The following is a 144179-nucleotide window of genomic DNA, read 5'->3' as shown; positions in this document are numbered from 1 at the left end:
TCTTTGGTGCCATCTCTCCCCAAGGTAAATGATGCACACTCACCTGGCTGTCCACATGATGTAATAGAAAACATGACTAATCAGACCAGGCCGCCTCCTTCCATTGCTCCATGGTTCAGTTCTGATGCTCACATGCCCATTGCAATTGTTTTAGCTGGTAGACAGGAGCCAGCATGGGTACTCCGACCAGTCTGTGTTACACAGCCCCATACTCAGGAAACTGATGTGTTCTGACACCTTTCTATCATACCCAGCACTCACTGATTGTTATAGCAGCTCTTCTAAGGGATTGGAGCAGGTGACCTGAGCTGCCCTACCCACAAACACTACCGGTTGTCCTTACATGACTTACCTTACATTAATTAGCTTATTCTCTAACTTCTAACCAACACAACTTAAGAGGGGTGGGCACGAATGGGGGGAGGGGTGTGTGTTTGTCAAGTAGTAGGCAGGTTAGCGGACGCAGTATAGAGGCAAAGGACCAGGTTGTTATTCACACTTATAACACAACAGTCACTTTTCAGGCTTGTGCTTGTTCACACACAGAAAAACAATAAAGTTCACCTGGTATCCTGGGTGTCAGTTCACACCCAGCTGAATGCTCAGCCTCAGAAAGTCCACTTGCAGGCTTTAAGGCAGCCTGTTCGCCTGACACATGGTCTTCAGACCTCAGCACAGAGATCTCCAGAGCTCCACTGTCAGAGGGAGGTAGTCCACACCACCTGACAGTGCTGGCTGTTTTTTATAAGCCTGCCAAGACCTGGCCTGGCACTTGGGAAGTAGTCACCCACCCAGTACTTTAACTACTCCCAGTAAGAGCCGTCCCAGATCAGCTATTTACAGCCATACTAAATAGCAAAGTGTTAATCAGCATTAGCTGCCGCTGACACATGAAAATACAGTCTCTTACTTCACCGAGGCCAGGAACCTCGGTGACACATACCTACCATCAATGAAGAACCCTTGTACCTTCCTACAGTACATAGAATGATATGCAATTCTTTTGCACTTATCTATACACAAAGGATAAAGGACATAATACACAATTATATCAACACTTTAACTGGAGTCCTGACTACATCCAGAATGAAGAAGGTACTTACATCACCGATGGAGTTAACATCATCTGACAGACAGGGGCGTAGCTAAAGGCTCATGGGCCCTGGTGCGAGAGTTTAACTTGGGGCCCCCCTTCCCTCAGAGCTTTGTGATAAGGGGCAGGGAAGCACGTAGCTTTTGTACTGCCTGAAGCAAAAATTTAAACAGCACCCTCCCCCTTCATGCCAAATTCTTGATCTAACCCCTTCCCTCCAGCCAGAAGTGTAACTTGACTCGCATGCACTTTCTATAATACTGGTGTCTTCTTATGTGGCCCCCTCAGGCTCCTGGGCCCGGTAGTGACTGCTACCTCTGCAACCTTTATAGCTATGCCCCTGCTGACATCAGCTGGAAAGCCTTTCAGCGAAAACAGTCAGAGTCTCCGTTGGGAAAACACTGATTATGTCCCTGTACGAGACGTCCCCCTGTAGGATCAGCTTCTGACTTCTTTCCTGAAGGGTTACAGCTTTATACAGATTCAACGAAAAGCTCCATTCCCTAGTACAGGGGTCAGCAACCTTTGACACTCCAGCTGCTGTGAAACTACAATTCCCAGCATACACAGGTACTTGGCTGTTCTTGTAACTCCCATGGAACCGAAAGGAGGATTCTGGGCGTTATAGTTTCAGAACAGCTGGAGTGCTGGAGGTTGCTGATTCCTGCCCTAGTGGAACCTAGCCAGCGCATGTGCTCCATAATTGTCACTGTGTACGTGTTGTTCATCTGCTATCACTGCGGACCTTGGAGCGACTAGCTCCCAGGTCCGCAATGAGTCAGAATTCTAAAACAAAATTTAGAAAATATGTAGACAAAGCCTTACTCCCTTGCACAAAATACAGATACAAAATGATCAGAAATTACATCTTCACTCTTTAGAGGGTTCCCAAGACCCCCCTATTCTTGCACAACACCTTTAACCATTGGTAAAGTCACTCAGTCCTTACACGTGCCATTTTTCCTCCATCCTCCACATCAACTTGCTGTCTAATATATTCGGCTCCTTTGTCAGGTGCCATTGTCGTGACATAATGAATTTATTCACTTCAGTTATGTTAACCCCTTAGGGACCCATGACGTATCGGTACGGCATGGGTCCCGAGTCCTTAAGGACCCATGACGTACCGGTACGTCATGAGTTTAAAGTTAGATTGTGGCGCCCCAGGGGTTAATCCGCACAGGATGCCGGCTGAAATCATTCAGCCGGCATCCTGTCACAACGGTGGGGGGGGGTCATATGACCCCCCCCCGTATCGGCGATCGCAGCAAACCGCAGGTCAATTCAGACCTGTGGTTTGTTGCGATTTCTGCAGTTTCTGATCGCCACGGTCCCTGACCGCGGCGATCAGAAACTTTAGTGTGCTGAAAATATATAGTTATCACCCCCCCCCCCCCTGCACCCCTGCATGATTTTAGCCCGGTGGGAGGTGCAGGGGGGGTGTTGCGGGCGGTGCAGCAGGCGTGATTGCGATCCCCCGCCCGCCTGCCTCCGAATAATTGTTGGCTTCTAGTGGTTATACCAGGGTGTCAGCACATTGCTGACACCCTGGTATAAACGGCTGACATCTGTGAATGGATGTCAGACGTTTAACCCTTTCCATACAGCGGTCCGTACGGACCGCTGTATGGAAAGAGTTAACAGTAAGATGCGGCTCCCTCCCTCTCCCATCGGGGGGCTGCTGTGTCTTTGCAGCCCCCCGATGGAAGAGGGAGAGAGCCCCCAGACAGCCCCCCAAAGCCCCAGTCCTTACCCTTTCCCGTCTGCGAAGTTGTGGCCACAACTTCGCAGACGGGGAAGGTTCCCATGGCAACAGGACGCCTTCTCAGGCGTCCTGCTGTCCATGGTGCTGAACAGATCTATGCTAAAGGCATAGATCTGTTCAGACAAAGTGTAAGCAATATACAGTACAGTACAATATATAGAGTACTGTACTGTATTATACAGACATCAGACCCACTGGATCTTCAAGAACCAAGTGGGTCTGGGTCAAAAAAGAAAAGTGAAAAAAAAAGTAAAAATCAAAAAACGAATTTATCACTGATTAAAAATGAAAAAAATTAAATTCCCTACACATGTTTAGTATCGCTGCGTCCGTAACGACCTGATCTATAAAACGGTCATGTTACTTTCCCAGCATGGTGAACGCCATAAAAATAAAAAAATAAAAACTATGAGAAAATTTTAATTTTGCCCACCTTACTTCCCAAAAAAGGTAATAAAAGTGATCAAAAAAGTCGCATGTATGCCAAAATAGTGCCAATCAAACTGTCATCTCAGCCCGCTAAAAATGAGACCCTACCCAAGATAATCGCCCAAAAACTGAAAAAACTATGGCTCTTAGACTATGGAAACAGTAAAACATTATTTTTTTTGTTTCCAAAAATTTTTTGTTTCATTGTGTGAAACTTACATAAATAAAAAAAAGTATACATATTGGGTATTGCCGTGTCTGTATCGACCAGCTCTATAAAAATATCACATGAGTTAACCCCTCAGGTGACCACCGTAAAAATAAATAAAAATAAAAACGGTGTAAAAAAAGCTATTTTTGTGTCACTTTACATCACAAAAAGTGCAATAGCAAGCGATCAAAAAGTCATATGCACCCCAAAATAGTGCCAATAAAACAGCCATCTCATCCCGCAAAAAATGAGACCCTACTTAAGATAATGGCCCAAAAACTGAAAAAACTATGGCTCTTAGGCTATGGAGACACAAAAACTTTTTTTGTTTTAAAAATGAAATCATTGTGTAAAACTTACATAAAAAAAAAAATGTATACATATTAGGTATCGCCGCATCCGTGACAACCTGCTTTATAACATTACCACATGATCTAACCTTTCAGATGAATGTTGTAAATAACAAAAAAAAACGGTGCCAAAAAATCTATTTCTTGTTACCTTGATGCACAAAAAGTGTAATATAGAGCAACCAAAAATCATATGTACCCTAAACTAGTACCAACAAAACTGCCACCCTATCCCGTAGTTTCTAAAATGGGGTCACTTTTTTGGAGTTTCTACTCTAGGGGTGCATCAGGGGGGCTTCAAATGGGACATGATGTCAAAAAAAACTGTCCAGCAAAATCTGCCTTCCAAAAACCATATAGCATTCCTTTCCTTCTGCGCCCTGCCGTGTGCCCGTACAGCAGTTTACGACCACATATGAGGTGTTTCTGTAAACTACAGAATCAGGGCCATAAATAATGAGTTTTGTTTGGCTGTTAACCCTTGCTTTGTTACTTGAAAAAAAATCTTAAAATGGAAAATCTGCCAAAAAAGTGAAATTTTGAAATTGTATCTCTATTTTCCATTAAATCTTGTGCAACACCTAAAGGGTTAACGACATTTGTAAAATCATTTTTGAATACCTTGAGGGGTGTAGTTTCTTAGATGGGGTCACTTTTAGGGAGTTTCTACTCTAGGGGTGCATCAGGGGGCTTCAAATGGGACATGGTGTAAATAAACCAGTCCAGCAAAATCTGCCTTCCAGAAAACCAAACGGCGCACCTTTCACTCTGCGCCCCGCTGTGTGGCCGTACAGTAGTTTACAGCCACATATGGGGTGTTTCTGTAAACGGCAGAGTCAGGGCAATAAAGATACAGTCTTGTTTGGCTGTTATCCTTTGCTTTGTTAGTGGAAAAAATGGGTTAAAATGGAAAATTTGACAAAAAAATGAAATTCTCAAATTTCATCCCCATTTGCCAATAACTCTTGTGCAACACCTAAAGGGTTAACAACGTATGTAAAATCAGTTTTGAATACCTTGAGGGGTGTAGTTTCTTAGATGGGGTCATTTTTGGGTGTTTTCTATTATGTAAGCCTCGCAAAGTGACTTCAGACCTGAACTGGTCCCTAAAAATTGGGTTTTTGTAAATTTCTGAAAAATTTCAAGATTTGCTTCTAAACTTCTAAGCCTTGTAACATCCCCAAAAATAAAATATAATTCCCAAAATAATTCAAACATGAAGTAGACATATGGGGAATGTAAAGTAATCACAATTTTTGGGGGTATTACTATGTATTACAGAAGTAGAGAAACTGAAACTTTGAAATTTGCAAATTTTTCAAAATTTTTGGTAAATTAAGTATTTTTTTATGCAAAAAATTTTTTTTTTTCATTCATTTTACCAGTGTCATGAAGTAAAATATGTGACGAAAAAACAATCTCAGAATGGCTTGGATAAGTCAAAGCGTTTTAAAGTTATCACCACTTAAAGTGACACTGGTCAGATTTGCAAAAAATGGCTAAGTCCTTAAGGTGAAATAGGGCTGAGTCCTTAAGGGTTTTTTAAAGGGGTTATCTGAAGGTATAAACTGACCCTCCTTATGCTGGGTCCCCCACACTGAATATACTCACCCCACTCCTTGCACCACTCCTGGTCCCCACACCACTACTGCAGCTTCTCCCCAATGCGCGGATGAAAACATCTGGTGTCGGGGGGATGGGGCAGCCAATGGCAGGCGGGGATGGGGACGAGCCTCCCTAGTATCGCGGATGACGCTAGCGAGGCTTGTCCCTGTCTGCCATTGGGAGTGTGGCAGAAGAGGAAGTGTGGCATTAAATGCACGAAAATGCAGATGAGTGATTCTGTCACTGTGATAAATCTGCTGCATTTTAGACAAACATACAGCCAATGTCATTAACTATCCATAGGTTAAAGATAGTGACAATGTGGCCCCCACAGAGCCATGATCTCTAGATCATTGAGTCTGTCTGAGGTTACATGAAGAGACAGAAGAAGGTGCAAAGAAGACCTGTGGTTATTTCTCCAAGATGTTTAGAAAAACCTCCCTGCCAAGTTCTTTCAAAAACTGTGTGTAAGTGTACCTAGAAGAAGTGATGATGTTTAGAAGGCAGAGGTGGTCAGACCAAATATTGATTTGATTTAGATTTATCTTTTCTTCATTCACTTTGCATTTTGCTACTTATAAAAATAAACTATTAAAGGGGTTGGTCACTCTCTGGCTACAAGTGACCAATGTGTATATAAGTTGACTATATGGCACTTAATAATATAATCTTTGTTCAAATTCTGCTCTATTTTCTTTATTTCATAAGGTGTGCCCCCTTATTTGCCAAGTGTTTTTTTTCTGCTGTCCACACAGGTGTCTATAAAATGGCCGCTGAAGGAGGGTCATGTGACCAGGCTAATCACCCCCATGTGATGTCTCCTGCATTCTAACACACTGTATCTGCAACTCCCAACAGTGCAAGTTCAGATGGCAGAGGTATTGTGTATTTGAACGAAGGAGACATCAAATGAAGGTGATTTGCTTAGTCACATGGCCTTCCATCAGCAGCAATTTTATAGACAAGACCTCTGTGTGGATAGCACAAAAGACTTGGCAAAGAAGGGGACATACCTTATTAAATATAGAAAATTGTGCAGATTTTAACAAAGAGTATTTAACAAAGAGTAAGTGCCATACTATCATCTTACAAACACATTGGTCAAGGGTAACCAGAAAGTGGCCAACCCCTTTAACACTTCTATTTTAGAAAACTTTCACATCTGCTTTTTCCTTTCCGGTATTGAAGAAAGAAACCGCTTCAGTTTTGTACTCAGTCATTGTCAATGGGGACAAAGCTGAACTGAACAGGATGGAGTACACCAAAATGCATTCTGTTCCATTTCGTTGCATTCCCATGTCGGACAGTTTTTGTATGTGTCATGTGATACTAATCAAGATGGATCCGGCATGAAACACAATGTAAGTCAATGGTGCCGGACAGTGGCGTGCCCGGGGGGCTCGGTCCACCCCAGGTGCCGGCTCTCACAGGGGTGCCACTGCCAGGCCCAGAAGCAATGAGCGCTTCCATCAATACAGATGGAAGCGCTCATTGCTGAAAAGCTGACGCCCACATACTGCGGCGGGGCACGAGAGCGGAGCGCATAGTTCCGTGCCCCGCTGCCGATCACCACCATAGGCTTCAGGCCTATGCAGTAGTGAAATCCCAGCGCAGGCATGCACAATGACGTCATTGCGTGCGCCTGTGTCGGGACATAGCAGCACAGTGTCGGGACTCTGAGAGCAAGCAAAGGTGAGTATTTAGCTTTTAGGGTTTTTTATTTTATGTGCCAACTTTGGAGGACATGAGGGGGGTGCAAACAGGAGGACATGTGGGGGAAAAATATGGTGGCATACTGTGTGGGGACAAATTATTATGGGAGGGATTACTATGTGGGGGCAAATTACTATATGTGCAATGTGGGGGAAACTACTGTGTGGGGGGCCGTGTGGGGAAAACTACTGTGTGGGGGACACTGCTGTATGGGGTCAGTGTGGGGGAAACTACTGTATGGGGGCAGTGTGGGGGAAACTAATGTATTGGGGCAGTGTGGGGGAAACTACTGTATGGGGCAGTGTGGGGGAAACTACTGTATGGGGCAGTGTGGGGGAAACTACTGTGTGGGGGCAGTGTGGGGGAAATTACTGTATGGGGCAGTGTGGGGAAATTACTGTATGGGGCAGTGTGGGGAAATTACTGTATGGGGCAGGTAGGGGAAATTACTGTATGGGGGCAGTGTGGGAGAGATTACTGTATGGGGTAGTGTGGCGGAAACTACTGTATGGGGGCAGTGTGGTGTTAATTACTGTGTGAGGCATATTACTGTATGGAGAAAGTGGGGGAGAAATTACTGTGTGGGGGAAATTTCTATATGGGGGCAACATGGGGGGCCTTGCTATTGTGGAGGCACTGTTACACCTTGCCCTGTGAATGTGCGGAGGTCTGTCAGACTGGCTGCACATGTCTGACTTCTCTGTTTGTTTTGGTTTGGGTTTGAGCTGGATCCACCTTCCCTCAGGTGTACTGGGTTTAATTGTTAGTGAGGCTATTTATCCCTCCTTCCCCCAGTGGCCTGTGCGGGTTATAGTTCTTTCCTGTGAGCTTTGGATGTGTGGTGGATCGTCTGCTCCAGCTCTGCTCAAGATAAGTCCTCTCCGTTATTTCCCAGTGTGTCTTTTACCTAGGCCTCTAGGGAGACACCTGCTTCCTCCAGGTTTGAAGAAGCAGGTTGCCTCTTCCCTTTTCCCTACAGCTTAGGGTTTGCCCAGGGTGTATAGGTTTAGGCACGAGGGCATGTGCATAGCCACCATTAGGGTATGCATATGGGCACAGCAGTTTAGGGAAAACTTTTAGAGATCGCTAGGAGGTGAATCTCTTCCTCCTAGCTTTTGGGCCTAGTCATTTGTTCTGTTTATCTTCCTGTGTTTGGTTATTTCCCCGCTTACCTACCTATCGTGACAGGCACTGTAGGGGCAATGCTATTATTTCTGTGGAGACTCCACAGGGATTATTGCCTGGAGCACAATATAGGGTGGTATTATTACTGGGGGCACTGTAGGGGACATTATAACTGCTGTGGACACTATAGGGACATTTGGGGTAATTTATCAAACTGGTGTAAAGTAGAACTGTCTTAGTTGCCCATAGCAGCCAATCAGATTCCACCTTTCATTTTTGACAGCTCTTTTGGAAATCCAGTTCTACTTTACACCAGTATGATAAATGGGGCATTGGGGGGCACAACGGGCACAGTATTGGGGGTGGCAGCAGGATGACACTATGGGGACACCAGGATGGGGAGGTTGATGGAAAAATTGAGAAATCTAACGTGTTTGCATTACAAACCCTGTAGAGACGAGATGCGGCTGAAAGAATTAGTCATGGCGGTTTAACAGAGGACAAGAGGAAAGAGAAGGTCTAGATGACAGGAGATGTCCCTGGATGTAAGAGGTATGTGGTCAAGTATTGGGGGGGGGGGGGGGGCAAACACCCTAGGCACGCCACTAGTGCAGGATCCGTTTTCTCGGACACAAAAAAATAAATAAATGGATCCAGCGCCCATTGACTTACAATAGTTTTAGTGTCGGATCCGTCTTGGTCAATTTGGAGATAATACAACATGATCTGTTCAGAATGTATGCAACTGGTTGTATTATTATAACGGGAGCGTGTTTGCTGATCCATGACGGAAGTGAAAGTAGCCTAACTTTGCTTAATTCTTTCCACACCTGCCTAAATCTTTTGCACAGTACTATATATCAGGAAATTGTATAACTTAACTATACAATGCTTTATTTACATGAACTGTAAAACACCTTTAACATTTAACACTCATTGAGACCTGAGATTTTGTTTCATAAACTCCAAACAAAGTGGAACCTTATGTGTGAGGATTTCTGGTGCGTACAAATTTGGTCCAGTGGACTTACTTTCCTCAGAACTGTTACCAATATAAGCATCAAGAATATTTGATAAGCTGAAGTTAAACATGAATTTGTTTCTCTTGACGCTGTTAATTATAGGTCGTAAACATTTTCATCACTTTCACAGATACTGGCACAAAGATATCAGTTAGATCTTTAGACAGGCATGGAATTTAGTTACACTGAAAGTTAGACTGAAAGATGACACAAGGTCCATTGAGTTCAGATATTAGGCTTTGGCATTCTCTTCTTTCTTACAGAATGTCAGTCCAGAGATAGGAAAGAGAGATTCTGTTCTACAGCCAGACTAGCAAATACCCATCTAGGTCTTTATAAACCTCCAAATAGGAGCCAGCTGTACAAGGTAATTTTACTGATATCTGTCGAACAAAACAGGGGTCATTTATGGAGTGAAGTATGCCACTTTTTGGTGAACTTTTGTCACAGATTTGGTCGCAATGGGGATTAGCAGCCGAATCTGCGACTTTTCGCTTGCTCACGCCACTTTCCGAGGTGGCAGAAAAAGGGGCGTGGGCTGGCTGGTCTCATTTATCATTTTCTACGCCTGTTTTTGGTGTAGAAAATGACTTAAATCTACGCCAGCAAGGGAGCTGGCATAGATTTAAGCAAGTCAAATGGAAAGCACCTAAGTTATGTTGAGGCCGACGCATCAAATGCAGGTCTTAATAAATTACCCTAAACATGTTTTAGAGACAGATATACCGGTAAATATATACTGTGCTGTGCAAATATTTTATGCAGGTGTGGAAAAATGCTGCAAAGTAAGAAAGCTTTCAAAAATACAACGGTTAATAGTTTATTTTTAACAAGTAACTACCGGTAAATGCAAAGTGAATGAAGAAAAGAGAAATCTAAATCCAATCAATATTTGGTCTGACCACCCTGCCTTCAAAACATCATCAGTTCTTCTAGGTACACTTACACACAGTTTTTGAAGAAACTTGGCAGGGAGGTTGTCCCAGACATTTTGAAGAACTAACCAGAGATCTTCTTGTTCAACTCTGTCTCTTCATGTAATCACAGACAGACTCGATGATGTTGAGATCGGGGCTCTGTGGGGACCATATCATCACTTCCAGGACTCCTTGTCCTTCTTTACACTGAAGATAGCACTTATTTACATGGGCTGTAGGTTTGTCGAAGGGAAGTACTGTATAAAAACTTTCCACACGTTCAAATCACTTGATGCACTTCCTAAAGTTCAAATGTAAAACAACATAATGTATGGTCCTTGAAAAGCAAAGTATATGAAAAATAAAAAAATAAAGTGCCAATTATAATCTTGGTTAGTCACTATGAAATTAGTTTGCACGATATAATGCTGGTAAGGCAGCACGCCAATTCAAACGTTTTGGTCCCTCCCGAACCTTTTTCATAGTGTCACAATTGTATAATGTGCACCAGCCTCACTGTAATGCATAGTGTGCGAACACACTGACTGTCAGCTCCGTGCCTCACCATTCCCCAGCCTGTGCTGTCCCCAGCCTCAGGTACTATGTGGTGACTCTGTGCTCCTCCTACACAGTACAGAAGGCATGATGTGTCACAGTATCATGACTGCTGGGGAGTGCAGGATGTGCTCCGCTCATCGGGCGAATAGGGCTAGGTGAGTATTAAGAGTTTTTTATTAACAGTACAATGGGGCACTATGGAGGCATAACTACTATATGGGGGTATAAATACTGTATGGGGGCATTATGGGTCATAAATAGTGTGTGGGAGCACTATGGGGGTATAAATACTGTGTGGCAGCATTATGGGTCATAAATAGTGTGTGGGAGCACTATGGGGGTATATATACTGTGTAGGGGGGCATTGAGGGGGTATAAATACTGTGTGGCGGCACCATTGCTATTAATTGGCTTTTTCAAAAGTTGGGATCACATCTTATAATACTGCAGACCTATGTTTAAAGAACCTGTGGCTCTCCAGCTGTTGCAAAACTACAACTCCCATCATGTCCCAACAGCCTGCAGGCATCGGGGTATGATGAGAGTTGTAGTTTTGCAACAGCTGGAGAGCCACAGGTTGGTAAACCTAGGTCTACAGTATTGTAAAAAGCAATGTAGTAAAATGAAAATTGTGCTGTGATTGGTTGCCGGGATGAGAGGCAGAGTGAGAAGCAGTGTGGAATTTTGGTGCAGACAGTCAAGCTGCAATTTCACTGAAAACCTGCTGACAGCCATGTCCTTTCTGCCTCCAGTTCTTTCTCAGCATTTTGTGGCCGCTCCCGCCACTCACGATCCTCAGCAATGTCTCCCATTGAGATACATGGGAGGCAGAGAGGATGCTGAAGTCGGAGGGTTTTCGGCACGGCTGTCTGCGCCAAAAGCTGCCATGTGAACGTCCGCTTATAGTCCTATACTCCATGGGGTCTGTACTTAACCTTCCAATTTATTACAAAGGCACAGGGCAGATTTATCTTAAACCAGCAGCATACAACGGTCTATGATACCCAGGCGTGCTGCTGGAGGTGTCGTCATAAATAATCAGCAGCATCCAGCAGTCCACGTGCCTACACTCATATATACACCAGCACATAGCTGATGAAGATTTTAGTGTTCTTTTATGTCAGAAAATCGTTTTTTTCTCTCTCAGATGTCATACAAATTCGGCAGATTAACCTGTTCCGGACATAGGGCGTACTGCTGCTCGGCCGGCGGTGATCAGAACCCGGTGCCTGCTGAAATCAATCAACAGACACCCAGGGTCAATGCCCAGGGGGGTCCTGTGACCCCCCCATATTGGCGATCACTGCAAACCGCAGGTCAATTCAGACCTGCGGTTTTCAGTGCTTTCGGGAGGTTTCTGATCACCGCGGTCTGTGGCCTCCCTCCCTCCCCATCACCCACTGCTCTGCTGTGGCAGCGAGTGATGGTTACCATGGCAACCGGACGCCTTCACAGGCGTCCGGCTGTCCATGGTGCTGATCAGAGGCTATCTATGGTGCTGATTAGACTTCTGCTAAAGGCAGAAGTCTAATCAGACTTTGTAAAGTGAAAATACAGTACAGTACACTATATACCGTATATGTACTGTACTGTATTATACAGACATCAGACCTACTGGATCTTCAAGAACCAAGTGGGTCGGGGTAAAAAAAAAGTTAAAATAAAAAAACACATTTATCACTGATTAAAAATGAAAAAAATAAAATTCCCTACACATGTTTGATATCACCGCGTCCATAATGACCCGATCTATAAAATGGTCATGTTACTTTCCCCGCACGGTGAACTCCATAAAAAATAGCTAAAAAATAGCTAAAAAATAGCTATGATGAAATTGAAATTTTGCCCACCTTACTTCCCAAAAAAGGTAATAAAAGTGATAAAAAAAGTCGTATGTACGCCAAAATAGTATGTACACCAATCAAACCGTCACCATATCCCGCAAAAACTGAGCCCCCACATGAGAGAATGGCGCAAAAAATAAAAAAACTATGGCTCTTAGACTATGGAGACACTAAAACATGATTTTTATTTTTTTTCAAAAATGATATTATTGTGTAAAACTTACATATATATAAAAAAATTATACATATTAGGTATCGCCGCGTCCGTAATAACTTGTTCTATAAAAATATTACATGACCTAACCCTTCAGGTGAATACCGTAAAAAAAAAAGTGTAATAGCAAGCGATCAAAAAGTCACACGCACCCCAAAATAGTGCCAAACAAACCTTCATCTCATCCCTCAAAAATATCCAAGATAATCGCCCAAAAACTGAAAAAACTATGGCTCTCAGACTATAGAAACACTAAAACATGATTTTTTTTTGTTTCAAAAATGAAATCATTGTGTAAAACTTACATAAATAAAAAAATATATACATATTAGGTATCGCCGCAATAACATGCTCTATAAAAATATCACATGAGCCAACCCCTCAGGTAAACAACGTAAAAAATATATAAAAACGGTGTAAAAAAAGCTATTTTTTGTCACTTTACATCACAAAAAGTGTAATAGCAAGCGATCAAAAAGTCATATGCACCCCTAAAATAGTGCCAATCAAACCGTCATCTCATCCCACAAAAATCATACCCTATCCAAGATAATCACCCAAAAACTGAAAAAACTATGGCTCTCAGACTATGGAAACACTAAAACATGATTTTTTTTGTTTAAAAAAATGAAATCATTGTTTAAAACTTACATAAATAAAAAAAGTATACATATTAGGTATCGCCGCGTCCGTGACAACCTACTCTATAAAAATACCACATGATCTAACCTGTAAGATGAATGTTGTAAATAACAAAAAAATAAAAACGGTGCCAAAACAGCTATTTCTTGTTACCTTGCCTCACAAAAAAGTGTAATATTGAGCAACCAAAAATCATATGTACCCTAAAATAGTACCAACAAAACTGACACCCTATCCCGTAGTTTCTAAAATGGGGTAACTTTTTTGGAGTTTCTACACTAGGGGCGCATCAGGAAGGCTTCAAATGGGACATGGTGTAAAAAAAACTGTACAGCAAAATCTGCCTTCCAAAAACTGTATGGCATTCCTTTCCTTCTGTGCCCTGCCGTGTGCCCGTACAGCGGTTTATGACTACATATGGGGTGTTTCTGTAAACTACAGAATCAGAGCCATAAATATTGAGTTTTGTTTGGCTGTTAACCCTTGCTTTGTAACTGGAAAAAAATTATTAAAATGGAAAATCTGCCAAAAAAGTGAGATTTTGAAATTGTATCTCTATTTTCCATTAATTCTTGTGGAACACCTAAAGGGTTAAAGGGGTTCTGCACTTTGTTTAAACTGATGATCTATCCTCTGGATAGATCATAAGATTCTGATCGGCGGGGGTCTGACACTCGGGACCCCCGTCGATCAGCTGTTAGAGAAGGCAGCGGCGCTGCAGCAGCGCCGAGGCCTTCTCGCTGTTTACCGCAGGCCCAGTGACGTCACGACTAGTATCACTGGCTTGGGCGGGGCTAAGCTCCGTTCCCTTGAATGGAGCTTAGCCCCATCCAGGCCAGTTGATACAAGTCGTGACGTCACTGGGCCTGTGGTAAACAGTGAGAAGGCTGCGGGGATGCTGGAGCGCCGCTGCCTTATCAAACAGCTGATCGGCGGGAATCCCGGGTGTCGGACCACCGCTGATCAGAAACTGATGATCTATCCAGAGGATAGATCATCAGTTTAAACAAAGTGCAGAACCCCTTCAACAAAGTTTGTAAAACCAGTTTTGAATACCTTGAGGGGTGAAGTTTCTAAAATGGGGTCACTTTTTTGGAGTTTCTACACTAGGGGTGCATCAGGGGGGCTTCAAATGGGACATGGTGTCAAAAAACCAGTCCAGCAGAATCTGCCTTCCAAAAAACGTATGCCTCTCCTTTCCTTCTGCGCCTTGCCGTGTGCCCGTATTGCGGTTAACAACCACACATGGGGCATTTCTGTAAACTACAGAATCGGAGCCATAAATATAGAGTTTTTTTTGGCTGTTAACCCTTGCTTTGTAACTGGAAAAAAATTTAAATGGAAAATCTGCCAAAAAAGTTAAATTTAGAAATTGTATCTCTATTTTCCATTAATTCTTGTGAAACACCTAAAGGGTTAACAAACTTTGTGTTTTGAATACCTGGAGGGGTGTAGTTTCTAGAATGGGGTCATTTTTGGGTGATTTCTATTATGTAAGCCTCACAAAGTGACTTCAGACCTGAACTGGTCCCTAAAAATTTTAATTTTTTTTTATTTCTGAAAAAAATTCAAGATTTGCTTCTAAACTTCTAAGCCTTGTAACGTCCCCAAAAACTAAAATGTAATTTCCAAAATGATCTAAACATGAAGTAGACATATGGGGAATGTAAAGTAATAACTATTTTAGGAGGTATTACTATGTATAATAGAAGTAGAGAAATTGAAACTTGGAAATTTTTATTTTTTTCCCAATTTTTGGTAAATTTGGTATTTTTTTTATAAATAAAAATGATTTTTTTTTACTCCATTTTACCAGTGTCATGAAGTACAATATGTGACGAAAAAAACTATCTCAGAATGGCCTGGATAAGTAAAAGCGTTTTAAATTTATCACCACTTAAAGTGACACTGGTCAGATTTGCAAAAAATGGCCTGGTCCTTAAGGTGAAATAAGGCTGTGTCCTTAAGGAGTTATAGAGTAGTGTTGGGTGGGAATATTTGAATCGCAAATTTTTATCGCGAATATCGCCACTTCGAGAATTCACGAAGATTTAGAATATAGTGCTATATATTCGTATTCACGAATATTCTAGATTTTTTATAATCTGAACCCATTATCCCTCCCTGCTTCTTGCTTGTGGGCCTATGAGAAGGCTGCAATGTCTTTGTCTGAGCTTAGCAACATCCCTAGCAACCAATAGGAAAGTTGCCTACCCCTTACTATATAAGAACCTCCCCAGCAGCCATTTTCTGTAGTTTTATGGAGTTCTGAGAGAGACAGCAGTGTCATTGCTGTGCTGTGTGCTTTACTGTTAGTTAGTTACTGATAGTTAGTTAGCTTACATATATAATACAGATAGTTAGTAGGAGATAGTCAGTGTAGGTTATATCCTGATATAGTGTTGCTGTTAGGTTCCAGTGCAGGGTGTGAGGTAGTGTGATAGGTTCTGCTGTCCATACATATATGCTACAGACATAGTGCTGTGATGTCACAAATTCACCAATCAGTAATATGTAGTCAGACCTACTAAAATGTGAAGTTGCACGTATTGCGCCAGAATATGCGCATCATTAGTGCGAATATATTGGAGCACTTTATCTGCATATAAAGCTATTGTAATGTTCTGCCAAACAATTTATCCAGTCTCAGGAAACATCTAGCAGCTTGATAAATGTACCAAAAGTGACCCAAGCCTGTATTGAGTGCGCAATACGCGCATATTACATTGCCGATTTTCGCAATCAAGAAAATACTAGAGAATTCTCGAATTCGCACATTTATGACGAATATTTGGCCACATTTTCGCAAAATATCGCGAATTCAAATATTGCCCCTGCCGCTCATCACTACTATAGAGGTGTTCGCCACTATAAGCAAAGCTTGAACATCTCCATTGAAGTAAATGGAACTGCTCACAGGCACATACCAATGATATCTTATGACTTTATCCCAGGCAGAAAAAAAGATGATAGTGAAGGTAAGCTTTTAATAATGTTTGGAGTCAGGCAGTGTTCATTTTGACAGGAACATTTCATTGTGCTCACCTCTGACCTGGTTTGCAATGTACGATAGTAAAACAGATATGGCTCAGAGTAACTGAGCAGCTAGATACGGCATGACTTGGCTTAAATGCAATGGCTAAAAACAACATGGTGAACCCAGGCGCGCCTGACAAGTGTAATATCACTCCTTATAAAGTGCATTTAAGGCTCTCACTTGAGTTATGATGGATTATTATATATATAAGACGCTAAACAGATTTGTAGGGACAATATTATTTGACAACACATAAGTGTTGTGAACATATTAAGACAAAAAAGAATAATTAATGGGGTTATCCAGATTTTTTTACGTGATGGCCTATCACGTTACATGCCGACACTATCACTAGGTGATCGGCCAGGATCCAACACCCTGCACCTCCACTGATCAGCTGGTCTGTGTAGCTCTGTCAATGTAAGTCAGCGCCAAAGCTACACAGTGCAAGCAACATTGTAACAGCGGGATCGCACTACTGTGGCGCTGCTTCCATTGAAATCAATGGTAGCAGTGCTGCAATAGCGAGCTCCCCCTGTTACAGTGTTGACAGTGCCGTGTAGGCTCTGGTACTGACGTAAATGGCCAGAAAATGGCATTTAGATGTTTCTTCGTTACATTGTTCACAGTGCAGAATATATTTTTTTACATTTTAATAGTTTAGGCAATTTGGGACATAGCAATACCAATTATGTTTATGTTTATATGTAAAATTGAGAAAGAAGGCTGATTTAAATTTACAGTACTTTTGAAAAATATATACTTGAAAATATTTTTTTACTTTTTTAACTTTTATTTTTAGTCCCCCGGAACTTGAGTGTGCTATTTATTGCTATTGTAGTCTCTGGGTATCCTCTGTACTCCCTAAAAAAAAGAGGGGGGGGGTTGGCAACCTGCCCCTCCTGGGCAGACCTGCAAAGATCTGCTTCTTGGTGCTGGCTCCCCGCTCCTTCTTTACCCAGCCCTGGCTGCTCCGATGCACTCCCGGGATGTACACTTTCATTCTGACGGCGCTGGGTCGAATTTTTCTACTTTAATATGCGGCAATTGGCATTTCCCACAAAGGGGCTTTTTGCCTTCCTCTGTGTATAACACTACAATGCTGACGTTGAACAGACGGGTTTGTGCCTTTTCCTAATGGTACCAACTATATTAACCTCAAATAATGCACAGCAGTTCTATTCAATTTCTTTTCTCTTTCTTGGCTGCATCTTAAAGGGAACCTGTCATCACTAAGATACCCCCTAAACTGCCCACAGTATCTCACATGAGGAAGTCATCTGGTTTCTAATAATGTCTTTGGCTAATTTGTCCGATGGGCAAGACCGCAGAGAAACAACCTTTAAAAGAATTATGCCTCTTTTACACGGGCGAGATTTCCGCGCGGGTGCAATGCGTGAGGTAAACGCATTGCACCCGCACTGAATCCGGAACAATTCATTTCTATGGGGCTGTGCACATGAGCGGTGATTTTTACACATCACTTGTGCGTTGTGTGAAAATCGCAGCATGCTCTATATTGTGCTTTTTCACGCAACGCAGGCCCCATAGAAGTGAATGGGGCTGCGTGAAAATCGCAAGCATCCGCAAGCAAGTTTGGATGCGGTGCGATTGTCACGCACTGTTGCTAGGAGATAATCAGGATGGGGACCCGATCATTATTATTTTCCCTTATAACATGGTTATAAAGGAAAATAATAGCATTCTTAATACAGAATGCTTAGTAAAATAGGGCTGGAGGGGTTAAAAATTTGTTTTAAAAAAATCAACTCACCTTAATCCACTTGTTAGTGCAGCCTGGCTCTCTTCTTTCTTCTTCTTTGCTGTGCAGGAGGAAAAGGACCTGTGGTGACGTCACTGCACTCATCACATAATCTATCACTAGTGCAGTGATGTTATCAAAGGTTCTTTACCCAGGTCCTGAAGAAAGAAGAGAAGCTGGGCTGCGCGAACAAGTGGATTAAGGTGAGAAAAAAAAAATGGATTTTTTTTAACCCCTCCAGCCCTATTTTACTTTGCATTCTGTATTAAGAATGCTATTATTTTCCCTTATAACAATGTTATAAGGGAAAATAATACAATCTACGGTGTTGTACCTAACCCAAACCCGAACTTCTGTGAAGAAGTTCGGGTGTGGGTACCAAACATACCAATTTTTCTCACGTGCGTGCAAAACACATTTAAATGATTTGCACTCGCGCAAAAAAATCGTGCATTTTCCTGCGACGCGCCAGCATCTTATCCGGCCCAAATCTATGACACCCATGTGAAAGAGGCCTTAGCCAAAGACATTATTAGAAACCTATCACGGAAGGAAGGGAAGAGTGCAGCCCTGGACTCCACCTGCACCTCTGTCCCTACCTACTTGCACGACCTGTCCTATCTGACGGCGTACAACTTGGTGGCAGTCCCTTACTTAAATACGTGCCTAAAAGAAAAAGGGAAAACTGTGAACAGAGTCAGGGAAGCAAAAGTAAAAAAACAGGAGGTCACACAATACACAGGGAAAAACACAATAGCAAGGTCACAAACAAAGCCGAGGTCGGAAGCCAAGAGGTCACGTCAAATACAAATGGAGGTAGCGAGGTCGAGGTAAAAAACAAAACCGAGGTCAAAACAAGCAAGGTCTCAATATATATAGAAAGTGAGGGTAACTAGACCAATCACAGGCAACCTGTGACCAGCAGGCTGCCTGTTTAAATAGCATGAACAAGTGAGACGTGGCCAGCATCACGTGACCCAAGTCCAGCCCAAAGCATCTGAGCGACGATTACTCACGACCGGCGCTCAGTTCACACATCAGCTAGGAGGACGCTGGCCGCGCTGAGGAGGCGTGCGCAGCCGGGTCCTCCCTGCCCCTGGCAACGTCCTTGCTCCTGCACAGAGGAGGGATGCCGGTAGCGCAGGAAGGAGGAAGCGCGTCGCCGGCTCCCCATTACAAAACCAGATGACTTCAGGCTACTTTCACACTTGCAGCAGAGTGATCCGGCAATCAGTTCCGTCGCCAGAACTGCCTGCCGGATCCGGAAATCTGCATGCAAACGGCCAGCATTGCAAGAACGTCTCTCTGGATGTCATCCGGAGAAACGGATCCGTTATATACTTCTTTCAAATTTATACTGGTCCGGATCCGGCATTGCGGTATTTTTAATGCCGGATCCGGCACTAATACATTTCAATGTAAACTAATGCCGGATCCGGCATTCCGGCAACTAATCCGGAATTTTAGACGGAGATAATACCGCAGCATGCTGCGGTATTTCCTCTGTCCAAAACGCTGTTCAGTGACTGAACTGAAGACATGACGGAACTCAGTGCCGGAAAAGAAAGTACCCTCAGCTGTGAGGTACTGTGGGTGGTTCAGGGGTCTTTTTGGTGGTGACAGGTCTCCCTATGATGAGATACCCATGGCCTGAAAGGAGAGTCCAAAATATGTAGGGGATGGAGATCAAATTGTTAGAAGTAACTGATCAGTATACAGACACAAAATAATTTGAAGTAATGTGACATGAAAAACTGTCATCAATAATTGGAGAAACGTGGCATCACAGTTACACTGCCAAGATCTAGTCATCTCTCTAATGTCTGATGACAAGGTAAGGAAAAACATATCAGTGAGGGCACCAAGAAGGCTATGGCAACACTGCATGAAAGAAAGTCCCCATCATCTGCATGAGTTGGCTATTGGACAGACTCGCAAGTGAGAAATAATTTCCTAAATATGGTAGAAAAGTAGATTTTTTTTTTTGGGCTAGCAGGCACTCTGTCATGATACATAGCGCTCAATGATGTGTATGTAGGACTAATATCATCAAATGTTGTAAAATGTTTCCATGGACTTCTAAGTAACCTCAGATGTCAAAAGTAGAAGATTCTTTCAGCAGGACCTGCGCTGACGTCACCACGCTCACCACGTGGTGAGCGCAATTACGTCATCAAAGGTCCTTTTAAAGGTACTGAAAGAAGAAGAAAGAAGACGATGCTGGCTGCGCGATCCAGTGGATGAGGTGAGTTAATTATTTTTTAACCCCTAAAGGCACATTTTACCAAGCATTCTCTATTAAGAATGCTATTATTTTCCCTTATAACCATGTTATAATGGAAAATAATAAAATCTACAGAACACCTAACCAAAAGCCAAACTTCAGTGAAGAAGTCTGGGTTCGGGTCTGGGTACCACATTCAGTTTTTTCTCACGCGCGTGCAAAACGCATTGCACTCGCGTGAAAAAAACTGAACATCGGAACGCAATCGCAGACAAAACTGACTGCAATTGCGTACCTACTCGCGCGGGTTTCCCGCAATGCACCCTGAACACATCCGGCCCTCACCCGCGACGCCCGTGTGAAGGAGGCCTTATACTTAGTAGACTCTAAACAAGTGAATTTATGCTCACATTTGGTCAACTCCTGCTCTCTAGCGTCACTGATTAGTTCTTATGGTATATCCTGTAAGATGTTAATTGGAAAACAATTTTTTTTCCAAGTGACCCAAAACCATACAAATTTTAAATAAATAAAAAAGTCACGCTCCACCCATTTCATCCAACTTCTATTGGAAAATGTGGAACAGATGCTCCATAAATATAGTGTTAATGCTGACTCCATATTGCTCAATGTCAAGCATCTGGCATAGACCCCTGCCCCTACCACCATCCAGCTCTAAATTTTCTGCTTCCCTTCATACTATGATAAAACCAGCCACCACTAGAGGGAGCTCAGTGCATAGGGATTTATGTCGTTACCAGTGGAAGATGTGAAATCACTGAGTTTTCCACAGTGATGGCTGCAGGAAAATGTTATGTATGTATCTATGTCAGGAAGCAGGAGTCCACCCTCCTCACCACAAGCCCGAAAGCAGCGTGGACTGCCGCCATGATGCAAAAACCACTGAAGCTGCTGATTAAAAAACATGTTAGGATCAGTTCACATCACCGAAGCCGGAGCATGTGCATTAATTACTGTGATGCCGTACAAGGAATGGGCATCGCGGTGCGCATGCGCCGGCCGAAGGACTCAGTGTGCAGGTGCGGGATCTCGGCAAAACAACAAGTTAGTAGATAGGCGGTCAGAGGGAAAGGATGGGCGGGCGGAGGGAAGCGAAGAAAAGGCTGAGCTAGCAGGGCACCTACGAGGGTAACGCCGCCCCTGGGCACTGTGAGCCCTCATTTGCATATGTTACAAAGATGTTTTTTTTACGGTTTTATAAGTCCAGGTTTAATGCTAAAGGTAACGTTTTTATTAACTGTAAGCATGCTAGAAAGCTATGGGAAGGGTTAAAAATTTGAAATGCTGATGACAGACTCCCTTTAATCAAGCAGCACTCATCAACAAGGGAAAGATCTGTGTGGACATGCACAAACCTGCTTTTCTGCATAGTGTGAACTGTGGTGATCATGAGTACTGGATTAGGGCTGATTGCTGATCGTTTTAGGAAGAATGGACCACTTCCTTTTCTCCGATTTAGCTCCCTGATCAGTAAGTGGCAGGGCTAGAATGGGAAATTTAAAGTGGCCCTGGAGAAAAACCTAGAAGTGGCCCCATGTTGTAGGCAAGTCCAAACTGATGGTAGGAAAGGCCAGCAATACTATAGTTCAGCACAAAATACTGCCCCAGCAGCTCCGAATCCCACAGTGTAGAACAATATACTGCCGCAAAACACGGATACCGGCCACGTGTGTTCGGCATTTTGCGGACCGCACATGGCCGGCACTTTAAATAGAAATGCCTTTACGTGTCTGCGAACAAGAATAGGACATATTCTATTTGTTTGCGGACCAGACGTGCGGATGTGGAACGGAAGTGCGGATGCGGACAGCACACTCTGTGCTGTCCGCATCTTTTGCGGCCCCATTAAAAATGAATGGGTCCGGATCCGTTCTGCAACATTGCGGAACGGATCCGGACCCATTTTGCGGATACAGACTTTCTCCTAAAGAAGTATTATGAATAATAAAGGTGAGTTGGGGGACCCTTACTGGCTCTCCTAAAACCCCTTTATTACATCACACCCATGTGCCTGCTATGCAGCAACAAAAAGGTATGCGACACAGACTGCCCCGTGTATGAAAAAAGGGCACCCTGGCATTAGGGTTGCCACCTTTCCCGAATAAAAATACTGGCCAAGTTAAGCCACAACACAGAGGGGGTGTGGTTGTGGGAAGTGGCACACGGGGTGTTACGTCGCTATCATACTGTGGCTACCAATATTATTAATGCCCCCATTACTGCCACCCAGAATTAATAATGCCCTCATTAGTGCACCCCAGAATAAATGCCTCCCATTAGTGTCCCCCAGGAAGAATAATTCCCCCCCATTTGTGCCCCCAGTAAGAATAATGCCCCTATTTGTGCCCCCCAGGAAGAATAATGCCCCCATTAGTGCCCCCCAGGAAGAATAATGCCTCCATTAGTGCCCCCGCAAGAATAATATGCCTCGTTAGTGCCCCCAGTTAGAATAATGCCCCCATTAGTGCCCCCCAGTTAGAATAATGCCCCAAGTTAGAATAATGCCCCCTATTAGTGCTCCTAGTTAGAATAATGCCCCAATTAGTGCCCCCGTTAGAATAATACCCCCATTAGTGCCCCCAGTTAGAATAATGTCCCCCATTAGTGCCCCCAGTTAGTATAATGCCCCCCATTAGTTCCCACAGTTAGTATAATGCCCCCCATTAGTTACCCCAGTTAGAATAATGCCCACCATTGGTTACCCCAGTTAGAATAATGCTCCCATTCTCTGCTTCTGCAAAAAAAAAACTAAAAACACTCACCTCCTCTATTTGCTGCTGCTGCGATGGATGCTCACTGCTGACTGAAAGCTCAGGACAGGACCTGTGCTCCAGCGTGATATCGTCTCGCAGGTCCTGTCCTCCAGTCAACAGCGCAAGCAAATGGAGGAGATGAGTGTTTTTTTTTTTTATTAACACAGGGGGAAGGTAAAGGCTGCACTAATAAGTGCTCCGCAATGGAAGAGCTCATTAGTAGCAGCAGTCCTGTTAGGATTACTGGCACTGGCAGGGCCACTAAAATACCAGCCAGGTGGCAACCCTACCTGGCATACTGTATGCATGGTGAATGGCGGCACTCCAGCTGTTGCGAAACTACAACTCCCAGATGCATACTTGCTCTGCTCTTCTCAGAACTCTAATGCCCTTTTCACACGAGTGAGTGCAATGCGTGAACACATAGCCCCCGCACTGAATCCTGACCCATTCATTTCAATGGGGCTGTGTACATAAGATTTTTTTTTCATGCATCAGTTCTGCGCAGCATGTTCTATATTTTGCGTTTTTCACGCAGCCCTGGCCCCATAGAAGTGAATAGGGCTTCTGTGAAAAACGCATTGCATCCGCAAGCAAATGCGGATGCAATGCGTTTTTTACTGATGGTTGCTAAGAGATGTTGTTTGTATACCTTCAGTTTTTTATTGCGATTGCGCGTGTGAAAAACGCATCACAACGCATTGCACCCGCGCAGAAAAAATTGAACAACTGAACGCAATCGCAGACAAAACTGACTGAACTTGCTTGCAAAATGGTGCGCGTTTCAGTGAACGCATCCGGAGCCAATCCGTCACACTCGTGTGAAAGAGGCCTAAGGGTACTTTCACACCTGCGTTTTTCTTTTCCGGCATAGAGTTCCGTCCTAGGGGCTCAATACCGGAAAAGAACTGATCAGGCATATCCCCATGCATTCTGAATGGAGAGTAATCCGTTCAGGATGCATCAGGATGTCTTCAGTTCAGTCTTTTTGACTGATCAGGCAAAAGAGAAAACCGCAGCATGCTACGGTTTTATCTCTGGCCAAAAAAACTAAAAACTTGCCTGAATGCCATAGGAATGTATTAGTGCCGGATCCGGTATTCAAAATACTGGAATGCTGGATCCGTCCTTCCGGTCTACGCATGCGCAGACCGCAAAAAAGGTGAAAAAAATAAATGCCGGTTTCTTTTTTTCCGGTTGACACTGGAAAGACGGATCCGGCATTTCAAGGCATTTTTTAGACTGATCGGGATCCTGATCAGTCTTACAAATGCCATCAGTTGGCATACGTTACGGCGACGGAACTGCTTGCCAATTGTAGTTTCACAACAGATGGAGTACTGCAGTTTGCCCACCCCTTAGGAATATGCAATGGGAGCTCATGGCTACATACGCCAAACATATTCACAAACAGAGCGGTATAGGTGGGCACCGTCAGGGTATGTTTACATGTATACATACCACCCAACGTTTAGGGTAGTCGAAGAGGGACACTTACACCTCCTTGTATGAAAGATCCTCTCCAATCAGTGACTGAGGCGGGTCATTTGTTGTCCTGCATTTTCAGCCATGTTGAGGCAGTAGCAGGAGGTGAGGTGGATATAATATGTTAGTTATTTTTTTTTTACAGCATATGGGAGTTTTCTTTTTTCTTGTGCTGGATACCACTTTAAATAGCACAGAAATACTCTGATTATACATATTTTAAGGTTCTAATTGCACTAAATTATGAAAAAATATATAGTTGTCTAATATACAGGTGGGAAGCAGCCAGATATTGAATTGTTCCAGAAACTAAGTTTATTAATGCACATTTATTTCCCAGGCCAAAAAGAGGGGCTGTCCGTGGGGGTGGGGGGCATGTATTCACAAGCAGAGCCGTACAGGTGGGCACATGCACATATTTCACCCCAAATTTAGTACAAAACCCTAGTGACTTTGGCACGGCGAGGAAGATAAAATGGTGCATGCACGTGCCCCTGTGTGTTCCATTGCATTACTCCGGGGTTTGGCACTGTGAGGACGTCATGCCTCTGAAAGTACACAGGGACCGGGAAGTAAATGCGCCATTAGACAGCAGTCTGTGAGGAAAGGTTCCCGCCAGTGTCCCCATCTCGTGACAGGACGGGCAAGAAGCCAGCGCGGCCGAGCCGGGACTTCATCTCCCATGGTGCTCTGGTTATACGGCGCCACATGACTGAGGAGGAAGAGGAAGGAGACGGCTGCTAGTACCGGGCTACACTACGCGGGAGTCTGGCTGAAGCTCCGTGCGGTATCTGTACCTGCCGCCATTAGCAGTGGCATTGCTCGGAGTCGGTGCCTATGATAATAAGTGGCTCTTAGTACTGTATGGAATTGCTGTAGGTGGTTTCAGGGAATCATTGCCCACAATACCCTGCTGTGACTTTGCTGCTTCTCTCTGATTTTGGCAGAAACTCCTCAATATTCTGCTTTATTACTATATAGGACTGTTTGCAGTATGGACCATGTGGCAGAGGAGCCTGGGGCATCACAGCATGACAGTGCAGCTAGCACAGTGAAATGCCCAGTGTGTGCCCTGGAGGTGCCAGATTCAGAAATCAATGCCCATCTTGACACCTGCCTCCAAGTGCCAAGCGGAGTGACAGCCAAGAAGAGGCGTCTTTCCCCGCAGGAGGGTGATGCCCCTGACGGCGCTCGTAGCCCAGGGAGGCTTCTGGGATTGGGAGGCGCCAGCTTCCCTTTATTCCATAAACACAGGGTTGGTGAGCGGGCACCTGACGTAACGCCACCCAAGGCTCCTTTCTTTTCTGTAGCGTCATCCAAAAGGCCAGAGGCTAAGCAGAACATAAGTGCCGCCTCAGCTTGTGAAGGCCAAAATGAAGAACATTTTCGGAATCATCAGCCACCGTCTGGGAACAACCAGAAAGATACGAACTTGGCGGAGAAATTAGATGGCAAACCTCTGGCCGACAGAATGAGACCATGCACCTTGGAGGACTATATGGGCCAGAACAAGGTCGTAGGGGAGAACACCATGCTCCGAACCCTGCTCCAGGCCAACGACATCCCGTCTTTCATACTTTGGGGACCTCCTGGTTGTGGCAAGGTTTGTATGTCAGATCAGCAGCTTGGATCAATGGTGGGGGTGATCTTATATTTACATACGGCTCCGTTCACACTAGTTCCCTAGTCCGTTAAAGGGGTGCTCCTAGATTCTTAGGAAATCCAGAAGCAGAGTGAGTGCAGCAGAGATGGAGGCGCAACAGAGGGTGAGTACTGACTAAAATTTTTTTCCACAGGATAAAAGACAGGAACGATTTCCTAAAATGCGTAACACTAGTGTGGACAGAGGCTGGTACAGAACCCGAGAGGTTAAATTATATAGGATGAGTTCAGACTCAAAGTTTCATACAGAAAGGAATTTTTAATCCAGTTTTTATCATAAGGGTACTTTCACATTAGCATTTTTCTTTTCCGGCACTGAGTTCCATCACAGGGGCTCAATACCGGAAAAGAACTGATCAGTTTTATCCCCATGCATTCTGAATAGAGAGAAATCCGTTCAGGATGTCATCAGTTCAGTCACAGAACGGCGTTTTGGACGGTGGAAATACTGCATGCTGCAGTATTATCTCCGTCCAAAATTCCGGATCAGTTGCCGGAATGTCGGATCTGGCATTAATTTACATTGAAATGTATTAGTGCCGGATCCAGCATTAAAAATACCGCAATGCCGGATCCGTTCTTTCGGTAAAAATGTGAAAAAAAAAATAGAAACAGATGCAGATTTCCAGATCCGGCAGGCAAAAAACGAAACTGATGTACTTCGTATGCTTTCCGTTCCGTTCAAAGATAGAATATGTCCTATTATTGTCCGCATAACGGACAAGGATAGTACTGTTCTATTGGGGCCAGATGTTCCATTCCGCTAAAAACAGAATGCACACGGATGTCATCAGTATTTTTTGCGGATCCGTTTTTTTTGGCAGACCGCAAAACACTGAAAAAGCTGCGCTATGTAGACTGGGACAGGATTATCAGAGGGCAGAGAAAGTAATGACCACTGTTTTTTGTTGTTGAGGGTCAGGACCGACGTAAACAGTGACCCCTTCAGACAGCTAATCAGTGAGGGTGCTGAAAGTTGGACCACTCTAAGGCCTCTTTTACACGGGCGAGATTTCCGCGTGGGTGCAATGAGTGAGGTGAACGCATTGCACCGGCACTGAATCCGGACCCATTAATTTATATGGGGCTGTGCACATGAGCGGTGATTTTCACGCGTCACTTGTGCATTTTTCGTGAAAATCGCAGCAAGCTCTATTTTGTGCGTTTTTCACGCAACGCAGGCCCTATAGAAGTGAAGCAAAATCGCAAGCAAGTGCGGATGAGGTGCGATTTTCACGCACGGTTGCTAGGAGACGATCGGGATGGGGACCCGATCGTTATTATTTTCCCTTATAACATGGTTATAAGGGAAAATAATAGCGTTCTTAATACAGAATGCTTAGTACAATAGGGCTGGAGGGGTTAAAAAAATAAATAAAATAATTTAACTCATTTTAATCCACTTGTTCGTGCAGCCTGGCTTTTCTTCTTTCTTCTTCTTTGAGGAAATGGACCTGTGGTGACGTCACTGCGCTCATCACATGGTCCGTCACATGATACATCACCATGATGATGGACCATGTGATGATCGCAGTGATGTCATCAAAGGTCCTTTACCCAGGTCCTGAAGAAAGAAGAGAAGCCGGGCTGTGCGAACAAGTAAATTAAGGTGAGTTAAATTATATATATAATTTTTTTTTTTTTAACCCCTCCAGTACTATGCATTCTGTAATAAGAATGCTATTATTTTCCCTTATAACCATGTTATAAGGGAAAATAATTACATCTACACAACCTTGAACCCAAACCTGAACTTCAGTGAAGTAGTTCGGGTCTGGGTACTACAATCAGTTTTTTATCATGCGCGTGCAAAACACATTGCACCCGCTGAACTGAACAACGGAACGCAATCGCAGTCAAAGGGTTAAAAGTCTAGTTAAGGAGGTTGTCTGAGATAAAAATCATTCAGTTATTTGGTCAGTAATTTCCATCAGTGATTGGAAGAAGATCTGCGCCTGTTCTGCGTTCAGAGCCGCACCTGGGTTTTGGCTCAAAATCACTGATGGAAATAACTGAGCAATTAAGGGTTTGTTCACTTCACCGCTATGGATTCTGTCATTGTTTTCCATTATTATATGGTTATAGCGGAAAATAACGGAATCCATAAGACGGAAGTCAAAATGGAAGCCTTTATAATACAAGTCTAATGGCAGCAGAACGGATCCGTCTGGTTTCCATTATGCAGGAGTCCATTATGCCCATAGACTTGTATTATGACGGAAGCCTTTAACCACTTCAACCCCCCTAGCTGAAACACCCTTAAAGGGACACTGACAGGCCCAATAACCATAATTAGCTGTACATATCCATGCACAGGTCTTCTAATGTGCATTAAAAACATATAAGTATCCCCCCTGTCCACATTATGAATACAGTTAACTCACGTTTTATAACCTGAACTAATCGCTGTTCTTTCTGCCCAAGGGGCAGGGTTTCAGCTTCTCTTGCGCCCAGCCAGCATCAGCCCAACCGCAGTTTTTGAAGCGCCGCCCAGCTCATCAATATTCACTTAGCTGGGCGGCTTCTGCAGTCCCCGACCTTCCGAGATCTGGCGCATGCCCAATAGAAAGCTATGGGTTGCGGGTGCATGTGCAGAAGCTGAAAGCGAGTCCGATGCCCATAGCTTTCTATGGGGCATGCGTCGGATCTCGGAAGGTCGGGGACTGCAGAAGCCGCCCAGCTAAGTGAATATTGATGAGCTGGGCGGCGCTTCAAAAACGGAGGTTGGGCTGATGCTGGCTGGGCGCAAGTGGAGCTGAAACCTCGCCCCTTGGGCAGAAAGAACAGCGATTAGTTCAGGTTATAAAATGTGAGTTAACTGTATTCATAAGGTGGACAGGGGGGATACTTATATGTTTTTAATGCACATTAGAAGACCTGTGCATGGATATGTACAGCTAATTATGGTTATTGGGCCTGTCAGTGTCCCTTTAATGACCAGACCACTTTTTACACTTCTGCACGACACTACTTTCACCATTTATTGCTCAGTCATGCAACTTACCGCCCAAATGAATTTTACCTCCTTTTCTTCTCACTAATAGAGCTTTCATTTGGTGGTATTTCATTGCTGCTGACATTTTAACTTTTTTTTGTTAATAATCGAAATTTAACAAAATTTTCCAAAAAAATGACATTTTTCACTTTCAGTTGTAAATTTTTTTTTTTAAAAATGACATCTATAAATACATTTTTCCCTAAATGTATTGTTTTACATGTCTCTGATAAAAAAAAATGCTTGGGTAAAAGTTATAGCGTTTACAAACTATGGTACAAAAATGTGAATTTCCGCTTTTTGAAGCAGCTCTCAATTTCTGAGCACCTGTCATGTTTCCTGAGGTTCTACAATGCCCAGACAGTAGAAAAACCCCATAAATGACCCCATTTCGGAAAGTAGACACCCGCTATTCGCTGATGGGCATAGTGAGTTCATAGAACTTTTTATTTTTTGTCACAAGTTAGCGGAAAATGATGATTTTTTTTTTTATTTCCTTACAAAGTCTTATATTTCAATAACTTGTGACAAAAAATAAAAACTTCCATGAACTCACTATGCCCATCATGAAATACCTTGGGGTGTCTTCTTTCCAAAATGGGGTCACTTGTGGGGTAGTTATACTGCCCTGGCATTTTAGGGGCCCAAATGCGTGCAAAGTAGTTTGAAATCAAAATCTGTAAAAAATGGCCGGTGAAATCCGAAAGGTGCTCTTTGGAATGTGGGCCCATTTGCGCATCTAGGCTGCAAAAAAGTGTCACACATCTGGTATCGCCGTACTCAGGAGAAGTTGGGGAATGTGTTTTGGGGTGTCATTTTACATATACCCATGCTGGGTGAGATAAATATCTTGGTCAAATGTCAACTTTGTATAAAAAAATGGGAAAAGTCTTCTAAAAAGGAGCTGTCGCCTCTCCTGACATGTCTGTTTTAGTAACAATCCTCATTTCCCATGTAATACCAGTTCTGGATAATAGTTTCTTATAACTCTATGATGTACCGTTCTTACCTTATTCCTGCTAGACGTTTATGCATAAAGGTACAGATGGGTGTTACCAGTTGGGGGTGTGTCCCTGCTCAGTCTGCCACTGGCTAAACTGATTGGACGAGGCTAGACTATACAGGGACACACACTCAACTGGTAACCCCCATCTGTACCTTTATCCATAAACTTCTAGCAAGAATAGAATAAAAATGGCACAACATAGTCATAAGAATATATGATCCGGCATTGTCATTTTTATGTGGAATATAATCATTTACTAAAACAGACCTGCCTAGAGTTGAGTTGTAAAGATAAATTAAGATCATTTTTATCGCCGCTCGACGTAGCACCTGTAGTATAAAAATATAAACATATTTATCCCGTACGGTGAAAGGCGTAACGAAAAGAAAATCAAAATGGCTGATATGCCTTTTTTTTGTTGCTTTACCTTGCAAAAAAATTGAATATAAAGTGATCAAAAAGTTTTAGACAAAATCACTAAAAACTACAGATCGCCCTGCAAAAAATGAGGCCTCACACAGCTCCATAGACATAAATATCTAAAAGTTATATGGGTCAGAATATGGTGATTCCGCCCCATTTAGATTTTTCTTTTTTCCCAGTTTCCCACTACATCATATGCAATTAAATGGTGCCATTAGAAAGTGCAACTTGGCCTGCAAAAAACAAGCCCTTAGGCTCCATTCACACGTCCGTAACGTGTTTTGCGGATCCGCATTTTGCATACTGCACATTGCCGGCACTAATAGAATATGCCAATTCTTGTCCGCAATTGCAGACAAGAATAGGACATGTTATATTTTTATTCCGGGAATGGAAATGCGGACCTGGAAGTGAATGGGTCCGCAATTGAGTTCTGCAAAATGCTGAATGAAATTGCGGACGTGTGAATGGGGCCTTATACAATATGTAGATAGAAAAATTATGGGTCTGGTAAGGCAGGGAGTGAAAAATTAAGACACAAAAACTGAAAATTGCCAGTTGGGAAAGGTCCAAAAAGGTTTTCCAGGATTTGGATATTGATGGCCTCTCCACAGGATAGGTCATAAATCTCGGATCGTCCGGGGGCCGACATCCAGGGCCCCCGCTGATCAGCTGTGTGATGAGGCCATGCAGCTTATCAAACACAGCACTGTACATTGTATACTAACCCAGCTTGAATGGCACTGAGCTGCACCTAGGCCACGTGACTGATGATCAGCAGTGGTCACGGGTGTTGAACCACCACCGATCTGATACTGGGGACTGGTCACCAGACTCTCAGAAATCTTGTTTTGAAAAATATTCCTGAGCTCCAGATCTCTCCGCTTCTGCCGCTGATTTCAGTTGGAAAAACTGTCAGCCAGCAGTAGGAGGGAGAACCTGGAGAGCATGAACAGGGGGACCCCCCTCGGCATGCATCGGAGCGGTTAGAACCTAGCAGCATGAAACCCCTTCCTGACATGGCAATTTTCAGTTTCCATTTTTTACCCTCTGCCTTCCCAGAGCTGTTTTTTTGGGGGACAAGATGTACTTTCTAATGCCACCATTTAGAATTTTTTATTTTATTTATAAATATATATTTGTGGAGCTCAATATGCAATGATTAGATTGCAGTTTGTATAAAGTAATGGAATTTTATCCATCACCCCTTACAAAGATCAGTATATTCCAATACAGTGCTGCCACCCGCAGGCCTGACTTGGGATATACTAGTAATTAAGCTTATTACTGCAATGGGACGCCTTTCCTGATCTCTGGGGGAGGTGTTCCTGCCCGGCAAGCATGTGCTTCAGGGTCTCTGTTTCCTGCTCCCAGTTGACACTCGGATGTCTGTGGAGTTAGGCTACTGCTACACGGCCACAGGTGTCGACTATTTTAGAGATAAGATTTGGCGGTGAAAACACAGCCATCAGGCAAGCGAGTCACGTGTCATGCATCGAAGTCAATGGAGTTGTGCGCCACATGCAACAGTTGGATTTTATGAGACTGTTGCTTAGCAGTCGCATCATGTGTCGTGTTGCAACACCATTGACATACACTTATATAAAAGTTGCACGACACTTGTCGCAGTGTAGCTGTGCCCTAAATCACTGGCTGAAGCTACGACCAGTGAGATATATATTTTTTTGGTGTGCCAGTCTTCAGTTTTGACATACAGTAAAGTGTACATTTTATTGACGCCAATAGTTTTGCGCATATACACCATGTGGGATCTGTTGGATGCAGTATTTGGTTCAGACAGCAGAGGGTGCTCTAACACTAACTGAAATAGTATTTGCATTTCAGGATGGTCATTCTCATGGCTTTATCAGGGGATCCAATTACATTTTTGGCATTTTTATATCATATCTCTATTTAAGTGTCTGTATAACGGCCAATACATACAAATTTGATGTGCCATAGGAACAGCCTGCAGTTTTCTCTTTATTGCATGCATTTTTTGTGGTGTTTTATTATTATTATTTTTTTCTCCCAAGCATTTTTCTCTATGGAGGCAATAGAAAGTAAAACATAGTTTTAACATGCTGCCAAATGAAACAATAAGCACACCAAGAAAAATGCGCAATAAACACCACAAAAATTGCAGAAGTGCAGAAAAAACGCCACAAAATTCTTGTTTGAACCCATTCTATACACATGGGATATTTATCAAAAACTGGTGTAAAGGAAAACTGGCTTAGTTATCCATAGCAACCAATCAGATTCCACCTTTCTTTTTCCAAAGGAGCTTTGAAAAATGAAATGTAGAACCTGATTGGTTGTTATGGATAACTAAGCCAGTTTTCCTTTACACCAGTTTGATAAATCTCCCCCACTAAAACATCAGAATACCAGGATGTGTTTTTTTGTTTTGGTTTTATTGTCATATTTTCTTATGTCTTTTGCACGTCTTCCCGCTAGCATTTTCTTTTCTAGGGTTTACCCCTATAGAGAAGGTGCTAGTAAAACCCCTAGACACTTTGACTCTATACCAAGTATAGGTCAGCTTACTTTGAAACAGATTTTGACTCAAGACTTGTGGCGCAATTTTGTTGCAAAAGGGTCTGTGTTAGACCCATCACCTTTACAATATTCTCCCTTGTCAAGCATATCGGAAAAAGTGTAGAAACCCTATGGTGCCAATTTGCGACACTTTTTTTAGACCGATTTTGGCACACACTAGTAAATCTGGGCCATTGGTGTTTTTAAATACAAAGACAAAATTCCACATTTATAATTAACGAAAAACGCCATTACCAAAAAAAAGAAAACACTATTGTGTCCTGCATTTCCTGTTTCTCATAGATCTTCCGCTAACATCTGGAGCTAGTTTTTTTACTGCAAAAAAATTTAGGTCCGAAAAATGCCATTAAAAACCTACACGTGAAAGCATCTGAACAGACATACCTGGAACATACATGGTTCTACTCAGCAGAACTCGGATCACCATAAAACCCTCTAGTGATCCACGTTCAGGCTTTTAGGACCTGCTGATGTTGCATGTGTAATCCTGTCTGTATTGCAACCTTCCTGAACGGGTCGCTGTGTGCTGGAACAGAATTTTTCTCGTCGTGTATACGGCACAGAGCGTTGTGGCCTCCTGGGCTGCACCTTATTGGGTATAATTTAGCATTGGAAGGATACGTGCAAACATACGGTTCTTGACGTAAAATTGTTAGATGTCACATGCTAATTTTACTGTCACACTGCAGATAGTCTACCTACATCTTTGGGAGCAGTTTTTTTTATTATTGCATTGCACTTCCGTCAGGTAGCTCAGCTGACGGGCTCCTGATCTGACCTTCTAAACACTCATTATAGCGCAATTATCTTGCTGATCAGTGTTTATCACCGCTCAGTAATTTAGAAAAAAGGTTTATTAGCAGCACAAAGTGAAAGTAGGATTCACACAGCTGGTTAACCCCTTGTGACAGAACGGCTTAATATTTTTTTTTTTTTTTATAAAGACCAATTGAAGAAATTATTTTTAGCCCATAATGAGTAAAATGCAATCATAAAAAAAAAAAAAAATGCCCCTGAAGGTGTACATAGTCTTTAACGCAAACTGCCATGCATGTACGTCGGGGGATGCATTGCCAGAATACAGTCTGCCATACATGCACGGCGTGTTGATCGGGCGGACATCGGAGCGATGCGCGCCCAATCAATGCAGGGGTCCGGCAGTCCCTGATAGCCGGGCCCTGCTGTATCCGCCGACATTTCTGTTTACAGCGATGCCGGCGGATTAACCCCTTCTATGCAGTGGTCTGTGCTGACTGCGACATAGACATTGTTTTCGGTGGGTGAGTGAGCGAGCGCATCGAGTCCCCGTGCTGCTGTGGCGGGGACTCGATGTGTCAGAAGGCAGCCCGATGCCTTGCACGGCATCGGGACCTGACTTCTACGGGTGCCCAGGAGATCCAACCTCAGGTTGGGTCTCCTAGGCAACCTGTTAGTGTATGACTCAGTGTAACACACTAACAGACAATGCATTACAATACAGATGTATTGTAATGCATTGCAGAGGGGATCAGACCCCCAAAAGTTGAAGTCCCAGAGTGGGACAGAAATAAAGTAAAAAAATAAAATAAAATGTTTTGAATAAAAAATGTTTTGAAGTTAAAAAAAAACGCCCCTTTCCCTTGCTTTTATAATTAAAAATAGAAAAGAAATAATGAAAAAACGCACATATTAGGTATCTCAGCGTCCATAACAACCTTCTCTATAAAAATATCACATGAGTTAGCCCCTCAGGTGAACACTGTAAAAAAAACTAAATAATAAAAACGGTGTCAAAAAGCCATTTTGTCACCTTGCATCACAAAAAGTGTAATAGCAAGCGATCAAAAAGTCATATGCACCCCAAAATTGTACCACTCAAACCGTCATCTCATCCCGCAAAAATGAGCCCCTACCTAAGAGAATCGCCCAAAAAATATAAAAAAAAAATGTCTCTCAGACTATGGTGACACTAAAACATGAATTTTTTTGTTTGTTTTAAAAATATTAGTGTATAAAACTTAAATAAAAACAAGTATACATATTGGGTATCGCCGCGTCCATAACAACCTACTCTGTAAAAATATCACCTGATTTAACCCCTCAGGTGAACACTGTTAAAAAGAAAAAAAATAGCCATTTTGTCACCTACATCACAAAAAGTGTAATAGGAAGCGATCAATATACACCCCACAATTGTACCAATCAAACCGTCATCTCATACTGAAAAAAATAAGCCCCTACATAAGACAGTCGCCCCAAAAATAAAAAAATTATGGCTTTCAGAATATGGAGACACAAAAAAAATATTTATTTTCAAGAATGCTTTTTTATGTAAGACTGAAACAAACAAATGTCATATTTTGTTACTGTCATGTCAGGTTAGATCATGAGCTATTTTTATAGTGCAGGTTGTTAGTCACGTGAACGTTGTAAATAACAACACAAAAACTGTGCCAAAACAGTTTTTTTTTGTTACTTTGCCTCACAAAAAGTGTAATATAGAGCAACTAAAAATCATCTGTACCCTAAAATAGTACCAATAAAACTGCCACCTTATCCCGTAGTTTCCAAAATGGGGTCACTTTTTGTAGTTTCTACTCTAGGGGTGCATCAGGGGGTCTTCAAATGTGACATGGCAAGTTAAAATTATCCCAGTGAAATCTGCCCTCCAAAAACCATATGGCATTCCTTTCCTTCTGCGCCCGGCCGTGTGCCCTTACATCAGTTTACAGACACATATGGGGTGTTTCTGTAAACAACAGAATCAGGGCAATACATTTTGAGTTTTGTTTGGCTGTTAACCTTTGCTTTGTTAGCAGAAAAACATGATTAAAATGGACAATCTGCCATAAAAGTGATAATTTTGAAATTTAATCTCCATTTTCCATTAATTCTTGTGGAACACCTAAAGGGTTAACAACGTTTATAAAATCAGTTTTTAATACCTTGAGGAGTGTAGTTTCTAAAATAGGGTAATTTCTGTGTGGTTTCTATTATGTAAGCCTATCAAAGTGACTTCAGACCTGAACTGGTACTTTTTTAAAAAGTGGGTTTTGGAAATTTTCTGAAAAATTTCAAGATTTGCTTCTAAACTTCTAAGCCTTCTAAAGTCCCAAAAAATAAAATGGCATTCACAAAACGATCCAAACATGAAGTAGACATACGGGGAATGTAAAGTAATAACTATTATATGAGGTATCACTATCTGTTTTAGGCTCCTTTCACACTAGCGTTCGCCGGTCCGCTCGTGAGCTCCGTTTGAAGGAGCTCACGAGCGGACCCGAACGCCTCCGTCCAGCCCTGATGCAGTCTGAATGGAGCGGATCCGCTCAGACTGCATCAGTCTGGCGGCGTTCAGCCTCCGCTCCGCTCGCCTCCGCACGGCCAGGCGGACAGCTTAACGCTGCTTGCAGCGCTCAGCTGTCCGCCTGGCCGTGCGGGTCCGTTCAGACTTACAATGTAAGTCAATGGGAACGGATCCGCTTGAAGAGGTCACCATATGGCTCAATCTTCAAGCGGAGGCATCTTGCGCACTTAGAAAATTTTCTAAGTTATTAATGCAGACGGATCCGTACTGAACGGAGCCTCCGTCTGCATTAATATGATCGGATCTGTTCAGAACGGAGCCGATCAAGCGCAAGTGTGAAAGTAGCCTTAAAAGCAGAGAAATGTAAATTAGTTATTTTTTAAGTTGCAAATTTTTAAATTTTTTTGGTAAATTTGGTATTTTTTTTATAAATAAAAATGAAATATTTTGATTCAAATTTACCACTGTCAAGAAGTACAATATGTGACGAGAAAGCAATCTCAGAATGGCCTGGATAACTTTAAAACGCTTTTACTTATCACCACATAAAGTGACACATGTCAGATTAGCAAAAATCAGTCTGGTCCAAGGTGAAATATGGCCCGGGTTAAAGTTCTCAGCACATGTCAAGTTACATGTTGATATTTCCCATCGCGTGTGGATGAGATTACCGGCTTAACAAAAAATGTAAAGACGTTGTTAATAACAGTATTCAGGGTTTGTTTCTGGCAGCGTTTTACTTGACACTCTGGTGAATACACCCCTTTAACTAGTTCATTTTTAGAGGAACCTCCCTTTCTATGTGCTTTTATGTAACCTGGGTATATAGGGTTATATATCATTTTTAGACTTTTTTTTTTGTAGCTTATATATGTAACATTTTGTTCCTTTTTTAATGTGTGAAATTCTAGGTGACTCTCCAGGAAGCCTTGCTTGGTGAGGGGGTATTGTCACTTGCCATTTAGCAGATAAGCACTATTATTTTTGGCACTTTCTCCGCAATGTGTTCACCATCCCCAGCTGCTGCTCTAATGTCGGCCCCCCTACGTTCCTGTGGTTCATCAAACCATTTTTGAGGTTAAAAGGACTCTGATGACGAGGGACACAGGTCCTATGTAACCCAGAATAAACAAAGACAGGTGGTGGAGTCTGATCTGAGGACAGGGAAGAGATCGTATTAAAACAGACCGGTGAAGATGGTGTTACTTTAGAGGTTAGACTTGTGGTGCCTATTGATATTATACTGTATGTGATGTTAAAATAAGGCCCCCAAGATTTGATCATAGAGATGGCATCTGCAGACAGATACATGTGTGCTGGCTGCTCTGATGGTGGGAAGGGACCATAGAGAGGTATGCATGTACCCTATTCCATCTTTATGCAATAGCCAATGCGAGCATCTGTTGGCAGAACAATTTTTGAGTCAGTCACTTTAAAAAAAAGTCTTTTGTGTCTGTATATTACTGTTTCCTACTTGTTTTGGTGCTCCCTGGTGTTAATTAGATTTTTTTCCCTCAGGATGTCCACCTAATGTTTCCAGTGTTGGAAGTCCCACCATCTGGGGAGAGGAGACATCAGATTGATTACTGCAATACCGCAGGCTAGCCAACAAGAATGAGTCCTCTAGAAGAGGCTTCTGCTTCCCAGCACTGAACACATTAGGTCAGGGGTGGCCAACCCGCGGCTCACAAGCTGCAGACAGCTCTTTGTCTCTTTAAGTGCGGCCTTAGCGGTGGAGCCGGGGAGCACTCTCCACCCCGTTCTGAGATCTCATCTCCTGATCGGGCACCGTTGCTACTCTGCAGCTGCAGCACTCTCATCACTACATCCTGATGCACACTGTCAGAAGCTAGTACATGGAGACGCACACTATGACCTGATGCTGTGCACATCAGGTCACATTGGAGAGCATGTCAGACCTGCAGAGTAGCAACAATGCCCGATGGTGAGGTAGGCGATTTTATTAATTTTTTTATTTAAAATGATAGATCTGAGCATGGGGCGGGAGGTTCTGATCTGAGTATGGGGCGTCTGAGCACTGAGGGTCTGACATTTGGAGGCTGATTTGTACGGTCTTATTTTGGAGGTTTGATTTGGAGGTCTGACTAGGATTTGGGGTTTTATCTTGGGTCTGATGAAAAATATATTTTTCTTATTTTTCACCTCTAGGTGCTTCTTTAAGGCAGAAAATGCGGTGACTCGAGTGTAAATGTATAGCTTGTGGCTCCTGGTAGTCATACATTTATTTAATTTTTTTTGTCCTGGCTCTTTGTGTCTGTGGTTGGCCACCCCTGCATTAGGTAAATCTTTTGAAAGGAAGACAGAACACATCAGGGTTTCAGGTAGGGCAACAGATTTTCTTGAATATTTTGTAGGTCAATCCCTTAAAGGGTCACTGAGTTTTGGTAAAATCTCTTATGTAGAGACGCATTAAAGGTTTTGATCGATAGGGATCTGAGTTTCTGAGACTCCCACCGATCACTAGAACGAGGAAAGAGAAGAACTTGCATATTGTGCTCTCTCTCACTACAGGAGCGGAAGCAAGAGATATTCAATAGGAAGCCTACAGGCCTGTCTTGTTTCCATCCTCTGCAGTGAGAAGAGAGAGAGTGATATGCGAGCGCTTCTCTCTACTCGTTCTAGTGATCGGGGTCTCAAGACTCAGATCCCCACCAGTCCAAACTTTTGATATGTCTCTGATATATTGTGTATAGGATGATTATTTTCTATATTCTGAAATCTAGTTTTCGATGCCAGCGTTTGATTTTATGATTTCTTCTCAGGTTTTTGCATCAATATATTCTCCTGTTATTGGAAGCCATGAAACAGCAGAAGTAACTGAGATTAGTCTGAGGCATGATCTGGCAGTGGCGGTGATAAGTTCCTAGTGTTTATTGCACAACATGTTCTTGAATATAATATGTATGCGTTATACTGCCAACTTTCCTTAACTGTCTGAGCACATCTTATTTATGTGCTTTTGTACAACTTGGTTCCAGGCTAATTTGCTCATTTTAAAGAGCGTCTGTCACCAAATGATCTTTTACTATGACTTTGGTGCAATCATATAAACAACTTCTACAATTTTCTTGTAGTAAACAACACTGCAGCCATCCTGAATGATAACTGTGTCCGCTAATGAGTAGTCTCTAGGGCAGTGATGCCTAACCTCCGGCACTCCAGCTGTGGTGAAACTACGACTCAGCATGCTCCATTAATTTCTATGGAGTTCTGAGAACAGCCAAGCATGGGGGCATCTTGGGAGTCGTGGTTTTAACACAGATGGAGTGCCGGAGGTTAGCCATCACAGACCTAGGGGTTCTATCCATGTTCAGACATCTGTCAGCACATACCAGTAGGTGAAATGGTCGGTCGCTGTAGTTCGGTGCTTGTCTGCAGAGTTTTGATGATATCTGTTATTTCCATATGTGCTGACAATCTGTAGAAGAAAGGGTTTTTATAATGTACAAATTGCCCCCTAGGTGCAACAAGGGCTCCGCTCCCTTTCGGTTACGCTTCACCCCCACCGCTGTGGTAGACACGGCAGGCAGTGAAAATATATTCTCCTTTGGCCCCAAAGTCTCACAGGAGCACGTTTGGCACATGGGCAGTAAAGGGACGAAGACTGCTGGGCAGGTGGGTAATCCCCTTTCCTTTACTGCGCATGTGCAAAATATGCTCCTGCGAGACTTCAGGACCAGGTGTGAATATGTTTTCACTGCTTGGACTGCCTGTCACAGTGATAGGGGGTAGCAGACAGGCAGCCTCGTTGCACCTAGGGGGTAATTTGCATATTATAAAAACCCTTCTACAGATTATCTCTAGTATCTCCATACTTGCCGACAAACAGACTCTGCAGACGAGCACCCATCTACATTGCTTGACCATTTCGCCTACTGGTAAGTGATTACAGATGCCCTTGAAGCTGCGGATTGGTTGATCATGTTAGCTGACAGTGGCACAGTACGTTTCTTGTGCAGTTTCAGTTTTGTGATCATTCGCTTGTCATATGTCTCCAGAACCTTCTTCAGGATAGGTCATCAATATCAGATCGTCGGGGTCCAACACCTGGTACCCCCACCAGTCAGCTGTTAGGTGCTAGTAGGTCCTGGCAGCTCACGCAGCACAGCGCTGCGGCCTCTTCCTAGGCCGTGTGACCTCACTGTACATCAGTCATATGGCCTAATTGCAACTCCGCCCCATTGAAGTGAATGCTGTTCTCGGTGAGCTGCCAGGAGTTCCCTGTGACAGCTGATCGGTCGGGATGCTGGCACTCGGACCCCCACCCATTTGATAAATATCTATGCTGAGGATAGTTCATGATAGTTCATTTTCTGGATAACCCCTTATTACATGGATTTGCCTCAGCAATGTTTCCAACTCTTGGTGTTGAGGCTAGCAACATTTGCAAATGCAGCACAACTTCAAAAAATCTCTGGAAACCCTCACAATGGTACCAGATCTGTTATCCTTTGTTTTGGTTAAATGTAATTCTTTGTACGTTTGGTGAAGATATGTTTTTGTCCTCCTCAGACAACTTTGGCTCACATTATTGCCAAGAATGCCAACAAAAGCAGCACACGGTTTGTAACACTATCTGCAACCAGCGCCAACACAAATGATGTTCGGGAAGTAATCAAGCAAGCCCAAAATGAGCTTAAACTTTTCAAGAGAAAAACTATCCTTTTTGTAGATGAAATTCATCGCTTCAACAAGACCCAGCAGGTAAATCGCTCTACTGATCTGACCTTTAATCCAGGGCTTGACAAATTTCCTTAGCATCTAGGAGCTAGCTAAAAAAGTTAGGAGCCGTTTTTTGTTGTTTTGTTTTTACCTTTTTATAAAGCCTTATTTTCAGCGACAAAAATAACACATCTTAAATTAACATATAAAGAAGTTTAGAACCAAACCACATGGGCATTAACAACATATACAGCGGCAGTGTACAGAATCGCACACACATACAGCAGCAGTGTACAGAATCGCACACATATACAGCGGCAGTGCACAGAGTAGAGTTGTTGCGATACCATAAAAAAGTATTGCGATATTCGATACCACGACAAAAAATAAACAAAAAAAGCCACGTGCATTCCGCATTTTTATAAAATGGCGAATCGCGCAGTTTTATTTTTTCTGTTCTGGCTTTCACCGCATATATTTTTTTATATTTTACTAATTTGAACTTTTCTGACGTGGCAATATGTGATGTTTATTTATTTTATATGTGAAATTGGGAAAGGGGGTTATTTATACTTAATATTTTGGTGTTTTTTTTTTTACTTTTTGTTATTTAATTTTTTTACACTTTTTATTTAATAACTATTTCCCCCCTTAGGGGCCAGAACCTGGGATCTTTTCATCCCTTGTCCTATTCACCCTGATAGAGCTCTGCTCTATATTCTAATTACTATCGGAGCAATGGGGAGGAGAAATCAGCTTCTCTCCTGGGCGTTCCTTCTCCCTGCGCTGCAATTGGACAGCGCTACAGCCAGGGAGAAGGAACGCCCACTAGAGAAGCTGATGTCTCTAGCCACGAGCAGCATCCAGTGAGCGGGTGGGGCGGATCTGGGTAACTCCTTCCCTGCCAGACTGTCCGAGAAGTCCACGTAGAGGCGGCGGAGCGCCCCGGATTACTGGTGGGCAGCCATGTGAGGGCAAATACCCAGGCGCCAGGACAAAATTCCTGATCGCCATGGCGACCTGGCGCCTGGGATTTGTCGAGCCCTGCTTTAATCATAAGGCCACCTGCACACCTTGCGGATTACAAGCGTTTTCTCCACGTGGATTCTTGTGGAAAAACTGCTGTGTAATACAGTACCTAAAAAGTGTATGAGATTAAACAAATCTGCTACAAATCTCATGTACACTTTGCTTTTTTTCTTCTGTGTGGAAATTGACCTGCCATACAGATTAAAAAATCTGCAGCACATCAATTATGTTTGTGAATTTTGGTGTGGATTTCACCCTTTTTAATGGAAGAGTGAGATCTGCAGCAAAACCACATCAGATCTGCACCCAAAACCGCAAGTAAAACAGGTTGCTTTTGATGAAGTTTGGGTGTACAAACAGAAATCTGTACAGAATTATTTTGCGTATGTTCTGCATGTTTTCTGCACCCGTGTGCTTTAGAGATTGGCTTCACATTTTAAACATATAAATTAGGGTTGCACCTGCTATCAAATTTTCAATACCCAATCAATACTTTGTACCAGTATCGATTCAACACCAGGATTTGCCTTTTACCAACACTAGGCTGCTGTACTGCGCATCCTAGTATCACAAAACATGGCACGTGCTGCTCTCTGTGCACGCCATGTTCCTTCAGCAGCACAGGGGAGAAGGAAGTAGTCTCTCCCTCCTCCCTGTGCTCTTGTTGCCGCTGCCACCAATGAACCAATGAGAGGAGATAGGGGCGGAGGAGGGGAAGGACCGTGGCCACTGCGCCACCAATGAAGATAACTCACCAATTAATACAAATACAGGTGCCGCACCTGAGGGTTAAACCACTGCTGATCGCAGCTCCCTGTCATAGAGGTCGGGTGCCGGCTATGTGATTCTGTCGCCGACACACGCCTCTTGTATCTGTATTAAACGTTAATTATCTTAATTGGTGGTGCAGTGCGCCCTCTACCCCCTAATCCTGGGTCTCTGATCGGTTACAATGGCAGCCAGGACGATACTGAAGCCCTGGCTGCTATGGTAAGCTCCCTGCTGCTGTGTGCACAAAGCCGAGGACAGCAGGGAGCGTGTGAAGTCCTGTTCACCCTAAGGGGGAAATAGTTATTAAATAAAAAGTTAATTATTATTATTCTAATTTTTTTTTTTTTTAAGTATAAATCACCTCTTTCCTAATTTTACATATAAAATATATAAACAATACATAAAAAAACCTATTACATATTGCCATGTCCGAAAAGTCCAAACTATTAACCCCTTAAGGACGTGGCCATGTTTCACCTTAAGGACCAGGCCATTTTTTGTGATGGTGATAACTTTAAAACACTTTGACTTATCTAGGCCATTCTGAGATTTGTTTTTTCATCACATATAGTACTTCATGACACTGGTAAAATGAAGTAAAAAAAAAATAAATCATTTTTATTTATAAAAAAAATACAAAATTTACCAGAATTTTTGAAAAATTAGCAAATTTTCAAGTTTCAATTTATCTACTTCTATAATACATAGTAATACCTACAAAAATAGTTTTAATTTTTGGAATGCCATTTTATTTTTTGGGGACGTTACAAGGCTTAGAAGTTTAGAAGCAAATCTTGAAATTTTTAGGGACCAGTTCAGGTCTGAAGTCACTTTATGAGGCTTGCATAATAAAAACCACCCAAAAATGACACCATTCTAGAAACTACACCCCTCAAGTTATTCAAAACTGATTTTTTACAAACGTCGCTAACCCTTTAGGTGTTGCACAAGAGTTATTGGCAAATGGAGATGAAATGTGAGAATTTCAATTTTTTTTGACAAATTTTCCATTTGAATAAATTTTTTGCAGTAACAAAGCAAGGGTTAACAGCCAAACAAAATGCTATATTTATTGCCCTGATTCTGTAGTTTGCAGAAACACCCCATATGTGGCCGTAAGCTACTGTACGGGCACACGGTAGGGCGTAGAGGGAAAGGAGTGCCGTGTGGTTTTTGGAAGGCAGATTTTGCTGGACTGGTTTATTTACACCATGCCCCATTTGAAGCCCATCCCTAGAAAATACATAAAAGTGATCCCATTTTTGGAAACTACAAGATAAGGTGCCAGTTTTGTTGGGACTATTTTTAAGGTACATATGATTTTTGGTTGCTCTATATTTCATTTTTGTGAGGCAAGGTTCTGAAATTTCATCTCCATTTGCCATAAACAGTTGAGGAACACCTAAAGGGTTAACAAAGTTAGTAAAATCAGTTTTGAATACCTTGAGGGGTGTAGTTTCTTAGATGGGGTTGCTTTTATGGAGTTTCTACTCTAGGGGTGCATCAGGGGGCCTTCAAATGGGATATAGTGCCAAAAAATAAATAAAAAATAAATCATCAAAATCTGCCTTCCAGAAACCATACGGCGTTCCTTTCCTTCTGCACCCTGCCGTTTGGTCAAACAGCAGTTTACAACCACATATGGGGTGTTTCTGTAAACTGCAGAATCAGGGTAATAAATATTAAGTTTTGTTTGGCTGTTAACCATTGCTTTGTTACTGGAAAAAAACTGATTAAAATTGAAAATTTGCCCAAAAATTGCTCTTTTGGCACCCTTTTTAATTTAATCTTTTTGACCGTGTTCATCTGATGGATTAGGTCATGAGGTATTTTTATAGAGCAGATTCTTACGGACGCAGTGATACCTAATGTGGTTTTTTTTTTTGTTTTTTTTAGTTTTACAAAATGAATATTTTTTTTAATTTTTTTTTGTGTGTCTCAAGTCTGAGAACCATAGTTTTTTTTTTTTTTTTTATCTGATTGTCAGTGGCTAGATTGGGGAAGGGGAATATAAATGTAGTACTCCATGGAAGTGTGTACTCCCTAAAGCAACCGTCAATGCAGAGGCCCGGATGATTAGGGCATGTGTCACACTGAGTGATGGTGACCTTCCGTATCCCCCTCCTGTGACATACTCTGCCCTTTTTTTTGCGTCTGTCCCTTCTTTCCAGTATGGGGGACCACACCTGGATAGTGTTGGCCAGGGACGATCCGGGCGCCTCCAGTTCCCAGGGTACTCCGGCCTGCTCATTCCTGGTCAGAAAATATCAGGGCCTTGAGGACTGCCTCATAGAACTGGAGGAATTTCTCTGTGTTGCCAGCGCTCTAGGACGGCACAAAAGAGTTGTAGAAGGCAACCTGTACCAAGTAGACCGCTACTTTTTTGTACCATGCCCGGGTTTTGCGCATGGCATAATATGGCTTGAGGACTTGATCAGAGAGATCAACTCCTCCCATATACCGATTGTAGTCGATGATACAATCGGGCTTGAGGACCGTTGCCGTGGTACCTCACACATGGACAGGGGTGATGCCGTTACCGTGAATTGTGGACAGTACAAGGACATCCCTCTTGTCCTTATATCTAACCAGCAACAGGTTTCCACTGGTAAGGGCACGGGTCGCACCCCTGGGGATAGGTACCTGGAAGGGGGTGGGTAGGGAGGCCGCGTTGATTTTTCAGCACGGTCCCACAAGCGGACGTGGATCTGGCTGCGAGGGACTGGAACAAGGAGATACTAGTATAAAAGTTATCCACGTACAGGTGGTAACCATTATCTAGCAGTGGGTGCATAAGGTCCCACACAATTTTCCTGCTAACACCCAGAGTGGGGGGACATTTTGGGGGTTTAATACGGGAATCTCGCCCCTCGTACACCACACACAACTTGTAAGTGTACCCTGAGGTACTCCCAAAGTTTGTACAGCTTCACGCCATACCTCGCCCGATTAGAGGGAACATACTGGCGGAAAATGAGTCTCCCCTTGAAAGCAATGAGAGACTCGTGAACCGTGACCTCCCTTCCAGGTACATAGGCCTGCACAAATTTAGCCCCAAAGTCATCGATGACCGGCCTGATTTTGTTCAGGCGGTCATAGGCAGGATCACCTTGGGGGGGACATGCTGCATTATCTGCATAATGCATGCATTTCCAGATTGCCTCAAACCGGGTACGTGTCATGGCCGTACTGTAAAGTGTGGTCTGGTAGAGGACGTCGCCACTCCAGTAATGCCTGACACTAGGTTTTTTAACTAGGCCCATGTGCAGCACGAGGCCCCAAAACGTCCTCATCTCGGCTGAACTGACGAGTCCAGCCACCGACCCTAGCCAAAAAGGAGCCCGGGTGTGGAGCAACAAACTGTTGGGCGTACAGGTTCGTTTGCTCCACCATCAGATTTACAAAGTGGTCACTGAAAAAAAGACTAAAATAGTCATATTCAGTGAAGCCCACTGTGGAAATCTGGATTCCTGGTTGGCCAACAAAATTAGGAATCGCAGGCTCAAAATGCTCTAGGGTTCACCAGACAAGTTCACTGGTAGGGGGCTCAGGTGGACTTATCTGGTGGGCCCCAGAGCTACTTGTACTAGTGTGGGCCACAGCATCCCTAGAATGGCGGTCCCCTTGCTCCGCTAGATGATGAGGAGGACGTGGATGACAAGCTGCAGCACCCCTGGGGGGGGGGGGGGGGTCTAAGGTCACACAGCTGTGCTGTGGATCCCAGACACCCGATTTAGGGTGATGCAATCAAAAACTTTTTTTTTTTTCCCACTAACTTTCCCTGAATATCTCTGCCTAACCTAACCTGTCCCTAACCTTTCCCTAAATACCTTTTAGTGGAGGGTCAGAAGGAGGTGCTGGGGTGCTTGCTCTGGAGATCAGATCAGACATAAAAGGAGGAGGAGAGGCGCGCTGCACTAATTTGAACTGCCCGCCCCTGCAACCAATCGGAGCCGATCCTGAGATCACCTCTCAGGATCACTGCGCATTGTCCCACTCGATGATTGAGCAGGCACCCAGTTCCGATCACCGCCGTGTCCTTAAGTACCAGGACATAGGGCGTACAGGGACGCCCTATGTCCCTAACAGGTTCAAATATTTTAAAAATCTCCTATGCGGTATGCACGATTCGCCATTTTTTTTTTTTGTCACCTTGTCCACCCAAAAAATGGGATTGGACTGTTTGATTATGGGCCGGACATTCCATAAAATGCAGAATGCATGTGTCTTTTTGGGTGTTTTATTTTTTTCGTGGGGTATCGCGTATCGCAATACTTTTTTATTATATCGAAATCGAATCAAAATGTTGGGGTTGTGACAACCCTAATGTCAGTAAAGGGGCTAGTCTCATCTTATAAACTGGTAGCCTATTGCTAGGATATTCCATCACCTTATGACTGCTGGAGGCCTGAAATCTGGAATCTTGAGAATGAAGAGGATGCAGTGCTGTTCTAGGTTCTACCAGCACAGTGGTACACTTCGCTGTGCAGAGAACTGTTGCCAGCCTCGTGGGGTTGCTGGGCTGCGACCCTGCTAGAAAAGCAGCGGGTCCTCAAGGGTAGACCCATAGTAATTATTAGGGATGAGCAAATAGACTTTGGATATTACATGCAAAGTCGATTTGCAAAACACTGTACGGAGTTCCCAATCTGATATTCATGACCTAGGGATAGGTCATCAGTAGGGCTGCAGCTATCGACTATTTTTGTAATCAAGTATTCTATCGTTTAATCCAACAATTAATCGAGTACATTAATAACAAAAAAAACTCCCCCCACAGTGCCATCGGCTTGCCCCCACATTGCCACCAGCTGCCTCCCAGGGCAAATAATAAAGTATAGTGGTTTTCCCCGTTAGACTTCATTAGGGTTGTTAACAGAAAAGCTTTATCAAAAAAGCAGATAAACACACAAAAAAACACACCAAAACTCTTATGTAAAAATGAGTGCCATACTATTTCTGTGTGGGAACAGGTGTGAACAACAAAATAGAGGCGAGGATTGGATGATGTATGAAAGCAGAACAAAATCTTCTACAATTCCTTGGCACATTGCCTTTCTACTTAAGCAGAGGATAGAGGCTGGAATATTCTTATATATTCACTTACATTCCTATATATCACTCATCTGTACCTTTCTCTGTATGTTGCGGATCTTTGCCCAGATTTTGGCATATGAAGTTTGCAGTAAGTTTCTGCTACGTTTGAACATCCCCTTAAATGGGGTTCTGCAGGCTACAGATATAGATGACCTATCCTTAGGATCAGCTTTTTGGGGGTCCAACACAGACATCCCCCGCCTATCAGCTGTTTTGAGTTGCCGCAGCGCCAGGGGCTGACAGTGTATGTAGCGGAAGCAGACAGCTCCATGCATTTAGTTGTTTCCGGTGCCAACACACTGAAGCTCAGCCCCTATCCATTGCAGTACCTTGTCATGGCCACTACATAGTGTATGGAGCTGAGCCATAGCATCCTAAAACAGCTGATTGTCGGGGGTGCCCATCAGCAATAAGTTTACTTTATTCTAATAACACGTGTTCTCTTTCTTCAATTTGCAGCATACGCACAGTAATTCAAGCTGCACACTGACAAGTCTTGTCAGTTAGGTTTTCCTGAAGGAACAAGAATAGGACACTTTTTTGCGGATCCGGACAGCACATTCCGGCCCCATTGAAAATTAACGGGTCTGCAATCTAGAAGATACGGTGCGGTGGACTTGAGGAAGGCCACGGAAGCACTACGTAATGCTTCCATGGCATTTCGGTCCGTGCCTCCGCACTGCAAAAAAATAGAACATGCTCTATTTCTTTGCGGTGTGGACATATCACTGACCCATTTAATTCGCAGTCCCCAAGGCAAGGCACGTGCGGAACACATTCGTGTGCATGAGCCCTAAAACTAGATAGGCTCCCAGCCTCTCTTCCTGTTTCTCAGATTTTTGAATTTCTACAAAACGAATTAGGTTTAAGTTTGGCAGGGAGCATCTTAAAAGTCTCATGTCTCCATTGTACCTGTTTTTTTTTTTTACCAGAACTTTGCATCAGATTCCTGGATAGTTAGATTTTTGAGGCCAGTTTCTAGATCCACTCCTGTCTCTCTTCCTCGAGTTTCTCAATGGGACCTCTATATTTATTTATTTATTTATTTATTTATAACTCAGTTACCCTTTAAAATCTTGCACTCCATTTCTATTAAACATCTTATGCTTTGTTAGCTTTATTGGTAGCCCAGACTTCAGCCTATAGGGTTAGTGAATTGCTGACTTTCTTCATTAACCCTCCATTTACCGCGACAATGAAAGATGGGGTAATAATTTGTACAGATACAGCTTCTATTTCAAAGGTAGCTTCTACTTTTTATAGGTTCCAGGAGATTGTATTACCCTCCTTCTGTGAGAATACCAAATAAGTTTTATTCTCTGAGGAGATGTTTTCTTCAATATACTCGGGCTACAGCAAGTTCGGACAACTAAGTCAGTTCTACTTTACACCAGTTTGATAAATTACCCCATATCTTCTTGGTCTTGGCCCGTCTGTTGATCTAGCTTTTGGTAAAAAGGTGTTACAAGTGGTGGTCCCTCCCTAAGGAAGGGTTTTTCTATTTCTCGGTCATCTCTGTGGTGCTGTCGTGGGGTATGGAAAAAAATGATAATTGCACTTACTGGTAATTTGATCTACTTGATGCACGACAGCACCCTTTCTTATTCCCTCCCTGGTTTCTTTTTTCTTCTGAACTTCTCTCTTGCACTTGAGTCTAACAGAGAAAAATACTGTGATATTTTTTTTTCGGACTATAAGATGCACTTTTACCCCCCAAAAGTGAGGGGAAAATGGCAGTGCGTCTTATAGTTTAAATGCTATTGACCGCTTCCATTATGGAAGCAGTAATCAGCATGCAGGGAGCGGTAAGGGAAGCACTGCACTAGCTCTACTCGCCCTCCCTAGTCTTTTTCCGGCTGCACTGTATCCGACTGCATACAGTATTAGGACGTAGTGCACATATGCGCTTACTATGGCCTGACACTGACGTCGGGTTACAGTGCAGCATGGATTGGAAGAAGAGCAGAGAGTATTGAGTCCTGGATCTGCACTGATTGGGGTCTGATCTGAGGCTGATGGAAGTTGGGGGGTCTGCCCTGAGGGCTGATGCGGGTCTGCCCTGAGGGCTGATGCGGGTCTGCCCTGAGGGCTGATGCGGGTCTGCCCTGAGGGCTGATGCGGGTCTGCCCTGAGGGCTGATGCGGGTCTGCCCTGAGGGCTGATGCGGGTCTGCCCTGAGGGCTGATGCGGGTCTGCCCTGAGGGCTGATGCGGGTCTGCCCTGAGGGCTGATGCGGGTCTGCCCTGAGGGCTGATGCGGGTCTGCCCTGAGGGCTGATGCGGGTCTGCCCTGAGGGCTGATGCGGGTCTGCCCGATCTCGGGCCGATGGAACTTGGGAGGCCCGATCTCGGGCCGATGGAACTTGGGAGGCCCGATCTCGGGCCGATGGAACTTGGGAGGCCCGATCTCGGGCCGATGGAACTTGGGAGGCCCGATCTCGGGCCGATGGAACTTGGGAGGCCCGATCTCGGGCCGATGGAACTTGGGAGGCCCGATCTCGGGCCGATGGAACTTGGGAGGCCCGATCTCGGGCCGATGGAACTTGGGAGGCCCGATCTCGGGCCGATGGAACTTGGGAGGCCCGATCTCGGGCCGATGGAACTTGGGAGGCCCGATCTCGGGCCGATGGAACTTGGGAGGCCCGATCTCGGGCCGATGGAACTTGGGAGGCCCGATCTCGGGCCGATGGAACTTGGGAGGCCCGATCTCGGGCCGATGGAACTTGGGAGGCCCGATCTCGGGCCGATGGAACTTGGGAGGCCCGATCTCGGGCCGATGGAACTTGGGAGGCCCGATCTCGGGCCGATGGAACTTGGGAGGCCCGATCTCGGGGCCGATGGAACTTGGGAGGCCCGATCTCGGGCCGATGGAACTTGGGAGGCCCGATCTCGGGCCGATGGAACTTGGGAGGCCCGATCTCGGGCCGATGGAACTTGGGAGGCCCGATCTCGGGCCGATGGAACTTGGGAGGCCCGATCTCGGGCCGATGGAACTTGGGAGGCCCGATCTCGGGCCGATGGAACTTGGGAGGCCCGATCTCGGGCCGATGGAACTTGGGAGGCCCGATCTCGGGCCGATGGAACTTGGGAGGCCCGATCTCGGGCCCGATGGAACTTGGGAGGCCCGATCTCGGGCCGATGGAACTTGGGAGGCCCGATCTCGGGCCGATGGAACTTGGAGGCCCGATCTCGGGCCGATGGAACTTGGGAGGCCCGATCTCGGGCCGATGGAACTTGGGAGGCCCGATCTCGGGCCGATGGAACTTGGGAGGCCCGATCTCGGGCCGATGGAACTTGGGAGGCCCGATCTCGGGCCGATGGAACTTGGGAGGCCCGATCTCGGGCCGATGGAACTTGGGGGCCTGGAGGCCCGATCTCGGGCCGATGGGGGGGGGGGGGGGGGTCTGATCTGATGGAACTTGGGAGGCCCGATCTCGGGCCGATGGGGGGGGGGGGGGGGTCTGATCTGATGGAACTTGGGAGGCCCGATCTCGGGCCGATGGGGGGGGGGGTGTCTGATCTGATGGAACTTGGGAGGCCTGATCTCATGGGGGGGGGGGGTCTGATCTGATGGAACTTGGGAGGCCTGATCTCGGGCCGATGGGGTCTGATCTGAGGCTAGAGGGGATCTCATCGGAGTCTGATGGAGCTTAGGGATCAGATTTTTGGGGTCTGATCTGAGGTTGCATCTTATAGTAAAAAAAATACAGTATTAAAGTGTTTCTCCGCTTTTCCTATATTGTTGACCTTGCTATAGACAGCCGCTGCACTATTTAAGTGAATAGAATGGAGATTTCTCATTGAAGTGAATGAGACGGAGGAGTTGTACTTACACCTACTTGCTGCTGCAATGTCGACTATGAGCATGTAAACAATGAAGAAAACACAGTTCTCATACGAGCACTGCGTTCTCTTCATACAGCTGATCGGCAGGGATGCTGGAAGTCAGGCCCCCACCGATCTGATATTGTTGACTTAGGCCTCTTTCACACTACCATATGGCTTTTTCAATATTTTGCGGTCCGTTTTTCACGGATCCGTTGGTCAGTTTTTTTTTCGTTGTGTTTCAGGTTCAGTTCCGTTTTTCCGTATAGCATATACAGTATACAGTAATTACATAGAAAAAATTGGGCTGGGGAAAACATTTTCAATAGATGGTTCTGCAAAAACTGAATGTATACGAAAGACATACGGATGCATTTCCGTATGTGTTCAGTTTTTTTTTTTTTCCGGACCCATTGACTTGTAATGGAGCCACGGAACGTGATTTGCAGGCAATAATAGGACATGTTCAAGGTTCCGTTCCGGAAATATGGAAACGGAATGCATATGGAGTACATTCCGTTTTTTTATGGAACCATTGAAATGAATGGTTCCGTATACAGAACGCAAAAAAAACGGCCCGCAAAACGGAAATAAAAAAACGGTTGTGTCAAAGAGGCCTTATTCTGAGGATAGGTCATCAATATAGAAGAAGTGGAGAACCCCTTTAAGTTGATGAGCATTAACCTTTTGTCGCCATCACTCTCATGCTTGGTAAACTACTGGGAGAGAGGCTCTACCTTTTTTATTCTGGCGGCTTCCTGTTCCCGGGAGCTGTCGTGGAGTACAGAAAATCTAATTACCGGGATGTGTAATTATCATTTTTCTATCAGTAAATATTGAATTGTAATAATCCTTTTATAATTTTCCTTTGTAATGAACTATAATTAAATGTATTTTTTTTCCAGGATAAAAGATAATACCAATTACTACGGTTAAAGGTCCAGCTATGGAAACGTATTATATTTACGCTGACCTAAAATGTTAGATGCTGCAGCTTTCTCTTGAGTTATGTGCATAGACTAACAGATAATAAAACACATAAACGGTGGCAGTGATATAGTCCAAACAAGGAGGACATAATCTTCTTGACACGCTATCAAATTTACCGAAATAGACTGTAAGGTTATCATAGGCTGAAAGAAGTGCCTCTGGATATACAAGCTGATATGGTGCATTAGAAGATAAGGATGGAAGCTGTCGCTCAGGCACTTACAGTTGTTATGTTAAGCTTGCAGAAAGCATAGTGAAGGGGAAGAAGATATTGGCATGGTTTAGATACCGGATAAAATGCAATGTGTAGCATCTTGTAGCTTCCTATCTGTTTGAATATACAGACATGCAGTCCCACTGAATAAAAATATATATCTGTTCCACTTGACCCACTGCTTCACACATACATGTTCTACAGACAAGAGTTTCATAGTCCTGACTTACTCTGTGCAGTGCATATGTTGAGATGCGTTTACTTACTCTGGATGCTTGAGATGTTCTTTTTGCTTCCCTCCCATACCCAGGACACTTTTCTCCCACACGTTGAATGTGGAACTATCACTCTTATTGGAGCAACAACAGAGAATCCCTCATTTCAGGTGAACACTGCGCTGCTGAGCCGTTGCAGAGTGATTGTTCTAGAGAAGCTCTCTGTTGAAGCGATGGAGGCTATCTTGAGGCGAGCTGTGCACTCCTTGGGCATCCAGGTTCTGCAGGAGAATGAACAGGCTGAGTGCGGTGGCAGTGATACCTCTGAGTAAGTGATAGAGCAGCAGACGGGCAATGGTACAGAAAAAGAAGGGTCTAATTTGTCGACTGGCCAAGAAAGGGGAGGGGGGGGGGGCGGGTGTTGAGCAGCAACTTGGTGTCCATCATGCTACTGAAATTCCCTGAGAAGGCTGAATAGTTTGCTAGATTCCTTAAGGATTTTTGGCTATGATAGTGGATTTTTTTTTAAAGATGTTCAGGTTGAAGTTTGTGTTTTACATTCAAGTGCCTATTAACTAAATAAGAAAAAAAAAACTTTTAATTATACTGATATACTGAGTCAAAACTAATGAGGGTCTACTGGTCTAGCCTTATGTAGAATTTTAAAGGGCTGAAAATTAATAAGCATATTTTGTTTTCACGTTTTGACATTGTTTACGAGCTGTCAGTGCATTTTACATTGTGCTCTATTTTGACTGTATTTTGTTTGTGCCAAACATGCAATTTTGCATTCATTTACATGTAAGAGTGGATTCACACAGTGTTTTTTCTTCTTATCCTGTTTTTGTCCTTTTTTATTTTAGTTGTGGTTTTTGCATTTACATTTTATATATATTTTTTTAAACACCAGCTCTAAGGCTACTTTCACACTAGCGTTCGGGCGGATCCGTTCTGAACGGATCCGCTCATAATAATGCAGACGGAGGCTCCGTTCAGAACGGATCCGTCTGCATTAAAATGGCAAAAAAAAAGCTAAGTGTGAAAATAGCCTCGGACGGATCCGTCCAGACTTTCAATGTAAAGTCAATGGGGGACGGATCCGCTTGAAGATTGAGCCACATTGTGGCATCTTCAAACGGATCCGTCCCCATTGACTTACATCGTAAGTCTGGACAGATCCGCACGGCCAGGCGGACACCCGAACGCTGCAAGCAGCGTTCAGCTGTCCGCCTGTCCGTGCGGAGGCGAGCGGAGCGGAGGCTGAACGCCGCCAGACTGATGCAGTCTGAGCGGATCCGCTCCATTCAGACTGCATCAGGGCTGGACGGCTGCGTTCGGGTCCGCTCGTGAGCCCCTTCAAACGGAGCTCACGAGCGGACACCCGAACGCTAGTGTGAAAGCAGCCTAAGTGTTCGCTGAAAGGCTGTGGGAAATATGGTTTTGGTTTCTGGTTTTTCTTTTCTTTCTGACATGTTTTGCATGAGTATTTCCATCTTCCTCAAGGTAAAAAAACAAATGCCACAAAAAAAGTGCAGTTTTCAACCATACCTTTTATGAGTTTCATTCCATAAAATCCCATTTAATGCAGCGTAACATCTGGCTACTGCTTTAAAATACTGCAAAAAGTACACTGCAGCTTCTTTATGTGAATGCGACCTTAGGGAAGAATTGCTTGAGATTCTTCTGCGTCCCCTTGTGTATGCCTAGTCCCTTTTCTACACATATGATCGGTACGATGTAAAACATAGCTTACTGTATCTCTCCACCCCATCCAAACAGAAATATCAATAAGGAAAGCTTGTGCGTGTCTCTGGAAACTTTGGGAAGCATAGAATGTTATTGAATGCAAAAGGATCACATTACTGTTTGTACAAGAAGGGATTCCCTCAGCCCTTTGAATCTCATTCCCGTGGCTGTGCCTGTGCCAGCGCTTAGCCTATCAATCATTTTCGCCGGTTAAGAGACTATCCTTTTAACTACATAGCACAAAATATGATACACAAGTAGCACTGGTTGTTTGTAGTGCAGATACTGTGACCTTGGTTACATCTGCGACCTGCAATACAGCATACATAGATATAACAAATATACTGCATAAAAATGACAATTGCATTCAATTTATCAATTTGATTATTTTATTTTTTACCAGGACTGACTCCTGTATGTTAAACGGGTTACCTGGGAATTGATATTGATGGCCTATCTTGTGGATAGGCCATCAATATCAGATCAGTGGGGGCCCAACACCCAAGCCACCTGCTGATCAGCTGTTAGAAGAGGCCATGGCGCCGCGGTTTCCTGAAACAGCTATCCTGAGGATAGGTCAACAATATCAATTCCCAGATAACCCTTTAATGCATCTTTCAGATTCTATAAAGTAATTATCTCATAGTGTTTTATTCCATCTTCTGAACTGGACAACATACCCCTTTATTTGTGAAATAAGACATTGCGCATGAAGGCCTTGCCCCTTGAACTTGACAAATGCACATGGGGATTTGAGGAAGACTTGGTTGTCAGCATATTTAATTTATCCGTGATATATCGTGTGTATATTGAGACAACATATTTAATCACATATAGCATCCAGATGTTTTATGCACCAAAAAAAAGTTGTATGCAAGTTGCCTGACCATTACTATTGCAGCTGTTGTGCAACAAAACTTTATTACTCTAGCCTTAACCCCTTAAGGACTCAGCCCTATTTCACCTTAAGGACTTGGCCATTTTTTGCAAATTTGACCAGTGTCACTTTAAGTGCTGATAACTTTAAAACGCTTTGACTTACCAGGCCGTTCTGAGATTGTTTTTTTTTGTCACATATTGTACTTCATGACACTGCTAAAATTGGGTCAAAAAAGTTAATTGTTTTGCATAAAAAAATGAAAGATGGAACAAAGAAAGTTTAGGATAAAAGTTCTTTTTTTTTTTTTTTTTTTCCTAACTAACTTTTCCCTTCTTTCCATTCCTAACGGTGCCTCTCCCTCACTGACCCTAACCTACCTGGATGGCGATGGGTGCAGGATGGTGATTAGGGGGGACTCAGGAGCTGGTGCTGGATGGTGCTGCAGGGTGCTCGTGCAGAACAGGAAGAGGAGGGGAGAGAGGAGCGCAGGAAGTTTGAATCTCATGCCTCTCTCCCCTGCACCAATCAGCACCCTGGACAGCGGCGTTCAGCACCAAGGCCAGCACCGCCTCTCCAAATGCACGGACTGTGATTGGTGGTGTGTAATCACGCCACCGATCAGTCTTTTTCCGGTTCATCTGCTCACCGGAAACCCGAATGGACCGGAAACGCAGAAAACCGCAGGTCTGAATTGACCTGCTGTTTTCTGCAATCGCCGATACAGATGGAGGGGGGGGGGGGGTTAAATGACCCCCCCCCCCCTGCGTTGTTACAGGATATCGGCTGAATGATTTCAGCCGGCATCCCGTTCCGATTAACCCCCGCGGAGCCGGAATCGCGAATTAAAGCCATGACGTATCGGTACGTCATGGGTCCTTAAGGACTCGGGAAACATGCCGTACCGGTACGTCATACGTCCCTAAGGGGTTAAAGGGATTGTTCAGGATATTTATATTGATGGTCTATCCTCAGGATAATAGTTTGGGCGCTGGAACCACACAGCTCCGTCCATTCACTTCAGTAGGAGGAGCGCTGCAGTAACAAGCTCCATCCACTACAGAACGGATGGAGTCGCGTAGTTCTGGTGCCAGAATTACTTTGGAAGAGCTGAAGCAGCATCAGTAATGGATGACATGAGCAGTTAGATATGAATTTAGCAGCTAATTAAAGGCCCTTTTACACAGACAAACGATTGGGGCGACTATCGAAAAGAAGGTATTCCTAGGAATGCTTGTTCCCAATAATTGCCCTGTGTAGAGCTGCAGCCAACCACCCAAATGCTCGTTTGTCGGGTGAAAGCATTGTTGATGTGGACATCAAAATCTGGCACGGGCATGTGCACTGCGCACGCGCGGGATATCGGCCGGTCCTGTAGATGATGTAAGGGACTTGCAGGGCGGGCCAAGGAAGAGGCTGGGGACAGAGGCGTACATAGGAATCACTGGGCCCCATAGCAAAAATCTGAATTGGGCCCCTTAACCCCGCCCACTACCCACCATGGCCCCTCCCACTTCCTGACTTTGCTCCTCCCATGCCACACCCCCATTAAATAAATTTATACATGACCTACAGAAACTGTTAGGGGTTTCCTGGGGGTGACCTGTCACATGGGATATCTGCTGCAGCCTGCAGGTCTCCTTATTTGGGGTGCCATGTTAGGCTACTTTCACACTTGCGTTCGGGTCTCCGCTTGTGAGTTCTGTTTGAAGGCTCTCACAAGCGGCACCGAACGGATCCGTCCAGCCCTAATGCATTCTGAGTGGATGCGGATCCGCTCAGAATGCATCAGTATGGCTCCGTCTGTCCTCCGCTCAGCAGGCGGACACTTGAACGCTGCTTGCAGCCTGGCCGTGCGGAGGCAAACGGATCTGTCCAGACTTACAATGTAAGTCAATGGGGACGGATCCGTTTGAAGTTGACACAGTGTGGCTCAATTTTCAAACGGATCCGTCCCCCATTGACTTTCAATGTAAAGTCAAAACGGATCCGTTTGCACTATCATGAACAAAAAAAAAAATGTTGTTTTTTTTTTTGTTCATGTTAATGCAAACGGATCCGTTCTGAACGGATCTAAGCGTTTGCATTATAGGTGCGGATCCGTCTGTGCAGACACCAGACGGATCCGCTCTGAACGCAAGTGTGAAAGTAGCCTTAAAGGGAATCTGTCACTAGCAATTTACCCCCAATTTTTTTTTCATGAATCCATGTTTAACAGAGTACCTGTTTTCCATCTGTCTTGTTCTTTTGATTGTGAGTCTTGTCATGTCTTCAAAAAATCGATTCTTATGATATGTAAATGAAGCTGTAAGGAGCCCAGAGGGGCGTTATTCTTTCTCCACGGTGCCCAGGAACGCCCCTCTGAAGTGCCGTGCCCGGCTAAGTTTGAAAACTAATAACGCCTCCAAGTTCATCTAAATCGCCTCCCAGAGGCACGGCTAAGTGCTCAACACCCCCCTCCTCAGTGCCGCGCTCTGCGGCAAACACCCCGATCCTCCTCTCGCCGGCATCCCAAATCCCGCGCAGGCGCAGTGCCGTCAGTCATCTTATCATAGCGCAGGCAATCGCCGGCACTGCGCCTGCGCGGGATTTGGGATGCCAGCGAGAGGAGGATCGGATTTGGGAGGCGATTTAGATGAACTTGGAGGCGTTATTAGTTTTCAAATTTAGCCGGGCACGGCACTTCAGAGGGGCGTTCCTGGGCACAGTGGAGAAAGAATAACGCCCCTCTGGGCTCCTTACAGCGTCATTTACATATCATAAGAATCGATTTTTTGAAGAAATGACAAGACTCACAATCCAAAGAACAAGACAGATGGAAAAAAGGTACTCATGGATCCATGTTTAATAAAGTACCTTTTTTCCATCTGTGTTCTTCTTTTCCATGTCAGTCTTGTCCTTTCTTCTAAAAATCGATTCTTGCTGTAAGCCGGACTGGAGCCCAGAGGGGCGTTTTTCTTTCTCCACGGTGCCCCTCTGATTAGTGCCGTGCCCGCCTAAATATGAAAACTCTAACGCCTCCATCATTTAGCTGAATCGCCTCCCAGAGGCGCGGCTAAGTCCTAGACACCCGCCCCCCTCCTCAGCGCTGCGCTCTGAAACACCCGATCCTCCTCTCGTCGGCGTCCCAAATCCCGCGCAGGCGCAGTGCCGGCGATTGCCTGCGCCTGCGCTCTGATAATACGGCTGAGGGCAACAGCTTCAACATCGTCACTGGGCTCGGCGCATGCCCAGTGACGATGTTGAAGCTGTTGCCCTCAGCCGTATTATCAGAGCGCAGGCGCAGGCAATCGCCGGCACTGCGCCTGCGCGGGATTTGGGACGCCGACGAGAGGAGGATCGGGTGTTTCAGAGCGCAGCGCTGAGGAGGGGGGCGGGTGTCTAGGACTTAGCCGCGCCTCTGGGAGGCGATTCAGCTAAACATGGGGGGGGGGGGCCCTGGGGAGAAAAGCAGCCGCATAGCCGGCTGCTGGTCATCAGTGGGCGGGGCCTTATCTGCGCTACGGGCCCCCCAGTGCCGCGGGCCCCATAGCAGCGGCGTGGTCTGCCTCTATGGGCGGTACGCCACTGGCTGGGGAGGAGTAATGTAAACAGGAAGGCCGAGCAGCCTGGGCACCTACACACCGAACGCCGCCCCGGGGCACTTGCGAGTCCTCATTTGCATATGGATTAAAAGGGAGTTTTTCCTGCATGGTGAAACTCAGAAGAAGATTACAAAGGTACTATTTGAATCATGGATGGGTGTGCTAGAGAGCCATGTAAGTGGTGTACAATGTCATATTTTGGTGACAAACTCCCTTTGAGAATCAGTGTTTGATCACTGATTTATTGCTTACTTTTTATTTCTGCTTTGACTCTCGTTCAGAGCAAAAAGAGGTCTTGCAGGGTATAACTATAGTTATCAAATGCCACTTTATAGGAGGTTTAAACAAGAGAAAACGTAGCAGGGCAATACACTAGGGTGTATTCACACATAGCAGTTGAAGTGCAGTTAAAACCAGATCAAGACTGTGTCTATAAAAAAAAACTGCACATGGTTTAGCCATGGATTTGTGATGCATTAATTGACCACTGATTTGCTGAGCAGCCACGTTCCGCATGTCGAGAAGCACCAGCAAGTAAAGTACTGGGAAGTGTAGGAATGGGAGCAGCGGAAGATGGGAGTAGGATTTTTTTTTTTACAATAAGTCTGCTTTTTTACACTTAGAAAAGTCCTGGACTAATGGATGCAGTAGTAATATGAAAAAAAAAAAAAAAAAAGTAAAACTTGCATACAAGAATGGATAAGTGACCAGTGTAATGCCTGATATATAGAATACTGTTTAAAAAGACCATAGTACATGGCAAGAGTTCACGAGGATCATTCAAAGGACTCGAATAAACACACAATGTGGAGAAGGAAAGAAAGAGGAGAATAAGGGGAAGTGGGAGGCAAGAATTGAATAAATGTCCAATATGTGGTGCTGGATCGTGAGCAGTATATCGATATTGTATTATGCCAGAGCTAGAAGAGATGCAAATAAATGCAGGTGGACATACTGTGTCGTCTTCTAGGTTTGGATGTTTATCTAGCAGTATGCTTGGGAGCTTCTCATGTATCATGAAGCTGTTCATTCTCGTCCTTACCTCATGCAGTGGAAAATACAGAGGTGAAACAGACTGACAGCTGGGACTTTGTGGTGCAGGAGGGTTTTTCTTAGGCTACTTTCACACTCGCGTTTTGGCTTTCCGTTTGTGAGGTCTGTTCAGCGGTCCAAAACTGATACATTTTGCCCTAATGCATTCTGAATGGAAAAGGATCTGCTCAGAATGCCTCAGTTTGCCCTTCGTTCAGTCACCATTCCGCTCTGGAGGCGGACACCAAAACGCTGCCTGCAGTTTTCTCTGACACAATAGAAAACTGATCTGTCCCCCATTGACTTTCAAAGGAGTTCATGACAGATCAGTCTTGGCCATCTAAGACATAATACAACCGGATCCGTTTGTGACGGATGCATGTGGTTGTATTATGGTAATGGAGGCGTTTTTGCAGATCCATGACTGATCTGCAAAAAATGCTAGTGTGAGAGTAGCCTAAGTTGTTGGCTGGTTAAACAATTTAACAGAGAGTCTCTCCGCAAGTTCACAATGAATTGTTGGATTAACCAGATAATCTATTTTTACTGACCATGTAAGGTATGAAGGCTGGTTTGGAATATTTTAGGCAAAACAGTTAAACTAGAATTTTTTGGGCTAATACAATCTAAAGATCTGTTCTGTTCATACAAGGGAATTCTGACAGCTGCCTGGATGATAGGAGCTGTTTTCTTGGTGAGATGTATTTTAGGATGCCTAGGCAGGGCTCTACTGCTAAACGTTTTCACACTTGTTTAGGTGTCTGACCTTCTGCTCATGTTGGTAGTCCAGCTGACCCCGGTGTTATGTCTTCTCAGACACCATCATGAGACCATCTGGCTCATGGCTTCAGGGCCACGGTTTTTTTCTTGTCTACTTCAGAGACTTCTTATGCACCTGTAGACGGTGTAACTTTTGGCTAATTATCTTGACATGTATTTGAAGCTTTTAGGCCTCATGCACACAACCGTATTTTTCATCAACATTTTTTTTGGCTGGTAGCACTTTCATTTCTATGGTCCATGCATTGAATTTTGCAGATCTATGGTTTGTGGACCAAAATATGGACACGTTCATTTCCATGAGGCCCTAGGCTACTTTCACATATGCACCGCCATTACAGTTTTGAGATTCAGCAGAGGATCTCAAAACCGGAGCAAAAACTGCTCAGTTTTGTCCCCATTCATTGCCAATGGGGACAAAACAGAACAAACCAGATCAGGATGCATTATTTTCCGGTTTGTTCAGTTTGGTTTGGTCTGTGAAACTGAATAAACTGGATCCGGCATGAAAATCAATGTAAGGGCTCATGCACATGAACATATTTTCTTTCCGCTTCCGTTCCATTATTTTTGCGGACTGTATGCGGAACCATTCACTTCAATGGGTCCGCAAAAACGACGGAAGATACTCATTGTGCATTCCATTCTGGAAAAAAGTTGTGCATGTCCTGTTATTATCTGCAAATCACGGTCTGAGGCCCCATTCAAGTCAGTGGGTCCACAAAAAATACGGAATGCACACGGAACACGTCCGTATTTTGCGGATCCATACTGTAGAAATGCTATGCCCATCCCATATTGCTGATGTGTTTTGGTGATTAACCACCTCCGGACCGCCTAACGCAGGATCGCGATCCGGAGGCGGCTCTCCCAGGCAGAGTCACGCGTCTACGCGTCATCTCGCGAGACGCGTGACTTCCTGTGAACGCGCGGATCGGAAAGTTAAGAGACAGGATCTACAGCCTGCCAGCGGTGATCGTTCGCTGGCAGGCTGTAGATGCGATTTTTTTATTTTATTTTTAACCCCTAACAGGTATATTAGACGCTGTTTTGATAACAGCGTCTAATATACCTGCTACCTGGTCCTCTGGGGGTCCCTTTTGTTTGGATCGACCACCAGAGGACACAGGTAGCGCTGTAAAGTAGCACCAAACACCACTACACTACACCCCCCCCCTGTCACTTATTAACCCCTTATGAACCTCTGATCACCCCATATAGACTCCCTGATCACCCCCTGTCATTGATCACCCCCCTGTAAGGCTCCATTCAGACGTCCGTATGTGTTTTACGGATCCACGCATCCACGGATCGGATCCGCAAAACACATACGGACGTCTGAATGGAGCCTTATAGGGGGGTGATCAATGACAGGGGGGTGATCACCCCATATACACTCCCTGATTACCCCCCTGTAAGGGCCGCTTCACACGAGCGGATGCCGTGCGTGGCATCCGCTCCGTGAAAGAGTGCCAAGACCCGCTGCAGACTGCAGAGGCACGGAGCAGTAACATGACTGTTAATGCTCCGTGCCTCTCTGTGATCTCTTTACTACGAAATCACAGTTGTCACTGTGATTTCGTAGTAAAGAGATCACAGAGAGGCACGGAGCATTAACAGTCATGTTACTGCTCCGTGCCTCTGCAGTCTGCAGCGGGTCTTGGCACTCTTTCACGGAGCGGATGCCACGCACGGCATCCGCTCGTGTGAAGCGGCCCTTAGGCTCCATTCAGACATTTTTTTGGCACAAGTTAGCGGAAATTGATTTATTAATTTTTTTGTTTTTTCTTACAAAGTCCACTAACTTGTGTCAAAAAATAAAATCTCACATGAACTCGCCATACCCCTCACAGAATCCAAATGCGTAATTTTTTTTTTTACGTTTATATTCCAGACTTCTTCTTATGCTTTAGGGCCCCTAAAATGCCAGGGCAATATAAATACCCCACATGTGACCCCATTTCGCAAAGAAGACACCCCAAGGTATTCCATGAGGGGCATATTGAGTCCATGAAAGGAAAGGGAGACTTTGTGAGAAAAAACTAAAAAAAAATCTCTGCTAACTTGTGCCCAAAAATTTTTTTTTCTATGAACTCGCCATGCCCCTCATTGAATACCTTGGGGTGTCTTCTTTCCAAAATGGGGTCACATGTGGGGTATTTATACTGCCCTGGCATTTTAGGGGCCCGAAAGCATGAGAAGAAGTCTGGGATCCAAATGTCTAAAAATGTCCTCCTAAAAGGAATTTGGGCCCCTTTGCGCATCTAGGCTGCAAAAAATGTGTCAGACATGTGGTATCGCCGTACTCAGGAGAAGTTGGGCAATGTGTTTTGGGGTGTCATTTTACATATACCCATGCTGGGTTAGATAAATATCTTGGTCAAATGCCAACTTTGTATAAAAAAAAAAAATGGGAAAAGTTGTCTTTTGCCGAGATATTTCTCTCACCCAACATGGGTATATGTAAAAAGACACCCCAAAACACATTGCCCAACTTCTCCTGAGTATGGCGATACCACATGTGTGACACTTTTTTGCAGCCTAGGTGGGCAAATGGGCCCACATTCCAAAGAGCACCTTTCGGATTTCACGGGGCATTTTTTACAGATTTTGATTTCAAACTACTTCTCACGCATATGGGCCCCTAAAATGCCAGGGCAGTATAACTACCCCACAATTGACCCCATTTTGGAAAGAAGACACCCCAAGGTATTCCGTGAGGGGCATGGCGAGTTCCTAGAATTTTTTTTTGTTACAAGTTAGTGGAATATGAGACTGTAATTTAAAAAAAATATAAAAAATCATCATTTTCCGCTAACTTGTGCCAAAAAATTAAAATCTCTAGGAACTCGCCATGCCCCTCACGGAATACCTTGGGGTGTCTTCTTTCCAAAATGGGGTCACTTGTCGGGTAGTTATACTGCCCTTGCATTTTAGCGGCCCAAATGCGTGCAAAGTAGTTTGAAATCAAAATCTGTAAAAAATGGCCAGTGAAATCCGAAAGGTGCTCTTTGGAATGTGGGCCCCTTTGCCCACCTAGGCAAAAGACAACTTTTCCCATTTTTTTTTTTTTTTTTTTTTTTTTTTTTTTTTTTATACAAAGTTGGCATTTGACCAAGATATTTATCTCACCCAGCATGGGTATATGTAAAATGACACCCCAAAACACATTCCCCAACTTCTGAATACGGCAATACCACATGTGGGCCCAAATTCCAAAGAGCACCTTTCGGATTTCACCGGCCATTTTTTACAGATTTTTGATTTCCAACTACTTTGCACGCATTTGGGCCCCTAAAATGCCAGGGCAGTATAACTACCTCACAAGTGACCCCATTTTGGAAAGAAGACGCCCAAAGATATTTCATGATGGGCATAGTGAGTTCATGGAAGTTTTTATTTTTTGTCACAAGTTAGTGGAATATGAGACTTTGTAAGGAAATAAAATAAAAATAATAAATTCATCATTTTCCGGTAACTTGTGACAAAAAATAAAAAGTTCTATGAACTCACTATGCCCATCAGTGAATACCTTAGGGTGTCTACTTTCCGAAATGGGGTTATTTGTGGGGTTTTTCTACTGTCTGGGCATTGTAGAACCTCAGGAAACATGACAGGTGCTCAGAAATTGAGAGCTGCTTCAAAATGTGGAAATTCACATTTTTGTACCATAGTTTGTAAACGCTATAACTTTTACCCAAAATATTTTTTTTTTTGTATAATCAAAGACGTGTAAAACAATAAATTTAGGGGGAAATTTATATATAGATGTCATTTTTTTTGAAAAATTTTACAACTGAAAGTCCAAAAATTTTTTTTGCTGAATTTTCATAAAATTTCGATTAATAACAAAAAAAGTAAAAATGTCAGCAGCAATGAAATACCACCAAATGAAAGCTCTATTAGTGAGAAGAAGGAGGTAAAATTCATTTGGGTGGTAAGTTGCATGACCGAGCAATAAATGGTGAAAGTAGTGTAGTGCAGAAGTGTAAAAAGTGGCCTGGTCATTAAGGGTGTTTCAGCTAGGGGGGCTGAAGTGGTTAATAAGTTACTGTTTTAGTTTCCGATCCGCAAAAAACGGATCACATACGGAAACCATACGGATATGTTTTGTGGAATAACGGAACGGAAGAGGACTTAAATCAGAGGGGAAAAAAAACTCTGATACGCAACAACGGATCCGTGAAAAACCGCAAAACAACTGTCATGTGCATGATCCCTAAGTGAATGGTGCTCAGATCTGTTTTTTTTTCGGTACCTATTGACCTACAATGGTTTTTATGCCTGATCCAGTTTGTTCAGTTTTTATTTAATACAACCGGATCCAGATGAAACAGAAGCGCTTTATTCAGGTTTTGAGATCCTGTGTCTGATCTTAAAGCTTGAATCAAAAACGCTGTTGTGGAAGTAGCCTTATCTGTTATCTTATCACTTCAATTGGGAAGACTTTGCTTTCACTAGTTGCAATTTAAAGCTGATCCTTTAGATTTACTGCTGCCATTTTTTTATTTTTTTATCTCATGAGGGAGAGTGCTTGGAGTATGCTGTCTTTATGAACTGTTTGTGACTGGATTAATGTTCCATAGTGGAGGTTTTAACTGAAAGTGCCTGAACCGGAGAAGAGGATCCTGAAGGGGCAAATGTCAGTAGGTGAAATGTTAATAGTTCAATTTGGATCAACAGGCTATATCAATATAATTATAGCAGAGTTCCATGATGTTCAACTGCATCCGCTAAAATCCCCTAAATAGGACTACTGGAGAAGACCTATCTGTGATTGGTAAGGATGGAGGATGATAACCTGAACAAAAGTTAGATAAGGGGGCATTCACACGACCAATTCTGTCTTGTGGCTCGCGGAGCCACAAATACAGATGCAGACCCCATAAAAAAAATGCCTATTCTTGTCCGCAAAATGGAGACGGACAGAACATTTTCTATAATGTAAGGCTCGGCCACATGACTGTGAACAGCACCCGGATGACATCCGCGTGCTGTCCACATTTTTTTCTGGCCCCATAGAAATTAGTGGGACTGCATGCAATCCGCAAAAAAATGCTATTTGGATATGAACCAAAAATACAGTTGTGTGACTGTAGTATAACTGAAAGGCTATGCAAATGAATAATGCACCCCAAATATTGCACATACAGTAGATCTTTCATTGGTGTCATTTGTAAGCTAAGGGCATTAAAAGCCATGATGTAATCCATCCCTGGCAGGGAAAGGGTAAAATGAAAACTGAAGCAACTCTGCAAGTAGGTATTATTAAAAATGTAATTGTCTCCCCATGGTAACAGACAACATAAACCTCCTCCTGCAGTCACATTACCTGCATCTGTCCTCTACCAAACGTATGTAAGAACTTTTTTGGATGAATCCCTTCCCAGCATTTGATACACCTTTATATCATAATGGTGGATGTAGTGGGTGCAGGCTGCGTTATACAGCCGAGACTCTCCTTCACTCAGCTGGATCAGGGATAACGCCATTTGTGGTTATTTAACCCCTCAAATGCCATGGTCAGTAGCTAACTCAGTATCTGAGTGATTATACCGAGGGAGGGGGCTCTTTCTGTCTTCTAATGACCCCACAGCAAATACGGGGTGCTGGTCCGGTGTTTGGGGGGAGCAGCCAATGGCAGGCGGGGACGGAGATGAGCCTCCCTAACATTGCGGGTGACACTAGGGAGGCTCGTCCCCATCTCTGCCTGCCATTGGCTGTCCTGTTACACATGCGCTTGGCAGCTGAAGACATCTGTGTTGGTCCCATGTTCATATGTGCCCGTATTGCTGAGGAAAACTATGTTTTAATATATGAAAATGAGCCTCTAGGAGCAATGGAGCGTTGTTTTTAGATCTAGAGGTGCCTGTGCAGGACCCGGAAGTAGAGGCCGGAGCGCGTCCTTTTAAAATACAAATACGGCGGCAGGTTCAGGCAGCCAGCTGGGGCACAATTTGGATGTGCTGTGTAGCAATCCTGGTTTCAATCGTGTCGGAGCCTACAGAGGGACGCGCTGAACCCCAGGAACCCTTGAGGCCTGCAAGTCCAGTACTGGTCTGAGGATGCGGAAAAAGGAAAAACTTCAATGGGTGAGAGCGTTCCTTTTTATTTCTAATGTGGTGTTTTATATCATTGTTTCTTTTTAGATCCCTAAGCCACCTAAAACATCGTCTTCCAAGACAGAGAATGTGCGGAATTGAAAACGTCCCTATCTGCATCTTATCAGAAGGCGTTATGCTCAGCGTGTATAGATAAACTAGTAGCAGAGCAATCCCAGACCCTTACTAAGTCCATGAAGTCTATTATCAAGGCATCCTTCAAAGCATTCAGTAAAAGCCGTGCCAGGTCCCCAGATAAACCAGGGAGGGATACAGAGTACGACAGTATAGAGTATAGAGAATCCGGACAACTATTTGCTAGTAATTCGGACTCTTCGGATGAAGATTATTCAGGGAGATCCTTCTTTTCCCCTGAGGATACGCAGCCGTTACTAAAAGCGGTCAGAGCAACCATGCAGTTAGAAGACGTTAAGCAGACCAGATCAGTTGCGGACCAGGCCTTTGAGGCATTAGGCCCTAAAAAGCATAGGGTCTTCCCTATTCATGAAAACATGCAAGCGATCATTAATAGAGAATGGAAAAATCCTGATAGAAAATTTTTCTTACCCTCCTCGGTGAAAAGAAAATATCCTTATGAAGAAAAAGTCTCCTCCAGCTGGAATAGGGCCCCTACGGTAGATGCTCCAGTCGCTAAGATAGCAAAGAGATCTGCCCTCCCCTTTGATGATCTGGGTGGTCTTTCGGACCCGTTTGATAAGAAAGCAGACATATACCTAAAACGGGCGTGGGAAACTTCCGCTACTTGTCTTAGACCCGCAGTTGCAGCCACTTAGGTATCCCGGTCCTTAAGATTGTGGATTGAACAGCTAGAGGCACATCTAAAAGAGAAAAAGCCTAGGGTGGAAATCTTAGCTTCTCTTCCCACCTTTGCTAAAGCGGTGGATTTTTTAATGGATGCTTCTACGGATGTTATGCGCTTTGCCGCCAAATCCTCAGCTATGACAAATGCGGCAAGAAGAGCCATTTGGCTTAGATCATGGAAGGGTGACCAGGGGTCTAAGGCCAGACTCTGTGCCCTTCCGTGTGAGGGCGATAGATTGTTTGGGTCCTCCCTGGATGACATCTTGGAGAAGGCATCCGACAAGAAAAAAGGATTTCCTGTCCCTCAGAAGACCCCTTTTTTTTCGTAAACCCCAGCAGGGTTTTAGAAAACAGAGGGGTAAGCCATACGATAGAAAGGAAAGGGATAGATTTCAAAGAAAAACTAGCGGCTTCCTTTTTAAATCCCAGGATAGCAAACCAAAGGACAAGCAATGACGCCAGACTCCAGGTTGAGGGAAGACTCTCTGCTTTTCTCCTGGCTTGGGCGAACGTCACCCAAAACAAGTGGGTTTTGGGAGGGATAGCGGGGGGATTCAGGTTGGAGTTCCGCTCCTATCCCCAAGCTTTTTTCACCCACACTTCAACTCCGAAGGATCCTCTAAAGTCCACAGTTCTAGAGAGAGGTTCAGTTATTGTTGGACAAAGGGGTTGTTTGCCAAGTCCCAAAGAAGGAGGAGGGCAGGGGGTTCTACTCCCCACTTTTTTTTAAATAAAGAAACTCAACGGTTCCTTTCGGATTATTCTGAACCTAAAACGGCTAAACAAATTCCTGAGATACAAGAAGTTCCGGATGGAAACTATAAAGACGACTTTAGACCTGTTATACCAAGGTTGCTGGATGGCAAGTATAGACTTAGAGGATGCCTATTATCACATCCCAATTCACTCTTCCTCCCAAAAGTATTTAAGGACGGCTGTTCAAGTAAGGAGCCAACTTCTACACCTGCAATACAGGGCACTCCCGTTTGGGGTCTCTCAAGCCCCGAGAATTTTCACCAAGGTCGTGACGGAGATGGTTGCATTCCTTCGATCGTCTGGGATAGTAGTAGTAGTACCCTATCTGGATGATTTTTTTGTTCGTAGCCCAAACAAGGGAGCTGTTACAAACCGAGCTCGTCCTGGTGTGCTCTCTGTTGAAGGATCTGGGGTGGAAGATGAATCAGGAGAAGTCTTGTCTAACCCCTTCTCAGATTTGCACCTTTTTAGGAATGCAGCTAGATTCCACAGCTCAGAAGACATTCCTCCCTCAGAAGAAAGTGTCCTCAACAATAGAGCATGTTTGGTTCCTTTTCCGGTCCTTCCGATGTTCCATCAGAGAGGCGATGGGGGGGCACCTGACGGCTACAATTCCAGCCGTACCATTGGCACAGATCCACACAAGACCGTTACAGTGGGACATCTTGAAGAATTGGAATGGTCTTCTACAAACACTAGAGGAAAAATTTCATCTCTCCTCCAGAGCAAGGTATTCCCTTCTGTGGTGGACGTCCGAGAAGAACCTCTCGGTAGCAATGCCTTGGTCCTTCATGGAACCCATGCTGATAATGACAGACGTCAGTCCGTGGGGTTGGGGAGCTCATTCAGAGGGAAAATACTGGCAGGGAAGATGGGATTTAAGAACCCGGGACTGCACGTCAAATTACAAGGAGTTCAAGGCAGTAAAAAGAGTGCTAAAGGTGGCAGTTCCAGATGTCTCCAACAGAAAGTTGGTCTTTTACTCGGACAATTCAACGACAGTGGCCTATATAAATCATCAGGGTGGAACAAAAGTACCATCCCTAATCTTCCTCTGCCAGGAAATTTTCAAAATAGCAGAAGACAGAAACCTGGTCTTATCCGCAATACATTTGAAAGGGAAAGAGAACACGGTGGCCGACTTTTTAAGTCGAGTAGAACTCAGTCAGGCAGAGTGGAGTCTGAACGAGGAGATCTTTTCGCAGATTGTAACAAAGTTTGAGACCCCAACTATAGACCTCTTTGCCCCCCGGAAAAACAGGAAGACAAAGAGATTCTTCTCCCTAAATTACACAGCGAATCCTACAGCGGTAGACTGTCTGGCTCAGGATTGGAGCCAGGAACTCGGCTATGCCTTCCCACCTATTTCCCTAATTCCGCAAGTTCTGAAGAAAGTGTGAAGGGAGCCACCATAATCATGGTAGCCCCAAAGTGGCCCAAGAGAGTCTGGTACTCCTCCCTCTTAAGTCTAGCCAGAAGACCTCCCTGGGTGATCCCTCCAAGGGAGGATCTACTCTCCCAGGGGCCCGTATGGCATTCCAATCCGGGGATTCTTCAATTGGCAGTATGGCGATTGACAGGGACATCTGGTTGAAGAGAGGGCTTTCTAGCAAAGTTGCTTCCACCCTTCTAGGTAGTAAAAAAACTTCAACAGCCAGGAAGTATAATAGGGTTTGGAATGTCTTTTCATACTTTCTAGGTTCTAGCCCTTATCCATTTAGTCCTCCAGTAATCCCTAAGATTTTAGACTTTTTACAAGCAGGGTTAGACAAAGGGCTCAAGGCCTCCACCTTAAAAGTCCAGGTGTCGGCCTTGAGCTACTTTTTTTTTACTTCCAATTAGCAATCCACCCGTGGGTCAAGCGTTTCCTTATTGCCGCTGTCAGAATCTGTCCTTCTGTAAGACCTCTTTCCCCTCCTTGGGACCTGAACAGGGTCTTGACGGCCCTAACCGATAGACCCTTTGAGCCCTTATTAGAGGTCCCAATTGACATCTTATCCATTAAAATGGCTTTCCCCCTGGCTATTACCTCTGCTAGGAGGATCTCAGAGATCCAGGCCTTCTCGGCATAACCGCCTTATACTATCATCCAGGATAACCAAATAGTTATCAGGCCCCTGCCTTCTTTCCTTCCCAAGGTTGTCTCTGATTTTCATAGGAGCCAAGACCTTCCTTTTTTCCTAACCCCTCCAATAGCTCGGAAGAAAAGTTTCATTGCTTGGATGTTAAGAGATGCTGGTTAGTCTACTTAGCTGTTACGGCTCCTTGGAGAAAGGACGAGAACCTCCTGGTCCAGTTTTTAGGAGGAAATAAGGGGAAAAAAAGCATCCCGTGGGGTTATAGCTAGATGGGTGAAGAAGGCCATAGCTAGAGCTTATATTTCCCTGGGTCTCCCCCCTCCTTCAGGTTTTGGGGCCCATTCTACTAGGGCAGTGTCTACTTCGTGGGCTGAGAGAGCTGATGTATCTTTAGCTCAGATTTGCAGGGCGGCTACCTGGAGCTAAAAAACAAAACAAAACAAAAAAAAAAGCTTTCAGAACAGGGAGAAGTGAAATAAAAAAAAAAAAATTATACATACAGATGTAGCAGGGTTAACACAAATTCTTAACTCAAATTTCTTAACTCACTTTGTTATCTTGAAACAAAAGCCATTGAAAACAATTGTAGGTGTTTGATTAAGGCCTCATGCACACGACAGTATTTTTTCACTGTCCGCAAAACGGGGTTCCGTTGGTCCGTGATCCGTGGCCGTTTTTTCGTCCGTGGGTCTTCCTTGTTTTTTGGAGGATCCACGGACATGAAAAATGAAAAAAAAAATCTAAGTCAAGTTTGCCATTGAAATGATAGGAAAAAACGGACACGGATCACGGACACGGATCACGGACACGGAAGACAATCTTGTGTGCATCCGTGATTTTCACGGACCCATTGACTTGAATGGGTCCGTGAACCGTTGGCCGTGAAAAAAATAGGACAGGTCATATTTTTTTCACGGCCAGGAAAAACGGATCACGGATGCGGCTGCCAAACGGTGCAGTTTCCGATTTTTCCACGGACCCATTGAAAGTCAATGGGTCCGCAAAAAAAAACGGAAAACGGCACAACGGCCACGGATGCACACAACGGTCGTGTGCATGAGGCCTAACGCATTTGGTTTAGATAACAAGTCTCATAAAGCATGTGTGTTAACTCTACTACATCTGTATTAGGTATCGCCGCGTCCGTAGAAACCAGCTCTATAAAAAGATCACATGACCTAACCCCTCAGCTGAACACCGTAAAAAATAAAATAAAAACAGTGACAGACATTTTTTTGTCACCTTGCGTCTTAAAATTGCAACACCAAGCGATCAAAAAGGTGTATGCCCCCCAAAATAGTACTAATCAAACCGTCACCTCATCCCGCAAAAAATTAGACCCTACCCAAGACAATCGGTCAAAAAATAAAAAAAACTATGACTCTCAGTCAATGGAGACATTTAAAATATGATTTTTTTTCTTTTTTTGCTTCAAAACTGCTATTATTTTGTTAGAGTGAAATTAATTTAAAAAGGTAGACATATAAGGTTTTGCCGCGTCCGTAATAACCTGCTCTATAAAAATATCACATGACCTAACCCCCTCAGATGACCACCATAAAGAAAAAAGCCCAAAAAGCTATTTTTTTGTCATCTAACATAACATGAAGTGCAACACCAAGCGATCAAAAAGGCTTATGCCCCCCAAAATACTAATCAAAGTACTAATCAAACCGTCACCTCATCCTGCAAAGAATGAAACCCTACCAAAGACGATAGGTCAAACAAAAAATCAAAAAGCTATGGCTCTCAGACTATGGAGACACTAAAACATAATTTTTTTGGTTTAAAAAATGCTGCTATTGTGTAAAACTTAAATAAGAAAAAGTATACATATTAGGTATGTCCACATCCATAATGATCTGCTCTATAAAAATGTCACATGACCTAACCCCTCAGGTAAACGCTGTAAAAATAAATAAATAAAAACTGTGCCAAAGCAAACTATTTTTGGGGTCACCTTGTCCCATAAAGTGCAATAATAAATAATCAAAAAATCATATGTACCCAAAAATGGTACCAACAAAAACGTCAACTCTTCATGCAAAAAACGAGCCCCCGCACAAGACAATCGGCAGAATTTTTTTTTTTTACAGTAAGGCGTTCAGAAAATGGTTGTTTAAAAACAACCTGCTCTATAAAAATAGCACACGATCTACCCTGTTAGATGAATGTTGTAAAAAAGAAAAACTGTGCCAAAACAGCCAATTTTTGGTTACCTTGCCTCACAAAAAACTTAATATAGAGCAATTAAGAATCATATGTACCCCAAAATTGTACCAATAAAGCTGGCACCTTATCCCTTAGTTTCCAAAGGGGTCACTTTTTGGGAGTTTCTACTATAAGGGTGCATCAGGGGGGTTCCAAATGGGACATGGCATCTAAAAACCAGTCCAGCAAAATCTGCTCTCCAAAAACCATATGGCGCTCCTTTTCTTCTGTGCCCTGCGACAGTTTGTGGAGACATGTCGGTTATTTCTGTAAGGCCACTTTCACACTTGCATTTTGGCTTTCCCTTTGTGAGATCCGTCATAGGCTCTCACAAGTGGTCCAAAACGGATCCGTTTCACCCTAATGCATTCTGAATGCAAAAGGATCCGCTCAGAATGAATCGATTTTCCTCCGATCAGTCTCCATTCTGCTCTGGAGGTGGACACCAAAACTCTGCCTGCAGCATTTTGCTGTCCGGTTGACGAAACTGAGCCAAACGTTTTCTTCGACACAGTCGGGCAGAATAGAAAATGGATCCGTCTCCCATTGACTTTCAATGGAGTTCATGACTGATCCGTCTTGGCTATGTTACAGATAATTCAAACGGATCTGTTCATGATGGATACATGTGGTTGTATTATTGTAACAGATCAGTTTTTGCAGATCCTTGATGGATCCGCCTAAAATGCGAGTGTGAAAGTAGCCTAAACTGCAGAATCAAGGTAATAAATATTATGTTTTGTTTGGCTGTTATCCCTCGATGTGTTAAAGAAATAAATGGATTAAAATGGTAAATCTGCCAAAAAAGTGAAATTTAATCTCCATTTTCCTCAGTTTTGAGTAACTTGAGGGGTGTAGTTTCTACAATGGGGTCAATATATGGGGGGTTTCCACTATGTAAGCCCCACAAAGTGACTTCAGACCTGAACTGGCCCTTAAAAAGTGGGTTTTGGAAATTTTCTTAAAAGTTTTAAGAATTGCTTCAAAAATGCTAAGCCTTTTAACATTCTAAAAAAATAAAATGACATTTCCAAAATGATGCCAACATAAAGTAGACATATGGGGAATGTTAAGTAATACATATTTTGAGGTATCACTTTCTGTTCTCAAAGCAGAGAAATAAAAATTTAGAAAATTTGAAAAAAATTTACCGGTTTGGGAAATTTGGGATTTTTTCATAAATAAAGGTGAAATATATTGACACAAATTTATGACTATCATAAAGTACAATGTGTTGCTAGAAGTAAAAGTGTTCCAAAGTTATTACCACATAAAGTCACACGTGTCAGATTAGCAAAAAAAATGGCCTGGGCAGGAGGGCGAAAACTGGTCTGAGGTAGAAGGGTTAAAAATTGTTTTCTAGTGCCAGTGTGGATTACCACTGACAGGTGACTTGAATGACATTGACTAATGAAAATGGTGGGTGATTAGGAGTGCAGTGACTGCTACTATATACTTTAGCTTCTAAAATAGCTAACAGTGATTGCCAAGTTTTTGAAGTTAGAAGGAAAGCGGCTCTGGAGCATAAACTGCTTGTCTTTAACAAGCAGGCAAAAGTTGCAAGTTTTAGGCTACTTTAACACTAGCGTTTTTTGTGGATACGTCATGGATCTGCAAAAACGCTTCTGTTAAAATAATACAACTGCATGCATCCGTCATGAATAGATCCGGTTGTATTATTGAAAGTCTATGGAGGACGGATCCGTTTTCTATTGTGTTAGAGAAACTATTCCGCTCTGGAGGCGGACACCAAAACGCTGCCTGCAGCGTTTTGCTGTCTGCCTGACAAAGCAGAGCCAAACGGATCCGTCCTGGCACACAATGTAAGTCAGTGGGGATGGATCTGTTTGGCTCCACTTCGTCAGGCGGACAGTAAACTGCTGCAGGCAGTGTTTTGGTGTCCGCCTCCAGAGCGGAATGGTGACTGAACGGAGGCAAACTGATGCATTCTGAGTGGATCCTTTTCCATTCAGAATGCATTAGGGCAAAACTGATCTGTTTTGGACCGCTTTTGAGAATTTTGAATGAATCTCACAAACTCTTTTTAGTTATCATTTAGTGAAGGAAAATTCATTAATTGATTTGGCCATTTTGACACCTTTGTACCTTTTTTGTGTGAGAAATAGCAGGGAAATTAATATATATTAATATACTGTACACTATGAGGGCAGCAGCGCCCAGCCCATCTTTCCAGTCAGTACCGCTCTGTACTGTATTATAAAAGTGTTTCAGTTAATATATTGTACTAATATATAAAAAGGCAAACAGTGCTGCAAACGACTCTGGCTGCAGTGGTCACATAGTGTAACCGCTTTAGCCAATTGGCAACAGGTTGAAACAGACATACATAGTGCCAACTGTAACTAACTGCTGAGGCATGGCTTCTCAGCCTGCCTCTTATCTCCTTGCATGGACTTTTTTAATAAGTGTGCAGTTTTACATGTAAAAACTGTGTTACATGGAGTAGATGTATCAAAACTGCCTAAAAGAAAATCTGTTTATTGTCCATTCACAGCACAGCTTCTATTTTACCAGAGCAGCTTAAGAAATGAAAGCGCAACTTTGTTTGCTATGGGCAATAGGCACTGGGTTCTTTAAAGGCCACCTTTGTACACCTTTGGGGGCATTTTTTTTTATTATTGCATTGTACTCATTATGAGCTAAAAATATTTTTTTTAATCAGTCTTTATTAAAAAATAAGGTGCCCTTTTTTCTGTACAGAGCTGAGATGCTCTAGTAGCAGCCTCTGAATTCTCTCTCCCTTCCGTCAGGTAGGGAGCTGATGTGCTCCTCATCTCTGCTCTCTGACATTATAAACGCGCATCAAAGCTCAATCCTTATCTAACTGATAGGAATGTGGCTTAAATAAGTGTTTATGCACCTCTTAAATTAGCAATAAGGCATAAAGTGAAAGTTTGAGGAAAAAAGATTTTTATCCCATATGGAGGCGCCACTCTTAGGGTAGTAGTCTGCAGTAATTATATGTTCATAAAAAATAGTATTCATAAAATGACTTTATCAGACTAAAAATAAGATATATACTAGATATTTAGCCAGTAGTATGTAAACCAAATCTATATAGAAAAAAACTTGGTTTATACTCACTTCACCCAGGAGGAGAGATGGGGGATAAACTCAAAACACCCCCAAACCCTTCCTCCTGCGCCTGGCTCGCTTCTAGATAGTCAGGAAATAAACGGCAGTCCTTCAACTGGAACTTCTTGTTAATTCCTTTTATTGGGTAGTCAGGATGGGGTGAGGAAAAGGCTCAACGCGTTTCGGGGATATATAAGTCCCCTTCATCAGGAGCATGTCTGCTGGTGAACAAACCAGCTTATTTAAATCAAATGTGGCGCCAAAAACGGATTGTAAAGCGTCACTTCCGGTTTGCGTCCACCTTATGCGTTCCAGCGTGGAACGCAAACCGGGAGTGAAAGCCAGAGCGCACCAGAAACACAAACAGAAGTTGGCAGATTCATCATAGTACTTAGCCAATGTTCGGCTCTAACAAATATAGCAATGTATATATGGATATCTTAAGTAAACTCGGCATATATTAAAAGCATAGTCCTTCTCCAGCTGCAGGTCCGGGACCGGAAGTGACGTCACCCCCGGTCTTCCGATTCCCGGAGGCTCATAAAAATGAAAAATTAACAGGGACCTGACATAATCAGACATTAGAAGCATAGGGGATAAAAAATAGAGGTAAAATTGCTTGAAACGAGTGACTGTGTAATGCGTTGACTCGATGTTGAATCCGACTCCCCGCCCACTTCCGGTGAGTGGAACGCAAATGGACGGACTGAGGCTACTTCCTGTATATAGTAATTATTGGACATAGGGAATGTAGAACATAACAAATAGGGGGTTCTAACTGGTGAACGATGATTCCAATAGGCATTGTGTATAACATAAATGGACATGAAGTATACTAATACAAATGTTTGAAAAATAAAAAAATATATATATAAAAATAAAAAAATTATAATATAATAAAAACTAAATTTTGATTAAAATAATGGATAATATATAAATAAATAAATATAAATATAGAGAAGTACTAAAACATCAGTGAAAGAGATCTGATATATATATAGAAATGGACCATCAGAAAAGGGGGGATAATATAATGGGCCTGAAAGATAATTAATAGTATTATGTAGAGGTTGGTTTCTCCATCTTCCCGATTAAATATCTGATTTGGTTTTTTTTGGGGGGTATCAATAGTTGGTATATTCTAATGTTTCATTTAGGCCATGAGGAGATAAAGTGTTTAGACGGAAGATCCAGTGCATTTCCTTTCTGCACAATGTTTGATAGGACTGTGTTATATGTTCTAGCGGAGTTAGTTTTAGTAACGCAGAATTACAGTTGTGTTTCTCCAGAAAATGTCTAGAGACACTATGTGTGATGACTCCTCGCTTTATGTTTGACCTGTGTTCCGTCATTCTGTCCCTCACTGTTTGGGTAGTTCTCCCTACATATTTAAAATTGCATGGGCAGGTTAACAGGTAAACTACATTCCTGGTATTACAGCTGATTTCTTGTCTAAATTTCCATATATCATTTGTTGAAATTATGAGTTCAGTTATCCCCTGATTCATCATCACACAGCATTTGCATCTAGCAATCCCACATCTATATATCCCTTGTTTGGTAACTTTTTGTTTCGGGTTTGAAATATTTTTACTGATGGTTGTTAGTTTGGGACATGACGGTGCTAGTATATTTTTCAAAGTTTGTGCCCTCCTAAAGATGATAGACGTATTAGTTGGTAAGTACGTCTTTGAGGATTGGGTCTTTTAGAAGAATCCCCCAATGTTTGTTCATAATTCTTTTAATTTCACTGTGTTTGGTATTATATCTTGTTATCAGATTGTACTGATAAGGGTTTTTTTCACTGTTGGATGTTTTCAAAGTTGGCTTTAGGGCTGAATCTTGATCAAAAGTGAGTGTTCTTTCTGCGGAAGATTTGATCAGTTGTTTAGGATAGCCTTTTTCAATGAACCTAGTCTTCAGGACTTTCATTTGCTTTTCTAGAACTTCTTTCTCTGAGCAATTCCGTCTTACCCTTTTCATCTGACTAAATGGGATATTGCGTTTCCACTTCGATAGATGACAACTGGAAAAATCCAGGTAGCTATTAGCATCCACATGTTTGAAATAAGTGCTTGTTTGTATAGTGTTCGCAATAACTTCTAGTTTCAAATCTAGAAAGACGGCTTTGGTCTGGTCACATTCAAGACTGAATTCTAATCCCCAATCATTTTGATTTAAACCCTCCACAAATCTTAAAAGATCATCTTCCTTCCCATCCCAGATCAGGATGATGTCATCTATGTACCTGCGGTAAAACATGATTCTGGGATGGGAAAGAAGGCCTTGGCGAGTCTCAAATAGTCCTACAAAGAGATTCGCGTAAGCAGGGGCAAATTTTGTGCCCATCGCGGTGCCTTTAGTTTGTAAATAAAATTTGTCATTAAAAAGAAAATAATTATGATTGAGGATGAATTCAATAGACTTCATTAAAAATTCTTTTTGTGTCATAGGAAGTGACGAGTCTTTCTCGAGAAAAAACTGTACCGAATTTAGGCCCAAATCATGACGAATGTTGCTATAAAGTGACGTGACATCTAGGGTGGCCCAGTGGTATTCCTCTCTCCAGCTAAATGTCTTAAGGGAGTTGATCAAATCAGATGAGTCACGAAGATAGGAAGGAAGCTGTTTCACGTAACCCTGAAGAAATCTGTCAACATATGCGGAAAGATTGGATGTCAATGAATCTATTCCAGAGATAATCGGTCTCCCCGGAGGATTTGTCAAATTTTTGTGGATTTTTGGTAAAAAATAAAACCGTGCTGTAGTCGGATGATTATTGAATAAAAAAAGTTTTTCTTTCTTGTCTAAAATATCAGCTAGAGAACCAAAATCTATTAGTTTTTGTAAAGATTTTTTAAAAAAAGGTGTCGGATCATTATCTAAAATTTTATAATATTCTTGATTAGATAAAATTTTAAGTGATTCCTTCAAGTAATAATCCTGATCCATTATGACTATCCCCCCTCCCTTATCTGCATTTTTGATTACAATATTTTTATTCCCTCTGAGATCTTTTAGAGCTTTTCTTTCTGAAAATTTTAAATTGTGTGAATTATTCAGATTTTTCGTTTCAGATAAACTTTTAAGATCATCTAAAACCATATTAAAATAACTCTCCAAATGTGGGCCTCTGCTTTCAATCGGATAAAAAGAGGAACGAGGTTTTAGCCCAGAGGGTATAGATGTGGTTATTTCAGAAATTTCACCTTCTATCGGTATATCAAAATCTTCAACAATAGTTGAATATAATAGAACTATTGTTGAAGATTTTGATATACCGATAGAAGGTGAAATTTCTGAAATAACCACATCTATACCCTCTGGGCTAAAACCTCGTTCCTCTTTTTATCCGATTGAAAGCAGAGGCCCACATTTGGAGAGTTATTTTAATATGGTTTTAGATGATCTTAAAAGTTTATCTGAAACGAAAAATCTGAATAATTCACACAATTTAAAATTTTCAGAAAGAAAAGCTCTAAAAGATCTCAGAGGGAATAAAAATATTGTAATCAAAAATGCAGATAAGGGAGGGGGGATAGTCATAATGGATCAGGATTATTACTTGAAGGAATCACTTAAAATTTTATCTAATCAAGAATATTATAAAATTTTAGATAATGATCCGACACCTTTTTTTAAAAAATCTTTACAAAAACTAATAGATTTTGGTTCTCTAGCTGATATTTTAGACAAGAAAGAAAAACTTTTTTTATTCAATAATCATCCGACTACAGCACGGTTTTATTTTTTACCAAAAATCCACAAAAATTTGACAAATCCTCCGGGGAGACCGATTATCTCTGGAATAGATTCATTGACATCCAATCTTTCCGCATATGTTGACAGATTTCTTCAGGGTTACGTGAAACAGCTTCCTTCCTATCTTCGTGACTCATCTGATTTGATCAACTCCCTTAAGACATTTAGCTGGAGAGAGGAATACCACTGGGCCACCCTAGATGTCACGTCACTTTATAGCAACATTCGTCATGATTTGGGCCTAAATTCGGTACAGTTTTTTCTCGAGAAAGACTCGTCACTTCCTATGACACAAAAAGAATTTTTAATGAAGTCTATTGAATTCATCCTCAATCATAATTATTTTCTTTTTAATGACAAATTTTATTTACAAACTAAAGGCACCGCGATGGGCACAAAATTTGCCCCTGCTTACGCGAATCTCTTTGTAGGACTATTTGAGACTCGCCAAGGCCTTCTTTCCCATCCCAGAATCATGTTTTACCGCAGGTACATAGATGACATCATCCTGATCTGGGATGGGAAGGAAGATGATCTTTTAAGATTTGTGGAGGGTTTAAATCAAAATGATTGGGGATTAGAATTCAGTCTTGAATGTGACCAGACCAAAGCCGTCTTTCTAGATTTGAAACTAGAAGTTATTGCGAACACTATACAAACAAGCACTTATTTCAAACATGTGGATGCTAATAGCTACCTGGATTTTTCCAGTTGTCATCTATCGAAGTGGAAACGCAATATCCCATTTAGTCAGATGAAAAGGGTAAGACGGAATTGCTCAGAGAAAGAAGTTCTAGAAAAGCAAATGAAAGTCCTGAAGACTAGGTTCATTGAAAAAGGCTATCCTAAACAACTGATCAAATCTTCCGCAGAAAGAACACTCACTTTTGATCAAGATTCAGCCCTAAAGCCAACTTTGAAAACATCCAACAGTGAAAAAAACCCTTATCAGTACAATCTGATAACAAGATATAATACCAAACACAGTGAAATTAAAAGAATTATGAACAAACATTGGGGGATTCTTCTAAAAGACCCAATCCTCAAAGACGTACTACCAACTAATACGTCTATCATCTTTAGGAGGGCACAAACTTTGAAAAATATACTAGCACCGTCATGTCCCAAACTAACAACCATCAGTAAAAATATTTCAAACCCGAAACAAAAAGTTACCAAACAAGGGATATATAGATGTGGGATTGCTAGATGCAAATGCTGTGTGATGATGAATCAGGGGATAACTGAACTCATAATTTCAACAAATGATATATGGAAATTTAGACAAGAAATCAGCTGTAATACCAGGAATGTAGTTTACCTGTTAACCTGCCCATGCAATTTTAAATATGTAGGGAGAACTACCCAAACAGTGAGGGACAGAATGACGGAACACAGGTCAAACATAAAGCGAGGAGTCATCACACATAGTGTCTCTAGACATTTTCTGGAGAAACACAACTGTAATTCTGCGTTACTAAAACTAACTCCGCTAGAACATATAACACAGTCCTATCAAACATTGTGCAGAAAGGAAATGCACTGGATCTTCCGTCTAAACACTTTATCTCCTCATGGCCTAAATGAAACATTAGAATATACCAACTATTGATACCCCCCAAAAAAAACCAAATCAGATATTTAATCGGGAAGATGGAGAAACCAACCTCTACATAATACTATTAATTATCTTTCAGGCCCATTATATTATCCCCCCTTTTCTGATGGTCCATTTCTATATATATATCAGATCTCTTTCACTGATGTTTTAGTACTTCTCTATATTTATATTTATTTATTTATATATTATCCATTATTTTAATCAAAATTTAGTTTTTATTATATTATAATTTTTTTATTTTTATATATATATTTTTTTATTTTTCAAACATTTGTATTAGTATACTTCATGTCCATTTATGTTATACACAATGCCTATTGGAATCATCGTTCACCAGTTAGAACCCCCTATTTGTTATGTTCTACATTCCCTATGTCCAATAATTACTATATACAGGAAGTAGCCTCAGTCCGTCCATTTGCGTTCCACTCACCGGAAGTGGGCGGGGAGTCGGATTCAACATCGAGTCAACGCATTACACAGTCACTCGTTTCAAGCAATTTTACCTCTATTTTTTATCCCCTATGCTTCTAATGTCTGATTATGTCAGGTCCCTGTTAATTTTTCATTTTTATGAGCCTCCGGGAATCGGAAGACCGGGGGTGACGTCACTTCCGGTCCCGGACCTGCAGCTGGAGAAGGACTATGCTTTTAATATATGCCGAGTTTACTTAAGATATCCATATATACATTGCTATATTTGTTAGAGCCGAACATTGGCTAAGTACTATGATGAATCTGCCAACTTCTGTTTGTGTTTCTGGTGCGCTCTGGCTTTCACTCCCGGTTTGCGTTCCACGCTGGAACGCATAAGGTGGACGCAAACCGGAAGTGACGCTTTACAATCCGTTTTTGGCGCCACATTTGATTTAAATAAGCTGGTTTGTTCACCAGCAGACATGCTCCTGATGAAGGGGACTTATATATCCCCGAAACGCGTTGAGCCTTTTCCTCACCCCATCCTGACTACCCAATAAAAGGAATTAACAAGAAGTTCCAGTTGAAGGACTGCCGTTTATTTCCTGACTATCTAGAAGCGAGCCAGGCGCAGGAGGAAGGGTTTGGGGGTGTTTTGAGTTTATCCCCCATCTCTCCTCCTGGGTGAAGTGAGTATAAACCAAGTTTTTTTCTATATAGATTTGGTTTACATACTACTGGCTAAATATCTAGTATATATCTTATTTTTAGTCTGATAAAGTCATTTTATGAATACTATTTTTTATGAACATATAATTACTGCAGACTACTACCCTAAGAGTGGCGCCTCCATATGGGATAAAAATCTTTTTTCCTCAAACTGCCTATTCTTGTCTAGGTACACGTTCCTAGCTAGTTTTATCCCATTGGCAGCCTTCTTTTAAAGTGCATAAAATTTAAACTACATAGATTTTAAATTGCACAGATTCTGGTGGTTGTTATAATTTACAACCTTATGTTTTAATATAGTAAAATTCTGTATCCATACCTATTGGCGCCCTGCGAGTTAAGTTTCCTGATCCTCTTTCAGAGAAGTCAGGTGATTAACCCCCTCTTTTTTCTTTCCTGTCCCTGATAAAGTGAAAGTACCAGTCACACAGCTAGAAAAACTGTTAATCCTTTACGGCTGAATGGCACAGTATTTTTAATAAAGACCAATGGAAAAAAAAAATGCCTCCAAACTTGCACATAGCCTTTTAAGACCATTTTGATAAATGAGGCCCATTATGTAATATATGGTAACAGTTAGTACATTAAACATCTCCAGTATCTGCTCTGCAAACTATTTATTTGAGCAGATTTGTCAAAATTGTGTAAGGGTACTTTCACACTAGCGTTTAAGTTTTCCGGTATTGAGTTCCATTAACCCCTTAAGGACACAGGGCGTACAGGTACGCCCTTGTGCCCTGGTACTTAAGGACACAGGGCGTACATGTACGCCCTGTGCATTTTCAATCACCGCCGCGCGGCCGGCGGCGATCGGAACCCCGTGCCTGCTCAAATCATTGAGCAGGCACTTGGGGCAAATGCGTCGGGGGGTCCGGTGACCCCCCCATGTATGCGATCGCAGAAAACCGCAGGTCAATTCAGACCTGCGGTTTTCTGCGTTTCCGGGTTATTCGGGTCTCTGAAGACCCGATAACCCGGAACAGGATGGTGATGGTGGTGTGATTTCACTCCACCAATCACCATCCAGCGATCCTGAGTGGTGATGGTGACATCACCACTCAGGATCGCTTTCTGATTGGTCAGGGGGCGGTCCGGCGGCAGATTCAAAAGAGGCAGGCGCCCCTCTCCTCCTCCTTTTGTGTTCCAGCGCCGGAGGAGAGAGGAGCTGCCTGCACGTGTCCACCATCGCTGCCAGCACCCCTGATCTGTGCCCCCAGGACCCGATCTGTGCCCCCAGCACCCCCCATCAGGTACATAGGGACAGCTAGGGAAAGTTTGGGATAGGCAGGGAAAAAAAAGGGAAAGGTAGTTTTTTTGACTTTTTATTGCATCACCCCAGTTAGGGTGTCTATGGTCCACAGCACAGCTGTGTGACCCTAGACCCCCCAGGGGTGCTGCCACTTGCCCCCCTCCCCCTGCCACTTGCCCCCCCCCCCACCTTTTTTGGGGTGCTTTTTTTTTTTTTTTTTTTTGAGTTCGCTGACTGTGACCGGCACTTAGCGTCCGGCCACTGTTAGCGCATCGCACACCCCACCGCTGATCAACTTTGGACGGTTGATCAGCAGTTTTGAATTTTTTTTCCTCACTTTTTTGCCCTTTTTTTAGTTAGTTTTATTTATTTTTTTCTGTTAGTTTTAGGGTGAATTCGTGAACACCCGTGCCCCCTCACACACGCACACCAAATAAAGAGTTACACACACGCACATATACACGCAGACACACACTCCCCTATGGCCCGCCGGACGTTCTCGGCCGAGGAGGCATACGCCCAGCTTGCCTCCGAGTCCGAGAGTCCCAGTGAGGATGAGGATGACCCCACATTCCTGTTGTCATCCGCATCCTCCTCATCATCTAGCGATGATGATGAGCCCCCAAGGCGGCGGAGACGCCGCCAGGCGGAGCAAGGGGACCGCCATGTTAGGGACCCTGTGGCCCACACTAGTACGAGCAGCTCTGGGGCTCGTACTGGTTTCCCGGCCCACCAGTTAAATCCACCGGAGCACCCTGCCGGTGAACTTGTCTGGTGTAGCCCAGAGCGATACGAGCCCGTGATTCCTGATTTCGTAGGCCAATCAGGAATCCAGATTTCCACAGTGGGCTACACTGAATATGACTTTTTTTGTCATTTTTTCAGTGACCCACTGGTAAATCTGATGGTGGAGCAGACGAATCTGTACGCCCAACAGTTCGTCGCTCAACACCCGGGCTCCTTTTTGGCCAGGCCCGGTGGCTGGACGCCGGTCAGTGCAGCCGAAATGAGGACATTTTGGGGCCTCGTGCTGCATATGGGCCTGGTCAAGAAACCCAGTGCCAGGCTGTACTGGAGTGGGGACGTCCTATATCAGACCCCACTTTACAGTACGGTTATGACACGCTCCCGGTTTGAGGCCATCAGGAAATGTCTGCATTATTCCGATAATGCAGCATGTCCACCCCGAGGTGATCCTGCCCATGACCGTCTGTACAAGATACGGCCGGTCATCGATCACTTTGGGGCCAAATTCATGGAGGCCTATGTACCTGGAAGGGAGGTCGTGGTTGATGAGTCTCTCATTGCGTTCAAGGGGAGACTCATTTTCCGCCAGTATGTGCCTTCCAAGCGGGCGAGGTATGGCGTGAAGCTATACAAAATTTGTGAGAGTACCTCAGGGTACACTTACAAATTTCGTGTATACGAGGGGCGAGATTCCCGGATTCAACCCCCAGAATGTCCCCCCACTCTGGGTGTTACCGGGAAACTTGTGTGGGACCTTATGCACCCACTGCTGGATAAGGGTTACCACTTGTACGTGGATAACTTTTATACCAGTATCCCCTTGTTCCAGTCCCTTGCCGCCAGATCCACGTCCGCTTGTGGGACCGTGCGGAAAAATCAACGCGGCCTCCCTGCCCACCCCCTCCAGGTACCTATCCCCAGGGGTGAGACCCGTGCCCTTACCACTGGAAACCTGTTGCTGGTCAGGTATAAGGACAAGAGGGATGTCCTTATGCTGTCCACAATTCATGGTAACGGCATCACCCCTGTCCCTGTGCGAGGTACCGCGGCAACGGTCCTCAAGCCCGATTGTATCGTCGCCTACAATCGGTATATGGGAGGAGTTGATCTCTCTGATCAAGTCCTCAAGCCATATAACGCCATGCGCAAAACCCGGGCATGGTACAAAAAAGTTGCGGTCTACTTGGTACAGGTTGCCATGAACAACTCTTTTGTACTATCCCGAAGCGCTGGCAGCACAGGGACATTCCTCCAGTTCTATGAGGCAGTCCTCAAGGCCCTGATCTTTTCGGACCGGGAAAGAGCAGGCCGGAGTACCTCGGGAACTGTAGGCGCCCGGATCGTCCCTGGCCAACACTTTCCAGGTGTGGTCCCCCATACTGGAAAGAAGGGACGAACCCAAAAAAAGTGCAGAGTGTGTCGCAGGAGGGGGATACGGAAGGACACGACTACTCAGTGCGACACATGCCCCGATCATCCGGGCCTCTGCATTGACGGTTGCTTCAGGGAGTATCACACTTCCATGGAGTACTAAATTTATATCCCAATTTAGCACTGACATCGGATAAAAAAAAATGGTTCTCAGACTTGAGACACCCAAAAAAACTAAAATAATTTATTAAAAGTAGACATAGGTATTGCCGCGTCTGTAATAATCTCCTCTATAAAAATGCCCCATGACCTAACCCCCCAGATTAACACGGTCCAGAAAAAAAAAAAAGGTGCAAAAAAAGGTTTTTTTTGTCACCTTACATAATAAAAAGTTTAATAGCAAGCGATCAAAAAGTCATATAGCCCCCAAATTAGTGCCAATAAAACCGTCATCTCATCCCGCAAAAAATGAGCCCCCACATAAGATAATCAGATAAAAAAAAAAATAGAAAATGACTCTTAGACTTTAGAGATACAAAATTTTTTTTTAGGGTATCAAAAAGGATAATATAGTCTAAAACCTAAATAATTGTAAAAAAAAAGTTGACTTATTAGGTATCGCCACGTCCGTAAGAATCTCCTCTATAAAAATACCCCATGACCCAACCCCCCAGATTAACACAGTAAAAAATAAAAATAAAATAAAAATAGGTGCAAAAAATTTTTTTTTTTGTCACCTTACATAACAAAAAGTTTAATAGCAAGCGATCAAAAAGTCATATAGCCCCCAAAATAGTGCCAATAAAACCGTCCGCTCATCCCGCAAAAAATGAGCCCCCACATAAGATAATTGGCTAAAAGAAAATAAAAAAAATGACACTTAGACTTTAGAGATACCCAAAAAAAAAAAGTTGTATCAAAAAAGATAATATAGTCAAAAACCTAAATAATTGTAAAATAAAGTAGACTTATTAGATATTGCCGCGTCCGTAAGAATCTCCTCTATAACAATATCCCATGACCTAACTACCCAGATTAACACGGTTAAAAAAAAAACAAAAAAACGGTGCCAAAACCGCTATTTTTGGCACTTTTCCATTTCAGTCCGTTTTTTCCGGTAACAAAACAAGGGTTAACAACCAAACAAAAGTTAAAATTTATTACCCTGATACTGCAGTTTACAGAAACGCCACATTTGTGGTCGTAAACTGCTGTATCCGTAAAAGGGAGGCTGCAAAAGGAAAGGACCGACATGGTTTCTGGAAGGCCGATTTTGATGGCCTTTTTTATTGACACCATATCCCTTTTGAAGCCCCCCTGATGCCCCCCTAGAGTAAAAACTCCCTAAAATTGACCCCATCTAAGAAACTACACCCCTCAAGGTATTCAAAAATGATTATACAAACTTTATTAACCCTTTAGGTGTTCCTCAACAGTTAATGGCAAATGGAGATGAAATATCAGAATTTCAATTTTTGGTAACCTTACCTCACAAAAATGTAATATAGAGCAACCAAAAATTATATTTACCCTAAAAATACTCCCCCAAAAAATGCCACCTTATCCCGTAGTTTCCAAAATGGGGTCACTTTTAGGGAGTTTCGACTCCAGGGGGGTTGAAACAGGACACGGTGTAAATAAACCGGTCCATAAAAATCAGCCCTCCAAAAACCAAACGGCGCACCTTTCACTCTACGCCCCGCTGTGTGGCCGTACAGTAGTGTACGGCCACATATTGGGTGTTTCTGTAAACGGCAGAGTCAGGGTAATAAAGATACAGTCTTGTTTGGCTGTTAACCCTTGCTATGTTAGTAGAAAACATGGGTTAAAATGGAAAATAAGGCAAAAAAATGAAATTTTCCAATTTCATCCCCATTTGCCAATAACTCTTGTGCAACACCTAAAGGGTTAACGACGTATGTAAAATCAGTTTTGAATACCTTGAGGGGTGTAGTTTCTTAGATGGGGTCACTTTTAGGGAGTTTCGACTCCAGGGGTGCATCAGGGGGCTTCAAATGGGACATGGTGTAAATAAACCAGTCCATAAAAATCAGCCCTCCAAAAACTAAACGGCGCACCTTTCACTCTATGCCCCGCTGTGTGGCCGTACAGTAGTTTACGGCCACATATTGGGTGTTTCTGTAAACGGCAGAGTCAGGGTAATAAAGATACAGTCTTGTTTGGCTGTTAACCCTTGCTTTGTTAGTGGAAAAAATGGGTTAAAATAAAAAATTTGACAAAAAAAAGAAATTCTCAAATTTCATCCCCATTTGCCAATAACTCTTGTGCAACACCTAAAGGGTTAACAACGTATGTAAAATCAGTTTTGAATACCTTGAGGGGTGTAGTTTCTTAGATGGGGTCATTTTTGGGTGGTTTCTATTATGTAAGCCTCGCAAAGTGACTTCAGACCTGAACTGGTCCCTAAAAATGTCGTTTTTGTAAATTGCTGAAAAATTTCAAGATTTGCTTCTAAACTTCTAAGCCTTATAACATCCCCAAAAAATAAAATATCATTCCCAAAACAATTCAAACATAAAGTAGACATATGGGGAATGTAAAGTCATCACAATTTTTGGGGGTATTACTATGTATTACAGAAGTAGAGAAACTGAAACTTTGAAATTTGCTAATTTTTCCAAAAATTTGTTAAATTAGGTATTTTTTGGTGCAAAAAAAAATATTTTTTGGACTTCATTTCACCAGTGTCATGAAGTACAATATGTGACGAAAAAACAATCTCAGAACGGCCTGGATAAGTCAAAGCGTTTTAAAGTTATGAGCACTTAAAGTGACACTGGTCAGATTTGCAAAAAATGGCCTGGTCCTAAGGTGTAAAAAGGCTGTGTCCCAAAGGGGTTAATACCGGAAAAAAAACTCTCCAGTTTTGTCCCCATTCATTGACAATAGGGACAAAACTGAACAGAACGGAATGCTCCAAAATGCATTCCGTTCCATTTAATTGTGTTCCCAGATTGGAGAGCAAACCGCAACATGTTGTATTTTGCTTTCCGTCCTGGGATGCGGAGCAAGACGGATGCAAGTCAATGGGGATCAGTTTTCTCTACCACAAAAGAAAACGGATCCGTCCCCCATTGACTTTCAATGGAGTTCATGACGGATCCGTCTTGGCAATGTTAAAGATAATACAATCCGTTCATACCGGATGCAGATGGTTGTTTTATCAGTAACGGAAACGTGTTTGCTGGACCCTGCCGGATCCAACAAAAACACTTATGTGAAAGTAGTCTAAAAGAAATACTGTCCTTGTTGCCCATAACAACCAATCTCCGCACAGAGTCGCCCTTACTAAAGCAGTTTAATAAAGGGAAAGCTGAGATCTGATCGGTTGTTATGGGCAAAAACAACGAAGCAACATGTGGAAGGAGGACCACGTCTCCTGCCCTGGGAGGGTAATCATCCTACTAAAAGGTCCACATTTTGTATTTTAAGGTTTCTTGAAAAAAATAAAAGAAATGACCAATGAGTTTTCAGTACCCCATTGTATTCAGCTGAGTTGTCATAGAAGCGGACAATGATACCACTGAGGGGGCAGAGTGGTGGAATAATGATGGCGTATTAGGGAACTGAGTTTTCTAGAGTCCTAGGACTTTATTGCTGGTTACATGGGCTGATGCTATGGAAAAACTCTAGTCTTAACATCATTGTAATGTAATGAAACGGCCATGGGTGAAAATGAACCGAAGAATGTTGAAATATTGTGTTTTAGCAGTTGGGTCACATAATGTGCCGTTTCCCGTTGCCACTTTTTGAGGTGTTCTAAGTGATCTATTGACTGCTGCTTTTAGATTCTCCTGACAGTAACAAGACAGACTGCGGTTATATTTGGTATTTCAGGCCTTCTGCAGTGACGCACATGAGAGACTTTCCATCCACTAGATGTTCTTCATGTTGTGGTTAAGAAAGGGCATTGCTTCAGTATGTTTCCTCTCCTAACTTGTGTCAGTTTCCCAATAGTAGGATAGTATGCACATGGAGGCAGAATCTACCACCTGGCGTTAGCACTCATGCAAGCTTAAGCACTTTAAAAGCAGAATTCCTGGTGACTTTATGTCGTGTGTGTGAAAGAAACCAGATGCATAGACTGTGAGCTGACAAGACACTACTAAACCCTGATCTCACCCTACAATCTTGTGGATCATTGTTCTCCATCTACTAATGGGTTCCTGAAAATGTACAATTGTTCTTTGTGACCTGTTCCTTTAAAGGGAACCTGTCACCTCCAAAAACCATCCCTAGCCAGCAGCGTGTTTCCGAAGATAATTTTCTTCCTGAAGGCCGATGCGGCTAAAGTTGAGAAAACGTTCTTTTATCCCCTGCCGACGCTCTTCTCTAGTCATGCTTGAAGTCAAGGGGGAAGCGACCTCCTTGCTTCAAGTCAAGGTAACCACGCTCCCTGCCCTTTCGCTGTGACTGACAGCGCTTATGCAGAGAGTTCGGCAAAGCTGTTAGTCGCAGGGAAGGGGGCGTAGTTATCTTGACTTCCCTTTAACTTCATGCTACAATTTGTACCACTTAAGTTTCCCAGGCATTTTATTTTTAGGTACAGATTTAGCAGGGTTAACACACAAACTCTTAATTCAAATTTCTTAACTCCTCGTCTTATCTTGAAACAAAAGCCATTGAACATGTGTGCTTAACGCATTTAGTTTAGGTAACACGTCTCATAAAGCATGTGTGTTAACCCTGCTACATCTGTTTATACAGTAGTTTGAAATTTTTTCCAACAGTGATCTGGGACTTTTTCAGTAGTCTGTCACTCAAATCTTACAAGGGCCACTTGGAACTACAGGTGAAATTCAAAAAATTTAAATATCGTGCAAAAGTCCATTTATTTCAGTAATGCAACTTAAAAGGAATTGCATTAATGCAGCTTAAGTTAGAAATTTGTGAAAAGTTTCAATATTCTAGGCTCAAAGTGTCACACTCTGGTCAGCTAATTAATCCATATCCCCTGAGCAAAGGGTACCTGAGATTGTGACTTTGGGGTTTCATAAGCTGTAAGCCATAATCATCCAAATTATAACAAATAAAGGCTTGAAATATCTCTCTTTGCATGTAATGAGTCTATCACATATGTTAGTTTCACCTTTTAAGGTGCATTACTGAAATAAATGAACTTTGCACAATATTCAATTTTTTTTAGTTACACCTGTATATTTTATTTTTACACTATATTTCTCCACTGTACTTCACTAACCTACCTAAACTTGATATTAGACAGTGCACCCACTGTCTTGAGGTTATGTTCCTTCACTTTCTATTTTGAATCGCTTGCATGCTCGTACCAGCTACATCTCTAAAACCCCTCCAGTTGTGTGGATCTTATGTGTGTTCACCCGCATCCATCTGCAAGTTACCACGACTGACAGCCTTCGTAATCCTTATCTCCCACTCTTGTCTCCTAGACTTCTCTCCTGTCTCTGGAATTTGCTATCTAAACCATCAGATTTATTCCCAACATTCAGTTTAAAAGGTCATGAGGAAGGACCAAAATTGTCATATGGTCTTAAATGCGTTGACGAAACTATCCTGTATGAAGATTTTTAACCGCATCAATTAAAAGTGTTTCCTGCTTAGACATGGAGCTGGATGTTTCTTTTAATATTCAGTTTAAAAGGGGTTCTCCACTTTTCCTATATTCATGATCTATCCTCAGGATAGGTCATCAATATCAGATCGACAGAAGGATCGTGTGTGTAAAGGATAGGTCAGCAGTATAGGAAAAGTGGAAAACACCATTAAGTGTGCACTTAAACCACATCTTTTTAGGCTAGCCTATCACATTCCTTAATCCAACTCTTTCTCTTTTACTACCTTACTGCATTATTCCTCAGAAAAAATTTTTGGGCAGACGGACCCAAATAATTTTGTACAAAATGTATTTGCCAAGAATCTCAAATTTACAAAATAAGCATAGCATTAGCACCAGAATATTTTCTATTACTATGACATTAATTGTACTTTATTTGGTTTGCAGAGTGCTGTTGCATTGTGGTTTTTTTTCTTTTTGTTTCTAGCCATGGCAGCGCGCACCTGCGCATTGGGATGTGCTGACTGACCCCCTTTTTCTTTGCAATCATTCCTCAGAACCTGCTCCCTTCATTCTGCAGTGCACCCAAATGTACTTCATATCTGTACATACAGTACACAGACACTGGCTTGTGACTGACTTGTGCAGCCTTAGGCCTCATGCACACGACCGTTGTGTGTGGCCGTTGTGCCGTTTTCCGTTTTTTTCTGCGGCTCCATTGACTTTCAATGGGGCCGTAGAAAACTCGGCTTGTGCACCGTTTTTACACCACGCCCGTGACCCGTGTTTCGAGGCCGTGAAAAAAATATAACCTGTCCTATTTTTTTCACGGCCAACGGTTCACGGGCCCATTCAAGTCAATGGGTCCGTGAAAATGACGGATGCACACAAGATTGTCATCCGTGTCCGTGATCCGTGTCCGTGATCCGTGTCCGTTTTTTCCTATCATTTCAATGGCAAACTTGACTTAGATTTTTTTTTCATCTTTCATGTCCGTGGATCCTCCAAAAATCACGGCAGACCCACTGAAGAAAAAACGGGCACGGATCACGGTACAACGGAACCACGTTTTGCGGGACGTTAAAAAATACGTTCGTGTGCATGAGGCCTAATGTGTAGTATTGGGGGTGTTTTTTTTTTTTTTTGTACTAAATACGGTATGACAACAGGTGTTACCCCTGTTTCCTCATAGATTGTAAGCTCTTGCGAGCGGGGCCCACACCTTTATTGTTTGAATTGTTCATTCAACTACTCTGTAATGCTAGTGCGTTTTAAGTAGAAAATAAAGCAATTAAATTGGGAACTATAAAAAGTGTAAAAAAACATAAAAATTCACCCCCCTTTTCCCAAATTAAAAATAAAAGAATTAAAAAAATACACATCATGGGTGTCGCAATGTGCGAAAACGCCCATAGTATAAAAATATAAAAATATATTCCCCATACAGCAAACAGCAAAGCTGATTCAGCGTTTTTGGTTGCTATATTTTCTACTTAAAAATTAAAGTGATCAAAAATTCATTCACACCCCAGAATGGTATCAATAAAAAGTTCAAATCTCCCTGCAAAAAGTTCTGTACACATAATTAGAAAAAAGTTATAGGGGTCAAAATATGGCGACAACAAAATAAAACAGATTTTTTTTTTCCACCACTTTTTTTTTTTTTTTTTTTATCATTATCAAAACACAAGAAAAACTATACATATAAAGTATCGCTGGATTTGTACTGACCTGTAGAATAAAAGTAACTGGTCAGTTTTATCGTACATCAAACGTCGTAAATAAAAATAAACTTAAAACTGTGGTGTAATTGCCTTTTTTTTTTTTTGCAATTTCACCCCATTTGTAATTTTTTTTCCCTGCTTCCCACTAAATCATATGCAGAAATCAAGCCCTCATATGGTTATGTGAACAGACAAATAAAAAAGTTATGGCTCTGGGAAGGCACGGAGCGCAAAACAAAAACGCAAAAAAAAAAAAAAACTCCAGTCCTGAAAGGGTTACCAACTTTAAATTAATTAAACAGAATCTGTCACCCCTATTTTTCTGCAGTTTCATATGGAAAAGACACAATGTATCTTTCCCTTTCAGTTGTATAGTGGAGCAATTTGGCGGTATTATCATGATGTGGTAGACAATGCATCCATTTACTTGAATAGGAGAACACCCTGGTTCTCAGACCTTGCATACCTTTTCTTGCCTGTTGGTGACTGTTGTGTATGAAATTCTAAATTTGCCCTTTGGTGCTTTCAGAATTTATTATTTTTTCTTTACAAGTATATAGAGCTAGTTATTTCCAAACTGGCTTTTTTCTTCTTGTATTTGAGTTTGCATTACAACTATGACTTTGACATTTTGTGATTTTTCTTTTAGATGCCAAATGTATATAGAGAAGAAAGCATTAACAACTTTAGCACATCTTTGTGACGGTGATGCCAGAACGGGACTGAATGGCTTGCAGTTGTCTGTTCAGTCTAGACTTGCTTCAGGGCCACATTCAGAAACGGAGGGAATGATTATAAAGGAAGAGCACATTAAGGAAGGCTTACAGCGCTCTCATATTCTCTACGATCGAGCAGGTGAGCATACATAATGTTTCTTAATAAGGTTGTGTTGGTGATTAGGCATGTTCTGCTGTTACCGGTGTTCATGTCAGCAGCTTGGATCTAACACCCAGCTTAGCAAGTAAGAAGAGCTGAAGGTGTCCTTATCTAGTGTATGAAAAGATGCATCTGTGCGACAGCATCAGCGCGATAGAAAATGCTTCTCAGCTATTCAGATATCATGTCACTGGGGTTAAGTGTGTCATTTCTAGCGCTTCGAGATGGGAAAAATTATCTCTTGCCATTTATTTTTTTTATTTTTTTTTCTAACACCACTAACATTGCTTAAGTATTATCGTAATACTCTGATCAATGTGGGGAACTAATTAGCTGGCTTGTGATATTGTCCAGTTTAATATATTGCCAGGCAGAGGGATATGTGGGATTCAGTTTCATGATGGTGGACTAAAGTTTGTAGGCCAGTTGACTGGCATAGACAATGAGAGAATAGGAAAGATTGTGAAATTCATTAAAGAGTAACTGTCATTTCATAAAGCTTTGGATGTGTCAGAAGTTTGATTCGTGGGGATCCGGTTGCTTTGACCACCTACAATTGCCAGAACAGGCAGGCAGAAGCATTAAGCTGAATAAAGATTCTCGACTGTCTCCTAGACTTTCTGTTGAGCCAGTTTTCAGGCAGAGGAGAGAGTGGTTGGCTGAGGCTTCTGCCTCTTTGTTTTAGCAATCTGCTAGTGTCTTGACCTCTGGACCCCCACCTTCTAAAACTTTTCACAGGTCACTATGACATGTCAGAACATTTTTGAAACAACATTGGGTTGACACCAATCTGCTGCTTCTTGAGATAATGTACAGCATGAACAAGCAGTGCTTCTATTTTAAGAAAAGGTTATAATTTTTTGTTCATAGGATCCTCTTACTGCACAGAAAAGGGGATTCAGAGGTCTACCTTTGCAACAATTTTTGATCTCTTAGTAGTCTGATCCTACAGTTATACCCCATCTTCCATCTGTTCCCAGTAACATTTGGTGGATCAAGAGGTGGATCAAGCAGTACACACTATTGCATATAAGTCAGTGTACTGCTTTGTACTGCTTTGGACTACAGCTGTAGCAGAATAGTTAAAAATCAACTAAAAGTGCTACAAAATGTCTAGGTGTAGCTGCAGCCTTACCATGAAAATGTGTGTGTACATACCATAGTTGCTGCAGACACAAAAGACAGGAGCAGTTTATTACCACTCTTGGCTTCTCTGGTTTTAGAGTGGAAACAGTAAAAAAATATATATGTCAGTGTCCTCCAGAGGTCTTTTAACCTCCTCCCGACCGCCTAACGCAGCGATGCGTCCTGCGGGCGGTTTATTCCTCCTAGACGCATATACTCGTCATCTCACGAGAGGCAAGATTTCCTGTGAACGCACGCACACAGGAGCGTGCGTTCACAGGATCGGAAGGTAAACGAGTGGATCTACAGCCTGCCAGCGGCGATCATTCGCTGGCAGGCTGTAGATGCAATATTTTTTTTTTAACCCTTGAAAGGTATATCAGACGCTGTTTTGTTAACAGCGTCTGATATACCTGCTACCTGGTCCTCTGGTGGTCCCTTTTTCTTGGATCCACCACCAGAGGACACAGGCAGCTCTGTAAGTAGCACCAAACACCACACTACATTACACCCTCCCCCTGTCACTTATTAACCCCTGTAAGGCTTCATTCAGACGTCCGTATGTGTTTTGCGTATCCACGGATCCGCAAAACACGGACACCGCGGATCCGCACATTGCCAGAACTATATAGAAAATGCCTTTTATTGTCCGCAATTACGGACAAGAATAGGACATGTTCTATAGGCTCTACAAAAAACTGTGTTCGCCCGATCAGGCCTGGTCTTGTGCGCACACTTGCGTTCAGTCCGCCCCACCGCAGTGACAGATTTATTTATTTTTTTCTGATCACTGAAAAAACACTGTAAAATCGCTGCGGCGCTATAAAGATCACTTTTGAGGGGCATGGCGAGTTGATAGAAGATATATTTTTTTTGCGGAAATTGATAGATTTTTTTTTTTCTTACAAAGTCTCATAGTCCACTAACTTGTGACAAAAAATAAAATCTCACATGAACTCACCATACTCCTCACGGAATCCAAATGCGTAAATTTTTTTCGATATTTATATTTCAGACTTCTTCTCACGCTTTAGGGCCCCTAAAATGCCAGGGCAGTATAAATACCCCACAAGTGACCCCATTTTAGAAAGAAGACACCCCAAGGTATTCCGTGAGGGGCATGACGAGTTCCACCCCAAGGTATTCCGTGAGGGGCATGGCAAGTTTTATTGGCACAAGTTAGCGGAAAATGTTTTTTTTTCTCTTACAAAATCATTTTCCGCTAACATGTGCCAAAAAAAAAATATTTTGTGAGGGGCATGGCGAGTTCATGTAAAATTTGATGTAATTTTTTGTCACAAGTTAGTGGAATATGAGACTTTGTAAGAAAAAAAAAAAAACATTTTCCACTAACTTGTGACAAAAAATAAAAACTTCCATGAACTCACTATGCCCATCAGCGAATACCTTAGGGTGTCTACTTTCCTAAATGGGGTCATTTGTGGGGTTTTTCTACTGTTTGGGCATTGTAGAACCTCAGGAAACATGACAGGTGCTCAGAAAGTCAGAGCTGCTTCAAAAAGCGGAAATTCACATTTGGTGTCTACTTTCCTAAATGGGGTCATTTGTGGGGTTTTTCTACTGTTTGGGCATTGTAGAACCTCAGGAAACATGACAGGTGCTCAGAAAGTCAGAGCTGCTTCAAAAAGCGGAAATTCACATTTTTGTACCATAGTTTGTAAACGCTATAACTTTTGCGCAAACCAATAAATATAAACTTATTGCATTTTTTTATTTTATCAAAGACATGTAGAACAATAAATTTAGAGAAAAATGTATGTAGAAATGTAGTTTTATTTGAAAAATTTTACAACAGAAAGTGAAAAATGTCATTTTTTTTGCAAAACTTTCGGTCAATTTCGATTAATAACAAAAAAATTGGTAAAAAATGTCAGCAGCAATGAAATACCACCAAATGAAAGCTCTATTAGTGAGAAGAAAAGGAGGTAAAATTCATTTGGGTTGTAAGTTGTATGACTGAGCAATAAACCATGAAAGTAGTGTAGTGCAGAATTGTAAAAAGTGGTCTGGTCATTAAGGGGGTTTAATCTAGGGGAGCTGAGGTGGTTAATGACCTCCTGGGGGACATATTATGTGCAAAATTTTTTTTTAAATATAAGTTAAAAATAAATACAAATACTTTTTTTAAAATAAAATTAAAAAAATGCCATGGTCGCGCCGTTCACTCAAGCGTATACATGTTATATATTTAAAACAATAAGCACAAAATAAGGGAATCCATTGCAATAATGAAATTTTTTTTGTCAGTTTTATTATTTTGGTTTTCCCCAAATTAAACAAAAAAAGGGAAAAAAAAGTCTAAAAAAAACATGCTAATAAAAAGTCGTGTCAAGTAAAAAACATTGCAAAAAATTATTTTGGTAGTCTAACAAATAAAAAAGTTAGGGTCCCTAAACCACGAAAAATTGCCTGGACATTCAGGTCTTTCTTAGTCCCAGTCATGAAAGGGTTAATCAGCAAATCAAAGCACCCTTAAGGACTCAGCCCTATTTCACCTTAAGGACTTGGTCATTTTTTGCAAATCTGACCAGTGTCACTTTAAGTGCTGATAACTTTAAAACACTTTGACTTATCCAGGCCATTCTGAGATAGTTTCTTTTTCGTCACATTGTACTTCATGACACTGGTAAAATGAAGTAAAAAAAATTAATTTTTTTGCATAATAAAATACCTAATTTGCAAATTTCAAAGTTTCAGTTTCTCTACTTCTGTAATACATAGTAATATCCCCCAAAATTGTGATGACTTAACATTCCCCATATGTCTACTTCATTTTTGAATTATTTTGGGAATATTTTATTTTTTGGGGATGTTACAAGGCTTAGAAGTTTAGAAGCGAATCTTGAAATTTTTCAGAAATTTTCAAAAACCCAATTTTTAGGGACCACTACAGGTCTGAAGTCACTTTGCGAGGCTTACATAATAGAAACCGGCCAAAAATGACCCCATTCTATAAACTACACCCCTCAAGGTATTCAAAACTGATTTTACAAACTTTGTTAACTGTTTAGGTGTTGCACAAGATTTAATGGAAAATAGAGATACAATTTCAAAATTTCACTTTTTTGGCAGATTTTCCATTTTAATATATTTTTTTCAGTTACAAAGCAAGTGTTAACAGCCAAACAAAACTCATTATTTATGGCCCTGATTCTGTAGTTTACAGAAACACCCCATATGTGGCCGTAAACTGCTGTACGGGCACACAGCAGGGCACAGAAGGAAAGGAATGCCATACGGTTTTTGGAAGGCAGATTTTGCTGGACTTTTTTTTTTTTTTTTTTTTTTTTTATACCATGTCCCATTTGAAGCCCCCCTGATGCACCCCTAGAGTAGAAACTCCTAAAAAGTGACCCCATTTTAGAAACTACGGGATAGGGTGGCAGTATTGTTGGTACTAGTTTAGGGTACATATGATTTTTGGTTGCTCTATATTACACTTTTTGTGCGGCAAGGTAACAAGAAATAGCTTTTTTGGCACGTTTTTTCTTTGTTATTTACAACATTCATCTGACAGGTTAGATCATGTGGTAATTTTATAGAGCAGGTTGTCACGGATACCTAATATGTATACAATTTTTTTTTTATTTATGTAAGTTTTATACAACGACTTCATTTTTAAAACCCCAAAAATGTTTTAGTGTCTCCATAGTCTAAGAGCCATAGTTTTTTCAGTTTTTGGGCGATTATCTTAAGTAGGGTCTCATTTTTTTGCGGGATGAGATGACTGTTTGGCACTATTTTGGGGTGCATATGACTTTTTTATCGCTTGCTATTACACTTTGTGTGACGTAAGATGACAAAAAATGCCTTTTTTTTTACACCGTTTTTTTTTTTTTCGGTGGTCATCTGAGGGGTTAGGTCATGTGATATTTTTATAGAGCCAGTCGATACAGATGCGGCGATACCTAATATGTATACTTTATTTTTATTTATGTAAGTTTTACACAATGATTTCATTTTTGAAACCAAAAAAATCATGTTTTAGTGTTTCCATAGTCTAAGAGCCATAGTTTTATCAGTTTTTGGGCGATTATCTTGGGTAGGGTATGATTTTTGCGGGATGAGATGACGGTTTGATTGGTACTATTTTGGCGTACATGCGTCTTTTTTGATCACTTTTATTACCTTTTTTGGGAAGCAAGGTGGGCAAAATTAAAATTTTCTCAGTTGTTGTTTTTTTATTTTTATGGCATTCACCGTGTGGGGAAAGTAACATGACTGTTTTATAGATCAGGTCGTTACGGACGTGGCGATACCTAATATGTGTAGTGTATTTTATTTTTTTTAATTTTTATTCTGTGATAAATGTTATTTTTTTTTTATCTTAACTTTTTTTTTCACTTTTTCTTTTTACCCAGACCCACTTGGTTCTTGAAGATCCAGTGCGTCTGATGTCTGTATAATACAGTACAGTACACTATATAGGGTACTGAACTGTATTTTACTTACACTTTGTCTGAACAGATCTATGCCTTTAGCACAGATCTGTTCAGCACCATGGACAGCAGGATGCCTGAGAAGACATCCTATTGCAATGGGAACCTTCCCCGTCTGCTCCGTTGTGGCCACAACTTCGCAGACGGGGAAGGGTAAGGAGGGGGGCTCCCTACCTCTGTGACCCCATCCTGTCTGGGGGCTGCAAAGGCACAGCAGCCCCCCGATGGGAGAGGGAGCTCCCTGACCCTGACTGTTAACCTTTTCCATACCGCAGTCCTGCACAGATGTCAGCCGTTTATACCAGAGTGTCAGCAATGTGCTGACACTCTGGTATAACCACTGGCCACCACCAACGAATTTTTAAGAGGAGGCGGGCGGGGGATCGCGATCCCGGTTGCCGCACTGCCCGCCTCCCGCACTGCCCACAACCCCCCCCCCCCCCCCCCCCCCGTGCACCACCCGCCGGCATAAAATCATGCAGGGGTGCAGGGGGGGTTGGGTGCAAAATCTTTATTTTAGGCACACTAAAGTTTCTGATCCCCGCGGTCAGGGACCGCGGGGGATCAGAGAATACAGAAAGCGCAGCAAACCGCAGGTCTGAATTGAACTGCGGTTTGAGGCGATCGCCGATACGCGGGGTCGCATGACCCCCCCTGGCGTTGTGACAGGATGCCGGCTGAATGATTTCAGCCGGCATCCTGTTCGGATTAACCCCCGGGGTGCCGCAATGGCTATTTAAACTTAGGACGTACCGGTACACCCTGAGTCCTTAAGGACTCAGGAAATAGGGCGTACCGGTACGCCCTAAGTCCTTAAGGGGTTAAAGGAGTTGTCCAAGATAATCTCGGACAAGCCCTGCAATAGACTAAAATAAAAAATATATGTATACTCGCCCTCTTCAGCGCTGTTCTCTGCAGTGTTCGTCTGGTCCTTATGCCATTTTTTCCTAATTCCACTCCATTAATAATGGTTTTCCAGCTTCCCAATCCATTGCAAGGAATATTAAATGGTGCCATTAAAAGGGACAAATTCTCCCTTAGAAACAAGGTCTCATACAGCTATATGAATGGAATAATAATAAAGTTTTGGCTTTTATAAGGCGAAGAGGAAAATAAAAAATGGCTTTATTTTATAATCGAATTTGCTCACGCTTCGTGCTAACAAATCAAATTGGCCGCTGCACACATTAGAACATGGAGCTAAGAACTCTGGGAACAAGGGATCACCACAATGCCATGCATGCAGCCAATCAGCAGCCAGAAAGCCCTTGTGATGTTACAGCCCAATAAATAGCCTTAGCCATCTTGGTTGCTGCCATTTTCCAATGTACTTAGTAGGGTTGTTGCGGGTATCGAAATTTCGATACCCAATCGATACTTTTGTCCCGGTATCGATACGATACCGGGATTTCCGTTTTTTCGATACTGGGCTGCGCTTCTGCGCAGTCTAGTATCTCTGAACATGAGCGCGCTGCTATCGGCGCGCTCATGTTCTCTCAGCAGCACGGGGAGAAGGAAGCTGTCCTCCCTCCCCCCTGTGCTGCTGCCGCTGCCACCAATGAGAAGAGAGGGGCGGAGGAGGGGCGGCAATGAGAAGAGAGGGGCGGAGGAGGGGCGGCACCACGGAGGAGGGGCGGCAATGAGAAGAGAGGGGCGGCAATGAGAAGAGAGGGGCGGAGGAGGGGCGGGCGCACTGCGCCACCAATGATAGGTTTATTTCCACACAGAGCGGCGCCCAGCGATGTCTCAGCACTCACCATTAGTCCTGGGCGCCGCTCCGTTCGCCTGCAGTGCTCCATTACTGTCTCCTCTCCTGCTCCACATGCTGCTGATTACTATCGGAGCGATGGGAGGAGACATCAGCTTCACTAGTGGGCGTTCCTTTTCCCTGCGCTGCGATTGGACAGCGCTACAGCCAGGGAGAAGGAACGCCCACTAGTGAAGCTGATGTCTCCTCCCATCGCTCCGATAGTAATCAGCAGCATGTGGAGCAGGAGAGGAGACAGTAATGGAGCACTGCAGACGAACGGAGCGGCGCCCAGGACTAATGGTGAGTGCTGAGACATCGCTGGGCGCCGCTCTGTGTAGCCTAATAGTGAAAGTCTGGAGTCCCATATAGTAGTCAGTCTTTAACACATACAGGAGGCGGGTGCTGGCAGCAGAATCGCATTGCCGGCACCCTGCCCCTGACAGGGAGCAACTGCCGCTGATCTGCCAGTACCCGCCTCCTGTATAAAGGGGTAATTATCATTGGTGGTGCAGTGTGCCCCCCAACCCATTAAAATCATTGGTGGCACAGTGCGCCGGCCCATCTCAACCCCCCAGTATTAAAATCAGGGACCTCTCCCCTCCCCTCATTGGTGGTGCAGTGGCAGCTTCTGATCGGAGCCCCAGCAGTGTAATGCTGGGGCTCCGATCGGTTACCATGGCAGCCAGGACGCTACAGAAGCCCTGGTTGCCATGGTAACATCCCTGATGCTGTGTGCACAGAGCAGCAGGGACAATGTGAAGTCCTATTCACCCTGATAGAGATCTATCAGGCTGAATAGGAAAAGGGATGAAAGATCCCAGGTTCTAGCCCCTAAGGAGGGGAAATAGTTATTAAATAAAAAGTGTAAAAAAAAAAAAAAAAAACACTAAAATATGAAGTATAAATCACCCCCTTTTCCCAATTTCACATATAAAATATATAAATAATAAACATATTACGTCGCCACGTCAGAAAAGTCCAAACTATTAAAATATAAAAAAAAATCTAGGTGGTGAATGCCGGAACAGAAAAAATAAAATAAAAACTGCGCGATTCGCCATTTTTAAAAATGAGGAATGCACGTGGCTTTTTTTGTTTATTTTTTTTGCGTGGTATCGAATGGTATCGAGTATCGCAATACTTTTTCATGGTATCGAAACCGAATCAAAAATGTGGTATCGCAACAACTCTAGTACTTAGTGCATGGAGAGACGTTACAGGTGCTAGGGACAGACTTTATTCTCCCAAAGACTTTATTCTCCCAAAAAAATGATTTACAAGTTCAGTGAAAGATCATTCAAAGTGTAGGGAAAGGATAGGGAAGCATTATCCACACTGTAGGGAGAGAGCAGGGACTAATAGGGGAGTGTAAAGCCTGGTTATTAGAAGCGATTCTATTACACCTTACTGCATCATTAATTGGGGATCCAAATTGCTTTTATAATGCTGCTTTTAGGTTTGCACTATATGATAGCTCAGTAATTCCAGCAAACCTTGTTATTGGGTTGCAAGTGCTGTGTGATACAACCAGTTTTGGGGTGTATTAATAGGAAAAATAAGTACATCTTATTAGCCGTTCTGCTGTGAACCAGCATTGTCATACAGCCTATTTTGGGGTGTATTAATTTACTTTTAATTTATTTATTTTATTTTACATTATGTCAGGCAGACAAGTGACAGGCCATTCTAAGGGACCGTGCAGTGGCCAAAATGTTTCTGGTGCAGACACAAGTAACAGCAGAAGAAGGGGGGTGGCAGCAGGAGTCACAGCAAGAGGCCTGAGCTCCCAGTGTCATCTAGCAGTTGTGTCTTGACCAGCAATCTAGCGGTGCTTGAATGGTTGTCTCGGTCTTCGACTTCATCACAAGTGACATCAGCCAAGAGTTGATGGGTTCCTCTGACACGGCGCTTAGTTGGCATGACCCGGGAGCAGGCCCTGTGCCCTCACCTGTCCTCAGCCTTTGTCATTTTCTTTTCCCTAAGCGAAATAAGTATTATATACCGTAGGCTCGGCTCCACTATTCAGCTAGGACGAGCTACTGCCCAGCCAAGATCTGGAGGAGACATCCTCCGGTAGGCGGGCAAGTAGTGATGATGACAGTCGAGTGGGAGCTGATGTTGCGAGCGGTCAGTCTCCTGGCCCTGAGACTGCTGAGGGGGACATCAGTGACATGCAGACAGTAGTGGAGGATGATGTAGCCTTGGGAGCCGGGTGAAGAAGGGGCTTCATCATCATCAGGAGAAGAGGGTGGCAGCTTGCGCGTGATGCAGCGGCTGGAGCTAGCGAGTTGGTAGCGTGGCCGTGAGTCAGCAGGGTGGCAGTAGCCGGAGGTCGGGAGCCAAACTTTCCGGGGTGCACTGCCCGCTTCGCAGGAGCCTACCTGCCCGGAAAGTAGCGGTGCAGTGGTTCACGGAGGCAGCGGTAGCAGGCAGTCAGGCCACCTTATTTGTCAGTCGCCAGGACTATGGGATGAACAACTTCAATCCACTGCTTTATGTCCTGGAACAGATGCTGCTAAATCTGGCTGGCCAGGGGACAGGAGATGTGGCGCCTACATCTCGCAGCCACATGAGCCCTGTGGGGGCTGAACTGGAGGAGGAGGACATTCGAGCAAAAACAATGCGAAGACGAGACAGAGGACCCAGACACACTATGGCAGTATGCGGTGGAGATGAAGGCAGGGAGTCCCTCAGAGTGACTTGCGCAAATGGCCCGGTGCATACTCAGTTGCTCCCGTAGTGACAGCCTAATTGTCAGCGTTTGGCAGAGGGATGACTACTGGCTCTCCACCATGTTAGACCCTTGCTACTGGTCCATAATGGGGGACTTTTTTCCAACCGGTGAGAGGGACGACAAACTGAACTACTATTGACACATCCTATGTAGTCAGTTGGCTGCTGCTTATGTGCGCCATCGCCCATCTTCACGCAGGTCTGACCGGGGGGCCCTCTGCGCTCACGTTCTACTGCCATGGCTGCTGGGGGGGAGGGGGCAGGAGCAGTACCAGCTTCATCAGCAGCAACTTAAGTCTAGAGTCTCTAATGAGCAGTTTTCTTCACCCGCCTAGTGAAGAAACTACTTTCCAATAGCGGCAGCTAGACGTAGCACAGAACCTGAACCAGTAGGTGGTGGCATACTTGGACTGCACCCTGCCACCCCACATTGAAGATCCCCTGGATTACTGGGCAGCCAGACTTGATTTGTGGCTGCAACTGGCCGAGTTTGCCCTGGACAAGCTCTCCTGCCCGGCCAGTAGTGTGGCATTAGAGAGGGTGTTTAGTGCGGCGGGTGCCATAGTTAACTCAAGGAGAACTCACCTGTCCACCCAAAATATGGAGGGACTGACCTTTTGTGAAGATGAATCGGGCGTGGATCAGCCAGGATTTTGACACACCAGTGCCTGATGCATCAGACTAGATCATCCATGGTGCCACACCTAAACTTTGTCAAAAGAGACCTGTTTCATTTGGCTACCTGCTTCAGCTACTATTCTGATGCTGCCACCTGCCTGATGCCACACACCTGCTGCCAGGTACTCCTACTGCCACCCACCATCTTCAGCTGGTATTGCCACCCACCTCCCAACACTGTCACTGGACCACTTTGTGGTCTCCTCATGCTGCTGTGAACTCACCACTCTGTGGTCTCCTCATGCTGCTGCCACCTCACCACTCTATCACTGAGGGTCGAACCATTGCTACAGTTGTATGCTGCCTAACTACTAAATAAAACACCATTGACTGAATTGGATGAGTGCTTCGCATTTCTCTACATTTCTGTCAGTGGCCAACTCTGTTTACTTCTCATACTGCTGCCACCCTCTCCATGACTGGGCCACTACTTTTCTTTTTTCTCTGGTTGACATCACCATTTATTAGACCCTTCTTTTGATCTGTCAAAAGGAAGGAAAAATGACACACACTGGATCCGGTCTATGTAGCAGCTGTAAGGACTGTTTGACATGATCTCTATTTTGCATCAGACTTATGATTTGGTAGCCAAAAGCAGGAGTGGGTACAAAACACAGAAGATATGCAAATGTTTTTTTTTATTTTTTATTTTTTGCCTCTGATCAGAGAAAGGGCAAAATAATCAATGACGTCAACGCAGACTTACTGCTGACACCCTCTCCACTGTCAGTGGGGCTCTACTTGTATAGGCATTTACTAGAACATGTTCTGTAAAAATCTATATGGAATCGACTTACAACGGTGTAAAAGTAGTGTGGTCTTTCAGGCTATAGTAGGATCTTGGGCTGCTGCACGGTTCTTTATACCTGGTGCTAACGTTGACCTGTAAGGCTGAGTTCACACTTGAGCTATTTAGTAATTTCTGGCCCCATAACTGCCCAAATAAGTGAACTGAGAAGTGATTCTAAAAGCGACTGCTGTCATCTGCATGTAATACTTACAGTACTGTTTCACTACCACAGCAGACTCCCTATGCATGTTTCTGCAAGGCACAGTGTTCTACACCACTATACAGGCACTCTGCAGCCAGGAAATAGCTTCTTTTTTTTTTTTTTTTAGCTCGATTCGTCTCGAATAAATTCGGATCAAATCTTTTTGGAAAATTCGGCGAACCGACCGATTCACATTTTTGAGAAATTCGCTTAGTAATATTTGTGTCCGTCTGTTAGAATCCTATCCTGAGTTAACAATGTTTAGCTGTTCTATGTCTATGTAATATTTTGTGTCAGTTATCATTTACCATTGTGAATAGGAATATCCTTACTAGGAAACTTACTTGTCCAAGTATCTTCAGATCCTAAGTTATATGGCAGATGTTTGAAATCCATAGTCTTCTTACAGCCCGTGGACACGAGATGGGTGCTGTTAAAAAACAAAACAAAAAAAAAACATATTCCATGGAACCTGATCTTAGAGAAACATAATTGTGCCTCCACCCATCCTGGCAGAGCCAGGTGTCAATTCAACATTGAGTTGACTTGTCTGTCTGCATAGCCTTAAGGAAAAGTCAGACCTTTGAGCCAGCCATTGGCTGATTGCAAAGTGGATTGCATTACAGGATTTTTTTGGGTGATGATCTATTTGAAGAACATGACCCTTTGCAACTCGCTGCTGTGCTAACATATCATAATATACAACAAATTTCCTTGATTGTACAATGACATCTCTTGAAGCTAAAACTCATATTTATCGCTACTTTTAAGAAGAGGATCCATAGTCTTCCTCTTATGCTGCAGAACGTAATTGGCAAAGCATTGCATTTTAAGTGCCTAGCACATTTTGAGTGTGTCGGAATTTCTATCATGTCTTCTGGAAGGACATGTACAGTATCTGTAGAAATCACTTTCGTTCGTGGTTGTTTCTACAGACTGTGTTGAATAAGATACACATGTTACTCTAAAAGGAAGTCTGTTTTTCTTATATAATCATATTTCCAGATGGAGAATGAATCATTATCGTTAGGCTACTTTCAAACGAGCGTTTTTTGCGGATCCGACATGGATCTGCAAAAACGCTTCCGTTACAATAACACAACCGCGTGCATCCGTCCTGAACGGATCCGGTTGTATTATGTCTTCTACAGCCAAGACGGATCAGTTTTCTATTGTCAGAGAAAACGGATCCGTCCCCATTGACTTGCATTGTGTGCCAGGACGGATCCGTCATGCTCCACACCACATGGCGGAGAGAAAAAAAGTTGCTTGCAGCGTTATTCTGTCCGCGATGGGAGTGCAACCAAACTGAACGGAATGCATTTTGGTGCATTCTGTTTCGTTCAGTTTTGTCCCCATTGACAATTAATGGGATCTCTAATGTGAAAGTACCCTAAGGTAGAAGATATACATCATTTACATTTGGGATTGATAATGGGGTTAAAGTAAAGTAATCTGACATTGGATAATCTGGCACGTGTTATAGGAAATTTAGTGAGGAAATCCATCTGATTTCATTTTAAAAATTAATCAGTTATACAGTCCTGATCAAAAGTTTAAGACCACTTGAAAAATGGCAAAAAATCATATTTAGCATGGCTGGTTCTTAAACAAGGTTCCAAGTAGAGCTTCAACATGCAACAAGAAGAAATGGGAGTGAGACAAAACATTTTTTGAGCATTCAATATAATGAAAACAACAAATAAACTGAAACAGGCTGTTTTTTAGCTGATCAAAATTTTAGGACCACATGCCTTTTAAAAGGCCAAATCTGTGCAAAGATGTGGATTCGTTGTCATTTTCTGTCAGGTAGTCACACGTTGTGATGGCAAAGGCAAAAAAACGATCCCTTTTTGAACGTGGTTGGGTTGTTAAACTGCATAAGCAGGGTCTCTCACAGTGCGCCATCGCTGCTGAGGTGGGACGCAGTAAGACAGTCATTTGGAATTTCTTAAATGATCCTGAGGGTTATGGAACAAAAAAGTCAAGTGGAAGACCCAAAAAAATTTCCTCAGCACTGAGCCGGAGGATCCAATTGGCTGTCAGTCAAGACACTGGATGATCCTCGACCCAAATTAAGGCCCTTACTGGTGCTAACTGCAGCCCCATAACCATCAGACTGCATCTTAGACTGAAGGGCTTCAAAAACAAAAAACGTCTTCAAAGACCTCGTCTCCTTGAACACTACAGAACTGCTCGTTTGGACTTTGCAAGAGAGCACCAAACATGGGACATTCAAAGGTGGAAGAAAGATTTATTCTCTGAGAAAAAATGTAACCTTGATGGTTTCCAACATTACTGGCATGACAAGCAGATCCCACCTGAGATGTTTTCTACGCGCCACAGTGGAGGGGGTGCCATAATGGTCTGGGCTGCTTTTTCCTTCAGTGGCACAATGGAGCTTCAGGAAGTTCAGGGGGCGTCAAAAACGGTCGCTGGCTATGTCCAGATGTTGCAGAGAGCATTCCTCATGACTGAGGGCTCTCGCCTGTGTGGTAACGACTGGGTTTTTCAACAGGACAACGCTACAGTACACAATGCCCGCAGGACAAGGGACTTCTTCCAGGAGAATAACATCACTCTTTTGGCCCATCCTGCGTGTTCACCTGATCTAAATCCAATTGAGAACCTTTGGGGATGGATTGCAAGGCAAGTTTACAAAAATAACCGTTCCAGACACCACTTGGAGAAATGTTCCCACCCACCTCATGGAAACGCTTGCATCAAGCATGCCGAAATGAATTTTTGAAGTGATAAACAATAACTGTGGAGCTACTTATTACTGAGATCATGTTTGGAAGTTGGATTTCTGTTTTTGGGGGGGGGGGTTAGTTTTTTCTGAAAAACAGCCTGTTTCAGTTTATTCTTTGTTTTTATTAAATTGAATGCTCAAAAAATGTTTTCTCGCTCCCATTTCTTCTTGTTGCATGTTGAAGCTCTACTTGGAACCTTGTTAAGATCCAGCCTTGCGAAATATGATTTTTAGCCATTTTTCAAGTGGTCTTAAACTTTTGATCAGGACTGTAGTAGAATATTTTGAACTGCTCGTCTCACCAGAATAACTTATCTACAGGATAGGACATAAGTATCTTGTTAGTGGGTGTCTGACTGCTGGGCCCTCCCACTGATCACAAAAATGAGGTGCCGGAGTACCATTCCATGGGACTGGTGGCAAAAGCCAAGCATTGTACTCTCCTTTTCATTGGCAGGCCCATAGACTTAAATAGAGAGGCAGAGCACTTGTGTGACCACCACTCTATTCACGCCAGAGACTTTGGTAACTCATTCTTGTTTGGTAGGGAGGGGAGCAGCATTCAGACCTCCATGATCAGATACGTATCCTCTATTCTGTGGATAGGAGATACGTTCTTATTTTTTTTTCCCTTTCCTTTTATATGTTTTTGACTAAAAAAAATTGGGTTTTAATTTTTTTTCCTTTTATAACCACTAATTCGAAAATTTGATAATCTGGCACCCTTTAAGACCCACTGACGGTGAAATAAATGACACTCTTATTAAGTGTTCTTGCATGGCAAGACCCCTTACTGTTATCTTACATATCCATATATGTTATCCATATTTACCACCCTAACTCCGCCCACAGTTTTTACACTACATAGACAGTAATTTACCGAAACGTGCGATTGTTCTTGATTGGTGTGCTATTACTTTGTGGAACGTTTCGCCGAACGGTTCACAAAATATCGGCGTTTTTTGTGAGGAAATTGGTCCCATAGGAATGAATGGTGGAATGATCAAAACTAGAGTGGGAGCTGACAAAAGCTAGAGTGTGAGCTGAAAAATCAGGCCATGATTTCTAAACTGCCACCACTCCCTCATTTTCAAGCCCACCTACGCAAATCTTATATCAACACGTTCAGCTATCCCTGCTGCCACTAAGAATGTCCACGGCTTAGCCATAGTCCTGATAGTTTTCACAATATGACCATTTGTTTGCCACTCATGCCACCTATTGACATTAATTGAAACTCCACTCTAGTCACCTTTTAAATTTGAAGGGCAATTTCTAAACTGCGACTGTGCCTTCATTTTTTTATATATCAGAGACATACTATGCAACAAAATGTAAGTCTGGGTCTTGTGATTCTCACAATATAAAGCTCTTCGCTGTAGGATTTGAAAATGGCAACGGCCAGTGAAGTTTGTTTTTAACCGCTCTTCTCTGCCGTATATGAAATCTAATTTTGAATTTGTGACCGTTTGGCCGGCTTCTGGTTAAAGGTATGCAAATACGTTTTATACAGTAGAGTATTTGAGGTGTTTCAACAAGCTACATTTATGAAAAAAAAATGAGAGCTGTGTGAATATCATCATTCCATCTAAAGGAAAGAGATCTAAAGCTGAAAGGATACACTGGACTAAACTGGACCTTTCAGACCCACGCTTTCGGGATCCGGAGCCCCACAGCAGCATAGTGGAAATGGAGGTTTGGGACAATGAATGTACCTGTTGTGTCATTCCCATGTTCTACTCAGTGTCAAGTTCAAGAGCACAGTGACAGTGTGATGGGCACTTCTGAAAACCATGGCATGCAAGAACCATGTGTACCAAGTGAAATATCTGTGCAAGCATCATTTCATCAGGGTCATCATGGCTATGGAAGGTTAAGGAACAAACAGTGTACATGCATGGCTCTGACATTTTTTGCATACCACAGTGAGCTTGATGATGTGAGGAAGGATGATCTTGATCAAATACTGAAGGGCAACAGCTTGTATGGCACAACAATAAAACAGCTAAAATGAAGAAAAGTCTGTTAGCATCAACACTTGACAATGGAAGAATTGCCCCTCAGAGTCAACACTGACAAATATGAGTATAACGTTAAATCTCTAGTGTTATCGGGATGTGTGAGAGCCACGGTAGACGGTGACAACCAAGGTTGGTTTGTTGACCTCTCCACAAGACTTCAGTGCCTCAATGCAGATGTTACACATGCACTTTTTATAGTAGTGCCATATTGCATTGCATTGTTCAGAGACAAGTCTGGGAGATATGGACTGTTTGATTCTCATAGTCGAAATAAGGATGGACTTCCTGCCATCGTAAAAGGAAAAGCTGTTATGATCACTTTTACATATTTGAGTAATATGGGGGCAAGGATTTATAAGTTGTATGAATTGCTCCTTACAAACACCAGAGACCCTATTGATGTACTGCAGTCTCATTTCATCGTGCAAGACGTCTGTCACATGGTTTGCTGTCCCTACCGGTGCAATCTGACAAACCACATAATGGAAAGTTACACAGGTGACCAAAGATGCAACACACACTGGATTCCCAGCCAGCAAGCATTCTCTACGGTCACTTGATGCAAAATCCTCACCGGGCATATGGAAGGACAGTAAGGCATTTAAAAAAAAAAAAAAAAAGTGACAAAAACTGCAGACAAGACACAGAAATTAAAGAAGGCTTGGTTTCAAGGCTACAAAGATGTCTGTCACCATTAAGAAGAGGACATACATCACCAGCCGATACAGAGAAGATGCTGATTTTAAGTTGAAGCAGAAGCATTACATCACCAGCAAATATGCAACAGATGCATGTTTCAAGTTAAAGCAGAAGCAATACACAACCAGCAAATATGTGACAGATGCCAATTTTGACCTGAAGAAGAAGCAATACATCACCAGAAAATATCATAATGCACTTGAAACAGTGCATGAGTTACATGAAAATGAAGCGTCACACTCAAGAAGATTTTTTCGCATAACCCATAAGATGCAATGTGCCTTCAAAATGAGAAGGAAATACAGACGATGAACTCGTGTCATGTGGAAATGCAGTCAACCAGTGGCCAACAGCCTAATGCAGACAGCTATATCCACTTTTCATGAATGCATTAAAGCTGTGTCATCGCACCCTTTTCCCTAACCAAGTGAAACATTGCATTCACAGCAAATACAAGAAGAATCTACACATTGTTGCTGCCTTTTTGACAGGGAAATATGTCCATGTGTGCAACAATCACTGTCAAGGCGCTGAACAATTCACCATACCAGATGAAAGGACCAAAGAATGGATTTGTCACAACTATGATTTACATTTAAAAGCAGGGCACAAATCATCCATCGCTGTGGCTAACAACATGGAGCTGGCGCCCATTCCCCCAGAGCTCTGCGATTTGAATGTGCCGGAAAGACAACTTTTGGCCAAAATACTGCCATTTGCCAAGATCATCACAGCAGGCAGCTATACACGGCGCTGTAGTGTGTGTGCCATCCGAGGTGTTAAACCACGGTAAATACTCTGCCAAGATCGCACAGTACATCCCAGTTACAGAGTGAAGCTGAAAAGACGTTTGACTTACAAAGGCCACCAGCTGTTTCACAATGTCAACATGAGAAATGTAGGTCTGTCAAAATTGACACACACCTTGACTACAGTGACATTTCAATCAGAGTGGATGAGACAATCGCTCATGATGATGCTGATAATGATGATGGGATAGAACTCGACAGTTGTGATGAAACTGAAATGATGGAGATACTTGAACGCATCGAAAATTGTGATCCATCAGAGGTACAGTCTGCAGGTTTACCCGCTGCTTCTGAGCAACAGGAAGGCCATGACTAACAACCTCCCAATGCAGAGGGTGAGAAGGATGCACTAAGACCTGAAATTGGCCTGGACAGTTGTTTGCAGCCATCTGACCTTGGAGAGGAAGCACTGACACATGGTGATGGAATATTCAGCATTGCACCTGCACAAGGAAACACACCTGTCAGCTTCTTTAAAGTTCCTAGGCTTGAGGCAATGGCTTCCCCTGTTCAGTTCCCTACTGGACAGAATACATTGGACCAGGCAAGACAAGTCCAACTGTCCCCGAGAATGTATTTCAATGCAAGGCTTTTTTGTGTTGATACTCGTTTTGCAAGAGACACAAGTTACCTCTTCTTTGTGCAGTTTGTCACAGAGGCACACATGGCCAAAAGCAGCATGTCCATCCAGTTAAGAAAACCCAATACCAGGGATTGACGGAAAATATCCAACAAGTTGCTACAGGACAAGCGTGAGGTTGGTGTGAAACACAGATGCCACAAGGTTCATGCAACCACTGAGAGAGAGTCCAGCTTACTCGGATAAAAATCTAAAGAATTTGCTAGCCATGGTCAGACAATAGGGTAAGCCAACTTTTTTTCTTACCTTCTCTGCTGCAGAATTCAGATGGCCAGAGGTAATAACGGCAATAAAGGCGCAACAAGGTCAGGAGGTGGATTTTGCAGAGCTAGACTGGGCTGAAAAGTGTGACCTTCTTCGAGGCAACCCAGTGACCACCATGCATGTGTTTTGACAAACGGGTTGATGCTCTAATGCGAGAGATGCTGTTGAGTCCTGCACAGCCAATCGGTGAAGTTATCGATTACTTTTTCCGGGTTGAATTTCAGGCGAGAGGGATCCTTCATATACATTGTCTCTGTTGGGTAGCAGGGGCTCCTATATTTGCACAAGACAGTGATGACCAGGTGTGTGCCTTTATAGATCATAACCTCGCATGCCAACTGCATGATGAAGCCCTTACTTCACAGATTTGTAACAGAACTTCAAATGCACAGCAGATATCATTCAAAATCGTGCAAGAAAGGTGACAGAGTATGCAAATTTGGATTTCCAAAGCCATCTGTTAGAAAAACGAGGATAACTTACCCGATGCCAGAAGAACAAGGAGATTGTGCAATGAAACCACAAGCGGCCAAAAAGTGCAGCTTGAAGACCTGTCACAGCTACTGTCACAGTGTGGTATGACTTTGAATCAGTACAACTCGTACATTGAGGCATTGACCTCTTCAAGCGTGATTCTAATGAAGCGTGATGTCAAGGACTTCTGGGTGAAAAACTACAATCCATATTTTCTGACAGCCTGGAACGCCAATATGGACATTCAGTACATTCTTGGTGAGTATGGTTGCATCATGTACATGTTGTCCTACATATCCAAGCCAGAACGCAAGCTGAGTGACTATCTCAAAACAATAGTCAAAGAAATGAGCCCAGAGACAGAACGAGAAGAAATGAAAGACGTTCTTCAGGCTTATTTAAAACACAGAGAGGTCAGCGCCCCGGAGTCTGTGGCCCGTACGTTCAGCTTGAAAATGAAGTCTTGCTCATGTGAGGTTGTTTTTCTGCCAACTGGTGACAATGCACTGAAAATGATTCCCCCGCTCAGTGCGTTGCAGAACAAACCAGCCGATTCTCTTAATGTGTGAATGACTGACTAGTTTTGTCAACAAATACAGAGCCAGACCCAAAACATCAGAGTCCATGTGTCTGGCAGACTTTGCATCACATTACAGGGTTGTCTATGGCAAGCAAAAGGAGGACGGCAAGCGTGTTAGCCTATTGAATGAAATGAGTGATTCAAAAACGCACAAGATGAAAGCCTGCAATCATCAGGTACGCACTCTTCTCAGAGAAGAAGGACCCCGAGAACTACTACGGCAGACTGCTTAAACTCTACCTCCCCCACCGTTCAGAGTCATCACTGAAAACTGTAAGGTTCCCAACGCACCAGGATTTTTACAAAGGCGCCTGTGTGAGCTTACCAGGAGAAGAAGCAATCCGAGCAGTGTCTGCAATTTTTACCAGCAACCAAAAGAAGTTCGAACAACACAACAAAATTGTGGAACAAGACTTGGGTGACTTTGTAAAAAACGGCGCTGTTGAAGATACTTGGAACACCTTTGCCCCAAAAGCTGAATTGGATAGGTTGGAATGTATAGAGGAACGCAAAAAAGGGGAGCCACTTCATGAGAATGAACAAGATGATGTTCCGGAGTATACATGTCACAAACAAACAGGTGGAATTGCGCTTACTGTGAAGGCCCCACAAATGTGCCCTGATTTCCTTTGGAAAATGTACAAAAACCTTAACCGGACACAAGCTCAGACATTCTACTGAGTTTGTGACTGGTGCACTAACCGTGTGCGTGGCCTAAATCCTGACCCATTTTATTACTTTGTCACTGGTGGCGCAGGGGCAGGCAAATCACACCTGATAAAGTGCATCTATGCTGAGGCGACAAAGATGCTCTGTAAACTTACCAGACTACGTGAGCAGACATATCCATGCTCAGCGTTTTACTAACTGCATTTACAGGAACAGCAGCTTTCAACATTTCAGGCAACACTTTGCATTCTCTGCTGAAGTTGCCAAGAAGCTTGAAGCCACCCTACCAAGGACTTGGAAATCTCATAGATGAAGTGAGGGCCCAGCTGTCAAATGCAGAGATCATTGTTATTGACGAGGTGTCAATGATTTCAAAGCCCCTGTTTGCCTACATCAACTGGAGATTACAGCAAATCAAAGGCAGTAAAAAACCTTTTGGTGGTATGTCAGTACTAGCAGTAGGAGACTTTTACCAGGTCCCCCCGCTGGGAAAAAGTACGCCACTCTGCCTGTCCGAGAAAGATACCAATGACGTCTGGAAATACTACTTTCAGATGATCACGTTGACAGAGATCATGCGACAGAAGGATGACATTTTATTTGCTGAGCTTTTGAATAGAATCGGAGTAAAGCAGAAGACTGGCACCTTAAGAAATGATGACAAAGCTCTGCTTGGTCAGGCTATGACAGATCCCACCCCATGCCCTAATGACGTGCTGCACATCGTTGCCACCAACAAAGAGGTTCACAAACATAATGCCGCTACTGTGTCTGTTCTCAATTCAAACGTCACCAACATAGATGCCGACGATTACAGAAAAGACCCTAAAACAGGAGTGATGCAGAGGCAACACCAACCTTTCAAAGGACACCAAGACAATCTGATTGACACACTGCAAGCAGCTGAAGGTGCCCGTATCATGATCACAAGAAACATTGATTTTGAAGACGGGCTGGTTAACGGGACATTTGGCAAGATTGCAAGAATAATCATCCAGACTGAGAATGGTGCTACTACCGTAAACAAGCTTGAGCTTGTGCTGGGCAATCCAAATGCAGGACAGAGATACCATAACAAGTCGTCTGGTGATGCTGACAACTTGGTGTACATAGAAAGGGTAGAGGGAAAACCTGAAACGGAAAGGAGTTGTTCGCAGGCAGTTCCCCCTGAAGTTGGCTTTTCATTGTACGATTCATAAGTGTCAGGGGATGTCGATACAGTCGGCAGTGGTCTCATTGAAACGGGTCTTCCAACCGGGAATGGCCTGCGTTGCTCTGAGTAGAACGACTACACTGCAAGGACTGCACATAACTGACTTTGATGAGAAGAAGATCTTTGCTGATCCTGAAATCCTCCCTGGACTCAATGAAGAATGCATCACTGGAAAGTGTTATGCCCCTCTTAAAGTTTCTACAGACATACATTAACAATTATCCATCACAACACAGAAGGATTACCAGCTCACATTGAAGATATCCAAATCTCACCACGAGTTGATACATGGAGAGGTTTTATGTTTCACTGAAACTCATCTCTCAGGCTCTTCTGTTGCCAAGTCTCCAGCTGGAGGGCTGCAACCTCTTCAAACGCAACAGACACCTCTCGTACAGGAACCTTCCTGACATTGCAAGTAAGTGTCGGAGGTGTTGCCTTGTAGGTCAGAAACCATTTCAAGGCCTTTGAAAAGCAGTATCATCACAATGTGACTGACTTGGAGTTCTTGGTTGTCAAACTGGAGTCCCCTGTACAAGCTTTGATTGCCGTTGTTTACAGGCAACCGGATTACAGTATTGGACAATTCCTTACTAACCTGCTGGGCCTCTTGGAATCTTTGGAAATAATGGATTGCCAACCTTTAATACTCTGGAGATTTCAATGAACATTTTCTGTCCAGAGCAAAGAAGCCAATATCTGACCCTCACTCAAGAGGATATACCCAACTGGTCTGGGCAGCCACCACAGAAAAAGAAACATACTGTTGGATCACATTTACATCTCCAGGGTGCAGCACTGTCTCCAGTCAGGAGTACTGCACAGTTATTACAGCTATCATAATCTTGTGTATTGTGTTTTGAGCAGTGGTTGTGAACACGCTTAGAGCCTGCATAAATGGGGCACGAGCGTTGCCACGAAACAGTGGTTGTGAACACTGATTATCATCAAACGGATCGCACACCTTCACTTCCATTCAACGTCAAGATGCTGAGACTCCCCAAATGCATGTGGTCATACTTTCATCTGCTAGGCTTGATAATGCTGCTAATGTTTTTATAAATGTATGTTTTAATGTAACTATGAAGCACTTTGGGCAACAACATTGCAATTAAATGTGCTATATAAATAAATAAATAAAAGTTGTAATGCATTTCTCACTCTATCAAGCTTTCCATGTGCACTTTTTAAATTTGATCAATCAATTGGTCAGTGTAATGTTTACTATCTTTTAGGGTTTACTATCTGAGGGTTTTGCCCTAGTGGTCCCCTGGTTTTCACCCTTTAAAGAGGACCTTTCACGTCTCCTGACATGCCTGTTTTAATAGCTTCATGCATTCCTCATGTAATAACCATTCTGGAGCAATTCTTATGACTCTGTTGTGCCATTCCTTTGTTAATCCTGTTAGAAGTTATGAATAAATTGCTAGCTGTCTGAAGTAAGGGTACAGAGGGGTGGTAACAAGTTGGGGCGTGTACCTACAGTCTGAAAATGGCATCACTGATTGGATAGAGTGAGTCTGTGCAGGTACACCCTTCCCCCCCCCCCCCCCCAACTGGTTAACACCCCTTTGTACCCTTACCGCAGTCTCATAGCAATTCATTCATAACTTCTAGTAGAAATAATAAAGGAATGGCACAACATAGAGTCATAAGAATAGATGCTCCAGAATTATTACATGGGGAATGCATAAAGCTATTAAAACAGGCATGTCAGGAGTGGTGAAAGGTCCTCTTTAAACTCTGTACAGGCATTTGGTCTTTGCAGCAGGGGAGCCATCAGGCTGCTTCCTCTTGAAATAGTCCCTGTGTAGTTGGCATCTGTTACACACGGGCCAGAGACTCTGGTGCAAAGCACATAGACAGAACCAGGCGGAGAACAGGATGGCAGAGGCAAACACAGACTGAACCAGACAAGAACAGGCAAACATACAGGGAGTGCAGAATTATTAGGCAAATGAGTATTTTGACCACATCATCCTCTTTATGCATGTTGTCTTACTCCAAGCTGTATAGGCTCGAAAGCCTACTACCAATTAAGCATATTAGGTGATGTGCATCTCTGTAATGAAGGGGTGTGGTCTAATGACATCAACACCCTATATCAGGTGTGCATAATTATTAGGCAACTTCCTTTCCTTTGGCAAAATGGGTCAAAAGAAGGACTTGACAGGCTCAGAAAAGTCAAAAATAGTGAGATATCTTGCAGAGGGATGCAGCACTCTTAAAATTGCAAAGCTTCTGAAGCGTGATCATCGAACAATCAAGCGTTTCATTCAAAATAGTCAACAGGGTCGCAAGAAGCGTGTGGAAAAACCAAGGCGCAAAATAACTGCCCATGAACTGAGAAAAGTCAAGCATGCAGCTGCCAAGATGCCACTTGCCACCAGTTTGGCCATATTTCAGAGCTGCAACATCACTGGAGTGCCCAAAAGCACAAGGTGTGCAATACTCAGAGACATGGCCAAGGTAAGAAAGGCTGAAAGACGACAACCACTGAACAAGACACACAAGCTGAAACGTCAAGACTGGGCCAAGAAATATCTCAAGACTGATTTTTTTTAAAGGTTTTATGGACTGATGAAATGAGAGTGAGTCTTGATGGGCCAGATGGATGGGCCCGTGGCTGGATTGGTAAAGGGCAGAGAGCTCCAGTCCGACTCAGACGCCAGCAAGGTGGAGGTGGAGTACTGGTTTGGGCTGGTATCATCAAAGATGAGCTTGTGGGCCCTTTTCGGCTTGAGGATGGAGTCAAGCTCAACTCCCAGTCCTACTGCCAGTTTCTGGAAGACACCTTCTTCAAGCAGTGGTACAGGAAGAAGTCTGCATCCTTCAAGAAAAACATGATTTTCATGCAGGACAATGCTCCATCACACGCGTCCAAGTACTCCACAGCGTGGCTGGCAAGAAAGGGTATAAAAGAAGAAAATCTAATGACATGGCCTCCTTGTTCACCTGATCTGAACCCCATTGAGAACCTGTGGTCCATCATCAAATGTGAGATTTACAAGGAGGGAAAACAGTACACCTCTCTGAACAGTGTCTGGAAGGCTGTGGTTGCTGCTGCACGCAATGTTGATGGTGAGCAGATCAAAACACTGACAGAATCCATGGATGGCAGGCTTTTGAGTGTCCTTGCAAAGAAAGGTGGCTATATTGGTCACTGATTTTGTTTTTGTTTTGTTTTTGAATGTCAGAAATGTATATTTGTGAATGTTGAGATGTTATATTGGTTTCACTGGTAAAAATAAATAATTGAAATGGGTATATATTTGTTTTTTGTTAAGTTGCCTAATAATTATGCACAGTAATAGTCACCTGCACACACAGATATCCCCCTAAAATAGCTAAAACTAAAAACAAACTAAAAACTACTTCCAAAAATATTCAGCTTTGATATTAATGAGTTTTTTGGGTTCATTGAGAACATGGTTGTTCAATAATAAAATTAATCCTCAAAAATACAACTTGCCTAATAATTCTGCACTCCCTGTAATGCATACCAATCCATGAAACAAACACAGAGTAATGGCAGACAGAACTAGGTCAGAATTCAGACGCAGATAGAACCTGAACAGATCCAAACACAATCTGAAGAGAGCCCACACACATATAAGCTCTAACACAGAACCAGCAGACAAAATCCAAACAGACCCAAACACAACCTGTGGCAAGACTCAGAAAATGTATAGCAGGGAAAATGAATGTTAAGCCTAGCAGTACTGAAGTGAGCTACAAAGCACAATGGCCCTAATTCACACCCACAAGAATCTGACGCCAGGATGCATGGAACAATGGGAACATGAAACGCCATAGAACACAATGGCCCTAATTCAATCACACAAGAAGCAGGCGCCTGTAATTTCATTTATATTCAGCTAGGGTAATAAAAAGTAATGCCCTTTTCTCGCCCATTCCATTGGGGGACACAGACCATGGGTATAGCTTAGGCCATTACTAGGAGGAGACACTATGCAAATAAGAAAAACAGCTCCTCCTCCACTGGCTATACCCCCATGCTCCATCAGGAGGACCTCAGTTTTAGCTTGGTGTCGGATAAGGAGGTGACACTCCTGCTCCTGCAGGATTGTCCCTGTAGTTTTTTTTTTTCTACTCCAGTTAGTTTTTTTTTCTCAACAGAGGACGCAGGGTCACATGGTGCGTCCCTGGTCTCTCAGTGGAGCGAGCGCTGGGGTCGAATGGACGTCCCCGGCTACCTCCATTTATCCCCCAGAAGATAAGTGGAACCGGGCTCGACCTGCAGCTCTGGCGGCCTACCATATTCCATGGTCACCTACTCCTACCCTCTATCCAGATCACTGCCACTCCTTGTGCCAGCTGACTGAAGAGGTGAACCCTACTGATCTGGAGCAGAGGGTGAAGACTGCAGAACGCAGATAAGTACATGCGGCTCTCCTGCAATCCATCCCGGTGTGACACTGTTTCTTAGGGCTTGCCTGTAGATCAGGGAGGACCTGCTGTGTTAAGAGGGAGGAAGGATTCCTTCTTGGGGCAGTGGCCATTCCTCTTTTTACTCCGCAGCGCCAGGCTGCTGCGCTCCTTAGTTCTCCCCTGTTCGGCTCGGAGGGCCCGTTAACCCCAGCACCTCTGGTGGTGGACGCCATTTTCGGAGCCGGGGTCTGCCTTTTTCAAACTTCCTGCGTGATCTGTGACGTGGCCTGGGGGCGGAGCCTATCGCGTCAGCTCCGGCGCTTCCGCTTTGCCTCAGCGTTTCTCCACGCGTGGCTGCTCCTCACAGGTCGCGGTAGGACAGATTTAGCGTTCTGCAAAACGGTAGGAGACCCTGACTCCGGGATTGTCGCCATCATGCCAAAACCTGGGGCCTCCCAAAAATCGAAGGTGGCAAATCGGGCCCCACTGGGACCCTGTAAGGTATGCTGCTTGCCACTATTGGTCACATGCTCCTGCGACTCTTGCCTTGCCTCGGGACAGGATCATCCTCCTCCTCCCCCCTCTCCTCCCCCAAACCAGCCCAGTCCCCCTTCTGCCCCTTCGGAGCCCTCCTGGGCCTCGGCCATATCTAGGGCGGCCGCGGACTTAGCCCAAGTCTCGCGTGCCGCCATGGCCTTTATAGAACGCATGGCGCCCACGGATCCCCCCACAGAAGACGCTTGACCGTTAAGAGGCAGCGTACGCAGCAGCATCCCTCCTCGGATGACTCTGCTTCTTCCCCTCGCCTGGAGGCGTGTTCAGACTCTCCCCCTTGCAGGGACTACAGGTCTGAAGGGGAAAGGTCCAGCTCGGACGAGGACACGGAGCTGGAACCCTCGCCTAAGCTCTCCACCATGGTGGCAGACTTGGTCAGGGCAGTCCGTGACACTTTTGACATCCAGGGGGAACCTCCTTCCTCTAGTAGCCAGGAATTTCCCCTGTTCCATTCCAGGAAACCAGAGGCAGTCACTTTCCCCATTCATGGCGAGTTCGCCAAGGTCCTTTCTAAGGCCTGGGAGCACCCTAATCACTTTTTTTTCTGCCACAAGGCGCATGGATACTCTTTATCCTTTCCCGGCAGAAAACGTGCAGCAGTGGTCTTCACTTTCTAAGGTCGTCCCGCCTTGCCAGATTGGCTAGGAACACGGCAATACCTGTCTTGGATGGGTCCTCCCTACAGGACTCTGTTGACAGGCGTTTGGACTCTATTTCCAAAGCCATCTTCACTCTGGCGGGCACTGGCCTGCGGCCTGCGTTTGCCTCGGCCTGGGTAGCCAGGGCGATTTCGGTGTGGTTGCAGCGCCACCATCAGGACCTCGTGGAGCAGGATGCCTCTGCGGACACCTTGAACTTCGTCCTCCAGATGTCTCAGGCGACAAAATTCCTCTGGGAGGCCTCATTGGACGTTAGCACTCTCTTTGCGCATGTTTCGGCCCTCTCGGTCACGCAGCGCAGGGAGGTCTGGTTGAAGGTCTGGGACGCCGACGCTTCCTCCAAGCATATCCTCACTTGCCTCCCCTTGCGGGCTCCAGGCTTTTCGGTGCTAAGCTGGACGAGATTATCTCGGACGCTACGGGGTGCAAGAGCACCCACCTGCCCCAATCTAGATCCAAGCTCGTTTTCAGAGCTCGTCCCTCTGGCCCTAGAAATCAGTCCTTTCGGCGCTTCTCCTCCAGGTCTGCGACAGCCCCCTCCTCTGGCGGCTCTCAGGACTCCTGCAAGAAGCCTTCCTTTAAGTCCCAACCTTCCTGGCGCCCGCGGGCACAATTCCAGGGGAGTTCTGCCCGCCCCGCGGCTCCCAAGCAGTCCTCCACCTGAAGGGGCGCCCCCACCGCTTGCGGTGGGGGGCCGTCTGCTCTCCTTTCAGCAAGTGTGGAGAGCTCACGTTCAAGACGCCTGGGACCTGGAAATTGTGACTTCCGGTTACAAAATAGAATTAGTTTCCAGGCCTCCGGAACGTTTCTTTCCTTCTCGTGTTCCGGGGGATTCGGCCTGATCCTCGGCCCTTTTACAAGCGGTCTCTTTCCTTCTGGACTGGGGAGTAGTTGCCCCAGTTCCTCTGGATGAACAGGGTGCAGGGTTCTACTGAAATCTCTTTGTAGTACCAAAGAAGGAGGGTTCAGTGCGTCCGGTCCTAGACCTGAAGCTATTAAACAAGTCCCTGCGGGTGCGGAGGTTCCGGATGGAATCCCTCATCTCCGTTACTGCTTCTCTTCTTCCAGGGGAGTTCCTCGCGTCGGTGGACATCCGGGATGCCTATCTGCATGTCCCTATCGCAGAATCTCACCACAGATTCCTGCGATTCGCCATTGGCGGCCGTTATTATCAGTTCGTCGCTCTTCCCTTTGGGCTGGCAGCAGTCCCTTGGGTATTCACAAAGATCATGGCTCCCTCTTGTCCCCAGGCTGAAGACAGCATTGGGATCATTGTTCAGATTCTGCAACAGTTCGGCTGGCTGATTAACTTCCTGAAGTCCTCTCTCCAACCTTCCCAGAGGGTAACCTTCCTGGGGATGATTATGGACACCACTGCAGCCCGGGTATTCCTTCCGGAGTACAAGTCCTCTCGGATACGGGAGTCGGTGTCTCGCCTTCTGCACTCCTCGTGTCTCTCCATCCGGGAGTGCATGGAGGTTCTGTTGCTTATGGTGGCCTCCTTCGAGGCAGTCCCCTTTGCCCAGTTTCACACTCTGCCTCTGCAGCAGGCGATCCTGTCCTTCTGGGACAGGACATCGCGGGGTCTGGACTCTCGGATCCGCCTACCTCCTCGGGTTCGCATGGAACCCCCGTGGTGGCTGTCCCCTCAGAATCTGACTTCGGGGAGATCCTTCCTTCCAATCTCCTGGACATTTGTCACCACCGACTCCAGTCTCCACGTTCCGTGGCCTCTTCCTCTCAGGGAGGACCTGCAGTCTCAAGGACCGCTCTTCCACCAGAATTTACAGCCACTTTGTTTAACAGCATGGCTGTTGAGACCACCATATTAAAGTAGAGGGGCTTCTCGGACTCCGTCGTGAAGACCATGATCAAAGCCAGGAAGCCAGCTTCCTCCCGGATATATTATCGTACCTGGAAGGCCTTTCTTGCCTTTTGCAAGCAGATGGGCGCTTTTCCCCTTCGTTTCTCCGTTCCGGTGGTCCTCTCCTTTCTCCAGTCGGGCCTTGAGATGGCAATGTCCCTGAGCTCTCTGAAGGGTCAGGTCTCCGCTCTGGCCATTTTCTTTCAGCGGTCTCTGGCTCTAGTCCACTTGATTGTTGACCACCTAGCAGTCAATCCTGAGGTACCGCTTTATCTCTTGGGGTTCTCAAGGTGGTGGCCTCTGTCTGTAATTGTATGTAGCTGTTTTCTTTCCCACAGCTGTAGGTTACAACTCAATGATCTGGCCCGGTGCTTGAATTGCTGGGTAATTGTGCCCTATTGTGCCACTCCAGCATCCCGTGTCAAATCTGTTCACCATATTTGATTCAGATTGATGACTGGCACTCCGCTGACAGAGTGAGTCATGTATGTCATCAAGGTGTTAATTGGTGGCGGACAATTTTTAATCTGTGGATCATGATTATCAGTATACAAGTGTCTGTTTTTCTTCCACAGAGGCTGTATTCATGACTGTATGTAAGTAAATATCTTCTTATTCTTGGGTCGCAGGACTGGACGGCCTCTCTCCTCCTCTCACTATTATCTGTGGGTCCAACTATTTAGTATTATACATTGAGTGACACCGGTGTATCAAAATCGGTGTTCTACACCCGCTTCACGGAGCTCGCATTATACTATGGTTCTCCGCTATCTTTAATATTGATTTGATTATTTGTCTTCATCCACCCCCTGATGATCCCACACCGTGGGGGAAACGAGTTGTTTTATTTTTCCGTTATAATTAGTGTATGTATCACACTATCGTAATAGGGTGTGCTTTTAGATTTTTGATGCACTTTGTACCTCTTGATCAGTACCAGTATCATTAGGGTCGTATACAAAGTTCACCCTCCCCCCCCCCCCCCCCCCCCCCGTTTGTATGTCTGTATGTTCGTTCGGTAGTCCACCACCAGGCCAGTACCCTACCCGTCGTCACTATTCGAGGGTGTAGTAGGAGGTGCTAGCCGAGGTTCGAGGACAGGGAGTCCCCACCATCAGGGGCCGTCCCTGGGCTAAGGTGTAGATTAGGATGTGAGTTTAGGGAGAATCTTCCCCCCCCCCCCCCCCACCCATCAGTGGCTAGCCTTAGATGGTGGTAGTCCTACCGGAGTGACTGATGTTTGTCTGTCATTTATGTAAAGTTATCATTAAAATATAATTCTCTTTAAGAGTTAATATTTTTGCTGGAATGAGTTATGGTTATGTAGTTTTAGCCCATTCCACTCCCATTGAAAAATTGTTCCCCCTGGAAAACCAAATGTATAGTAGTGTTAGCACAGTAAAAGTGCTAACACTACTGGAAAAACACTTTCAGTGATTTGTATATTTTTCTTTTGAGGCCATAATTCTCATTTAAAGGGATTCTGTCACCAGTTTTTTGCCCCTCCATTTAAAAATATGGTTATGTTCATGGAGCTTTAGTGATTCCTAATGTGGTCTTATAACTGAAATCTGTAGGCTCATTTTGTCTAATAAACGTTATAACTAACCTGTCATTCATCCAACTAAGGTGCCCAAGGGGATGCTCATGTCTTCCAGATGCCACCTGCACCCGCCGCCGTTCGTGCCCTGCTCCTCCTTTTTATGACATCAGCGCCGCATCAGAATCCTTTGCTACGCCTCCGGCTCTCCCTCACTCCCCCCTTCTTCTTCTCTAACATCCCGCGCGTGCGCACAGGCCTGTGCCTGATGCGCCCGTGCGGACTTCTCGGTTCACCTTCATGGAGCGAAGTGCGCATGCGCCGGCACTTCGCTCAACCTCCTGAACACTGGCGCCAGCCTTCAGGTCATCGGGAGGTTGAGCGAAGTGCCGGGCGCATGCGCACTTCGCTCCATGAAGCCGAACGGAGAAGTCCGCACGGGCGCATCAGGCACAGGCCTGTGCGCACGCGCGGGATGTTAGAGAAGGAGGGGGGAGTGAGGGAGAGCCGGAGGCGTAGCAAAGGATTCTGATGCGGCGCTGATGTCATAAAAAGGAGGAGCAGGGCACGAACGGCGGCGGGTGCGGACGGCATCTGGAAGACATGAGCATCCCCTTGGGCACCTTAGTTGGATGAATGACAGGTTAGTTATAACGTTTATTAGACAAAATGAGCCTACAGATTTCAGTTATAAGACCACATTAGGAATCGCTAAAGCTCCATGAACATAACCATATTTTTAAATGGAGGGGCAAAAAACTGGTGACAGAATCCCTTTAATGTTCATTTATATGTGTTCAACGACAGTAAGGCCCCTTTCACACGAGCGAGTATTCTTCTTGGGTGCAATGCGTGATGCGAACGCATTGCGGCCAAACGCAATCTGGACCCATTCATTTCAATGGGTCTGTGTACATGAGTGTTTCGTGAAAACCATCTCTTGTGCGTTATGTGAAAATCGCAGCATGTTCTATATTCTGCGATTTTTCACGCACCGCTGGCCCCATAGAAGGGAATGGGGCTGCGTGAAAATCGCATCCGCAAGCAAGTGCGGATGAGATGCGTTTTTCAATGATGGTTGCTAAGAGATGTTGTTTGTAAACATTCAGTTTTTTATTACGTGCATGCAAAACACATTAAATCGCATTGCATCCGCGCGATAAAAACTGAATGCGATCGCAGACAAAACTGAATGAACTTGCTTGCGAAATCGCGCATTTTTTACTGAACACATCCGCAATGCATCCGGACCTAATCTGCTCACGCTCATTACATTTTTTTTATTTATTATCTAGAAGTATCCCGTCTTAAACAAAGGGACTAATGCCTCTCTTCATACTTGCATTGCTCCTGCTCACTGTTCTGTTCGTAGAGAATAAAATAAAATAAAAAGAAACCTGACTATTTCCGGAACTCTCATAGTGGTGAATGGAAATGTGGGTGCGCTTGCGCCATGCATTCTCCATTCACTGTTATATGAGTTCTGGAAATAGCTGAGTGGACTCACTTGGCTCCTTTCGAACCTCCCATAGAAGTGAATGCAGGGCACACCACATGTTTACCATGTGCTCTCCTTTGCTTTGGGGCCCCTTTAACTGCCCTGCTTTCACAGCATCATCAGTTACACCTATGGTCAGACTGTGACACATTTAAGTAAAATGGACATGTAATACAACTGGAATCCAGACATGTGAATCTGCTTAAGACATATTTTCTCAATTTCTGTTGTGTGACTTTTAGAGGACCCACTTAGGTAATTTGAGCATTGGAGGCTTTACTTAAGTAGCCAGTGAATGTACATTCCATTTTGTACAGTAGTAAGCCATTCCAAGAGACTTTTTCATTCTAGAAAAGATCAACATTGCCAGAGAATAGACTACACGACGCCTATCACATTGGCACAACTTGCGCAGCTGCCTGGGTGTATTGTTGCAGTGTTAATCTGGAAGCTGAAAACTTGAATGTAAGCCCACAGAACCTGTGTATTGTTAAACTTACCATGATAATGAGGACATACCAGTGTCCTTAGTGAGAATGTATGATAAAAATAGTTGTCATCTTTTTATCTCTACAGTATTTATCTATATGAAGCAGGCTACTGTTTTAAATTTCAGTTATATAGCTTAAAAGGTCACTGTACTTTCACACAGTTTCCTTTCATTTAATATACACTGCTCAAAAAAATAAAGGGAACACAAAAATAACACATCCTAGATCTGAATTAATTAAATATTCTTCTGAAATACTTTGTTATTTACATAGTTGAATGTGCTGACAAATTTTTCAACCCATGGAGGTCTGGATTTGGAGTCACACTCAAAATTAAAGTGGAAAAACACACTACAGGCTGATCCAACTTTGATGTAATGTCCTTAAAACAAGTCAAAATAAGGCTCAGTAGTGTGTGTGGCCTCCATGTGCCTGTATGACCTCCCTACAACGCCTGTGCATGCTCCTGATGAGGTGGCGGACGGTCTCCTGAGGGATCTCCTCCCAGACCTGGACTAAAGCATCTGCCAACTCCTGGACAGTCTGTGGTGCAACGTGACGTTGGTGGATAGAGCGAGACATGATGTCCCAGATGTGCTCAATTGGATTCAGGTCTGGGGAACGGACGGGCCAGTCCATAGCATCAATGCCTTCGTCTTGCAGGAACTGCTGACACACTCCAGCCACATGAGGTCTAGCATTGTCTTGCATTAGGAGGAACCCAGGGCCAACCGCACCTGCATATGTTCTCACAAGGGGTCTGAGGATCTCATCTCGGTACCTAATGGCAGTCAGCCTACCTCTGGCGAGCACATGGAGGGCTGTGCGGCCCTCCAAAGAAATTCCACCCCACACCATTACTGACCCAATGCCAAACCGGTCATGCTGGAGGATGTTGCAGGCGGCAGAATGTTCTCCACGGCGTCTCCAGACTCTGTCACGTCTGTCATGTGCTCAATGTGAACCTGCTTTCATCTGTGAAGAGCACAGGGCGCCAGTGGCGAATTTGCCAATCTTGGTGTTCTCTGGCAAATGCCAAACGTCCTGCAGGGTGTTGGGCTGTAAGCACAACCCCCACCTGTGGACGTCGGGCCCTCATATGACCCTCATGGAGTCTGTTTCTGACTGTTTGAGGAGACACATGCACATTTGTGGCTTGCTGGAGGTCATTTTGCAGGGTCTGGCAGTGCCCCTCCTGTTCCTCCTTGCACAAAGGCGGAGGTAGCGGTCCTGATGCTGGGTTGTTGCCCTGCTACGGCCTCCTCCACGTCTCCTGATGTACTGGCCTGTCTCCTGGTAGTGCCTCCATGCTCTGGACACTACGCTGACAGACACAGCAAACCTTCTTGCCACAGCTCGCATTGATGTGCCATCCTGGATAAGCTGCATTACCTGAGCCACTTTAGTGGTAGCATGAGACGGAGTCTAGAACCCACACGAGTGAAAGCACCGCCAGCATTCAAAAGTGACCAAAACATCAGCCAGGAAGCATAGGAACTGAGAAGTGTTCTGTGGTCACCACCTGCAGAACCACTCCTTTTTTGGAGGAGTCTTGCTAATTGCCTATAATTTCCACCTGTTGTCTATCCCATTTGCACAACAGCATGTGAAATTGATTGTCACTCAGTGTTGCTTCCTAAGTGGACAGTTTGATTTCACAGAAGTGTGATTGACTTGGAGTTACATTGTGTTATTTAAGTGTTCCCTTTTTTTGAGCAGTGTAGAATGGTGTAACTAGCAAATTTCTAAATCACATCATTAAAATATTCTGCCTACATCCACCTGAAAAAAAAAAAAAAAAGCTGTAAAGTCATGGTCACCAGGGGTCTCACTTGCAGTCCACTGACTGTTGTCAGTCAAGATCCATCCCTGGTAACAGAGACTCAGGAGACGGCTGAGAGGAAGTGGGGGTATGTCAGAGCTAGCTGAGATCCTGAGCCTGATGAAAGAACTGATTCTGTGCTGCTTCTGAATTCACATAGCCTCCTGCTTTTCTTTGTGATTTATCCCTCATCAGTTTTCTAAGCTCTTTAGAAGAAAACAAACATAGTGGGAAGTGAGGTCCCTGCATACAGTACTGGCACATTCAAAAGAAGGGAGACAACCTCTGTTTGAGAGAAATGCATCTAGCTGTGCTGCTGAAACAAGAAATAATATAGATGAAAGAGACTTTAGGGAAGGCCAGACATACAGTAACTTTTCATTCACAGTTATAATTGTACAAAGAAGTACAGCCTTATGTAAACTTTTTTTGAAAACTCAGGTATGCCTTAAAGGGCGTCAGATTTGTGCCTATGAAACTGGCTGACCTGTTGCATGTGCGCTTGACAGCTGAAGGCATCTGTGTGGGTCCCATTATCATATGTGCCTGCATTACTGAGAAATTAGCCTCTAGGAGCAATGGGGGTGTTGCCTTTACACCTAAAGGCTCTGCTCTCTCTGAAACTGACAGGGCCAAGCACTGTAAATATGATCATGCCAGGCCCTGTCAATTAAAATGCAGTTGCAGAGAAAGTGGAGCCTCTAGGTATAATGGCAATGCTCCATTTGCTCCTACAGGCTAATACACCTAAATTAGGCATATTTCTTGCTTATTTGCGCCCCAATCTGTGACTTCTTCCTGCTCACGGCAGGTTTAAAAAAGTGGGCCTGATGTGGGTGGGACAAGGCCGGCAGGTCCGTCTCATTTACCATTTTCTACGCCTGTTTTACGTGTAGAAAATTGTCTAAATGTAAGACAGTAAGGAAGATGTCTTACATTTAGAAGTGGCGGTGGATCTGCTAAAGTTATGTAGAGACAGACACCTCTACGAAACTTCAGTGATCCTCCACCAGCTATAGGGCTTATTAAGACCGGTGTCTAAAACGCAGTTCTTAATAAATGCACCCTTGTTTTTATGTTGCCATTTTCTGAAAGCCATATATTTTTATAACTTTTCAGGTGATTGACTTATGTAGGGGCTAATTTTTTGCGGGATGAGGTGACAATTTGATGCCATTTTGGGCTACATACAACGTTTTGATTACACAGTTTTTATTTAGTTTTCTTAGATGGAGTTCATCTGAGAGTGGATCATGTGATATTTTTTATTGATACTGCTGTTACGGATGCGGCGATACCTAATATGGCTGTTTTTCTGTACTTTTTCTATGTTTTGCAAATTTGTGTCCTTATGGGAAAGGGACTTTTTTTTTTTTTTAAATCTTTTTATTATTATGAAAAATTATTATTGTAACTTTTTTTTAGTTTTTATATTTATCCCCATGTGGGACTTCAACTTTTGGGGATCTGTTCCCCTCTACAATACATTTAAATACATTGTGTGTTAGTAATACACTGAAAGTGTGCCTATGAGACCCAGCCTGGGGAGAATAAGATATTGCTGTGTAGCAACTAAAGTTATACGGTTTCTTCTAGCATTACAGCCTTTATAACATACCTGTTATGACAGTGGGAATGGACCCACTGTGTCAACCAACAGATTTGACTTTGGGCGTTATCCTGGTTGTCCCTTGTATTCATCCTTTAACCACTGTACTGGGATTTGGACTTCACTGCAGGAAGCTACCAAGACACTAGCGTTTTTACTGGATCCGGCAGGGTTCAGCAAAAACCTGATAATTCAACCATCTGCATCCGTTATGAATGAATCCGGTTGTGATATCTGTAACATACCCAGGACGGATCGGTCTTGCATGCTGCGGTTTGCTCTCCGGTATGAGAACGCAACACATTTTGGAGCATTCCGTTCTGTTCAGTTACATTTTGTCCCCATTGACAATGAATGGGGACAGAACGGAAGCGTTGCTTTCCGGTATTGAGACCCTATGACGCTAGTGTGAAAGTAGCCTAACACGCTTAGACTCTAAACTGACCATATCATGTATAAATCAAAGGAAGTCTGTCACCAGGAAATTCACTGTTAAACCAGGCAAACTGCCTTTATAGAGCTAGCTCAGCTGAATGTAATACCTTCATTCTGGAGAAAAAGTACTTTTAAGGCCGAATGCACGCGGCCGTGAGCGGTCCGTGGTATGCCGGCCTGGATTCCTGCTGACAGCAGGAGCGCACAGCGTCATTGGTTGCTATGACGCCGTGCGCTTCATGCCTCCGCTGCACTACAGTAATACACTCGTATGATCTATACGAGTGTATAACTGTAGTGCAGCGGCGGCATGAAGCACACGGCGTCATTGCAACCAATGACGCCGTGCGCTCCTGCTGCCAGCAGGAATCCTGGCCGGCATAACACGGCCGTGTGCATTCGGCCTTAAGGACATCTGTCAACAGATTTCTAGCATAGGAAACTGGCTGACCTTTTCCATGTTTGCTTGGCAGCTGAAGGCATATGTGCTAGTCCCAAGTTCATATGTGCCCGCATTGCTGAGAAGAAAATATGTTTTAATATATGAAAATTAGCCTTTAGGACCAATGGGGGCGTTGCCATTACATCTAGAGGCTCAGCTCTCTCTGCAAAAACCTAACCTCAATGTCATGAGTAGAGCGGACATCATAGCTGCCGGGTTTTAAACAGCAGGCACCCGGGAATAATGTTCGTTACAAAGCAGCAGCCTCTGTCCTCCTGTATGAAAAGAGGCTTCCGCATATTAGTTCCTATGGAGCCCCTGCCTTTGGCTTAATACCCTTGTGCTGGCGGCAGATGAACCAAAGTTTTGGCATTGGCGCCTGATCCTGCTGGCCGTGCGACAGCTTCCTTGCTTGCATAGTTTAAGACAATTTTCCATGCCATAAACTGACGTAGAAATTGGTAGATGAGGCCGGCCCTCTTCCCCACCTACGCCACACCCCCTCGTAAAAGTAGCGTGAGTGGGGAAAAGTCGCAGATTTTGGAGGCTCTGAGATGACACCCAGTTGTAGCACTCGTACTAGCACAGCCTCCTCTTCAACAGGTGACATTGTTTTAGTTTCCGTATAAAATAACATTTATTAAAAGCACCATCCATGGAATATAAAAGTAATATTTGTTTGCTTCCAAGGATAAGCCTGCTTCTTCCACAAAGCAGGAGCTATTTGGTATCTTGTATTCTGTTTATTAGTCGTCTCTCGGCAATGCAGCTGTATGTGTAGAAGATCTGAACACTCCTTCATCAAGGTTCATGTGTCCCCTAAGGAAGGAAGCAGTACAGGGGTATCATATCCTCTAGCACAAGTTCTAGGATTAGCCCAGATTCAGAAAGGATGGAAAAGTGTTGCAACACCGTTCGTGTAGTAAAGCAGAATACCAGTATAGCGAGAAATAAGATATGCCGTTCATATTCTATATAAATGGATCCGGCATACCAGGAATATTCCACTCTTAGTAAATAACAGTACAGATCAGCTATTAAAAAACATGTTATACACTGTGGTCTGTGTTCTATACCTGCTCACTTACACTTCTGCAGGTATTGATTAATGCCATTTACACAGATTATAGTTAAGGACCCTGTACAGGGACCAAGGATTGGGACAATTATAGAGAACTAACATTACCATAATGACTTGTTTCCGATAACTGGCCCATGTAAAGCGCCTCAGAGCTCCCATGCAGCACCTAATATTCAGGGATGTGCTGCTGACAATCTAGTATACTGAATGGGGACAAAGGATTGTTCAGCCAGATATGTCAACATCACTGCTGCATGGAAATGCAGCTAGTGAGCAGGCAATCCTTGGGAATGAACTTTCATTTTTGATCATTGCCTGGCTTTCTCATCTTGTCTGTTAATATTACTATTAAAATATCATGGTTTATATACAGGTGAAACTCGAAAAATTAGAATATCGTGCAAAAGTTCATTTTTTTCAGTAATGCAACTTAAAATTAGAATATTGTGAAAAGGTTCAATATTCCAGGCTCAAAGTGTCACACTGTAGTCAGCTAATTAATCCATACCCCCTGAGCAAAGGGTACCTGAGATTGTGACTTTGGGGTTTTATAAGCTGTAAGCCATAATCACCCAAATTATACCAAATAAAGGCTTGAAATATCTCGCTTTGCATGTAATGAGTCTCTCATATGTTAGTTTCACCTTTTAAGTTGCATTAACTGAAATTAATGAACTTTGCATGATATTCAAATTTTTCAAGTTTCACTTGTACCTTTTAGATTATGTGCATTTGAGCTAGGGGAACCATTTTAATAGTAAATGCAGCGTGTGACCAGAGTTTCCATAGCCTCTATATTGTCATTATGCAGTTGTTTTTCTACATGAAATATACAGAGTATATTAGTTAGTTTGACTTTTATTAACATGTGCTTCACTTTTTACATTAAAGGAGAAGAGCACTACAACTGTATATCTGCTCTTCACAAGTCAATGCGTGGATCAGATCAGAATGCTTCCCTGTATTGGCTTGGCCGAATGCTTGAAGGTGGAGAGGACCCACTTTATGTGGCTAGGCGCCTTGTAAGATTCGCAAGTGAAGACATAGGTAATTTTTTTATGTGTTGGCATTTTCTATCTGTGTGACTGTGTAAGTAAATGTTTTTTTTTTGTTTCATGGAACAAGTTCTGCTGTTTTGTTTCTATGCACAGAACTACTCAAAGGGGGTCATTTATCAAGACCGGCATTTGTACGCTGGTCTTGATATCCCCCTGCGGCCCTGGAGGATGCACGTAATTTATGTTAAGGCACACTCATCGTCATAAATTAAGCACATGCTATGGCAGTCCATGTGCCTAGGTTGAAATCATAGCTCATAGCTATCAGAGATTACACTCTAGTCAAACCAGAAGACCGGTGTAAATAAATGGCCCTGTCCACGCCCTGCCATTTTTGGAAGTGGCAAGGGTAGCATAGAAACACCACATAGGTGGAAAATAATTCTTAACCAATGTAAATAATGGTACGACTATGCACTACAGAAAGCCACTGAAAAGTCGTGTGACACAAAAGGGTACAGCTACAATGCGACATTTCATATAATTATTTCAGTGGTGTCACCAAGTGACATACTGCTACTGCAATACAGGAGTCGCAAAAAAAAATTGTAATGCGTAAGGACTACTACTTTATGCATTTTAGTCTTCAATTTTAACCCGTTCACTACCAGCGTCATACTTGGACGGCGATGGGCAAACATGGCATTAGAAAGTACAACTTGTCCCGCAAAAAATAAGCCACATACATACAGCTATTTGAACAAAAAAAATATAAAAATGTTATGGCTCAAGAAAGATAGGGAACAAAAATTAAGGCTACTTTCACACTAGTGTTCGGGTGTCCGCTTGTGAGCTCCGTTTGAAGGGGCTCACAAGCAGCCCCGAACACATCTGTACTGCCCTAATGCATTCTGAGAGGACGCGGATCCGCTCAGAATGCATCAGTCTGGCACCGTCTGTCCTCCGCTCCGCTCAGCAGGCGGACACCTGAACGCTGCTTGCAGCGTTCGGGTGTCCGCCTGGCCGTGCGGAGGCAAGCGGATCCGTCCAGACTTACAATGTAAGTCAATGGGGACGGATCCGTTTGAAGATGACACAATATGGCTCAATCTTCAAACGGATCCGTCCCCCATTTACTTTCAATGTAAAGTCTGGACGGATCCGTTCAGGCTACTTTCACACCTAGAAATTTTTTAACAATATAATGCAGACGGATCCGTTCTGAACGGAGCTACCGTCTGCATTATATGAGCGGATCCGTCTCAGACGGATCCGCTCTGAACGCAAGTGTGAAAGTAGCCTCAAACGCAAAAACTAAAAAAAAAAAAACTTGGATCCTAAGGGTTAATTTGTATGCAATTTTTGCGTATACCGTAAATACTGTTTGCTGCAAAGTTGCATGTAGGTGGTTGTGTGTATTAAGTATTGGGTTATATTTTTATATACTGCATGCTGTGTGTTCTCAGAAAGTGTAGATTTTGCTACTATAGCAGCTGTTTGCAGTGCGCGACATATACTGTATTTGTAACACATTTGTGTATGACGGCCAAGTATTGAATGGCCTCAGTTTCAGTGTTTTTGACAGCCCAAGCTCTTGTTGATGTACATGAAGGTGGACATGGCATCAAGGCAATTTCAATCATCAGACTTCTAAGAAATATATAGATATTTTTTTTTTTTTTTTTTTGGTGCATTTGCTTTTGTGCAATCCCTGTATTTTATAGGCTGTTACTTTCCTGTTTCAGTGATTTTATGTATGTGCATGTACATTTAGGCGGAAGTGACATGTATCAACTCTGAACGCAATAAATTTTTATTTTTAGGTGTTGTGGTGCATATAACTTTCTGTTTGGGTTATAATTGTAACCACCAATATTAATTTTAATGCAATAAATTTTTGAGGCAAGGTACACTGAATTGCTTGAATGGGGGTTAGTATGATTTTATTTTTTTATATTCTAATTAGTAGTAGTCTTATTTACACATGTCCAAATTGTTAAAATTGTCCCAGCCACCAGAGGTGCAAAATGGTCAAAAATCCTTGGCAGCGAAAGAGCAAGGCTAGGTAAACATCTGCGTCAGGCATTCCACTATTCTGTTCCGGCAGAGGAACAAAATACCGGAATTGCATCTGGACACCAAAGGGTCCCATCGCTATAATGTGGTCCACTAGGTTTCCAGCATGAATGCATGCAGCAATTCTTTTGGTTGAGAGACAATGCAGGTATTCATGCTGGAAACCCTGTGCACCCCCTTGTAGTGAATGGAATCCAAGCAGCTGCAGTGTCCACTAGTTGTGCCAGATATGCCAGAACAGAATACTGGAATGCCTGCCACAGATGTGGGAATAGCCTTAAAGAACTGAAACGCAAATATTATCAAATTTCTCTCAGTAAGGCTACATGCACACAACTATATCTGTTTTGTGGACCATAAATTGTGGAATCACAAAATATGGATGCACTTTGTACTGCACCCACATTTTTGGTGGACCCATTGACTTCAATGGCTTCACGTTCCCCATTTTGTGGGCAAGTATAATGACATACGGATGCGGAAAGTACAAGGATCCATCTGTGTGCTCTCCACATCCATATGTCTGCAAAATGCATACCACAGACCCATTAAAAACAATAGGTCCACAAATAATATGTGGACTGCACTGCATTCATATTTTGTGGATCCTGGATTTGTGAACTGCAGAATGGATGCGATTGTCTTCATGGGGCCTAAATGATAACTTTCTTTCCTAGTAGCTCAAAGGTGATCATGTACACTGGATACGGTTGTATACACCTCCTCATCTCCGAGCTGGGCTTTCAGGGGCGTCACTAAAGGCTCATGGGTCCTGGTGCAAGAGTTCAGCTGATACTTTGCCAGAGTGCCCCCCACAGTAATGTTGCTCTCCAAAGTCCCTCCAGTAGTAATAATTATCTGCCAGAACATTAGAAAGTAATAATGCCCCCATTGTTCCACATAGTCCCCAGTAGTAATAATTATTATGAATGCCAGTACAAAAATACACCCTTATGTGTGCCAGTTCAAAAATACACCCTTATAATGTGTGCCAGTACAAAAACGCTCCCTTACAATGTTGCCAGTACAAAAAATACCCCCTTTTGTGTGCCAGTACAAAAAATGCCCCCCAATAATGTGTGCCAGTCTGAGAACATGCCCCCTTAAGTGTGCCAGTCCAAGAACATGCCCCCTTATGTGTGCCAGTACAAAATGCCCCATATTTAGTGGCCCCAGTAGATGCCCCCATAAAGCCCCACCCCCCACACAGTGGCCCAACAGCATAGTGCCAAATAAAAAAACAATAAACTAAAATACTTACCTCCATGCGGTTGACTGCGATGCAGGCTTGTGTGCGGAGATGTACACTACCCTGCTCAGGCGGCGCAATGATGTTGACTTGATGACTATTATCTGTGATGGTCCTGGGCAGTTATGACTGCTGCGACCCATATAGCTGGGACTAAAGCTTTACAGCAGGGATGTCCAAACTGCGGCCCTCCAGCTGTTGCAAAACTACAATTCCCAGCATGCCATAATAGCTGTAAGCTATCCAGGCATGCTGGGAGTTGTAGTTTTGCAACAGCTGGAGGGCCGCAGTTTGGACATGCCTGCTTTACAGGTTTTGAATCTGTAAACAAGTACATTTTCATTCATTGACAGAAGTCACAGCTCTTAAAAACAGAGAGAAATTGAAACACAAAGTGTGTATATATATATGTGTGTGTGTGTGTATATATATATATATATATATATATATATATATATGTGATAAAATGTGTAACTGTACAATGAAAGCCGGAATGACTTGTTTAGTTGTAACTTCTTGTTTTTCCCCAGGAATAGCGGATCCTCTGGCATTACCTCAGGCAGTATCCGCCTACCAAGCCTGCCATTTTATTGGAATGCCGGAATGTGATGTAAGGCAGTTTCCCTTTGCTTATCAAGAGCTTTCACCATTATCAGCAGCTACAAGTGCTTGAAAAATGTCAAGGGACAAAATGTGCTTTTAATTTCTCTGCAGGGACAGACATTTAATTTTAGAGCTAAGAAAAGAAATATGACAATAGTTTTGATGTTCTGCATACAGCAAGATCAGAGCTCTTCATTGAAATCTCCTCCAAAAGTGCAACTATGTAAAGTACGGTGTATAACCCGAATAGGACTGTGGTTTTACATTTGTTTATGTTCTGATAGCTTGGTGATGCTCAATGACACTTCTGGGAGCTCTAGACACTTGTCTGGCGTGAATTCAAGCATTTTTCAAATGTGTTTACAATCTAACATTGACGTAATATGGATTAAATAATACCACTGCAGTAAAAGTGCATGTCATGGTGTCTACTTCCCTTTGTACTATAGTTAGTATGTATAAATAGGTTCTATGCTTCCCTTTAGTACAAGCAAGGCAGCTTGTTATAGAGAGGCTTGCAAGCATAGTTATACATTCACTGATTACCATGTCAGTATTTCACAATTCTCCTGTGATTTAGTCTGCCAGTGGGACACCTTTAGGAAAACCCTGTGTTGGCATGCATTGGAGTCGTAGCTAGAGAAGAAGTCCAATGCAAAGAGAAGCTCATTCCATGCAGTCTGCTAGCTGTGAGAGGCTTAAAAGCTTTTAATATAAAGATTAAATGAATATGCCAGGATTGGCTTTTTTAAAAAATTTCTCATTCTCCCCTTCACTACGCTACTTCAGGCACGGACGGAGTAAAGTGCGTTGCTGTAGCCAGTGACTGACCTCAGCAGTGACATGTCCCGAAGCAGCACGTCATTGCTGTGTCATGTGCCAATTGGGGAGATGTCACCACTGAGGGGAGTGGCGGCACAGGTGAACCTGCCCATACCTGAAGTTTACAGGCAGGGACCCAAGCGCAGTGTACACATTGGTGGACCCACAGCACAGAAACCAAGCAGCGGGGAGACAATAACTATTCTCTTTACAGGTCGGCGGGATGAGGGTGAAATTTAAAAAGCAAGTCAGTCCTAGAATCACCCTTTAAGAATGTGGTCCTACAAACTAGATTCCTGCATGTTGGTCCTGGTTTCTCATTTATCCTTAGGGACATTTACTTACATTAATAAATGAAGATTAATTCCAAGATATAAAGGCTATGGACAACTTCGGGGCAAAATAGCATTTTACTCATTTTGGGCAAAAAATTATTTTTGCTATAGGTCTTTATTAAAAAATATTCAGCAGTTTTTGTGGTACATGGGTTAAATTTCAGTGTATTTGCAGACAGTTATTTTACTCTGTGTCCTGTCAGAGGATGGCTCATGTACAGCTTTGATCTCCTGACCTCATGAACACTTATTTTAGCTATGTTGTTATCAAACTGATAAGAATATAGCTTAAATGGGTGTTTATCAGGTCAAGAGATCAGAGAAGAGCTATTAATCAGCTGTCATCGGAGTAAACAGAAAGTGAGTCTGCAAATAGACTGAAATGTAACTCCTGTATCACAAAAGGGGCAGAAAACACGAATTGCTAAATATATTTTTTTCCAAAATGAATAGAATGCAATAATTTATAAAACTGCCTCCAAAGTATTTCATAGCCTTTAACTTTGAAATGTAGTTCACTAATAGAGTCCTCCTACTGCTCTAGCAGCATATACACCACTGCGTGCACAATCCTGTAACTAACTGAAAAGCCCCAGCTTCAGACAGCCTTCTGCCCCATCTACTAGGCATCTGTAATCAATAGCAACCCATCAGAGTCCCTGATGCCTAGGAGACAGCACAAGGTTATGTCTTGCAGGAGTGTACAGCAGGAATGACTGTTCTGCTGGAGCTCAGGAGGACTTTGCATAACAACTGCATGAGAAAGTTAAAGCTTATGTTGGGTACTGCAGCATTTGGGATTTAATTTAAAACTAGGTACAATTATTGTTTTATTTAGTATATAGTAGAATTTTTTCCTCTACTGAGTAGCTAACTGGTAATTCTTCTATATGTTGAATTTACAGGTAATACTGGCTCAGTGTGTCATGTATTTGGCCCGTGCCCCAAAATCAATTGCAGCCTACAGTGCATACAGCAAGGTAAAGGAGCACTTAAAGAACTATAAGGGGCCTTTACCACCAGTTCCCCTCCATTTGCGGAATGCACCAACAAAGCTAATGAAGAATTTGGGTTATGGAAAAGGATACAAATATAATCCCATGTACAGTGAACCAGTCAATCAAGATTATCTGCCTCCAGAAGTGAAAGGTGTTAGATTTCTTTGAAAGAGATCTCTTTATACTATATTTATTTTTATAAACATATGTTTTTTTTTGTGTTCCTAACTGAGAAACAGAATATAATTTAAGTGGTTACCTGGAACTTAAAGGGGTTGTCCCGCAAAAAAATACTCTACAGTTTTCAAATCAGCACCTGGATCAGAATACTTTTGTAATTGCATGTAATTAAATATTTAGCATAGCCACTGAGTTATTCAATATAATGTATCTGTATAGCGCCACCTGCTGTGTTTTTTTTTTTTCCTCCTTATTTCTTTGACCTGCTCACTGATAAGGCCGCACATGCTCGGTTTCATCCCTCAACTGCCTCCTGAACTGTGATGGGGAGTGCTGAGACGCACCCCAGCAGCTGCAGCAGATAATACACTCCCCTTGAGCTGTCAGCTTGATATAAATCTAGCAGAGCAATGAATGTGGAGATCTCTGGATCCATGTGAGGTACAGGGCTGGTTTCATTTTTTACATTAGTCGTAGCATAACCCCTTTAACCTCCTCCCGACTGCGGGCGGCCGGGTTATTCCTCCTAGACGCATCGATGCGTCATCTCGCGAGATGACCCGCATATCTGGCCCGCACATGCGCAGTGCGGGTCGGGAAAAGTCGCAGAAGGAGTTTGTCACCAGCCTGCTAGCCAATGATCAGCACTGGCAGCTTGGTGACTTTTAAAAAAACAAATCACAAGCCATATAAGAAATTATATTTATAAATATAATGTGTTAAATGGCTTCTGTGCTCTCTGCTGGGTCCTTTTTGTCGGTTGGTCCCAGCAGAAAGCACAGATCACTGTAAGTGCACCAAGCACAACACATTTAGCCCCAGATCACCCCCAATCACCCCAATTAACCCCTTGATCACCCCTGTCAATCACTAGTGAAAGGGAAAAAAGTGATCAGTGTAAACTGTCACTTTTTTTTCCCACCAGTATTGACTGTTAGGTTTAGGTTAGTTAAGGCCCCTTTGGTAGGTAGTTAGCTTCAGTTAGCACCCAGACCACCGCACCGCCGTCACTGATTAGCATATCGCTAATCAGCATTGGTACTTTTATAGTATCTGTAAGTGATCAGAACTGATCAGTCAGATCTATAAATAGTATTAGTGTCAACTTAATTCGCCCTCCACCCAAAACGCAGTGTTTGCCCGATCAGGCCTGATCGGTCGCCCACACGTGCATTCACCCACGCCCTCCCCGCCACAGTGACACATTTTTTTTTTTTATCACTGCACAATCACTACACAAGCGCTGCGGCGATAAAAAATATCAAAACTGATTTTTTTTTTTTTTATCAATCGCAGCGTATCCTGTACTTCGCTAGCCTCCCATTTGTAAGACAGGCTTGCTCTTTTTTTCTTGGGTAGTCTCAGGGAATACCCCCTAAATTTAGTTGACCAAATGGCAAGGAAGGGGTATTCTTCTGAAGAGGCCTACAGGCTTCTCACCCAGTCGGATGAGAAATGGGAACCCTCATCTGACGATTCCAGCGGGTCAGAATACGAACCTGTAGAAAGCAGTGACAGTTTGACCCAAAGTTCGGAGGTTGAGGTCCCTGATACCACCAGGCGTACCCGGCCCCCGTGTTGCTAGACCACTGGTTGCACAGGATCCGCTTCAAGGGCAGCAGAGTGGGGCTGGCGTTGTCGGATTACGTGGTGAGGCATACACCAGCGGCGCAGCCCATCCTGGACCTAGTACCAGCACTGGCGAGCACCAGAAGGGCAGTTGAAGCTGGTACGGTAGCACGTGCAGTAGTTCCCCCGTCTCAGCTTCCGCACAGACAGGCCCCTAGAGTCCCTGAGGTGCTGGCAAACCCTGATTGGCAGCCCCCATCTTCAGCCGCACTAGTAGTTCCCCCTTTCACCGCCCAGTCTGGAGTTCGGGTTGAGACAGCTCAGATCGGATCGGCACTGGAGCTTTTTGAGCTGTTCTTCACTGCGGAGCTCTTTGACTTAGTCGTGGCAGAAGCAAACTGGTATGCCACACAATTTATAGCCGCCAACCTGGGAAGCTTTTGTGCCCAGTCTTTCCGGTGGAAACCCGTCCAAGTTTCCGAACTTAAGACTTTTCTGGGCCTTCTCCTCAACATGGGCCTGACAAATAAGCATGAATTGCGGTCATATTGGTCCACAAACTCAATTCATCACATGCCCATGTTCTCTGCTGCCATGTCCAGGACACGACTTGAGACCATCCTGCGTTTCCTGCACTTTAGTGATAACAGCACCTCTCGTCCCAGAGGCCACCCAGCTTTTGACCGGCTCCACAAAATTCGGCCCCTCATAGACCACTTTAACACCAAATTTGCTGATTTGTATACCCCTGAGCAAAACATCTGCATAGACGAGTCCCTGATACATTTTACCGGGCGCCTTGACTTCAAACAATACATCCCAAGCAAGCGCGCCCGGTATGGGGTCAAATTGTATAAGCTCTGTGAAATGGCCACAAGCTATACGCACAAATTTCGTGTCTGAGGGTAAAGATCAGACCCTGGAGCCGGTCGGTTGCCCTAACTACCTGGGGAGCAGTGGGAAGACAGTCTGGGACTTGGTGTCACCCTTATTTGGCAAGGGGTACCACCTTTATGTGGACAATTTCTACACAAGTGTGCCCCTCTTCAGACATTTGTTTCTAGAACAGATTGGCTGCTGTGGCACAGCGCGACCTAGTCGCCGGGGCTTCCCCCAACGGCTCGTTACCTCTGTCTTGCAAGGGGGGAGAGGGCTGCCTTGTGTAACGAAGAACTGCTCGCGGTGAAATGGAGAGACAAGCGTGACGTTTACATGCTCTCCTCCATTCACGCAGACACGACAATCCAAATTGAACGAGCAACCAGTGTCATTGAAAAGCCCCTCTCGCTCCACAACTGTAATTTGCTCATGGGAGGGGTGGACTTCAATGACCAGATGTTGGCTCCTTATTTACTCTCCCGCAGGACCAGACGCTGGTATAAGAAGGTGTCTGTATACTTAATTCATTTGGCACTGTACAATAGTTTTGTTCTCTACAGTAAGGCTGGGAGAACAGGATCCTTTCTCAAATTTCAGGAATAGATCATCGAGAACCTCCGGTATCCAGGAGGTTCCGTGGCCCCAACCACCAGTTTAGTGAGCCGTCTACACGAGCGACATTTCCCCAATGTCGTTGCTGGTACCTCAAACCAAGCGTCACCCTGAAAAAGATGTCGTGTCTGTAGCAGGAGTGGAATAAGGCGTGACACCCGCTATTTCTGTCCTGACTGCCCTGACCACCCTGCCCTATGCTTAGGGGAGTTTTTCCGGAGGTACCACACACAGGTACACTTAGTATAGGGATTGCGTGACACAGGACAGGCACACAGGGGTCTTAGGGCCCTTTCACACAGATCTGCTGCAAACCTCTCCTTTCACCTGGGACAAAGTGCATAATGTACTTCGCCACATCTCTGGGCGATTTGCGCTTTGCACATTGTGGGAAGGAGAAGTTTGTCCTATAAAGGTAAAAAATAAAATAAAAATCACAGGTAAGCAAAAAAGTTAATGTTCCAAAAGTTCAATAAAGTTTATAAAAGTTAATGTTCTGTTTCAAATGTTATATAAAGTTAATGTTAATAAATGTATTTTGTTGCGGCCTGTTTTTTTTTTTTTAACCTTCTAGGTGGACCAACCGATCAACCAGCTGCAGCACTGATGTGCATTCTGACAGAAACATTGCGCTGCTGTCAGATTACACAAAAGTCGGTGTATGCTGCACTGCAAGACAAGATTTCTCCTCTGCAGTAAAAAAGATACGTTTGCCGAGGCTTATGAGCTGAGGGGCAGTGTTCATATGCTTTGGCAAACACTTTGTGTATATATATATATATATAAAAAAATAAAAAAATTCCGGCAATGATTTATTCATCCACATCGATTTGATGTGAATAGAGAATTCGGATTTGCCAGGGCATACGGGCTGAGTGGGTTTGGATGTTGGGCGGAGCTCCTATGACCTGGCAGACGCTTTTCCCCTCCTTTTTTTTTTTTTGCACATTT

General features: G+C 43.5%; 1 protein-coding gene across 1 annotated transcript; it reads left to right on the top strand.

Annotated features, from left to right (window-relative positions):
• The first annotated feature begins 25357 nt into the window (after positions 1 to 25357).
• Positions 25358 to 140371, top strand: WRNIP1 (WRN helicase interacting protein 1). Its single transcript, XM_044293967.1, has 7 exons — positions 25358 to 26373; positions 41238 to 41429; positions 53623 to 53855; positions 94434 to 94639; positions 133799 to 133954; positions 137761 to 137840; positions 139896 to 140371. Exons 1-7 carry the CDS (start codon positions 25765 to 25767, stop codon positions 140154 to 140156), a joined length of 1737 nt encoding a protein of 578 aa, XP_044149902.1. The 5' UTR covers positions 25358 to 25764; the 3' UTR covers positions 140157 to 140371.
• The last annotated feature ends 3808 nt before the right edge of the window (positions 140372 to 144179 follow it).

This window comes from Bufo gargarizans, chromosome 5 (genome assembly GCF_014858855.1).
Source record: "Bufo gargarizans isolate SCDJY-AF-19 chromosome 5, ASM1485885v1, whole genome shotgun sequence".
Lineage (NCBI taxonomy): Eukaryota > Metazoa > Chordata > Amphibia > Anura > Bufonidae > Bufo > Bufo gargarizans.
This window is presented reverse-complemented; position numbering and strand designations above follow the sequence as displayed.

Bases quoted from the DNA above. Each gene is read 5' to 3' on its own strand.
- WRNIP1 (XM_044293967.1), top strand. From the start codon at position 25,765: ATGGACCATGTGGCAGAGGAGCCTGGGGCATCACAGCATGACAGTGCA. The intron at 53,856-94,433 runs GTAAGTGATAGA...TTTTTCTTTTAG, and splicing joins GGTGGCAGTGATACCTCTGA to ATGCCAAATGTATATAGAGA. The intron at 94,640-133,798 runs GTGAGCATACAT...TTTACATTAAAG, and splicing joins TATTCTCTACGATCGAGCAG to GAGAAGAGCACTACAACTGT.